At 40.3% G+C, this 117498-nt stretch overlaps 3 protein-coding genes across 7 annotated transcripts; 2 read left to right on the forward strand and 1 right to left on the reverse strand.

Annotated features, from left to right (window-relative positions):
* Positions 1-8620: 8620 nt before the first annotated feature.
* On the forward strand, positions 8621-59656 carry zgc:171482 (zinc finger protein). Of its 4 annotated transcripts, none has more exons than XM_044214968.1 (8): positions 8621-9134; positions 24122-24238; positions 28132-28224; positions 34305-34482; positions 37543-37833; positions 45865-45961; positions 51488-51589; positions 56640-59656. In XM_044214968.1, the coding sequence occupies exons 2-8, from the start codon at positions 24128-24130 to the stop codon at positions 56659-56661; spliced, it is 894 nt and encodes a 297-aa protein (XP_044070903.1). In that variant the 5' UTR covers positions 8621-9134; positions 24122-24127; the 3' UTR covers positions 56662-59656. The 4 variants fall into 4 exon arrangements, with proteins under 4 accessions (XP_044070903.1, XP_044070905.1, XP_044070906.1 ...); XM_044214970.1 differs by having other exon boundaries at positions 8625-9134; positions 37543-37800; XM_044214971.1 differs by lacking the exon at positions 51488-51589 and having other exon boundaries at positions 8625-9134.
* Positions 59657-109417: 49761 nt separating this feature from the next.
* LOC122884175 (arginine vasopressin-induced protein 1-like) lies at positions 109418-112595 on the reverse strand. Of its 2 annotated transcripts, none has more exons than XM_044213655.1 (3): positions 112439-112595; positions 110880-111244; positions 109418-110766 (listed from the first exon to the last, which is right to left on the reverse strand). In XM_044213655.1, exons 2-3 carry the CDS (start codon positions 111200-111202, stop codon positions 110508-110510), a joined length of 582 nt encoding a protein of 193 aa, XP_044069590.1. In that variant the 5' UTR covers positions 111203-111244; positions 112439-112595; the 3' UTR covers positions 109418-110507. The 2 variants fall into 2 exon arrangements, with proteins under 2 accessions (XP_044069590.1, XP_044069591.1); XM_044213656.1 differs by having other exon boundaries at positions 110880-111239; positions 112439-112575.
* A 182-nt stretch (positions 112596-112777) lies between these two features.
* marveld1 (MARVEL domain containing 1) lies at positions 112778-114972 on the forward strand. Its single transcript, XM_044213657.1, has 2 exons — positions 112778-112913; positions 113150-114972. The coding sequence occupies exon 2, from the start codon at positions 113574-113576 to the stop codon at positions 114069-114071; it is 498 nt and encodes a 165-aa protein (XP_044069592.1). The 5' UTR covers positions 112778-112913; positions 113150-113573; the 3' UTR covers positions 114072-114972.
* The last annotated feature ends 2526 nt before the right edge of the window (positions 114973-117498 follow it).

The following is a 117498-nucleotide window of genomic DNA, read 5'->3' on the forward strand; positions in this document are numbered from 1 at the left end:
TCAATCATGTCTTCTTGGCAAAACACACCAGAACTGTAGGAGGAAACTGTAGGAAATGATGGATATTAAATTAGCGGAATAACAGTCTTTGCGTTCACACAAATAGACACGTACACATTTATCACACAAAGTACACATGCAGTGAGGTTAGCATAGCCCTCACAGGTAATTCTGTTTGATGGCTTTAACAAGCCACCACTTCCATTTCTCTTAGACTGTCTGTTTAAACACTTGTGGTGTAATATAAAATGTTCTGTTTGGTCAGGCCAAATTGGCCATTTGGCAAACCTATAGGAACAAGGCAAGAAGTATGCACCGCAGATCCCAACGTGCACAGCAGGGTGGAGTACTCCTCAGAAGTGATATTGTCACATTTACAGCATTAATTTTTTAGGAGATGGAAGAAGAAAGATTGAGTGTTTGTAACTCAGATCAATTCAAAATTTGCCTTCATGGAACATATTTTGGTTTTATTACATCAGTTCCTTTAGCACCTTCAATTCAGGGTTCATTTCAGTTGGCCTGTGTGTCTAACACATTTCTACATATCAAATTACCTCCATTTTTCCTGAATTCCTTGGGTCAAGATGAGTTCAAAAGTCATTTGTCAACAAATGTCTCCTTCTTGTCCTAAAAAAGTTCACCTGGTCATCAACACAGAAGAAAAGAAGCAAACTAAATGCTTTTACTTATGGCCTATTAGTAGATTTTTTTAACTTGTGTTCTGATGTACAGCAAAATAATTTGTCTGTGTCATGCAATTGGCATCAAAGTTGCAAAAACAGAAAAAAATGCAATTTCTTTGTTCTGCTTTGCCTGATCAATACTGGAGCACAGAGATTGATTTGCTAACAGACTGTTTTGACACTACTGTGTCTTCATCAGAGTCAAAATGGACAAAGACATAAGGCAAATAAACACATGTAAAGTCAAATCAATCGATTTTCTTCAGTCTTTTTTCCTTTTGAAGTTTGCTGTAACTGATCTGAAAAGCACCTAACCAGCTGTGCATTGCTGGAAGATGCACAAAGAACCCTTTTTCACCAATATCAATGTTGTTCACACAAACCCATGTGTGCATTTAATTCCTGTAATACCATCATTTAAAAGTTAAGCTCACAGTTTTGATTGTTACTCTTGAACCTTTTCACAAAATAACAATTTTTTCCTTTTAGTTTGTTGGGTCAAAATGTGTCCAACATTTTGAGTTTAGTCAAAAACAAATGTTTATTTTTTTTGGTTTTTGGTCCTAAACAATTAATTCAATCTACACTCAATCTACACCAGATGTGAAGGGAAACAACATGTGGACGCAGCTTATCGACACAATTTTGATACATTAAACTGTTTGGCTGTGATGCACACATGAAGACAGAAACAGGAACAAAGGTGAGTGTAGAAAAGTCATTTTTATACCTACGTGCATTGTATTCCGCTTGATGACTTTTCCCTAAATATTGCTGCTTGCAGCTGTATTTGGCAGTATGCTGTTGTTGTTGGTTGTGAGTGTGGTAAATGCAAGTAAGTGGGTGGGCGGCTTTGTAACAAGAATTTATTGACTTTTTCCACTTTATTGTTCTGATTTAGATTACACAAGTATCCCGCCTAACACACACATATACACATATAAAGTACACGTACACACTCAGCCCCTGGGAGCCCTGGTGTAGACCACAGGTAGACCCTAAAACCACTGCTGTAATCTCATCATCTACTGGACCAGGCGACTGGCGGAGAGGAAATATTGAGCACAGGTCAAAACCTCAACAAACACTCAGAAACCAACATGTACACACATATACACACATGCATATGGTCGCACATGGTCACACACACACATCCACACATAATGTACATGGTTGTGACTACACAGAAACCCTGCAGCATACGGTCCCTGTAAATGTTTTTGTTCAGTTCCAACCGCAAGACCATGAGTTCAGTCTCGTTAGCTGGAAAGCCAAGTCCCTTTTGTTTAGAAGAAAGAGAATAATGGCTTGTTGGAAAGGGTTACCCTGCTTTACTTTCATGCCGGTGGTTGTTACGGATTTCTGGGGATTTAGAATAAAGCCATTTGAGGATCATGTCATTGTTCGGAGCGGCATGGATACACAGGGAATGGAAATTCACAGACCTTAGGTAGAGGTTGCTGTTCAAGATGTTTGGAAATAATGATGGAGAGATTAATGTGTAAAGTCAACTGAAGGCATGCCTATGTACATATTGTACCATACAAATAAATGAATTTCAATGTGTGTGCGCGTGCACGCATGTGGGCATCTTTATAATCTGATGCTTGGGGGAAATGCATATCCTCGATACTGTGTTCCTGCTTAAATATACCAAAGAGATCTAGATAAGATCCTCTGGAACGAAGGGAAAACTTAGAAGTGATTTGGGGACAGGAAGGCTGGGATGTGATGAGGTAGAAAGTGGGGTTTAAGGGATTAGGATGACCCCACCTCCCAGTAAGAGCCATAGAGGAGCTCAATCATGAATCACACAGACTGTTGGCCAGAGAGCAAAGTACTATACATGGTTGAGAACATTAGTGCCACACTGCAAAAGCATGCTCAGCAACCAGCATGGAGAAGAAGACATACCACATTGCATATATGTATTGTAACACACACACAGACTCACACACACACACACACACACACACACACACAAGCACAGGCAGATCCACAGCAACTCAACACAAGTGTTTAAATTCCAGGGAGACATCTGTAATGAGGACTGAATCATTTGGATCTAATTATGGGCAACCAAGAGGAAAAGATGGAGTAAATCAACTCAAAGTGATTTCAGTAAAGAAAACTCAATTCCAGTGTGTAAACTCAGTTCGCCATAAATTTAATTAATGTTGGTTTAAATGGAAGCACTCCGCTGATTGTGTGTCATAAAACATTGCTGAGGTTTCGACTTCACTCTCTCTGTCCCTCTTTCTCCTGCTCTCATTTCTCTTTCCTCTCTTCTCAACCCACAAGTATGGAGTGAAATAACAGCGCTCTAGTGCCATCGTGTGTCTTCTTATGCGTCCTACAAGAGGCAAGACAGGTCTCATGTTTGAATATAAAATTAAGATGCTGAGAAAAAGTTTAAAAAGTATGTTAAGTAGTTCTTTAATATACTGTATATCACTATGCTCAACCAGAATAACTTATGTAAAGATGTGCAGTGTGTTTGGATTATCCGTGTTGATAATTAGGTTAAAGAAATAGCATTAATATGCTGTAACTGTATCTATGCAATGTATTAACTTTTGTTTCTGTGTTACTCAAATCCAAAGCTGTTTCCAACTTGGGGCAGTTACTTGCTGGAGTAAACACTATAAGGCAGTGGTTCCCAACCTGGAAGTCAGGACCCCTCAAAGAGGTCATCATGAGATAAAGTTAAGGGGTCACAAGATGATTACCAAGATCATAAAGAGGAAAAGACCTCTTTTTGCTACACAAAAATATGGCAGAATATTTTAAGACAGTTCTAATCTTTGTTTTTTGTTTTTGTCTTGTAAATAATTCGGATAATTTCACCTCTTCGGGCCTCTAAAAAGTATTCAAATAAAACTATCTGAGAGGGAAGAGTCACATATATATCACAAAGAAATATATAACCCGTAACAAGGGGTGGGAAGTAGACAGAGCTTTCTTTAAGGGGTTCACAAGCTAATAAAGTTTGGAAACCACTGGTATAAGGCATTCTGATGGAAATTGCACTGTGTTCATTTTTCCTCTAGATGGCCATAGCTACCAAGTGCAGACCAGAGGGTCAGAGAAAGGAGGACGGTATTGGCAGCGCAGCAGGATACATTAAAAATGCTTGGAGGTCAACAAAAGTCATCGCTCTCTAAAAGCAGCATCCTATTGATTATATACTAATGAGGAAAGTACAGCCTTTCAATGGCTGTAACTGCAGCTAGTGCATGTTATGATGTGAAGGAAAAGAAAAAGGGTTTAGAAAAAACTAAAGAAGAAATACTTCATGTTGCTGTGACATGCTAAACGTTGCCATGAAATGTGCAGAGTTTGAATTATAATCAAGATGTGGTATAAAACAAATTAAGATAGATATTCTTTCACAACTCTTCAAATAATTTGTTTCTCACACATCAATCACATGACAGAATCTCATGCATATTCCAATTCTGCAGGTGTTGTTAGTGTAAAAATACAGACATCTGATGACAAGTATCATGTTTGTACAGTGGGGCTGACATAGATCTGTCTGTCGCCTCACTATAAATCATGTTCACAGTAAAGCAGTTTGAGGTCACACAAAGTCACTTTCGGCCCTGATTTCTTGATTTGGCAAAATGAAAAAATGGTTAAAAGTTAATGACTTGAAAAACAAACAAACTTAATACTGGCATGGTCTGCCATGTTAAATGAAATTAAGTTTAAGGAGAGCTGTTTGTGGATAAAAATGTCCCATAGCAGCGCTTATGTAAGGCATAAGGCACATACATGTATTGCCATCTTTGCAATAACAATAATTGTGGGGCTTTATGTTTGTGTTGCTTTAATAAGTTGTGGATAATAAAGGAAGAAGACATTAATCCCAAGGTTGAATTTGTGTTGGAGTTGACGCTGTAGATATCAATTACTCTTCCGTCCTCGCTCTTTCTTCATTGTCTGGTGTTCAGGGTGGTGACAAGATCACATTAATTTTGATTTAGCTCCTTCTGTACACTCTCAGTGTCAGCTGTTCTCTATATATGGCTGTTTGTAAGTGATCTGAGTTGTAAGTTTAAGTGTTGCTGATGCTCCTGAAATTAAATCTCTATCTCTGGATTACCCGTCACCTGTTACCAATAAACACTTTATTGGAGAGAACATGGACCCTTATTTGTCCGTATCCTTGTGATTCTATCTTCTCCTAAATCATTACACGCACATTCTGGCACTGTCTGTGTCCCAGTAGCCGATGTCTATTTCTGTGTCTCTGACCTGTGGTGGACAAACAAAGGCACATCAGTTTTGTAAATACTTTTGGGACCATGATTCTTGGAGCTGGCCTTACATGTTTTTTGTTCTCCCTAACTATAATGGGCAACCCACCCTGCTCGGGCTTGCCACCAACTGGCAGTGCCAGCAGGCTGCCCCCGGACCTTGGAGCAGTATCAAGCAGACCGGGCCAGTATCCCAGCAGCCAAAACCCAACAGATGCACCGCACTGAAGCCGACATCACAAAATCAGGGGACTAACATTTGAAATGTTCTCCCTCACACATAAACACACACATATTCACATATAAATATAAACACTCCATCAGCTAGGGAGTTAGCAGATGAGTGGAAATAAAATCTGGTTATCAATCTCTTTGCCCTTGTAGTATCTGTTTCTACATGGCTTTACTTTTCCACCAAAAGTTTCATTTGTAATGGAGTAGCTGGGGGTTTTGGAAGGCCAATGTTAATAGTAATATTATCATTAACTTTACTAATATTGTTAGTAATATTTTAAGAGCTTACATTGTATGCTGGTATTGAGAAGCATTACAGCATGCTTTGTGTTTTATTAATAATTCAGTGTAATTTTTTTCTTGTCAGCATGTGTACGTCTGAAACATTTATACTCCCTTGTTGCACTTAAACTATTAATTGAGTAAACAGTAAAGACATAATTTCAGGTGGATGTGCAGCTCCTCAAGTCATTGTGATCCAGATCCGTCACACTAATTCCGCAGAATGGAAGATCTGGACAAATTAATTTATAAAAATCCATTATTTATTTACAAAAAATCAATGGTTAAATGAGTGAATGAGGGAATGAAATGTCCAAAGAGAATAAAATGTCACTGCAAACTATTTTGCTGCTCCATCATGACACTAAATCAAATTAGAATTTTTTCTCTTTGTGTCTGTCTCTATCTCGCCCTCTCCCCTTAGAAAGTCGAACATTTTCAAGACTATACAACATCCTACAACTGATCGATGACTTGCAGTGAGGACGTCCTTACCCAACAGTGTGCTGTGCAAACCCTGTGAAATGTTCAGAAAGACAAATTTTGGTGCTGTTCTTCTTTCATTTGAACACAACCTCTTTCCAAGCACTGCTCTGTGCCTTCTCTGCAGCTCTGTCATGCTGCTCTGTAATAGTGGATTAGTTTGGACTTGTAAATGCTGTAAAGCTCTGAGAATGAACATCTATCTTGCAGTTTAATAAGGAATAACGTGGGACAGACCCTAGCACGATCTCTTCCCTCACCCCTCCCTCTCTTTCTTTCTCCATCTCTTTCTAACAAACACACACACTTTCTGTTCTTTACACCAAAGCACCTGACAATCAGAAGAACTATAAATTCTCTTGTAATGCAGCCACATCAGCCGGCATCAGCGTTAAAGGGGATGCATTTTACTAGGAAAAATTACCCAAAGGCAAACGTACATGTTGTGTTAGGAGGAACAACTTTACTGTCAAGGCAAAGAAAAAAAGAAAAGTCACACAAAGTTACAAACATATACACAGGCACATCCTGCCCTCTTTCTCCAGACCAATGCTGGCACTATAAGTCCTCAGGCCTGCCTTGGCTGGTGGTTTGATAAATTGGCCCTTTCATCTCGTCGATGTGCATTGTGTCAGTGGGTTCGTGTGCATTTGGAGCAAGTGCATGCTAGCGTGTGTATGTGTGTGCGTCTGCCTGGGTACATTGTCTGAGCTGTGAAGTGTTTGGCTTCCTCACTGAAGGCTGCTGTCACAGCCTCTGAAAGCGTGTAATAGGCGCCCATTCTGCCGGAATGAATACACATCCATACACTAGCGAGGAAATGTGGCATTTCAAAAAGACTTGGGATAATCGAACAGCAAAATTATAAAAGGGGGCATAGCAATGTCGTTCTTTTCAGCTAAGCTCTAAATTTGGTGCATGATTGCTTTGGGAAGTGTTTGCAGTCTACATTGAAATAATGCCATTTTTTGATAGATCAAGGGTGGTTATTGTTGGCTGCGTAAAGCATTCTGGCACCAAACATGGGGTTTCTGTGAGTTGGACTGTGATTCATGGCTGTGTAATGTTGTCTTGGTTTGATTGGGATTCAAAGGCAACTGTTTGTTTATTCAAATTCCTTAGAAATACTTCCTCCTGAAATATGGGTTAATTTGCAACAATTTGGTTTTGCTGAGATAATGATTTGTCCAATCTGCCAGTTTTAACGTGAGTGTGCTCTGTTCCAGTGGGTCTGGTCTGTTTGGAATTAGACCTACAGTGATATACTGCAATCATCCGCATATTGTAGCTCGTCTGGTGACTAGTCAGCATCTTGCTTTCAGGTACCCAACATAAAATCAACATGTCTGCAGAAAAACGCAGTATGAAGAAGAAAAATTTAAGCCATAGGAAAAGTGAACAACTGTGGGAATATTCATATAGTTTTGGTTGGGTACATTTAAGTAGGGCTGCAACTAAAACTTTAAATTTAACTGATTAACTGTTTATAAAGCCGGAGTCTATAAAAAGGCAGAAAATAGTGAAAAATGACCTCACAGATTCCCTGAGCCCAATGTGGTGTCTTCAAATTACTGGTTTTGTCTGACAAACAGTCCAAAGCCCAAAGACATTCAATGTACAGTGACTTAAAACTGAGAAAAGCAACCAGTAAATGGCAGGGTTTGCTTGTAAAAGACTTAAATGTAGAATCTATTATGAAAATGGTTGAAACATTTTTGGCCCAATTGTCAGCACTCTGGTAAATGGACTGCATTTATACAGCGCTTTTCTACCTTAACGGATAACATGCTTTACAATTTGTTGCTCATTCACCCATACACACACACAGTCACACACCATTCAAGACACTGGCCCAACCATCGGGAGCAACCTGGGGAACCACCAACCCTGCAATTAGTGGACAACCTGCTCTACCGCCTAAGCCAGTATTAAAGATGAATTGTACTGTTAATCCAAATGTTAAAGGAAAATACCACAGGATTTATTAATCTAAATCCCTGTAGAAATATCATAGGAATCCCTGGCAGCCTGTCCTGTACGCTTCCCTGTCTTCAGTCAAGTGCATGCTGGGAAAACGGTGCAGGAACTCACAATATCTACACCACCCCATCCACAAGAAACATGGCTGAGGTATGAGCCTATTCACAGAGGATAGGCTATCACCGCGCTAACAACCTCATAACAGGTTGTATTATGTCTGTGGGCTGTAAGCAATGTGACCATAGAGTGATTTTCCCTTCCTGGTCTGTTTGAATCATTTTTAGAGGTTTGAAGAGGTAAAACGTTTCAGTGTACCACAAGAAAAAAACAAAGACTGGAGAAAAGTAGCTGAAAGATTGCTCATTTTGTATAGCAGAAATATTTTTTCCTCTTTACTCCTTTCTTATTAATCCTCTTGCCACACCTCAGATTTATCTGGGTGTGTGGCCCCAACCCCAGGGTTGAAAACCATAAAGTATGACAGTATTTTGCACCACACATTACTTCAGATTATAAAATGTCATTGAGTGTGACAAGGTGAATGTAGCACACCTGAGCGGCACAAACACTTAATTAGGCTACTACTACCTATGAAAACACTACATTCATTTTACAATGAATTTGGGCGCTCTTTCTGTCTCTCTGTTCATTTTTTATGTAAGATGATATTCATGTGGGTGCACTGTGTGGAAACCTACTCACTCGACCAGTGCTCCCACTCACTCACTCTGCAAATCCAGCATTCAGTCTTCACTATCACACACACTGTGTGAGCCGAGAGCGGTTTCTGTCTTTCATTCATCCCAGTGAAGGCTGCTCACACTTTCTTCCTCCCTCTTCCCTCCCTCACGCTGGAATTGCTTACTTTGTTTGTTTGTTTTTGCCTTTTGGTCGGAGTAGTAGTGGATGATATCAACGGAGCTACGTTTCTTCTTACCTCCGCGATACTACGGACTGGAGAGGAGTCGCTAGAGGACACGCGCATCACGACGGAGAGCAGCGCGAGGGAGTTTTATTAGGAGGGGACGGCGCGATTTAAAACAAGAAATAAACAAAACATCTGCATTGAACAGAAGCGTTGCCACGGACGCTCCACCTGCAGAGACTCCTGTTATATTTTACGGCACAGGTGCGTTGAAGGATTAAATACAGGCAGTTGGCGGATGGTTGTCGTTTTCGTGGAGAGGAGTCACTGCCTCGGCGCAAGGTGAGTGATGGACTCCGAACTAAATGGGAAATACTGACTGTGGAGTTGGTTCAACAGATGAATTATTGACCAGTATTGACCTCGTTATTTGACGTCTGGATCATCACCTAGGTCTGTTTCAAGCAGAATACCGAAAGTTTTGGCACCTTAAATCACTAGATATTTCTATGGAATTCCTGCTGTGATAGTGAGTGTCAGTAGAGTTTGTAGCAACCTCTGCAAACTTTGTGGTATTTTTTTAATCTGTAGGTTAATCTGAGGAATCGTATTGATCTACATTTTTTACAGCATTTACTGCTGCATGATATAGTTTTTCCGTAGTCCTTATAATATCCTTCTTGGGCGTTTTTTAAAACAGCTTCTAATAAAAGCAGCTCTTTGAGTTATCTATTAGGTCGATGCCTGTGTTTCTAGATTGTCTGAGGATGTTGACTATGAGGTGCTGGACTAATGTAGTGTAGAGCTGCAACTAACGATTGTTTTCATTATCAGTTAATTAAAAAAGGATTTTCTGATTGATTGTTTGTGTAAAATGTCCATCACACTATCCCAAGTCCAAGATAAGGTCCCCAAATGTCTTGTATGGCCGACCAACAGTTCAATACCCAGAGATATTTACAACTAATCATCTCAGCTCTATAGTTTGAATGAATTTAGAGAAAGCTGGCAACCTGCTACAGTTGGGTATAGATTTCCTCATGATTCAGCTTTTCACAGCAGTGCAAATCCAAACTCTGCCTACCTTCAATAATGACTTTTTGTGAAATATGAAAATGAGACACGTCACATATAATATGGAATAGTTCTGATACTTGCTGCATCTAGTTTCACTGGCTCTAATCCATCTCATTGAGAGCCCTCTCATTGCAAGTTATTTGTCACTTTAGGAAGAATGTCCACTCATCCTCATACTGGGCATCTTTGGCAGGATGATACCAGCTTATGGCCTTTCCACAGCACTCGCCTGCCTGTCACCAGGACCGAACCCCACACACACAGACACACACACACACACGTATACAGAAAGGCTATCCCCAAATATCACTCATTCAGACACACTGTAATGAAGTGTCAAGAACTAAAACAATTCAGTTTATTTATGTAATCACAGCCATCATTTCAGTCCCCTGAAATAGACTTTTTATTTACCCCAAGCAGCACTCACTGCCGTCTATACTCTGCCTTTTTATTTCCACTGAGTTGCACCGGGTCTATTTTTCCACATGTAGCCCAACAGTCTGAGTTAAGCTGAGGCATCATGCTCTGTTTACATACAGTTATTGATCAGCATGCGCTGACTTCTACTGTACTTCAGGTCACTGCAGAAGGCAGGGCAGCAGAGTGTCTCAGAGCAAAAAACAGAACAGAATAATAATGCTACTTATACACCATATGAGAGCTGCAAATGAAGATTATTTTCATTATAATGAATCTGCCAAATAATCGATTAATCGGTGCGTCTATAAAATGGCAGAAATTAGTGAAACATGCCCATGAAAAGGACACAAGAAAACAAGATTACTTCTTCAAAATGCTTGTTTTGTCAAAACAACAGTTCTAAACTAAAGCTGGAATGATTAGTCAATTAATCAACGAGTCGACAAACAAAAATTGTCAACTAATTTGATTTGCTCCTTTTCTTTGTCTTGTGTGATCATAAACTGAATATCTTTGGAGGGTAGTCGCACACAACATGACATTTGAAAACGTTATCTTGGGCTTCAGGAAATTGTGATGGACATTTTTCACTATTTTCTGACATTATGTAGACCAATGAATTGATTAACCAAGAAAATAATCAGCACATTGATCGATAATGAAAATAATCGTTGATCGCAGCCCTATTCTAAACCCAAAAATGTTCAGTTTATTTTCATGTAACTCAATTCAATTTGAGTTATATAGCATCAATTCATAACAGAAGTTATTTCATTGCACTTTTCCTATAGAGCAGGTCTAGACCGTACTCTTTATAATATTATTTACAGAGACCCAACAAATCCCACCATGAGCAAGCATTTGGTGACAGTGGCAAGGAAAAACTTCCTTTAAGAGGCAGAAACCTTGGACAGAACGAGACTCAATGGTGGGCGGCCATCCGCCGCTGCTGTGTTAGGTTTTGAGAGAGAGAGAGAGAGAGAGAGAGAGAGAGAGAGAGAAGTGGGGTGGGGAGAGGGAAGCGCAATGCAAATACCACCTAGAATTTTAAAATAGTAATAATGTAATGGTAGTGGTAACATTAATAAGTTAATAATAATAGAAATGACAGCTATAGGAATAATAATAACAACAATAAAAGTAACAGAGCCAATAACAACAACTGTAGTAGCAGTTGTCGAGCAGGAACACGGGGGGCAGCAGGTGGCCCACAACCACAGATCCAGTCTCTGCAGCTCCGGAGCCAGAAATTACTGCTGAAAGCGACAGAAGGAGAGAGAAGAGAAACGAGAAAGCACAGAACTACAGCAGTAATGGGATAAAAATGCATACAGACGGACAGGGAGAGAAGGAGAGAGGAAAGAGGTGCATCATGGGAAGTCTCCCGGCAGGCTAGGCCTATAGCAGCATAACTAAGGGATGGTTCAGGGCTCACCCAAGCCAGCCCTAACTATAAGCTTTATCAAAGAGGAAAATCTTAAGCCTACTCTTAAATGTGGAGATGGTGTCTGCCTCCCGCAACCTGGAATTTGATTCCACAGGATGTAAGACTGTTAGACTATGAAAAGCAGGAAATCACATTTGGAAGGCTCGAACCAGAAAATTTTGACTTTGCAACTAATCAATTATCAAAATAGTTGCAGAATACATTTCTGTAGACCGACTGATTGCTAAATCGATTTTTCGAATTGTTTCAGCTCTACATATTCCACTTTGTTACAAAAAGATGATGTCTTTGTATGTTTCATTATGCTGTCCCCTTTATGTTTTGTAATATATGTGGTAACACCGTAAGGGTCATGTTATAAATATAAATATAACTGTAACAGTTTGTATTTATGCCACTTCCCATGTACTGCACTGTATGTAACCTCAGAGCTAATACTCTAAGTGAATATTTTTAAGAGGAGCAAAAAAATACAGAAGACCAAATAAAAGTTAGTTAATTAGCATGTTCATAATGTGGAATATATGCAATGTAGCTCTTGCCAGCTCTGAGCCATCTAGAATTACAGGAGCCTATTTCACTCTCCGTCTTTCTGCCTCTCATGAGGTGCTGAGCTGCATCTGGGGGAGAATCTGATTAACCGACTGGCATAAATTACCCAGTCTTAAAGGAATAAACAGAGAAGCGATGTTGTTCTTGAAAAGTGCCCGCTTTCCTTCTATACATACAAATAAAGCATACGCACACTCGCACACTCAAAGACACAAACACTGAGACACACAGTCAGTCCGAGCGCAATAGTTGAAGCTCTTTAAAAGTAGCTGCTGTTTCCTCTCTTTTTTTAATAGGACAGGGATTGATTGAGCGAGTGCGTATGGGTGCGTGTGCGCGTGTTTGTGTCCACAGCCGTCTGATTACTCTAGTCTCTTTAAGATTGATAGAGCATCATGTGTAGGTGTGTGTCTTTGTGTGTGTATGTTTTCCTCTAGGAGTGCTCCATAGCAACAGGCAGCATATCCTCTTTAAATATCGTATGCCGTGACCTTTCTGCTGACTGTGTGCATGCGAGTCTTTGCATGGGTGCATCTGTGTTAATGTGTGTGCGTCCATGTACATCAGTGTGTGGACCATTTGACCTTTCTTAGTGTACATTCATTAATAGCTGCATAATAACTAATGTGGAACCGCCCGCTGTGTCTACACGATCAAGATATTGAATCTCTGTCTCATAGCAGCATCAGTGCAGTGCCAACCTTTTCCAAAGAGCTTTTTGTCCTTTTTCTCTCAAACAAAGCAGATATCATCGCAATAGTGCAGTATTGATAATGATTTGACATGCTTTGAACAAGTGGCAGTTTATCGTTTTTAGACTATTTCATGTATCTCTCAGCATGAACAAGAGAGACAGCTTTAATATATATCTTGACACGGTTGTCGTGTTATGTTAATATCAGTGTTAGACTAATAACTGGTTGCATATTTCATATCCGGGAATAGCAGACAGAGCTCTTTAGAAATCAATTTTCTTTTGCTCCATCACCATGTTCGGAAACTGGCCTGCTGCCAGATAGGGAGGGAATGAGGGAAGGAGAGGGGGATATTGTGGGTACATTAGCGGATTGGGGAAAGAAAAATATGCTTATCAGATGTAGAATTCATTCTTTCTTGTCTTTGAATTTGTCAAAATTTTAAGTTAGTTATTTGCTTTTTATAAAGTTCATACACATTCTCACAAACACACTCACACCGAGGAACAGATGCAAGTTGAAGACGCACAGGCACTTGGTCAGAGCTCTAAACTTCCTATTTATATAGGCTAGGTGCTGCAAGGTCATACCTCTATTTAGTCCATGCCAGCATGTGTGTGTGTGTGTGTGTGTGTGTGTGTGTGTGTGTGTGTGTGTGTGTGTGTGTGTGTGTGTGTGTGTGTGTGTGTGTGTGTGTTTGTGATGTACTATTACAGCATGCAGTCATACATATCAATAGCATATTCCTGTGTGTGCATGTGTGTTTGCTGATCATTTACACAGCACATGAACACAGCACAGTATGAGGTTTATATGATTGCATGCTATCTTTGTAGATGGGGGTAGTGTGAACATGTGGAGACTATATTGCTCATATAACAAACAATGGCCTCTCTTGCTTTTCTTGGACATATTCTGCAAGAGAAAATAAACAAATGCTGCCTTCTCATTTTCAATTCCCTTATCAAACTCCAATTTAGAAAACATATTATTTTCTCTGAATCAAATCGCCAAGTAGGCAGAGTTCATGTGAATGGAACAGGCAGTAGTTTATAGGGTGGTGTGTGGGTGAATACTATTATTTGAAATGTTAGTGATTCGGAGATTTTTGATGCAAGTTGTTTCATTTTAAGATGATTTTTTTTCTCATTTGATTTGATTTACCTTAAGCTTAATTTTTTGTTTTAGTTGCTTGTCTTCGCGGGTTATTTTTGACATGGACTTTATTTTCTTTGTTTGATCATTTGACAGTTGATTGCCATGATCAATGCCAATGATTGCTTTCTGTTCTTGTAGCTCCAGTTTGCTGGAAGCACTGTTCTGTAACAAACTCAAGGGCCAATCAAGCTCTAACAGTTGAACTCAAAAGCTAAAACCAATCCTTGTAATCCAATCCAATGTAATAACACTCAGACTGTCTTAGAGAACAGAGCTACTGGCAAACTGAATAAACAAAAATATCTACAGTGTGAAAGCTAAGTACAATCAATCCCAAGGATCATATAGTCAACCCAGCAGGAAAATAACTGAAATTGTTCTTTAACACTATTGCAGGTGTCTTACTTTACCCTGATTTTGACCTGTGTAATTATTCCAGTACAGTTACATGGTAGGTTATGCAGCTAGCCATGCATACAACAGAAATCAAGGGTGTATTTGTAAGCTTTCATAGAAACACTGTTGAAGAAAATATTGCACTCACACACCTGCAGAGACACATACCTCTTACAAAATGTGCATTAATAAGCTGTTTTTTCTCCCTGTGGCTTATTGTGGTGATCCCTGCAGGCATGGCAACTTACATTTACTCAGTAAACATACACACACACTGACAGACACAGGTAAACACATGACACACATATATAAAATAGGAGCCCTGTGATTGACAGTTGATCCTACAAGGAAATGTGTGTACATGGACCAAAATGCATCATCAACTCTCAGTCGTATTGTACTATAACTATTTATACACCTGCTTTATAGTCAAACCACCAGACTTGCAGTAATATTCGTATTGGTCGAGCCTTGTCTGCCACAAAACAAGGAGCTTATTTTAATAATTAGTCAGAGGGAAATTGTCATATTGCTAATTAGCTGTTTGTAGTCATATCAGTTCAATAATAGAGACAAAGAGAGTGAGAGGAAAGTCATTACAAAGCATTATTTGGCTTGTGTCACTTCAGTTGTTCCACTTATTGCAATTTTATGCCTGATTTATTTTACACTTCTTATTTTTCTTTCCAATATCTTTTGCATTTATTATTTGTATGTCTTACTCCAGCTCAGTCCCTTAGGTAATGCATGTGTTTTGTGTTGTGGTGCATGTGCTCCCCTCTCAGTGTCACTCTAATCTGCCAACTGGTATAATACATATTGTACTTGGAAATACAGTATAATATTGCTGCGTTTTTGTTTGGGTTAAGGAAAATACATTAATGAAAATATTGAATTATAATATTATTCTTAGGTGCTCGGATCCCAGTTTCACTCACTGCCTACCATAGAGCCATGTGTGTAGCCAAAATCCTTGAAGCGTGTGCTTTTGTGCTTAGTGCAATACCATGTTTAAAGGCCCTCTTTTTATTGATCACACCATTTTCTTGCTTTTGTTGGATCCTCAAACCATGCTTTGACATCACTTCAGTCTCAGGTCTAATACACTTGGTATTGAATCTGGGTGTTCAGTGCAAAAACCAAGACGGCGTTTATCTATATTGCTCTACCGCTTTCAAGGGGAAACTATGGAGATCAAAACTTTGCCAGGAAAGTTACATTAAACAGGACAAGAGCATTTGGACAAAATGTGCCAAAGTATAAAAACACTGCAATTAGTTGTTAATGGAACAGATAGACCCCAACAGTTTTGTTGCCATCCAGCATAGCATCCCCCATATGTTACAGTATCATAACAACACCCATTCAAACTTCAGGCCTTCTTTTGTCTCCCCCCATTAACTCAGTTTGCCTAAGAGTCTGTTACTGAACACACACACACACACACACTCTCTCAGATAGACACAGGGAGGTGGAGATGTGCTCGGTTAAACTGGGAAAACCTAACCTTGCCCGGGATAATAGTCTTCATTCACCCTCTAATGAATCCATATTGTGGCCTAAAGCAGTAGATCTGCTATTAATACCATTAACATGTAATGGCCCAGAGAGAGAGATTTTCAGAGAAAAAAAGTACCACAGTACCCTCATGAATAAAAAGGTCTGATGAAGACAGAGAGGTTATAGTCTAAAGAGAGCATGAGTGGGGACCTTCTGTTCAATCTCAATTATCCCCTGATGGACAAATGTTCTTTTGAACTGTAGAAACTCAACAAACAACCAAGAACAAATCTAACTTGTGTCAATTTCATCTCTAACATTCTGCATTCTTCTTTGCTATTTTACTGTAATATCTCCTATAAATATGACTGGGATGGAACAAAATAAGTGGTATTCAAGGTTTCCCCCAGACAATTGTTTAGCTGAGGTGGTAAGATATTAATGTACTGCATCTCAATCAATCAATCACTCCATATGTCCCCAGGGAAATAGGTTGCAAAGCAGAAAGATAAGTCTAAAGCCATGGTAACTGCTCTGTGAGACTGTACTGAGGCAATGTGGTGCTTTGAGTTAAATGCTAACAGCATGCTAACATGCGCACAATGACATTGTTAACATGCTGATATTGAGCAGGTATAATGTTTACCATGTTCACCATCTTAGTTTAGCGTATTAGCATGCTAACATTTGCTAATTAGCACGTAACACCTAAACACAAAGTACAGCAGACCTTGTTGTGAGCAGTTTCATGTAGGAACTATCGGTAGAAAGAAAATAGTTCCCACATGAAACTGAAATAACAATGTCTGGATTATCTTGAGTAACTGGGTCATGATTTCTGGAAAGAGATATTGCTGTTGAGTTTCTCAAATGTATTTTTTGGTGCTTTAAGCACCACAAGCAGAGTGCCATATAGTCCCATTATATTAAAAAAATGCAGCCATCTCTATGGCCGATATCTCCAAAACTCGGCAACTCACACCAAAACAATCTAGATGGATAAATGCGCACTACAGTTAAGAAGAAAATATGTATTTTAGATTATAGGGTAAACTGTCCCTTTAAGCTTTATTTATTCAGTAAGTCTCATAAAGATCTTGATCTCTTTTGGAAGGGAGAGCCAAGAATGAACATATACAGCCATCTTAAATATTAGATCGATATAAAAATATATATATATATCTTCAAGTATCCCTAAGAGGAATTTCTTCAAGTTGCATTGTAATTTATTCCAGTGGTAAGGTGCATAATAGCTTATCTGCACTCCTTTTGCAAGAGTAGATAAGTCTAGCCTACACCATCCCTTGTGAGTAATCCCTGCCCTCAAGGCCATATTTCCACCACTGGGAGAGAAAGGAGGTAGAAGAGATGGGGAAAGGGAGACAGAGAGTTAGAGAAGCATAGTGTGAATATGTGGGACTGTTTTTGTCAATATCAAGATGCTCCACACATAACTCAGAGGAGAATTATGTCCAAAATAGAATTTGGGGCACAACAAGCAGTGAGCAAAGGGAGAGAAAGAGTCATAAAAACTCAGACACACAGACTGACTCAGGGGTAGGAGTGTGTGACCTGACCTTGGCATGTATTTTTCTGTTCCTCGAGTCCACACTCTGTCTCTTCCCAGGAGAATTTAGCCTTGTGGTTTGACTATGTTGAAATGAACAATGGGGAACAGACAGGAACCCTAATCACATATTTGTGTCACTTTGGATCTTTAGCTATTAGCTCTAGTTTTATATTCCACAGCGAGACTTGTGTTTTTGTACCCTAGCTGTATTTGAGTTTGTGTATGTTTGCAGTTTGCAGCATTGAGCAAGAAAAGTACAAAGCAAGCTCCTGCAGTGCAAACAGAATGAATGTGGATTTGGATTCAGACTCGGGCTCCGGCTCCTTTAAAGACTTTATTGCCTCAGTCTAGTACCTTTGATTGCTACTGTACAAAAGGGAGGGTTGTTAATCTTGGAGCGAGTGTGAGGGAGGGCGGGGGGCAGACGAAGGGAAGACAATGTTCAGAAAGATTACATTACCAAGAGTGAAACAGGAAAAAAATTTGTAATGTGGAACATCAAAGTGACACAGCAGAGTGCCTTTGCGATATAGGGTTCCATATTATTAACCCTGCAACCCTTTCTCTTGTTATTCCCACTAGGGACTCATTAGACAGGTCATTGGCTCACAGGCTGATGTCAATATTTCATCGTCTGTATGCATAATTTGACTGTTACATCAGAGCAGCACTTTATTTCAAATGAGACAGGAACTATATAAAATGTGAGCGCAGAAAGAGGAAGAGGGGAACAGACAGTCCAGTTCACAGCGGTCACCCTCCTGATAGAGCAGAAATGCTCCTGAGGAGAGAGGAAAGGAAGGAGGGAACTTAAAAGAAGCCCTGCTGTCCCAACCACCTGCTGTTCTCCCTCTCTCTTTATCCCTCAGTCTCTCTGTGTCCCTCTCTCTCGCTCTCGTCCTCCTTAAAGTGTGGCACATTTTTCAGTCTTTCACTAGTTCATCTTCAGTATATATATATCTTACCAACAAAGGTGTGTTTTCAGGTCATAAGAGACCTGAGAATGTATTTGTAATAGGAGTAGTGTTTGTAATAGGAGTAGTGTCTGAAGCTCTCCATTGGGGTAAAACATTACACTATATCTCTGTTAGTTCAATAGGGCTCTCATTTAGTACGCTATCTAGTTGTGTGTAATATTACAATCTAATTAATATTCTAAGCCCAGGCGACAGAAAACAGTCTAAGTGGTTGCATTTATTAGAAAAGAACAAAAAGCCACGTCCAATTCCAGCTTTTTAATGAATGGTGGGCCAGAGGCTGAGATTTGAGGGAGGGCTCTGAGTTCACATCCATGTTAAATAGTTGATGTGGTCTTAAAAGGAAATCCCCTCAAGGTTCATTCAGTCTTCAGATGCCTCAGGCTTTCTTGCTCTCAACTGAGACTCATCCAGTTTTTGCAACACAGTTTCTAATTGAGTTTAGGGCTTATTTCATTTTTTATTTGAGCTACTGTTTGTGTATAATACTCATCTATGTCCTCACTTTAACTGTTAAATATTTTGTCTATTGTTTTATTTATATTCACCTCTGCTGTATATATATATTCACTGACTCCGCCTCACAAATTATTAAGCACCACACTGTACTCTTAAATCCCCCAGAGATTTACCATAGAATCATAAATATTTCTCTATAAAATTAAATATTCACAGCTAGATAAGCAATAATCATTATAAGTTAAGGTATTATTTATTAAGCATTTAACACTCACGTTTAATAACTATACTAATCTGCTTCATCAGGACTGTGTGGGTATAGTATAATTTGATCGACAGTGGCCTTGCAGCATAAGCAGACAACCCACCAACTGTCATCAGATTGTGAATCAAATATTGCAAAATCCTGATTGGTGAATAAAAGTATGTAAAATGACTTTTTTCTAAATGAGCCCCGTCCACACCAAACCTGTGAGAAAAGCACAGACATAACAGCAAAGACAAACGTCTCTCATGTGAAATAACCAAAAATGAAGCGTAGCATTAGTTTAGGAAGTGAACTGAAGTCGGTTCTCATGAGTAGTCCAACAATGGCAAATGTCAAGTATTTATGTGATCATAAGTGGGAAAAGCCCCTAGATAACAATACATTTTGGAGGGGAATAGGTTAAAAACAAATGGCTTGTTACATTATAACCATCATTAACATCACAAGTATAAACCATTATTAAACTTTATGTTGTGGAAAAAGATACAATTGTTTTCTTTTGTTTGAATAAAGACAAAATATTTTGTTTATGACAGGGTTTCCATCATTCATCTTCTATTTGTACTTAATGGTTCCGATATAATACAGAGTTTAGACAAATCCAATGTATCAATGATCCGATGGCCGCTAGTCCGTTACTGTCCGTCATTCACCCTCCATTGGAATAGATGACTTCCGCTCTCTGTTAATCCGACACTGCATGCAATTGTGCACACAGCGTAATAATAATAACTTTATCTATATAGCACCAAGTTACAAAGTGCTTTACAGTAAAAACAAATACTAAAAGCGAATAAAATCCAAAACATAAAATAGAAAATAGATAAAATAAAAAGGATACTGACTTTGCCTGCCTGAGATCCTCAGGCATAAGACTTCCCTCAAAGAGCAGAGCCATTAGATTTCTGCCAAATCTATCTCTATAATCTTTGCTATAAATGGCCAACGCCTTGACAGAATCGTCTCTGACTGAACTGTTCCAACTTTGGCAGAAACGTTTGTTCAAAAGGGGCCCATCACTCATAGTAAGAAGTTGATTGAGAAAATAAAGTTTAAAGTTCTGAGTGCTTGACATCAGCCTCCACTCGCAAATATCATCTATATACTGTATAAACTGTCTTTACTTGTTTCACACTTCTGTCATCATTGATTACATAGTTTCCAGTGACCTCTGTGTGCATGTGAGCAAAACATAAGATGCAAATTACAGTATACTGTAACTCTAGAGTGCTGAACTATAAGGAAGGAATCAAAAGATGAATTGTCCACTGATACTAAATGTAACACATGCCTATTTGTGGTTCATGCTGGTTTCGAAACTGATGCTGAAGTTGCAATAAATTAGATTCTCATAAAACATAACATACAGTAAGAGTCCATTGCTCTGGTCTGATACAGTGGGAATGAAACCACTTTTCTAAACCCATGTAACATGAAGATATCACGTTCAGTGCACTAATTATAAAGCCCCCCCCCTCCTTCATTATTTTTCCCCACTATCTGTATCTCCATCTTTTCGCTTCCTTGGGCCTGCCATTCCATTAATCTCACCAACAGATTGCCTCTATTAATTAGTCTACATCTCCCATCTTGCATCTTGCATGTAATAATCTAAGGTAATAGAGATATTAGGAAGACAAGGATATTTCTGCAGTCACAATCACTTTTAATTAGCCAGAAGATAAAAAGATAGACTCGCTTCTGCCTGGCTGACGTCCAGACAGACAGCACAAGGTCTTTTTCTTTCCACAAAAGTCTGAGAGGACACAGCAAATCCAATGTCAGTTTGCAAAATATATCTGTTCCATCGTGTCTCATAATGAAGGTAATAATGCGTCCATGCCAATAGACAAAACAAGTTTCCAGCTTGTCATCAGTGACATTTCAGAATGAATATTATACCTCGCAGACACGTATGTAATGCATTTTATGTTAAATGTATCGGCAATGCCATTTAATTTTAATGTATGGGTGTCGTACTGTAAATTCAATTAGATAATGTAGGAAGTGTCTGTACTGCATGTAGTTAATTGGAAGGTCCAGGGTGCACTAAAGAGACAAGGAGAACAGACATGGGTAATTACCAGTAGTTTGTTGAAGTGTGTGTTCACTCCCATGTGTGAGCATGGAAGTGTTGAGCAAGTGCACTAGCGAAAGTAATTACACACTAGTTTTGAATAAAGAATGCCAACTCCTGTCACTGCTTTTCCCTGCAGACACACGGAGTAGATTTTGCCTGATCTCATCACTAATGTTGAGATTCTCGGGATACAATGCCAGACAAAAGGCCCTATTCTTTCTAAGTTACTGGAGCTGAGTCTGACCTATGTGTGTGTATCTTGCACTACGAAACACTTTTCCTCTGCAAGCACCCTTTCCTGTCGTTTCCTTGGTGCAAGTAGCTCATCCAGTTTAATGGTTGATGTTCCTGGCCCATTCCCTACAGACCCGTTACTCACCCTAACCCTGTCAGAGCAGTGCCTACAGGGCACACATAATGAAGAGAATAGAAAATTGAACACAAGACCCCAGAGCACATCATTAAACCATTTTCTATTACGGTACTCAGTATAAAAGCGAAAGAAAACACTGCTGCCAGGTTGTTAAGAACCCACAGCCACGGCTCCCAGTGGGATGCACAGTTCTCTATGGTTTTACTGGTTGGGCAATCCCAGCACAGGCAAGGTTTTTAGACACTGTTTCTTACAAGGGAATCTTGCTGGAGACCTTTTAACAGTTTACCTCAGAGACTGTAATCCTCACTAAAGTTGCTATACTATAAGTTTGGCTATACTGTTTGCTTTACAGCATTATTATTATTCCCTGCCAGTGTTCAGAAATTCTTGGAAGTTTATGTAAAAGGGTTTAAAAGGTGGGTCTTAGGTCAAGTACTTGAATGTCAAAATTCAAATCTTCTTTAGGAAGACATGCTTTGTGATTTTACTCACTAGAGTGATAACCAGTGCACAAAACTGTTGGAAAGTTGAAGAGATGAAAATGTGTATCACAAAAGACACAAAACAAAACATAACGTCTTTTGGCGTTCTCTTAGTTCTCAGGGCTCCAGGGTGCAACCAAAAATCTGTCAAGTGCAACTAAACATTTTCATTAGTCGCACTGGTGCGCCTGAAATTTAGCAGGTCTCATAAAAAAAATATGTATAAAAATATTTTTTAAACACCAACTGGGTGTGCATTGGTGATCGGTTCTGATGTGATCAATACGCATGTACACATAAATCCTCCACCTGCCACCCGAACGAATTATTTTCTCTGATTTAGAGACCCGCACCAGCATGGACGTTTCACTCCACCTCTACTGGTCCCTGTAGGCTATATTGCCATTGAAATGATGTCGAGCAGCGCGAGTTTTCCAGGTGATTTCTTTATTGTGTGTTGTATTGATGTATGAGTGTTTTCATTAACGATTGAAGAGGCTGCTGTCAGTTATTTTAAACGTCTTCATGTGCGCAGTAATGTGTCAGCAATTGTCGTGGGACATTTAAACAGCAAAACTAAAAACTGCAGTTATAAACTTGACAGGACAAAGGAAACTCTCCAGAGGAGTCAAAATTAAACTTTTAGCTTCTGAAATAATTTTTTTTTGACAGCTCTGATGGAGCTTAGGATTTATCAGGACAGCTGCATTACTCTGAACAATTTCACTGTATGAACCTGGACTGAGTGTGTGTGACCTTTTGGATGTGTAGAAGAACACAGAACATTAATCGATCCTGTCGCCGTTTCGGGAGATTTAAATAATCAATGAAGTTACGCTGCTGTGCCTCGTGCATAAATGCGCACAGCGTCTCTCTTAATGGGGAAAGGTTTCACCCTATTTCAACCACCCACAATCCATCTGTTTTTAATCAGAATGTTCATTTTCATGACCCGACTGATCCACAGATTATCCGCACCCCGCGGATATAACTGCGATCCGCGCATCACTACTAGGAACATTGCTTTTGCTGTCGGAGCATCGGCATTCTGAATTGAAACATTAAAAAAGGACAATGTCTCCAAGATACACGTCCTGTGCCGTGACAGGCACCACCATCCAATTTAAAATACTGTACTAAATATTGGAAAATACTTTTTTACTCCACTACATTTATTTGTTTGTTGGAGTTACTAGTTGTATTGCTGATTATGATTTTACATACCAAACACATACACTGATAAAATGGGATGCATTTCTATTAATGAAACTCTCAACGAAGTATTATGTAGTAAAGATTAGGACCACCAAGTACAACATTAGCATGCTTATAACACATTTATGTATCAATAATGTAACACTTTGAAATGGCCCATTCTTTACAATGAATACTTTTGATAATTAAATATTACTTTGTAATGGAATATATTTACATTTTGGTTTTGAAACTATTTAGGTTTTCCTGGTCTTTACATTATCAATAAAACCATAGCTAAAGTAATATTTTTTTGTTTCTAGCTGCATGTTCAGCGTTTCTAAATAATTTAAAAAAAAATACATATTTAACAGTTTATTGCAGAAAAATGCAGAAACTCAAGCCAGAGCCTCAGGCCATTGTTTTTCAAGACTGGAGCCAAAATCATCCATGAGAGGATGTTCTGACAGAGAGGATCAACATATTTTGGGCTGAACTGTCATGATGAATCTGTCATTCTGAAGGGAAACTATTTCTAAATTGAGATGAGATACATGCATGCTCATGCACCTCAAACACACACTGTAAGGTTCACTGACATTTTATTCCGTTCTGTATTTTAATCATATTCATATTTGCGTATGTTTGGGTGTGTGTGTGTGTGTGTTTGTGTAGTCTCAGATGAAGATGAAGTCTGCGGGCGTCGTGGATGGAGGCTTGTTCACAGAGAGCTATTGTAACATCTGCAATGCCCAGCTCATCTCCGAGTCCCAGCGCACCGCTCACTATGAGGTGAGTCCTTCTCTGCTCATACAGGAATGTTTGCACAAAACAAAAAACAAAAAAAATGTTGCACTGCTACGACGGCTGTTTTGACAGGCAGATTCCTGCACTGTACACTTTGCATCAGCCTTATTTGTACCAATTTGTGCTTGTGCCGTTCAAAACAGTGCTCATCCATTATACATACTTAATGCAGTATGGTAATGGTAGTCACTTGCTCACAAACAAACAAACAAACACACACACACACACACACACACACACACACACCCACACACTTGTTTTAATGTAGTCTACCTCTCAGCAGACTCCCTAAGAGTAATTTAATAGCCATTAAATAATCAGCCCTGTGCATTATTTAACTAGGATGTATGTTTGTGTGTATGTGTGTGCATGGGCACATATGCATGTGCGCTTGCGTGCATGTACTGCATTGAGGTCGCTCTTGATTACAAGACACAATTGGGATTAACAAGCAGACTAATGAGGACAAGGCCCTTATCTGGAGTGAATTAAGTAAGGACAACGACAACGTGTGTGTGTGTCTGCACGCATGTGTACCAACCACATTCACTTGAAAGTAATCTATTTCTGTCTCTCAAGCCAAGCCTGACAAAAAAACATAGCCTTGAGTTGTGCAGACAAATGGGCAAGCTGAGTCATGGCATGTCCTTAGTGTCAGTAGAACCAGAGGTCAGCAGATCAAGGAGACGAGACAAGAAATAATTTGAAGGCAGGGAGTTTTTGCGTGTTAGATTCAATAAGGATGGAAAGCGAGGAAAGGCAACTTTACTTGGATAGCACATTTCATACACTGGGTAACTGAAAGTGTTTTACATAAGACACAGAGACAACAATAACAACAGCAGGCTAAAGAAAGGAGTATTATTATAGGTTATGAATTATTGAGGAGTCCAGGGAGGAAGCCTCTGGAGGCTCCAGATGCGATTGAATACACTTTCACTCACTTTTTGGTTACACGTATATATTATATGCATCTCTGTTGGCCAGATCACAAATCTGATTGCAATCCATCCCTACTCCACTCCAGAAGGTGGAAACAATGCAACTGAGGCTTTTTGGTAACTGCCAAAAACACCAGAAGGATAACTTGTGCACTCAGTAACAGTTAGCAATAACAGCTAGCTAGCTAACAACTATCCATAAACTATCACATATACATGGATGACTTACATAGATGGACTAAGAGCGTCTTCAAGGACTGCTACACAGATTATTCTGTATGGTCAAACTGTTCAGGGATCAGATAAACGCCACAACAAAACTTTTAATTTGAAAGAGTCAATGCACACCATTGTCACACACCACTGTCTGATATTGTAACAAAGCAGGGCGGTTGCTTGGTGTTAAGGATGTGAATCTGATAATGTATGAGTGAAATACGTTCTGCATGTATCCACAAATGCAAAAACAAAAGGATGACGTGGCAGACATTTTTATGCCTCCACGCCGGCAAAAGCCGTTGCCAGAGGCATTATGTTTTTGGGTTTTCCGTCCATCCGTCCCATTCTCATGAATGCAATATCTCAAGTTTAAAGGTCACTATGACCTCACAAAACATCATATTTCACAGTTGGTCAGACAATGATTTGGTGACACTTTTGACTCAAAGGTCAAAGGTCTCTATGACCTCAAAATGACTTTGACAAACGTCTTTAGCCATAACTCAAATTGATTGATGCATTAATTACAACAAAATTTCACACAGATGTTTAATGGGATACAACGATGAAGAATTAACTTTTTTGACCCAAAAGGTCAAAGGTCAACTTCACTTCGACATCATAATATCCTGGAAAAAAAACGTTATAGGGCCATTATTTAACACCATAACTCAGGAACAATAACTAGCACAGTACCAGCTTTCCTCCATCTCACCCATTCTGCCTCATTCTGAATTTTGAGTGTCATCTGAATCACATGACTGCAAACCACGTATTGGAGCACGCCTAGCTAATCGTGATCCTGTGCGTGAGTGAGTTTCACCTACAGCTAATAGAGCGGCTTCACATCTAATAAACTCCAGGAGAAAACAAAAGCACCACGTTTTGTGTAGCTGTACTCTATAAGAATCCATCTTTACATAGTAATCAAGTACATGTGTACCGGTTTAGCCAATACATCTATGATAATCCTTCATTAATCAGTTCAACAATGTATATTCACTGAAATCATACTATGTATCATCAATATAGTGATAACCAAAAAAACACTTTTATTCAATTCCTTCCAAGTATTCACTACATTTATGAGTCTAGACAGACATGGATGCAAACTGCAACAACCAATTCTAGTTTATAGCTGTCCTCTGCCCTGTCTGTCTCCTCCAACTTGATTTGACACTCGGAAAAACAGAGAAAGAAGAGACAGACAGACATGCGTAGTCCATTAGAGCAGGGTGAGCACTGAGGGTCAGTGCAGGGTAACCATGGTGACACAAGGTCCTGCTTTTAGCCCATATCCCAGAGCCATCTACTGCATGACCATTTATACACCTATAAACACAAGCATACACTCAGACACACAAACACACACACACACACACAAGCACTGTCAAAATGTATTAAAGTAGTCTGACAAGTGAGAAGGCATGTGAGGTGTTTTTTTTTGTTTTGTTTTTTTGGGGGGGGGGGTCTTGTCCCGGGGCAGAGGATCCAATCTAAGCACTGGAGCAGCAAGTACAGTGTCTGTTGTCAGAGTCTACCGTTCACTTTCTTTGTGTGCTGTTCAGCCATGACATAGACTTAAACTTAAAAGTACATTTTATTTTCATCTACAAAACTTAATTCCACAAATCATATAGATTAAACAGTAAAGTGATTCCCTCACAGAGAATTCCAGTTCTGGATAAAGCCATTTTAACACATTTGACAAATAGTCTCATTCTAATTTATTCACCTCCATCTCTCATCACTACAGACATTTTTCTCCCTTGATGCTTTTCATAATCACAATCTTGACTTGTATCCCTACACTCAGTTGTACAATACAGAAGCAGGTGTTGACAGTGTCAACAATGGAAAATTGCACCAGCAGTGGAATTTATAGATAATAATAGACGTTATATAGTAGAAAGAAGTGAAGGTCAGAACATGCCAATAAAATGCTATGTATGGAGCAAGATATCTGTGTCAACCTTGTACACAAACACACAGAGTTGTCTAAACACATACACATGCACTAATCTTTACCCTGCCCAGTGATTTTCATTGTTCTGCATTAAAGTGACAGTTAGCAGGTTCAAGACAGCTCACTGTCCTTTCATATAACATTACTGTATATTAGTGCTTATTATAGCTTATAGTCTTTATAGTGTAAAGCCTTGTGACATAGGCAGACAAAAACACAGTCAGGAAAATACAACAATCACAAATGAGTAAGCAGCACAAAAACCCATTAACAGTACAAATACGTACTTGAACCATCTTTTCACCAAAATAATTTATTATGCAGACTAATTTCTGCTTTTTTACTAATATATTACTAACTACTCTATAATTTTATTATTCATTGATTCCACAAAAAGACTCTTGTAATTTTTATTTTTACTGTAATTTGAGCCATCCAAATTATTCCCTCCTTTAGCACTTCTCTGTGCCAGTGTGTACAGGTGAAGTAAACAGTCCTTAACCCCCCACTACTTCCCTTACCCAACATCTTACTCAGGGCTCCCAGAAAGCTGAGGCTGGCTGAGGGGCCAAAATGTCTGCTAGCATCATCAGCTGAAACAGAGATAAAAGCTCGGAGGGAGTAGCCAAGGTGGAGTGACAGTCATTGATTTTTTTTTTCCCCACTTGGCTCACTTGATAAAATAAAACTCATTTCACTGGCTGACATTCTCACTCTCTCTTTCTGTCTCTCTTTCTGTCTCTCTCTCTCAGAGTAAGAAACATGCCAACAAGGTACGTCTGTTCTACATGCTTCACCCTGAAGATGGAGGACCACCTTCCAAGAGACTGCGACCAGATAACCCAGTATGCTGAGTGTGTGTTTGTGGAAGGACAATTATTTGCATTTTCAAATGTGTGAATTTGCAGCATGTTTTCATGTATGTAGATGGCAAAAACCTGAGATGACTTGCCTCAGTCTAATCCTTTACTAGCCCTGTCCACTGTTAGGCTTGGCCATTGCAGCTAAGTGCTCGTGGGAATATTTGTTTGATCTGTTATGTGCAGATGTTGTGCTATAATTCTCCCAAGAGAGGTTTTTCTGTGGTGTTTTTGGTAAGATTTAGTGGAGGCAGACACCACCAAGCAGCTCTATATCTGACTATTGCAGGCAATGGCTAGGGAGGTCAGTGCATTACCAATGTTTGTGTGTCTGTCTGTCTGTGTGTGTTCCATTGTGTCTGTATATTTCTAGGGCCGTGTTCTGCAATTGCAGCAAATGCTGAGGCTGCATTTGCATCCACGGTGAAATGTTGGCCTTCGAACATGAAGCACTACTATTTTGCTGTTGATTAAATTTTGACTTTGTGTTTGTGGGTCTTGTGTGTGTTTGCATCTGTTTGTGTGGTTGTGTCTATGAAAAGAAATGTAAACATAAACGTAATAGACTATTGTGAAGAGGGAGCTTTACTATAGTACATTATGTGCCCTGTTTATCCGGCAAGCCTATAAGTCCCACATGCACATACACACACACAGAATACAGTACACACTTTGAGGACACAGCTGGTGGAAAAATAAAGCTTATCAAACTAACTAACAAATCTAGCTGTGCCAGAGAGAGAGTGAGAGAGAGGAAGAGGTGGAGTCTGTCCAAAAACGGTGCAGTGCCACAGCCAAGACCCTGGGCCGTAGTGCAGGGCCAATTAGTTCGGTAAGGCAATGACCCTCTGTCCTCCACTGACTAACTGAACCAAAATGTTTGCAACATCTCCAGTGTAAGTAATTTCAGCTTGCATTTGATGAATGAGTAATGCAAAGTTTAAAACCCTGACAAATAATGTTTCAAATCCATAAATCCTGCAAAACTAAGGCATAAAGACAGATCTGGATTAACAATTTCAAATATAAGGAGCCAGAACAATCAAGTGGGGTAGGAGTTATCTGTTTTGGTCACGTCTTTGCGGACCAATAACAAGTACGCGGCATGACTGCTTCAGACCACGCATGCTAATAGATTGATGTTCTTTGTTGGTATGTGATCTTTTTATGTTTTACTAACCAGATATCCCTTGTGTCCATGGATGGCTTCCCCTCACAGTTCACAGTCACGTGTAGTGTGCCTCAAGGCTCCATCCTCACACCATTTCCTTTATCCATGTGTATCCAAAGTCTCTTTGCATAACTCTATTACATAATCCTAAATTTTGAGAACCATTCTAGAAGATCCCATCATTACCCTTTTTTCACCCACAGCAAAAAAATAGATAAATCCTGAATTGTGAGACATCAAGGGCCAGGTTATGCTCGAAAAGAACTAGTTCGTATGACATGTTGTCTGATCAGGTCAGAAGGCAAAAGTCTTTATAGCGTTTAAGACCGATTCCGATGTCGTAAGGTTGTGGGGGAAGAGGGTTTCCGTAGCTGTTCGATCATCCAACAAGCAGTTCTGATGAATGAAAATTAAGTAAATGCAACATTTATGAAGCATCAAACTGAACTAAAATTGCTATAGCAATTGCCACCAACTGCTATTGGTGCGACCTGTGACAAACTATACCAAATTGAAATGTCAGATAGATAAAAGAAACAAACTGGGAATCATTTCATACTGTAAGAATCTTGAAATGCTATTTCTTACTCAACCAGTTGAACCGTGTTTCATAACACAAGCTGTACAATAAGATGTAAAAAAAAAAAAAAGTGATACAAGTGCACCACACTGCAGATACTCATGAAATAGGCATGTCAAGGGCACATGGGTTTACAAACACACTCACACATACTGTAGAAATATACACACCTGCGTCTCCATCTGTCTCAGACATGACTCAGCCCCTCCTGGCTTTCACCTCATATGGGACACTGAATACACACAAACAGACCATGTGCGCACACACACACACACACACACACACAGACACTCACCTCATCTGCCGTACTGTAACATACTGTGAGCGCCACAGCTAGCACTTTGTTCGTAACCTTTTACACAAAGATGTGACATTGATTATCTGCCAATGCTGGAACACTGATGTAAAATGAACAGTTCTCCAGAGATGAAATTCTCACCATTCAGTTTGGGACAAACTTTGCTTCTTTCATCTTTTTTCCTCCTAGGGGAAGTTTTCCACACCTTTTCTCTGCACTTCATCTTAGTGTTTTTGCCCCTCTGTTCTCGTACTGATTGACATGGTGCAGTCTAATGGGACAACAGCAGAAAAGGATTTTCACCGAGTGAATGAAATGCCAGCGTCTACCCAGTGTAAAATGCCATGCCTTGAGGTTTATGTGTATGTGTGTAGGTGAAAGTGTTTGTCACGGAACAAACATAGAGAAAGTAGGTCGTAAAGGTGCTCCCAGATGAAAGGAGAGGGGAGTTTATCCTTTTTTCTCCCCTATTCTCCACCCTGCTCTTTATCTCTGTCTGAGCAGTTTTCTATTTGCACAAAGGGCAAGAGATAACAAAATGCGTTTTCCCCCTCACCTTTTATTCTCCTCTAAAGCTATATTTGCACCGTCGCTCCTTTCAATTTACACTTTCAGCGTTTCTTCAAACTCCAAATGAGAGCGTCTGTTTCTCTGTGCTGCTCCATGTATATATTTAGCAATGTTTCCCAGAGCGCCTCGACACAGAGCAGTAGGAGAAGTAAGGAGGAGCAGAGAGAAAGAAAAACAGAAGGAGAGGAAGATTAACACGGCTAATTAGGAGTCTATTGTTAGTTGTATGAGCAGGATGAAGCCACCCAAACACAAAATATTCTGCGATACAGACGTCACTGTCAGGCAGCGGATAAACAGGCACACATGCATCATGTGCACACACACAAACAGAAACACTCACAACAATTAGGTCGCATGCAAATCAGTTTCAACACATGTGCGAGGTGCGACAGGTAGAGACAGTGAGGGATACAGAGAGGAATATTGAAATGAGCGATGGTAGAAATCTAGAAATCAAAAATGAAGAAATAGAAAGGTTGATGACTTTCAATGGAGACAGACAACGGAGGAAAACAATGAGTCAGAGATGCTGTTTATTGTTTAAAATGGTTCAGTAGAGTGGCAGCTGTAATAAGTTGACAATTATTCATATGTCAGTCACCCACACACACACTTGAGATTGTTTAAAACTTTCCCCACACTGTCACTAAATCCCTGGTGTAACATCTGTCATTGAGCGACAGGATTTGCGTTGCCTTCTTCTTTCAAGTAGATGCTTCTTTGTGTTTCAGGCCCATCTCTGTCGACTGCTTCTTTTACTTTTCATTGTGTTTTGACAGGTGAGACCACTGCAGGCTGCCACAGAGAATCATCTCAGCCTCTTTGTCCTAAGTCAAAAAACATGCAGTTGTAGGACATCGGCTCAATGCGGTTGATTTTCCTCATCCTGGTACAACAAGATTTGGGTAGAACAAGATCCCAGCAGCGCTGCCCATAGGGAGGGAAGAAGTCGACAAAGTAGGCGGGGGGGAGAGGAGGGAAAGAACAATTGGATGAATAGTGAAAGAGATGAGAGGAGGAGTAGAAAGTACACATTAGAAAGGAGGATGAACAGAACAAGGAGAGATGTAATGAGGGAGCGGGGGAAAGGTAGGTAAGAGGGATGGGTGGAGTGATGGAGGAAAAAACTTTAGGAAGTGAGACTTGTCCTCATGTCTCCCATGATAAAATCATGAATAAAGATCATGGGATAAATATAGATAAGCTGTTTTTACTTTACATACAAACACTCACACAAACAAATATGCACACACTTTCTTTATCTTCCTCTGGCAACATGAGACAATGCTTCATGCACTAATAAAGCACACTGAAATGAATTTGTACCAACTGAGAAGGAGAAGGAAACTGAGTTACTGGTGGAGATGGGTGGGGGGGTTATGGGACAGTTCAGAGAAAGCCTTTAACATGATCACAGCAGGGACAGACACGGAGGAGGAGAAGAGGCGAGGCGGTAGAGGGGGAGGAGGAGAGGGGGTGGCAAGGGCCTGCCAATACAGATAAATACTTCATCCCACAACACACAGAGTCACTGAGACTGGTGCCCAGAGGGGGAGAGAGGATGCAGGGAGGCAGGGAGAGAGAGCAAAAGGCTGAGAGTGAAGGCAAGGCAAAAAGACAAAAAGCAAGAGAAGAAGAGAGTGAGAGATGGGACAGCTGAGAGACAAAGCTAAGCCTGGAAGGTAAAGGTGTCCTTAACTCTCACAACCCACTGTCTGTGATGCTAACCAGGGCTGACACAAGACACACATTCACACACATGCATCCACTGAGACACACAGCACAAACCCACACACTTAGATATGGTGTCGCAGACACTTTTCTATTATTGTCCTCTCTCTTGCCGAGACTGAGGTTTCACTCCTCCAACTCTACTTGACACCTAGACTAGAGAGAGCGCTGGTGTGAAAAGACCGAAAGAAGACTGAAAGAAAGACAGAGAGGGAGAGATAGAGGAGATGTGCAAACAAATAGAAAGAGAGTTCAGAAAGGACAGAGAGAACAAAAGCCTGGATGAACAGACAGTGAGATGGTGGAGGTTCAATGTAAGCAGGGAGTAGAAGAAAGAAACTGGGGAAAAGGTTGTGAAAGTGTAGAATTTAAAAGGTTGCACTGAAAGCTTGAAATATTGCTACTCGAAGAAGACACTGAAACATATTTGATTTTTTTATTTTATGCTCTGCCTGTTTTTTTCAATTCATATATTTAAGTATGTGGGCTGCCAAACATTGCACCCATATGTGATTGTTTACATACGTATCACCTCGTTTCAAAACCATGGACATTAATATGCAGCTATAAAAGCCTCCACTCCTCTGGCAAGGCTGTCCACAAAATTTAGGAACCTGGCTGCAGGGATTTGCTCCAATTCAGGCGCAGGAGCATGAGTGAGGTCAGGGACCAATGTAAGACCTGCCTTACAGTCGGTCCTAATTCATCCCAAAGGTGTTGGACGGGGTTGAGGTCAGGTCTTTGAGCAGGCGAAACTCAGAAAAACGTTTCTTTCTAAACCTTGCTCTGTGCATGGGGTCACTATCATGTTGAATCAGGAAAAGGCCTTCCCCAAACGGCTGCCTCAACAATATATTGTTGTATGCTGTAGCATTTTGATTTCCTTTAACTGGAGCTATAAGGTGTTTAGCCCAAACCACACACATACTTATAGTGTCTCTGTTTCTGCATGCAGATCTTTGGTCTCTGATCTTTCCCTGTTCTGTGTAGTTTTTTTTTTCGTCCAAGAGTTTCTATAGGGTTATTTCTCAGATTTTAAACATTTTGTGCCTGGTTATGGGCTAGGTTTACAGGCAAGTGCCACGGTTCTATCATTAGTGGCAATTTGGGATGATTTCTAAAAAATTCTGGATTTTCCATGCAGCCTACAGTACATTTTTGTTTTTCCATACTGATGGGCAGAAACCAACAGAAAAAGCTAGAGAGAATAAGAAATATTGCTTGAATTCTGTGTGTGTGCATATGTGTGTGTGTGATCTTGTGTATTTGCATGTGTGAGTGTGTGTGTTTGTACATTTGTGTCAATCAGGCGGTTGATCTTTTTGTTCCCTCTCTTCCATGGGGAGCAACTCCCCCTCATCATTAGTAATGAACCAGCAGCGGTGAAAGGGCCAAGCCACAGTCTCAGCCCAGAGAGACAGATGAATATTTGATCAGCCCTCTCTTTGCTTTTGTGTGTGCGTGTGTGTGCGTGTGTGTGACAAAGCTCAGGGAGGTCAGTGCAAAGTGTACATATTTCCATTTCTCATCTCCCCCTGTCTCTCGTCTCTCCTTTTCTCACCTTCACCTCTTCCTGCCTCTCTTTTCACATCATTCCTTTCTTCACCTATTTCTATTTATGTTTTCACCACCCTTACCCTCTCCTCTCGTTTCTCTCTTCCTCTCCCATCCACCACTCTCTTTTACCATCTCTCCCTCCTCTCCTCCTGCAGGACTGTGCAGAGACAGAGGTGGACAGGAACAAGTGCTGTACCTTGTGTAACATGTTCTTCACTTCCGCCATTGTGGCCCAGTCCCACTACCAGGGGAAAACCCATGCCAAGAGAGTCCGCCTGGTGTTGGGGGAGCCACCCAGCCTACCCACAGCCATGACCAGCCCTACAAACACAGGTATCTCACACCTTCTATCTGTCTCGCCATTTGGGCTTGATTTTAACAACAGGATCAAACTCACACATCCAAACATGCACTGTTGGAGCCATGTATCTTACAGTACTTGAACTGCAATGCTTTCATAGTGATCACAGCAGGTATATAGCAGCTAAAGATGTCAAGGGAGTGGCCGAGTGCTGTTTACACACAGAACCCGTCCTCACTGGAGACCTAGGTAATTAACTTGGTCGTAAAACACACTCTCACCTCTGCTCGCACACACCCACGAAATCCAGACATCCACTTTTTGCAACATGTATCACTAAACTGAGAACTATTTTTAGTTCAAAGCATATATTTTTATCTGAAGTGGATTTGGAAAGCTTTAGTCATGCTTCAGTCAAAGTGTCTAGCCTGGATATCAGAGGAGGAAAAAGTGTCTGGAAATGCTAACATGCCAGAGGCCCAAGAAATAAAATTTTGAAGGTGAAGCGCACAGACAGCCTTTAATTTATAAAGATCTTATGATTAATATAAAATCTCCTTAACAAATCAAGACAGCTGCAAATTGATTTTTGTTCATTCTCATGATTGTTTAAGAGGAGCATTTTTTTGAGTGTCAGTGCTGGTGAGGCGTCTCCAGGGGAGCTTTACATAATGTGATTCAAATTGGATTCAAAGTGAAAATTCAAAGAGCTATAAACACGCAATCGCTACAAAATGGAGTGTTATAATCAAGCCCCTGAGTGACTTTTGCAAAACTTTGTCCTACTTTGGAAAAGTGTCACTTCTGTACAGCCGTTGCCGGAAAGTTTGCACGGTTTTGTGACAGTCGGACCTGGAGGAAAAGAAACAAGAGAACAAGAGCAAGGAGAGAGGAAGAGTGACCTGGGAGAGAAGAAGAAGATTTCAGGAGCGATTAAAGTCAAAAGTAGCCTTCACAATCACTCTGAGATGAGCGCTTCACAGAAGATGCACAGCCAAGCTGACAGGCTTGTTCGCACACGGACACAGAAACACACACGTGCACACACAATCATCACAAACACACATGAGCAGGATGACTGATGCCTGCACATTCGTGCTAGACATTCACTTGCATCTACAGACACATGGATGCTAACATATATACAGAAACACAGTCAAACATACACACGCACACAAACCACAGTGAGGAGAGAGAAAGCAAGGGTCATGTGTGTCGTAGAGGTGGAGAGCAGAAACTGTACCTGAGTTCCCTCCCCTTTCACACATCCCATCCCCACAAACTCCAAACCACTGCCTCCTCCTCCTGCACACACACTATCATGCACACCCCCTGTGCCCAACTCCGTGAAAAACACTTACTTCTGCTCCAGTGTGCAGAGATCACAGTCATGGGAAGGGAAGTCAAGAAAGGGTGGGAAAACAAGGGATGGAGAGGAAAAAGACATCCAAGGATCTCTCCCTGTTTCTGCTCAGCACGTGCTGTTCCACAGAGCTGAGCTCAGGAGCTTCACTCATGCATGGCCACACACAAACACACACACAAATGCTGCACCAGAGATTTAAGGATGGCCTCGTCTTTGAGATTAGTAGCAGAAAAATTAAATGACAGTAAAAGAATTACAGGGTTGCGTTTTGTAAGTGAGATGATAGTGTGGCGAAGGCAAACACAAGCGAAGGGAATGTGAGTGGGTGTGGTTGGTGAGATGAGCCGAGACAGCCATAGATACAGTAACTATGTGAACAGAGCCCAAAGACACATCAAGGTATGAGAAACCAATCAGCTTGCAGGGCTAGAGTCAAGTCAACACAAGCGCACACACAAAAAACACACATAAACTAACACACCACACACTCATGGTCTCTGGTCAACAATTCCTGCCTGCTCTTCATTTTTGTTATCAGTGAGCTGATGGTTGTTGTGAAAGAAGTGATATGACTCATTTTGGTTTAAAAGCATGTGTGAGTGGGCTTTTGTTCGTGATCTAAAATGTTTAAACGTGAGATATTGTGGCTGTGTAGAAATAGCCGGTATAACTCGAGAGTCATTGACACATTGTAGATGGCGAATCGGCACATTTGGACATGCCATCTGGCATTAGAAGCTTTCTCACACAATTTGGCTGTGGACCTAACACCCCCTCTCTGTGTTCAAATAAACAGTTTGAGCAGAGATGATTTCTTTGGTACACGTACTGTACCTTACACACACACACACGCACACACAGACAAGCACCCTATTCTGGAGGTTCATTCATGCGCACACACACACGCAAGCCTTCACACATTTTCTCAAGCATGGATTATACATTCAATCCGCCACCCAAACACCCACATGCACACACAGACACGCGTGCAGCCACACACATATATGCAGTCTTCACTGCGTGAGCCACAACTGCGTCCTGTGGACATGTCAGTGCCTGTTGGCTATTAATGGGCAATCACCATGGTAACCAGTGTCATGTCACGAGTAGCAGGTCACCTGGATGTCTGCCATTTCTCTGTTTTTTTCATACCCTCACAGATGAGAGTAGAGGAGAGGGATGAAAGGGGAGGAAAGATGAGTGAAGAGGATGTAGGTTAAACAAAGATGAAGCAGGAGCGTTCTGAAGTACAGTAGATTACAGGAGAAAGCCAGTTTCTAGCACTTGCAGACTGGTCCCCGAAGTGCTTCCTCCTGATCCTCATCTACGTTCAACAGATGTGACCGACAGCAATCTATTCCTCTTTGCTCTCAGTCTCGATCAGTACGATCTAAACAGCTTTCAAAAGTATGTGTGTGTGTGTGTGTGTGTGTGTGTGTGTGTGTGTGTGTGTGTGTGTGTGCATATGGTTGAGATTTCATCTGTGTCTGTCAGAAAGAGTGAGTGTGTGTGCATTTATGCGAATATGAATGCATGACATTTTCATGTTAATGGAATTTCATGAAAATATTTTCATTTCATATCATTTTCGCCTTAAAACATTTGCATTTGAATTAATGTTAATATGCACCCTCACTCTCTTCTTTCTATCCTCCCTTCTTCCTTCTGCAATTCCTCACCCCTCACTCCTCGTCTCTACCTCCTATCTGTTCACATCTTCCCCCAGATTCCTCCCCTTCCACCCCGGTGCCCACAGACCCCGCTGCGTGTCCCCCTCCTTCCCCTGCCCTGCCCTGGCCCATGGCGGTGGACGGCGGAAACAGTGGAAGAGAGGCCGGGAAATACTGCTGTCTGTGCAGAGCCTGGTTCAACAACCCGCTAATGGCCCAGCAGCACTACGAGGGCAAGAAACACCGCAGGAACGCAGCCAGAGCACGCCTCCTGGAGCAGCTAGCAGGCAGTCTGGATGCCACAGAGAGCACAGGTCAGCCTCTTGGCCCCGAGCCCAACACAAGTGGCAAGTGAAGGGCAGGAGGGGTGTTATGACTTTGTACGAGGAAAGGCGATAAGGGGGAGATCACATTCAAGATCTGTGGCAGTGAGGGTGGACTTCTGAAATGTTCATATGCCTTTCAATGTGGTGTACATTTTCCAGATATTATCCTGAGGTAAGCCACACCGGTTACTTAGATAAGATTAGCACCATCAGCCACTTACTGTAACGATCAGCTTATTCACATTCACCATACATGTGGACAAAAACATGGGTTCTGTATGACTGACTAGCTTTCTCCTGTCTTCTTGAACCATATGTATTTCCATTAAATCAGTCTCCCTTGGATCGACCCCCTCTACAGCCCCACTGTTATATATATATATATATATATATATATATATATATATATATAGTAAAGAATTGATGTCCCACAGATGGATTACCTTCTTATAATTACCTTTACATTTAGATGGAGAATTATAAAGTTTTATATTGTAGTTCTGTAGGAGGGCCAACATAATATATAAACTATTAAACTCTGTGAAGTCAGCCTGTGAAAACAGTTGTAAAATGTTGTTTGTGGCTCTGAAACAGCTTTGTCAAGTCATTATCCAGATATCTCGGCTTGTTGGCTTGGAGGCTTCAGATTTTTATTAGAAAGCCTATGTTACAAACTGGGGCATGTAGTTTGACAGACATGGACGATTACCAGGTCGTGTGGGTCCAACAAAAACACGCTATCGAGTTGCATTATTGTAACTTTTGGAGCCAGCGTTTTTGGAGCTTTGCTTTTTTAATCAGTCAACTCTATGGAAATAAATAAATGGTAGTACTAAATCACTAAAGCACTCAGAAAGGTGTTTACTGGGTAAATAATCTTAAGGCTTGGACTTTAAGCCAATAAAATGAAAGAGTTAGCTCATCTATCATCCCAAGCAAATATCTGTCTCTCCCTAATGAATTGTGTATCTCAGCCCAAGTGAAATTTTGACACATCTTATTCATCATCTGTTTGCCACGGTCTAACCTTTCCATGTCAGTTGTCTGGGGTCACACTCTCCTCATGTTACAGCATAGCTTTCACGCTTGTTAGTGCTGGCATTGCAATGTGTAAAACTGTCAAAAAAAAGTCATGGGACCTCTGTTGGCATGCTGCATTAGCATACATAAGAGAAAATACACTATACAGTGTAGCAGCTAAATAACAACACATTACACACTAATATTTGAGCTGAGGGTTGAAATATGAGTCCCACTCAGACTGAAGGGCCAATCAAGAACTTAGTAGATTTTAAGAAATTATTTCTTACTGTACATTAGTAGCTGCTCAAACTGAGATCAAATTACAGTTACCATAGCAAGTCCTGGGTATTAATTACTATTCTATGTGTTTCTCCCCCTTAATTCCTCTCCCCTCCCACACAAACACTTCCACGCACAAACGTAGAAGTAAGAGGACAATGATTCACATGCTCATACATACATTTCTGCCAGAAGGGTATTCTAATGAAATTATTAATAGTATTTGGCACAGAAAGTGCTTTTCCTTTTCTGGTTCCTATGAGTGATATCGTCCAATATCATCCTACGGCAGCACGCAGCTCAACATGCACATGAGTGCCACACAACACCTCTAATGCACATGCATACAAGTTTGACGCACTCGTACCGCACACACAGCACGCAGCACACTGCCACACATGCATGCAAATCCTCCGTGAGCCGAAGCTGTGCTGTTCACTTTGTGCTCCAGGTGCTATGACACAAACCATCATCTCAAGAAGCCAATCATATTAAAAGCATGAGTCATGTTGCCGCCTACACTGGCTCAGAGGCTTTAAGAGGTGTCATGTTGGATATCGTCCTCTATCCACACACTGTGACCCAGATCCCACAACCTCAGCTGTTTTTTTGGGAGATTTTGACACCAAATCTCAGCGTGTAACTACAGAACACATTTAAAATTGTAAATATATAATAGACATATATAAAAGTCAGGTTTTCCTTTTGATTAAGCAAAGATATTTGCAGTCAGGGAAGAGTGACGCTCTACTGCAAAATCTATTAACCGTCTTCTTTTCAAGGGCAATGAATTGGTCTAAGATTTCTCGCCGCTGACGTGATCTATTATATGTGCCATCTATCAAGTGTTTGTTCCAGTGCTTTTAGTCTGAAACACTTTGTTCATCACAGTACAACTCCATTGTCAGTAGTTGTTTGTTCTTCAGCTAGACACATTTCCATTGGTGCAAGATTCTCACATCTGATTGGCTTTTATCACCACTTCAGGTGTCAAGTCACAGGTGTGCCGGGTGTAATCTCCGAGGGAGGGTCGAACGTGAGGCAGCAGCTGAGCTAAGAGAGGGAGGGAAGAATGAGGAATACATTCTCTGCCAAGTGCAGATTCATCTCTGCTCTTTTGTCCTTTCTTTTCCTTTTGTGGAACTGTTCTCTTTACATTATATTAATCTTTTTCCCACCGCCTTCCTGCTGCTGTACTCTGTCTCGTGTCCTTGTTTGTTGTTGATGTGGTTGTTCTGTGTGTAAATGTGTGTGCGTACACCACTAGGGGCTCCGATCTCTCGTCATGTCTCATCTGTCATCCTCATTACCTCCCCACGAGGCACAGGTGAATTATTTACACACCAATATTCCCTCTCTCTCCAAACTATGAATACAGAATCTGTCTTGTTCTATTGTCTGGTTGTTTCCTATGATACTGACCTTTACTTGTACTTGTATATTCTTTCCTGCCCCCCCTTTCACACTCTCACAACCGAAACATATCAGAAAATCCCCATGACATTTATATAAACACCATTTCTTACTCTTGGATTTTTTTGGTGTAACTGCGCAGACAGGGCACAGGGGAGACAAAACCCTTGGAGGTGGATTACAGAGGTGGACAAGGGAGTTGCAGTGGGGGTTGCTACTGACGAGGGATGGAGCCCGGCTGACTCAGCTGTGTCTTTACATAAATCAGGGGTAGAAACCCCTTTAAGACAGAGCCAGCGCATTGTCTCTTCTCTCTAGAGACTCAGTAGAGTATTAGAAGCAGTGAGATAAGTGTCTAGGACTGGAGTGTGTGTGTGTGTGTGTGTGTGTGTGTGTGTGTGTGTGTGTGTGTGTGTGTGTGTGTGTGTGTGTGTGTGTGTGTGTGTGTGTTTGAGAGAGGACCCGAGAGAGGGTCATATACCAAAGCAGAGAAAACTGTGTGTAATTGATGACTGTGCCTGAGTTGGGAGACAGAGTTGACCTCCTCTCCCATGAGACAGCATACATTGTGACACAGTTGTACAAGCGAGCTTACATACATGCACACATAAACAAGATATACTATAGGCATTGTAGATACACTGTATGCATACCTACATATGAACTGGGTATCGCAACACAATACTTTTTGAGTACCGACCGAAATGTGTTTCAAAAAGTGTCAAGTATTGAAAATATTCTTGGGCTTGTTTCTTTGATCAGATATTTCCTGATTCAAGTTAAACTCACAGTATATACAAACTATTTAAAAGGTCTTATTTAACGCTGCACTAATCATATGGTTCAAATAACTGTGTAATGTGAAAGAGGTGACTCATAGTGAAGGCCCTACAGAGAATTATCACCCGACTCTGCAGTTCCTCTCAGCTCTGCGGAGCATTTCAGCATTTTCAGCTCATTGTTTTGGTTTAACGGCCTGTGTTCTGCTTCAGTCTCACCGCTCTCATCAGTGTCGTTTCCAGCAGCAGCAGGCAGCTGTTTTCAGCAAAAAAGCTCTGCTAAACCCACTGAACATTACCTGCTCAGCACCAAACGGCAGACAGACACAGTTAGCGACTAGCTAGTGAACAAAATGGAACATTTGCACCTTAAATAAAATGCAAAAGGCTGTGTACGGTCCATGGAGGTATAGGTCATGGTGGATATTACTGTAAAACAACTGGCTTATAAAGTAACATTTTATGTTGGCCTTGCTACTGAGCTACATCTTGCTGTTGGCTTATTAATATGAAGACATAACATTATTTGGGAATGTTGATAACTTTAGCTTTCTCAACAAAATTACTATTACTGAGCAACCAAATCTGTTTGTTGTAGGCTTACATGTAATCTGGGTGTATGAACGGTAGTAAAACAAAGTTTACTTTGTTTCATCATTGTCATATTACAGTTATTAATCTTACATAGCCACAAATAAATACATCACCTCATCGCTAACAGCTGTGTTTAAAAAAGAGAAATAGTATTAAAATTAAATTGCGTCTTTCTTTCACTCGCTTCCAAAACAAATGCTAGCCGGATCAAGATCTTTACAACACAAGGCAGTGGAAACATTACCGCTTTTGTCCACAGGGGCCGAAAATAACCCAAAACCAACACAAAATGGAAGGTCCTTGCAGCTGCTTTAAGATGAGACAGAGAGCAAACATCACAAACTAATGAGCTGTGGCGTCACCCTGAAAAATGTAAAAGAATCTGGTCATTTTATTCAAAAGCAATAGTTAGTTTGTTTCCTGTGTATGACAGATGGTATTTCCAATTACTGTCACGTTCACTGTAAAACTAATTAGTCTCTCTCTAAGTCCTTCAAAGTTTGTTGCTTGGTAAAATTCCACTTGGATTTAATCTGACTCTCACCCAATGCTCAACCTCTTTCTGCTATAGTATTAGTGATATATTCCTGTGAGAAGTATTGTCAGGCCTTTGCAGCAGACTGTTGGTTTTGATTGCATCTCAATGGGCTTCTGTTTGGATCCAGTTCCTTTTTAATCTTGCAAAGCACATGGTAAACTTATGGTGTACCACAGCACAAAGGCTCTGGGGTAGTAAGAGCTCTGTAAAATATTATGCTGCCTCCATGGTGAATAAAATTACAGATGAATACCGTACAGTGAGATTCTCAGTTGCAGTCGGTCCCATAGGAAGGAAGCGGAAAATAGAAGGAGCTCTACCTGGAAATGATCCATATGTAACTTGATGTTCAGCGGTGGTTTTACAGCGTACTTAAGGCTCATTTCCTCCATCTGTGTCTTAAAACCATCCCACTATTTAACCAACAAGGTTCATGCAACACTAGATATCACAATAGTCAGTGCTGACCACTGACCTAACCTGAATACCCTCTGAGACTCACAAATAAAAGAAGATGCAGTTAAAGCTTGGCAGAGCATCATAGTGGAACGAGCCATTACACTCCAAATGGGTCATTAATGTTGCTTGACCTGAGGCTAAGTTAAAATATATTGCATGTTAAATTTCTTTGCAACAAAAGAACATACTTTTCTCAATTTTCTGTGCACAGATTGTAGCTCATTACTTTTTTGACAAGCATTTCGGCTTCTCCATACCACTGGTACCAGCAATGCCAGAAGACTATGTGCATTAAATGACAGCAACAAACAGCTCCACACCCACTGCCTTAGCTCATCTCACCCCCTCTTTTCTCTCTCCCTGGCATATCTTCTTGTGTAATTAACAAGGCTTAGAACACCCTCACAAATACTTCTCATGCTCACAAAAAACCTACATTCACAACCCTGCGTTGCATGCTGTCACTCGCGTTGCACACACCCTTTCCCTGCATGTAATTAACATGGATTAGGGCACAGTTTTGCCAGAACTGCTTTATTAACTAAAACACAGTGTCTGTGCACGGGGCCATGTGTGTGTGTTTGTGTGTGTGTGTGTGTTCAAAAGACTGGCACACACGCACATTTTCTGGCATGGGCACAAACTGCAGCATATTGTACATCAGTGCTACTCGGCCAGGCAGTGGGGAGGTGACATCAATCAGGCTAAAAGCAGAGAAGCTGTCTTTTTGTGTCTCACACACACACACACACACACACAGACATAAAACACATTTAATCGTGTATACAAGAAAAGACCCCTTTGTGTAATCCTTATGGCAGTATAGAATTACGGGGACGAGAAGGGGAAGGAGAATGAGAGACTTATCGTTCCTTTCTTTTCCAAATTATCTCTTCTCCAATTAATAGCCTTTTCATTAAGAGAGAACAGAAGTAATGACATTTTGGCAGAAGAGGATGCACTATCTCTCTTTTTTTCTCTCCTTCACACACGCAGACTTAGTTATTAGCTCCTAATAGATGCAAAATATCAACATTTAAGCCAAGACAGCGCTTACTCCAGGCAACTAATTCAGTCGTGGTTTTCTTGTAAATGACTGCTTGTCCTTAATCACCCCTGAAACAGACCGAGAAACTCTCAGACAACAGGGAGTAGATATGCCACATTATGCAGCTCTAGCCCAGTATAAATGGCCTCCCACCACTCCTAACTATATTACAACTTCATCTCCCAACATACTTCACCAATTACTGCCACAGAAGGTCAAAAGGTGATGGAATACACAGACAACTCATAAATCTCAAGGACAATAATGACAGCAGAGAAAAGGGCATCCACACACAAGCAAGCACCTAGAATTACACGTTCATCGTCAAAAAATGAAAATGGAAAAAAAATAGCACAGACAAGGAGGGGGGAGCATGGACAGACTGGGGGAGGAAAGGCTTCAAGCAATTAATTTCTGACTGTTTTGTCATACAACCCTGTGTCAAGGTTGTTCATCTCTGATCTGAGTAAAGTTCTGCAGTGACGGCTCTGCAGTGTGCAAAATGTGAGAAAACAAAAATAGCACTTCAATGCATCTCTGACAGAGAATACACAGCCAATTATGTCATGCTGCTGATTGCCCTATCCTCATCGACACAGAGAGCATTTCCTCTGTTTCCTTTGTCCTTGTGAAAGAAAGAAAATTTCAAAATCAGTGCTGCCATGCTGTAGTTACCACATGTGTAAGATGTGTTTTTTGTTGGAGGTGGACACGTCATGTTTTCTCCTGTGGTCATTAAACCCCAGCATGCATTTTACATCACTACTGCAGTGTGACAACTCATTATCCTTACCATGTCTCCATCTCCTGTCCTTCATCTTTTTTATACACATCTTATTTTTCTCCGGAAATTTCCTCTTTTCACTCGTTCTGTCTGTCTACTCCCACCCCCCATCAGTATCTCCATCCTCATCCATCTATTTTTGGGTGTTCATTTCGACCACCTGCAAACCCTCTAATTAGTTCACATCTGTGTCCGAGCCGCACCATCTCAAGCACACATTCACCAGTACAATACAAATGTGCATGCATGCGCGGCCATTCAAAGTACTACACATGCACTGTTCTTTTCTTTTTTTTCTATTCATACAGGAAAAGATAAAAAATTACAAATGTTAAAATGTGTTACATTTACTGGCCTGACTAAAACTGGTTTACAGTAGGTTCCTGTTCTGCAGCACATTAAAGAGATAATCACATTACAATACAAAATAACAACAGAAACAAGACAACAAAACATAAACAGCTACGCAGACACTTAAGAGAACTTAAGTTGAGTGAGTAAGATGGTATATGTCAGTTGAATCAGTGGTTGCAGTTGTGTTTATATGCCTGTTTGAGTATGTGTGAAAAAATTATCTCTGATTACAGTTGTTTTTGTAAACCGGTAGTGGAATTGGTACATGTGAAATTAATCTAGTGATGTGTTCTTGTCTTGTGTCTTGGAAGTAGAGGAGTAAGTGTTGGAAGGGAGTTATTGTTTTGGATCTGAAAGTAAAACTGAATGGCTTGATTATTTGTGTTGTGTAGTGTAGTGTAGTTATTTTCTTACTCCTAGAGTCGTAATTCTTCTCACCCTGTTGAAGTTCAAGTTTCAAAAGGCACCTTCACACACATGGGGACTAGAAAGAAGAAGGCAGTGATCTAAGGATCTAAAAATGTAACTGGCTAACTAGTCTAATCAAAATCTTTTTACAGATGCACTCTAATTAGTAAAATTACCCTGCACTGCCGAGTATAAAAATAAAACAGCTATTTGGTGTCAGTTCAAATTTGTATTGTTGCTCATGTTGGCCTCACTGCTACTGATCTGATGATCCAGATGATGATGATGACAGCTTTTAAGGATTTTTATCAACCATACTTCTTGAAAGTGCCCTCACAGTAACCGCTGTACCTGTGTGTTTGTGTCTCTCCAGGGCTGCGCAGTAGTTACTCCTGCAGTGTCTGCAGTGTGGTCCTCAACTCCATAGAGCAGTACCATGCACACCTCCAGGGCTCCAAGCACCAGAACAAGTGAGTTGAACAACTTAGCATTTTGGATGGCTGGATGGATGGACAGTCAGTCAAAGAAAGAGCGACAGTGTGTAACTTTCCAAAACAGGATAATCACGCCGACTTCATGCAGCGATTGGCCAGGAGTGTGGAACTGTGAGAGGTTTGAACTTCTCTCACAAGACCTGCAACAGCATAAACACCTTTGAGGAAAGTGTGAGCTCTTATCCCCATTTGTACAGTTCATTGCATTGAGACTATAAAGACACACAAAGACACAAGCACGTTCAGTGAGAGAGATAAGGGAGGCAGTGTGATGCAGTCAGGAGTAGGCTATGACGACAGGCTTTTCGCCTGCGAGTGCGGCCATGTGAAACACATATAAACACTTTTAAACTGACGCACAATCCTTTTCCTGTCCTGCCCTATAGAGGTGATGCATATGTCACCCTATGTGGAAGATGCCACTGTCATTGCAGGTTGAGTAAAAATTCAAGTACTGAATTGTATTGAAGTATTGTATTAAAATGTTTTAGGATGTGGAGGGCCTTTAGAATGGCACGGGCCAATATTTACTGGATGAAATTAATTTAAAATGCATATATAAGCCATGTAAAGAGATGTGGAGCAGATTGAGGCAGCATAATGGAAACAGGGTTATTTAATATAAAGAATGACAATCACGCAATGAAGTTTGGTCATTTTCATTACTGATTTTAGAAAATGCAATCACAGCCAATGTGAGGGAAATTATATCCACCAGAAGGAAGAGAGTGTGATATGGAACAGTTACATTTCATGCATTTACCATGAGATAGCTGTGAGCATAGCTATAGGCGGTGTTGTGGTGCTTGTGTGCGTGTGTGCGTGTGTGCGTGTGTGTGTGTGTGTGTGTGTGTGTGTGTGTGTGTGTGTGGTGTGTGTGTGTGTGTGTGTGTGTGTGTGTGCGTCTCTGTGCATTTAAAGCAATGTAATGGAAATGAAGTGTGTTATGAATGGAGTATTTGTCAGATAAAAGGGTGCTTGAGGATAACATTTTGTTGTTGCGGCTGATTCTTCTTTCCTTTGTGTCTTTTTTTTTTTTTTAGAGTTTAAGAACTTCAGCTGAAATGTCTGTATTTATCCACCCTAGAGCATAACTTGTCTGGGCTGCACACACCAAACTTCTGCAAACAAGTTAACTCTTAGAGAGTGGTGGGTGTAGTGAGAAAAACAACGGTGATAACAAGGATGAGAAAGGCAGAGAGGGAAGGAGGACAAGACAAAAACAGAATGTAAACAATAGGATAGATTTTCTTTAAGCCAAGGGTAAATTCCAAAAGCTTATATCCACTGGTCACTATAAAGAGTAGAAGACTTCTATTATTTATTATGCGAATCATCATGTATGCTCTCTTAGATACATAAACTTTACAGTGTGTGCTATATATGGACACAAGTTATAATCATAGACTGTATAAAATATGGACGTAGTCTCCATGACATCACCCATATGTTTCTAAAGAGCCAGTGTGAAGCTCAGTGTGGTGGCTCCGGCCAACACCATCTTGGCAGTGCCTGACTCTGTCGGCTCCTGGATAATCCAAAAATGGGCAAAGACGTGGAGCGTGGTTGGAGCTGAGGCCCACCTGTCACTCAAAGCGGCCATGTCCTTAATTATGCAAGCCATTTAAACAGGTGAGTTATATAAAAAGTCCCCCCCTTTACAGTTGTCATATATGGAGAAATTACCTATAGACACCAACACCGTTTTTTATACCAGGCTGTAAAAATGTTTAACATGGGGGCTTATGGAGATTAACTCAGTTTTGGAGCCAGCCTCAAGTGGCCATTCGAGGAACTGCAGCGTTGGCACTTTCAGGTTGGCTTCATTAGTCAGCCCTGGATGTTCTCCTGTCTGTACAGTACTTTTAATTCACACACTGCAAAAGCTTCCATTATAACAAGACACTCAGTCTTATAGTCAGTTTCAAGAGTTATTGTTTGCAAAATAAAAATAAAATGCCAAACATTCCAGAAATTAGGATTGATATCTTGAAATAAGGCAGATCACTGCACAAATATAAAGACAAGAAAGATACATTCTTGAAACAAGTTGATTTGTATTGAAAATTTGTCAAATAATCTCCTCCCTTATTGGTAGATTTTAATCTAGTTCTAAGAACATTTGTGGGACTCAATAATAGACTAACTTGTTAAGATAATTTTTTACATGCAGTGCTCTATTAAAAAATTGTTTATTTAAAGGAACAAGTCTTTATAAAAGAAATATCATTAAGGAATGAGTTCGAATCCAGCCCGCGGCCCTTTGCTGCATGTCATCTCCTGTTTCTCTTCAGTTGTTCCTATCAAATAAAGGCAAAAAGCCCAAAAAATAATGTAAAAAAAAAAAAAAGAACTGAAAGGAAATTTTAACCCAAAACCCAACAGTCAAACTTATTTATCAAACTCTTTTCTTACCCAGAGTGCTATCTGTCCATTCAGAGAGCTTCAGTGTGATTTGCTGAAGTGTGGAGAAAGCAGCTCACCACAGTACAACAAAATGTAACTGGAATTTGGTTTATGGAGGTCAAAGCAAATTACATTCAGAAATTTCAAACAGAATTGAAAGGTTACTTGATGTACTACACAGAAGCTGATGTGATTTTCTTTTTCTTTCTTAGCAGAGATAGACATTTGACAGGTGTAGTTTGGTAGAAAGTTCTCAGCAAAAATTCACAACAAGGTTTGGATATTACCATAAGTATCATTATATTTGGAAAGAGATGTTAGTAGGAAGAAAATGTTTTATTGTCATTTTGGATGGGACTAAAGGTCACAGAATTTATATTTGTAGAAGGCAATGTCCATTGACTACTACTTGCCACTAAGCAAGATACTGAATACCTAATACAGCTCTTCCCTCACTCTAAGTCAGCCTTGAGAAAAGCGTCAGCTAAGCTCCTAAAAAATGTGATTGTTGAGATGTATAATATCTCTGCACAGAGGCTGTAAATCACGGAAAAATGGTGGCTCATAACTCTCTCCTTCTGTCAGTTTTACTGTCATAAAGCGGAAAAGAGGGAAGACACACTGAAAGAGTCATGTTTATGAGAGAGGCAGTATGCACCACAGACACAGAGAGACAGATGGGAAGAGAGATGCAGAGAGACAGAAAGACAAATCGTGTTTGAGACAAAGGCAAAACAAATAAAAAGTGCATAGAGATGGCAAAAGACTGAGATAAAACTGATAAGAAGAGACAGAAGGACATGGAGAAATGTAGTAATACCGACAGAAACAGGATGTACTGGAGACAAAGGTGCAAAGAGCAGGAGAAAGTAAAACAAAATTGCAGCAAAAATCTCCTTAAACTGAACTGAAAGGTGGAGCCAGAGAGATAAGGAGCACATTTGGAGTGTACATTGAGGTGAACCCCAGTGTTGCTGACAGCTGCAGGGCTTTACTGCTTTGGATGGAGAGGGTGGATTGACAGGGCATTGACGGATAGAGGGCAGTGAGAGACAGACAGAGAGAGAGGTACCAGGGAGATTTACAGGGGTAGTACTGATAGGTCACTGGATAGAAGGGGAGAAAGTGCCTCATCCACATTATCAGTTAGACTTACAGGAAGTGGGCTGGAGGACATTTGGTGGAGAAGTGTGCAGAGCTGGGCTTCAGTCTTATTTCAGAGCAGTGGAATTTACTCAGGATTGTTCACAGGGATGTCAAGAAGGAGATATAATACGGACATTTTGTAGCACAAAGAGTGTTTGGTGACGTTTTTCTGAGAAGTTTAGGTAAGGACCTCATAATGCCTCTGTAGGTAAAAGATGGTTTATCAAATGGTTTATTGAAAAGAAAGGAGAGGATTGTCAGACAGTAGTCAAGTTGGAAAAGAACTTTACAACCAAAGCTCAGTGTCCACCCTAAGCACTAAACACTGAAGTCTCAGACTTTTCTCAGGAGGTCTTTACTCAAGGTTCAGTGTCAACAGATTTTCACCCAGATTTTTTTTTAAAAAGGACCAAATTGGTGTGAACTCATTTATACAGAGATTTTATGTCCCTACATATCCAAAAGTCCTAGTGTTTCCAGTACAGTAGTTTATAGTAAACAATGTCTTCTTCTGATGTGCACAGCTGCTTAAAGAATTCATGCATTGCATTGGAAATATTTTGGTAATTTTTTTTTATTCTAAAATCCAGTTTTTACCCAGATGTTTATAGTATTGATTTGTAAAATCTAATTTCCATTGATTTTTCAATATTCTAAATAAACACATGATAAATTCCTTTTTAAAAATATAAACCAAAACACAACACTTTTATACAGTATATTGGGAATGGGACAGCACTTGGTGACATTTGGAGCTGAAGCATTTCTTGGCTAATGATGTAAGACTCAAATTTCATTTGTAGTTTTATATGTAGGTTAATAGCAGAATAATAATTTTGTTTGACCAAATCATATTTGGCAATTGCCATTCTCTATTTTTAATGCTACAATGCTATGGACGGTGCACAATTCCCTTAAGCAGCGCCTGCAGGATTGCAGACTTACAGTGTGCATAAAGTGTGAAAAAGTCCATGAGAGAGCCCTCAAAGCACAAGCGATTTTACAGTGCGACAGCCTGAGCCCCAGCAGACTTATTGCGAATGTGGGCTGAATTCTGTTAAGTCCATGAGAGTGAACACTGGTACTGGAAATAAGTCATGCCAGTTCTGTTGCACTGCTATATCAATCCTCTGGGAAACATAGAACAAGACCGAAGGTTCCACCTCATCGACCTCACTTCCTCTGCCTTCACCCAGTCACTCAGGTGAAACACAATATGGGTACATGAACGTGTGTTAGAAACAGCTTTAGGCTAGCTCTCTCCCACTTACATACACATACCCATTCCTACATCAATGTGCATTATATTTTTGCCTTTGCAACAGTGAACAGTATGGGGACATGATAAGATAGCAAATAATGGCTCTGTCACATTGTATTTTGCAGCACATTGTGCAAAGTGTCACTTTTCTACTGACATGGGAGTGTAAACACACTCATGGACACACACACTAACACTCTGACTGCAGCACAAATATGAGACTAGACAATGTCTAAGGCATAGCAAGTTTAGAAATTAAAGAACATAAGGGCCAATGAATGAGGGATGTGTGTGTGTGTGTGTGTGTGTGTGTGTGTGTGTGTGTGTGTGTGTGTGTGTGCGCGCACATTAGTTTTGGTTTATTTTTGTGGCACATGGCATGAGTACAAATGTTTTTACCATGTCTACTTCCTTTAAGAACAAGCTGTCTGATTATGGAGTGCTGTGCTGCACACGTGTTTTATATTTGTGTAACTATGTGTATATGTGCGTGCATGTGTGTAAATGTAGAAATGTGTGTGAGTACTTATGGAAAAGAGGCTATTGAGATTGTTCCGTTCATATCTCTGGGTTGTTTACAGGGTGGACAAGGCTTTGCCAAAGTGACGTGAGATCTTCCACCCTAACTTTGAGTGTGTGTGTGTGTATATGTATTTTTGTGGGTCGTGTGTGTGTTCCTTCACACTCAGGATGAGCTTTGGCTTGTGTAAGGAGCTTTCCGGAGGAGACGAAAGCACGGCTGACAGCGGCAGGGGATTAGCTCTCACCGAAGAAACATCCATGAAAACTGTGTATGTGTATCTACGTCTTTTTGTGTGTGTGTGTGTGTATGTGTGTGATGTCTGGAATTAGGAATGTGTCATCATAAAACAACAACAGATTTCTCTATTCTTTAAACAGCTGGATGCATCTATCTGTACCGTGCATCTGCTCCATACACAGTCAGCTGCAGGTCATTTGAAACGCTGCAGACTGCACACAGACTGGCCGAGGATGTAAAGGATGATAACAGGAGAGATATAACTAGATAAACTTGGCAGAACATTTTCACAGTTTACAGCATGTTGCAATTAAGCCAATGCACTTAGCTGGCTAGTAGACAGGGACACAAGTGGCCAAGAGACAGAACTGAACAAGATAGATGAACATTAAATCCTCATTTTGGTTCCTGACGCAAGAACTCTTAAAAAACGAATGCCTAGTTTGAATAAAAGTGAAAATTAAAGAATGAACATAAGGCCGTCAGCAGTCAATTGGTTTTTCCAGCCCTACAGCTGTGTAAAAATCTGGCAAGTGTTGTGATGATGACAGGCCGCTCCCAGCGGTGACTGTATGCCTGCGCTCATACAATAAGTCATTTCTAATCAAGTTTTAAAGTGTTATATACATACAATATGTATAAGGGGTAAACTAGAGGACCATCTCCAAATAACAGTATAAAAGTAGAAGCTGGCAAACTTTTCTTTTGACAAGTAAAATTCAGATCTAGCGGCAGATGCAGCAACTAGGCTACTTCATGAAAAGTTTGTTTCTTTTATTCTGTAATATTTATAATACATATATATTATTTATTTTTTATTTTATATCTTTGGTATTGGTTTTTCCTTTTCTGTTTTTTTCTTTTTGTAGTTTAGTTTACGTAGAAGCCAGCAACAGCACAATACACCAACTTGAAGTGCTATGTTGTGCTGTAGCACTGATATGCTCCAAGACTCCTATTAACAACAAGAGTCCTCTTGTTACTGTAATAATAATACAATAATATATTATTTATTTTGCAGTTTATGTAAACATAACATAAACAAAAAAGGAATCACTCAAACAAGCAAGAGTTGTTGCAAAGACATGTGAGTGGTTCAACAAAAGCTTTATTATCAAAAATGACAGTAGCAGCAACTATAGAGTGACTATAGAGTATATTTTTTTAAAATGCACCTCACTGGGTCTATAAAACATTTATATACTGTAATTGCTTTTTGTACATCTGCTTATTGGCATGCTGATTTGGCTCTATTATATAGCTCCTTCTCTGTCTGGTTCAACATTGTTCCTATTAGTAATACCCAGTAGTCTGAACCAGAAAAAGTGCTGTTAGAGAGCTCATAGTCACAGTACAGAATATCCTCAAGGCTATGATGGCTTTTATGAAGCCTGAAAAGTTTTGTTCCAAGTATACATGCATTAAAATAAAAAAAACAGAATAAAACAAGAATGGGCACTAATAAGCTCCTTGGAGTCCACAAGAGAAAACAAAGCAACCAGTAAAGCGCAGTCTACTTGATGGGAACTGTCAGCAGGGTTGTATCTCTAACCAATGACACTGCGTTGCTACCCGTATAATATTATTCATGTTCACATCGCTCACTAGGCCTTTGCTTTCTGGGTGCTTTTTCGTTATACAATTCCGACCTCTGGCCTGCCTTTATGTGTGTTTATGTGCATAGCGTGTGCTTATGTATGAGTGTGTGTGTGTGATGTTGATGCTGATGTTAACGCAGCCCCAAGGATATGATGGTGAGGTCGGGGACAATCCATTTAGCCTACTCACCCTGGTAATTATTCAGCATCAGTATCTCAGAGGACACATACACACAAACTACAAAACAAACTAATGCACATTTAAGAGGGAAAGGCACAGAGAGAGGGTGGCAACTAGTGTGAAAGATTACAGTGCTTAGTGTAAAGTAACTCTGAATGCAAATGGTTGAGCTATCGACCTGTTAATAGGGCAGGCTTGCTGCATGTATGTGTCTATCATGAGTGTATGTGTGTGTTTGTGCGTGCACATCCTCTCCCTGCTTGAGGCAAGGTGAAAGGTTAATTCAGGACTGTCGCTGGTGAGCTCTCCTCTCACATGCCTCCTCTGTCACACTTCTACACACACACACACACGCAGGCTAATGCCTTAGGCTCTCCTCATCTCCCCCAAAGGCACTTGTCCTCGTCTTCCCTCACACCTTCTGCCCAAAAATTACACAGTCTGTGTTTACACACACACACACACACACACACACACCTTGCCCTGAGCATTGCTGTCTGTGATGTTGGGGGGGGGTTTCATGCCTGAATCATGACTCACAGCTCCGCTCCCTTAGCAACTGCCACTGCCGGACTGCGTTTACCTGGCGCACGCACGCACGCACACACACACACACACACACAAAACACACACACACAGAGCATGCCAAGGTGACCTTCACACACTTCCATCGGACACAGAGGCACATGTACTCTGCCCTCTCTCTCACACATTCTCATCCTCATACCTCATATGTGTGGCCCTGGGACAGATTACTGGATTAGTGTATTAACACCCTCTTCACTCACAGACCATGACCTGTTTTTTACCCCATCCCCTGCCTCACCTTCTACCTTCCTGCGTTGCACTTTCCTTGGCTTGTCACCTTTCCTGCCCTACTATTCCTCATTTTGTACCTCCTCACTTAAACACTGACTGCATCCAAATTGTTTATTGTACAATGCACATATACTAAAAGACATACTAAAAATAGTATGTCTGAAGATATATGTGCAGTGTTAGTATACACATTTACTATGTGAAAAGTACTTTATGTGAAAGGTATCAGTATGCATGCAAAATAGAAGAAAATAATGGGTATGTGTAGTCGATGCTCACTACACAGTCAAAACCATCCCACGATTCTGTTGTTCCCATAGACACAACAACAATATGACAGGTAACAGTGGGAGGAGTGGCAGCTGGAATCTGCAAGTTCAAATTTATGTTTTTGAACAAACATATGGAGCTGAATCTAAAAGGCAACAGATTTCTTCTTCTGGCATTATGAAGGCTCTCCTCTGCTTCTACAAAATTCTGAACAATTAGTGACAATTAGTGAATTAATTGATTAGTTGACTGACAGAAAATGACCGCATCAATTTTGTCTTTTAATCTACTGTCATTTGTCAGGCAAAAATTCCTAACATTTGCTGGTTCAAACTTGTAAAAATGGTTTAAAAGATTTGCTGCACTTCTCTGTTATATATCATTGTAAATTGAATATCTTTGACTGTCGGTCGGTCTAAAGCGATTTGAAGACATCCCCTTGGACTTATCGTGGGCATTTTACACTATTCTCTAACATTTTATAGCCTAAACCTAAATCTGAGCAGTCCCAAGACAATTAAAGGGATAAAAAATAGAAACTATACATTTTTATGTGTCTTACTTTCTAAAATGTTTGCTTTTTTCTTGTGAATACTGGATATTTTCACCTCTTTAGGTCTTTTAAAAACCTTCATATGAAACAAGCTATGAAGGAAAAAACGATCTTAACTGCTCATGAGGGCAAAAACACTTATTCAGTTAAATCATTAGTTAATCAACAGAATATGAATCAACAACAGTTTTGATATAATTCAGATACAACTGCTGGATTGGCTTCTTTCTCTCTTTCTGCCATGCAATTCTCTGTTGCTCCCCAGAATGGACTTGCCTGGTTCTCCCTCTATCTTTGACCCCTCTTTCTGCCCCACACTTTTTTTTTCACTCTGACCCTCTCCTCTTGTTGCCCCCTTCCCTCCCTCCTCGCTGCTACCTGTCCCCTCCCAGAGAACAATACATGCAAGCAGAGTTATGCCCTCCCACTCCTCAAAGAGTCCAAAGTGCTAGATGAGTCCTGACAGAGCAGACAGGGTGTAGAGGCCACTGTTTTAACAGCCATTACCGGGATAGGTGCTGACAGCTAGGGTGCCTGTGCATCCCTCCCTCTTAGCGTTGGAAGTGTGTGCGTGGGGCAATGTTCCAATTAGGACACGGTGGAGGAGTGGCATTTTAACAAGGACTGTGAAGAAAATGGTGGAATTTGTTGTGCTGTTTGGGGGACGTGTTTCAGGCTCAGAGCAATGACCACGTATGGGGACAAACATCTTATTCTTCCTTTATGTGTGTCTGATTGTGTTTGTCTCTCTCAAAAAACTTAAATGCAGAGAGGGCTAAGGTCAAACTGAGGCGAAAACATTTCAAAACTGAGTCATGAAACAAAGTTAAAAAGCTCCTCAAACTGACTAGAGGAACAATTATACTAAAAGCTGCAGAGATGAAAGAGGTATTGTATTACTTTCTGTTGTGACATTCAGGCAATTGAATAAGTGAGACCAACTCTGAATGCTAATGTGATATTGTCATTTCAGTTATACTTAGCAAAGATCAGCTGCAGGATTACTGAAGACTTTACTGTTGGTCCAAATAAATTTCACTAAATTAGGTGGGTGTTGCTTCGCATGAGCTTCAACACAACTTATCTCTTTGTTTTAATTAAATGTGGCGTGTTTGCCTCTGAGTTGCTTTGTTTCATGGCGATAAAGCTACTACAGAATGCAGCCACAGCGCCTGTCATCATGAAAAACAATCAGCAGCTCAAGATAAAGACCAAATCCACAGTCATTATTGCACCTTAAACATGAGGGTTTATGCTCCTATCTTTCTCCTTTATTTTAATTTGGGGAACAGCCAGATAGAAGGCATAATAGGCTGCAGTAATTATGAGAAGATTGTGAAACAGGATTATTGGTTAATGCTTCACATACAGTAGAGCTGTCATTCCCAGTAAAAGGAAATTCTTTTCAGTGTAACAGAGGAATAAAAGCAATACAGGGTTACAGTGTTACATCTCTGCACATTTGTCTTGATATGTTTATTTTGCTGGATGTACAGGTAAGTGAGATCACTTCCCTGGGAACAAGCATGGCAGAAACAGAATATCTTTCCCCTCTAGTGGGCTTGATGTTCCCTGTGGTTAAAGAGCCCTGTCTTATCGTATCTGCCTGTGTCAGAGACAAAACAAGACTAACAAATTCTTTCCTGTGTTTTGTTTTCAGCCTGAAGCAACACCAGCAGTAAGCCACGGAGGCAGGCCACTCTGGAAAGAAGAAGAAATGGAGACAGACATTATTGGAATAAACAACTTCAGAAAAGTGGACTTGGGTCAGATACCGAAGAGTATGAGAAAATATTGCAGAGTAACTTTAGTGTATGTGTGTGTGTGAGAGTGTGTGTGTGTGTGTGTGTGTGTGTGTGTGTGTGTGTGTGTGTGAGTGTGTCTGTGTGTTTGTTTCATATCCCAGTGGGGACTTTAACCTGAATGCACACTAACCCAAAATTTGAGGTCCCCACAGGTAAAGACTGCCTTTTAAGGGTTAAGACTTGGTTTTAGGGTACAGGTTACAGTTAGGTTAGGGTAAGAGTTAAGGTTAGGCACTTAGTTGTGCTGGTTAAGGTTAGGGTAAGGGGCTAGGGAAAGTATTATGTCAATGATAGTGAAACAAACGTGTGTGTGTGTGTGTGTGTGTGTGTGTGTGTGTGTGTGTGTGTGTGTGTGTGTGTGTGTGTGTGTGTGTGTGTGTGTGGGCAACCATGCACGCGTCTGCAGTATGCATGTGTGGGTCATTGTGAGTGTGTTTATTTCTATCTTTGATCTAAAAATATATCTCTGAGATTTATTCAGCACTTAAGTGTTTGATATGAGTTCTCGACACCAACAGCCGTCAGAAGACTTGCGGCTGCATATTGCCATATAACTCCTGTGTGAACCACAATCCTAAAATTAAACCGATGTCAGTGCGTTGCTCAGAGTGGTAATAACCATTACAATGATAGTCATAGAGCAGCAGTAATAATAACTCTGTAACTAACTGTCCTCCAAGTGCTCTGACAGTAATCAAAGTCTGAACACAGTCTTCTGTTTCAACATGCATTACATATACAGATGGTGGCACATGCATGGCTCACTGTCAGACCACTTGAGACCTACTCAGGCCGAGACTTTCAAATCCAAGGAAAAGAAAACTCCCAATGACCTCAGCCATTACAGATTGCATGAATTTCAATAACTTTGAAAGGTATTTTTGGTTTGAATCTTGTGTTTAAATGTAGTGGATCGATAAATGTAGTGGATCGATGTCCCTTTTTTTTCTAAATGGTGGATTTGTCATTTTTAAACCCATCTTTTCATATATTCCATATTATCAAAATGTGGAGATGTGGCATGGTTATAGTACAGAAGGCAGTGGAGAAAAGCAGCACAAAGACTTTTAAACTCCTGCTCTGAAGTGAGGGTCTGTGCAACTTTGTGAATCATCTACTGTTGAAAACATTCCCACAGCACTGAATACTGATGTCAGATGCAATCCCGAGGTGACAAAAATTCTCTTCTCTGTTGAGATGAGCGACATGTAGATAATATTTTTGTATTTTTCTGTTGCTATGGCCAGAGGGGAAAAAAACTTGACTCCCAGTCCATGTAGCAGCCAATGTACAAAACAACTGGGATGTAATTCAATGCATGCAAGATGTAAAACGTTGCATTCACTTGCCTTTCTGAAACCTATTGCTTGCGCGTTTTGGCAATAGCGCTGCTTTCTAGTGATAGCTTCGTAATGCATTACTGTACATGCTTGCACCTGAACAAAGAGGTGACCTTTTAGTACTGAACTGGCTTCTTTTCAACATCTAATTTATTCATCAAAAAAGGAAAACTTTTTGATACCTAGAAATTAGATCAGTCACCGCTGTATAACACCCCTCATCTGTAGTGTCTTCAGAGTGTCTGTAAAGTGAGTTTCAACAATGGTTTGTAGCATCATAAGATGAGCAAAGAGAAGACACGCTCCACTTTCCTGTGCTGGCACTGAGATCGTCCCTGAGCAGCATTTCTCTATAAGCTGGGGAAAGGACTAAAAAATACAGCACTCAACGCAAAGCTATCCTCTGTTAGTTCTTGTTGGGTCAAGCTCTGTTTTTTTTTCTGTGTAAACACATTAAAAATCTTTTTATTTTGTGCTTTGTTCATTTCATGGTGAAGAGAGTGAACTACGAATGACCTGATTAAAAATTGTTTTTTCTTCTGCAGACGTATGGGATGAGTAATGGTTTTATGCAATCACACTGTAATACTAACAACCATATAATGTGGGTTTGAAGTGAAATAGTTTAACAAAGAGAAAAAAAGTGGTTTGTGTAAATAAGCAGAAGCTGCAGGTGACGTTTGTGTTTTAAGAAGTACAAAAGTTTTGTATTCATGGTGTTTATTTGCACTGAGCTTCAGGGTGATAAGGGAAATGTGTTTCTTATGGATATTATTGAAAAATACAAATATGCTGGCACTGAAATGAGAATAAACTGTTTTGGTGGTTCATGTTTTTGAATGGATAACCATCAGTGAAAATAAACTTATCCTGAGCCGAGGAGTCTGTGATGATGGACTAAAATCCAGCGAATGGAAGACAGTGAGTGATCGAACTCACTCAAAGCGATTTTGAATACTGCTGTTTTCATGAGGACGACCACAATCACCACAAAGACAGCCCCTCAGAGAAGCATCTGATATGTGACTGCTTTGCCAGTGGTTTCATAAAAACAGCCAAAACAACGATGCAGGACTACAGACTGTTGGATATTAACATGACGTCTAAAATGACCAACCCCTCTGTTGTCGGTAATGCCATAAGAAAAACACAAAAACAAGAAGTCATTTGGCATTTTTGATGTGCATCATGACTGTTTTGATGACTATTTACACTGACTCCTTTCTCTCCAGCACTGGTGTATTCACAATAGAAGCGGTGTCTGCGTGTGCCGATATGACAGTCTTTGCAGAGGATGGCTGTGCCATGAGTCACATATTTTAGCAGATGTTACATAACATATGACAGAAATGTATCTATGGGTAGGAATTCTGTGATATGATGCTTGCGGGTAGGTGTTTGTGTATGTGAAACTGTCAACTGCACTGGCAGTGGGAGACTCGCTGTGAGCTGTGTACTGTGAGCACATTTGTAAACACACCTGATGATGAATACAATGAAAACGACAACTATATCTATTTTCTCTTGCAAAACCCAGACCTGTGTTTTCTTTTCCTGTTTGTTTGCACCACCAATGTAGATGTGTGAAATATGCTTTTACTGGCAGCAATCATCTGTTACCACACGTGCACAACCTTGTGTGCAGTATCACCCACACAATAATATTTTAATTATTAATCTTAATTAATCTCATTTTACTTTTAATGTCTCATTTCCTTTCCCTAACCTTCTTTTTTGCACCTCAACCAGAGGTACTGTGTAGTTTTACAACATGAACAAAAGATATGAAATGCAGAATATGAGATATAGAAACCCAATGATATCAATGAATATTTGTAGTTTTAAATTAGGTAATAAGGTGGACCAATAGTACAAAATGTGGACAACTTCATGTTGCCAAATCTGAACGTTGTGAAAATCTGAATCTGAATTTTGAGATCAAATAGTTATATTAATATTTGAGAGTTTAAAATCTGATAATGCTAAAACATTTTTTGATTTATAATGATTATTTTTACATTACATTTTTTTGATAAGAGTGCCTTAAATTTGATTATTTAAGAATTATTACTTTTAGGAATTACATGGTTTCACCCGCAGCGTATGAAAACAGAGGTGCACCGCCACAAACATCAAAAGAAATTATTACACTTTTATGAAATATAATATTAAGCTTCAAAGAAAACAAGCAGAGGCACTACTTCATTCAGAAAACATCTACTGTTATTTAATGAGTGAGGCGACTGTTTAAACCATCATCTAGTAGCTAAATTGATAACAAGACAAGATGCATTAGGATCAGTCTGAATCAGCTCAGCAGGTGACAATGATTGATCGATCACATCATACATTTGCTTCGCAGTAATTAAGCAGAGCAGTATATCACAATCTCACAATCTCTATAAATTCTTGCAGGTTAGGAGAAGTAGAAATAACTAATTTCCTGGGGGAAACCCTTAATTTATTTGTATTTTATTAAAGATTTTAATAAAATATAAGAGCGTGCTGAGCGGGACATTTTATTTGTCAGTGCTTTCTGGTGGACAAACAAATTTAAGCAAAAATTTCCTACATACCAGTAGGAATATATCTGTAAATATCGACCCTGCTGATGCATCATTAATGCTCTAACTTATAGAAAATATCTGATGTTTCTTTATGGCAACTACTGCAGGCACTCGCAACCACCTTCATAAACCTGCAGTAGGTTGACATCTCATATAGACTAAGCAGGAGATGTTCTTGTTCCAGTCAGAACAGTGGAGTATCTTACACACACACACACATAATATAGACTTTCACCATGGTGACAGCTCATTAGTAATTCATACAGAAAAGTGGGAAGCACTTCGAAAATCGAAAAGCATAGAGGTGTGATCTGAAATGTGTGTATGTTGATCTGTGAACCTTGGATGTGACGCGTTGAATAAAAAAAGCGGATGAGAATGGTGGAAGATGAAAAAAAAGGTAGAAAACAGACCATTTGTTATGATCAAGCAATTAGCTTCAAAGCTTAGTTCTCTCAACAAAGTTTCCATAGTAACATTGCTGTTCCTGCTAGATGAGGAAAGAGAGAGGCGGAAAGTTTGGGCTACGCTAAGAGCACCATCACAAAAACACACACACACGCCTTCCTTAAAATATTGTTGAAATAAATTAGCATAATAACCCACAAACGTTCAACATGAGCACAGTTAGACTGAGCTGCAAGATATCTCCACAATGGATTAGCATCTTTCTTGTAATTTCCTTGAATGGAAAGCACTCGTTATTTACAAAGAACAGTACAGTAAATGGCAGAAAAAACAAGTGCAAGAGAGAGAGAGAAGAGAAAGCGACAGGAGGGAGAGGAAATCAGTGCGAATGGGAGATGCTGTGCACTCTTAATGGACCATTGTAGTCAACAGGAGATGAGCTAAATAAAACATTAAAGCTGGTATTATGTCATTTCCACTGCGCCATCCAACCTCTGTGTACCATAAATCAGTGGGTGTGAGAATACTAGGCCACCACTACATTTATCCCACAGTAGGGCATGTTATCTTGGCTCATCCATATTCATGACTCTATCACTATAACCCTATGTTCTGCTGGGAGGTGTTTCTGCAAAGGTAACCCCTCTACTGTAGGTGCAGTTCACAGCTCGACTTCTTGAACTTCTTCATTTGAATACCGTTAGCGTGACTCTGCCTTACTGCAGAGTTTACAGTACACTGAATTAGCTGTGGTAATTGATTGTATAATTGTTCCACACCACACAAAGGAGTATCCGTGAGTCACAGTAATGGTACCCACAGAACCAGTAGATTGGAAGTTACAGTTTCCTCTGTGTGATCCTGTACAACTGCATCACTATGAGAAGCATTTGTTGAAAATTTCAAAATGGAGATACATCTTCAGTTGACATTTTAAAACACGTGGGGCAAACGGATCGCACAAAGCAAAACAGCGGAGGGATTTCATTACTATACAGCACTGTCTCTTCATGAGTGTGAAGCAATTGTAAACACTGAGTCATCCCTCCTGACAACTGGCAGAAGAATGGCTTTCAGTGGAGGAACAACGCTAGCTGTTAAAATTTCTGAACTTCTCTTTGATTCAATTGTACTTTCATTTAGTAATAACAATGCCTGCCTGATGGAAAAGGTTAGACTGATGGTGTAGGTGTAGAGAGAGTGATTTTAATTTATAAAAACCTCTTACAATAATCACAAAAAACAAGGACTGACAACGAGCACCAGAGAATGTTTCTTTTTGTCTCATTACATAAATACACAAACATTAGAGCCATTTAACCTGCACGTTTGAATACACCATTCCACAAATCAAAGACAACAGACATATAGTTTAGGCTTCTCTAACTTCACCTGCCACATGTGTCTGCATGCTCCTAACTGGCTGTTGTCGTCAGCAGTGGTGATGTGACCCCAGACAACCCAGTAGCAACAGATTTCCACTCCGCCGCTCTGCTCCATGCAGCAGCTTGTTCATTGTCAGAGCCCGTCAGAGCTTCCCTGTCGCCATCACAATATTCAGCCCCACAGCTCCTGCTGGCATTTTAGACAGTGGATCACAGGCTAGCAGGTGACACAAGCAGCCAGACACATGCATCTGCATCAACACCAAAGTACTAGTGGTGTGTTAATTCTTGAAGACAGAGATTGGATGTTATATAGCAGCAATCTAATACCTCTGCAGAGATACCTGACCTGTCCAGGCTGATTTATTCTTGCAGGGCTACAGGCTAACCTTAGACCTGGAACACATCAACTGTCCTTTTAAAGGTCAAGGCAGATGGACCAGGTGAGGACAGAGAGAATAAAATGAAACAGTTCTGGATCCCTGTTGTCAGAGATTAAACCTTATTAAACTGAATATTTGGTACTATCATTGGGTTGAGCAAATTTTCAGATCCTACTGACAACATCCTTTCAAAACTCCTGATAGTTTAGAAATAAATGGGTTCCAAGTTGTAGGGAAAGCTTTTTGGCACAGCAGCACTTTGACCTAAATGCTACCATCAGCATGCTAACATGCTCACAATGACAATGCTAACATGCTGATGTTAAGCAGATATAATGTTTACCATGCTCACCATCTTAGTTTAGCATTTTAACATGCTAACATTTTCTAATTAGCACAAAACACGAAGTATAACTGAGGCTGAGGAATATAATCCATTTTGCATAAACTGAAATATTGGACAAATAAAAAATTTGGCCTGATGGTGAAGCTAGATGAAAAGTAAAAGGATCACCAATCTGATTACAATTTATTTAGGACGGCATGAATGTCTCCACAAAATTTCATGGCAATCCATCCAAAAGTTGTTAAGATATTTTAGTCTGGACCAAAGTGGTGGACTGACCGACAGACCGACATTGCCATTCCTAGAGCCATGCCGCTAGCATGACTAAAAATGGTTATAAAACCAGTATCTATTAGTCACAGTACCATGATTTCAACATATTATCTCTTGCCCCAAACTAAAATCTTAAAACAGTTGAAACTCTGTGTGCAAAAAAATCTTATCCTATAAGATAAAACAAGATTCAAGACTCAACAGTAGACGGTGTAATCCAGCTGTGTTCAAGGTCAAATGACACATTTCAGTAAAGTTCAGTAAAATAGCAATAATAATGTCAAATACGGTGTTTAAATTGATGCCCCTGTTGTAAATTTGTGTCTTATCTGCATTTGTGACCAAGACCAATGGTTACATAATAATGAAATTATATCATGAGTAACCCTGACAGATTATTCCAGTATTTTTAACCTTGTTTCAAGCTAAAGACAACAAGGCTGGCGCTCCAGTCAAGCAGAGACATTGTTTTGGCTTCTGCTATAATCCAAATATGTCTCTTGCTGTTTTTCAAATGAGGAAGCTTTGCCAAGTGCCAAACACTCCTCCAGTAAAAAGCTTTTTGCTGTTCCTGCTCCACGGCTGGCCAGAGAAGCTTTAATTAAAACTCTGATCTGACACATTCACTGTTTCAGCCCCTGACTGCACCAGTGTACACTTAGAGGGATGTGTGTGTGTGTGTGTGTGTGTGTGTGTGTGTGTGTGTGTGTGTGTGTGTGTGTGTGTGTGTGTGTGTGTGTGTGCATATGCATCCATTAGTGTGCACCAGCATTGCAAGCAGATGTCTGTGCATGTGTGTGCACATACAGGTGTTTTTTTGCATATGTTTTTTTTTTTTTTGCATATTTATGTACATATGTAAATCTGTGTGTCCGTGTGTGTGTGTGTGTGTGTTGAGATTTATGTGAGTGTTTTGGCAAATAGCATTTGCAATGTGTGTGCACCCTAAAAAATTCATTACAAGATGCACGCTCCATCTAAAATCTATTTCACCATCTGGAGACTTTCATGACAAATCAATCTTGTTTGTTCAAAGAAAAAGTCATTCAATTTAAATAAAACAGGACCTCTTTGAAAACTGCAGACAAGTAAACATTTGATACAAAAAAATATTGAAATTTACTGTCTACCAAAATCCAATTTACCTGATATGGTTGCTCCTTTACTCCATGTTGTAGTTGCCACATTCTGGCTTACATTAATCAAAAGGGACTGAGTGTATGATTGAGGAATGTTACAGGGATGTCCCACAATACCTACACTCTTTCAAACTAGGCTATGCATAAACTGGGCCAGTGAGGAAGCATTTGGCCTAATACTGTATGTATCTGGGCCTCGACTCAGGAGGGGGACAGACAGTGTAATAAGTCTGTCTGTCAGCTGACGGCTACATCTGATGGTTTCCCCCCGTGACTGCTGTCATCTCATCATCCTGCACCCAGCCTGCAGAGCGCACCCAAAACCAGGGATATAAATCTGTAACCAGCATGCAGACATGCACACACATACAAACACAGACAGCCTGTCTGCAGCTGAAATTAAGTTGTCAAAGCTAACAGGCAGCTAGTCAGGTGCTTTGTCTCCCTGTCAACCAACCGTCCCTTCATCTCCATATGTAATAAATGAAGAATTGATAACTACCATTGCCGAAGCCAATGTGCAGAGGCCTAAATGTATCTATGAAAGTAAAGGGGGAAATATAAACTTGTCTCATAAAATACAAAGTCAACATTTTTTAAGGGTCTCTGTGATTTTTAAAATTATTTTCCCATTGAGGAGATACAAAGGCTTAGAGAGAGCTATGTTTGGGGGCATTTTTGCTTTGACTGACAGGCGCTTGTTTACTCACCACTCTTCAGCGGTTTAGTTTACACATCCTTGCCTAAATTTAGCTTTCTGTCTTCATCTTTCTGACAAGATGGCAGCAAGACTGTGTATCAAATCCAGACTATAATGTTTAGTACATGCAACATACTAATCTTTATAGTTTAATGTTTTAGCAGTTGGTATGGAAGAAATTAATGTATTTTCCAATGTATACATCTTATACAAATAAGATGTGCACCAACAGATGCCAATCAAACTGTGTTTTTGAAAATGTGCTGTGTGAACTAGACTTAAAGTAAAAGCAAACGTTTTCCAGAGATATAATGTTTGAGTTTAATGTTTTCTGATGTTTCTGGAGCTGTCTCACCCCCAAGTGCAATTTGTCTTAATCTTTTAGCTGTAAGCAGCTGCTCCATTTCCAGTCTTAATTGCATTGTGGGAGAATAGCGTCAATCAACACCACACTCAAGAAGTCAATCAAAAATGAGTATGCAGACTGACATCTTTAAGTACACTTCATTTTGTCAATTTTCAAGTGTTAACACACTAAATACTCAAAAGCTTCCAGCTAGAATTAGGTTGAACTGTAAAACAGGGACAAAGCTCCAACTTTTAAACATTTGGTTGATGTCAAAGTTGCTACATCCATGTTTTTCTATCTTTAGTGCAATTTATACACCTGCTACCTAACGTACCTAATGAAGATAACACCTGTCGTGTGCATGGATGTAAATGGTAAATCGTGTACAATGTCAGACCAATCAGTCAAAAACTGATTCTTGAGCAGAAACACCAAGAAATCCAGTGTTTCAATTAAGAGTTCCAGCTAAGCAGAAAATTACCTTACAGTCATGAACACAGACCAAATAAAAGGTGTCCACAGTAACAGAACAAGGCACCAGCTTTTTTAATATATCAGCATTATGTGTGTGGGAGAAAAAGAGAGAGAAAAGGGGGAATGGTCAGGCAGAAAAACAAAAGGCCTAGTTGTATTGGAATAATATGTAAAACACTTTTTCAAAAGTCTCTACAACTTTTCACTAACAAAAACAGTGTAATCAGTAAGTAGTAGGACAGTGACACATTTAAGTGCTGACTTTCAGTTTTAAGGGTGTTTGAGGGTGCTGACACCCTTACTGGTTAGGAATTGTAGCCATTTTGTATATATTTTCTGTCAATTTTATTCTGTTAATTTCATTTTTTATGTAGCAGGACAGTGATCCTAAACAGCCAATCACCTGACCTCACACCAACTGAACATGTGTTTCACTTTGTTTAAGACCAAACTGAAGGGGAAAAAAGCAAGAAGTAAAGTTGTACGCACCATAGACCTGGCAGAGCATCACTAACGAAGATACCAAATGTCTGCTGTTGTCTACTGTATGTGTTGCACACTTGTTTTTGTTGTTTTGTCAACAACGTGGTTCATATATTTAAGGCCTTAAAAGTTGCATGAAATGAATAGTTAAACACTGAAATGGATGAACACTAATCACCCTCTAACGATACACAACCCTTCTCCTCTTTAAAGCAGAATATCAATGGGTCTTGATATTAATCAGTAACTGTTGTATAAGTGAACTGGATGAGACGGAGTATAATGCAGAGCCATTAGAATACTAACGCACTTAGCCTTCATTAGAGGAGGAAAAAGTGGGAAGTGACTACACGGCAAGCAGACTCATCTTTTGTGCTGGTAAATGTAAAAGGCCGGGGAGTTAACTGGGCTGAGCTCCCCATGAGCAGAGATATATAATCTTTTAGGTCACAAACCAGAGGGCGGCTGTCATCACAATCACTGTGGGATGGAAACACTGCAAGGGTTTGAACAGACTGCTAATATATCTCATCCCAAGGGTGGATGATGTCATTCCTAAAATCTGCAGCTATTTTGACGTCCGTGCGAAGGCAGTTGACAGTTCGCACGTGTTAGTCACAAGCGTCACTTCTTGTGTGTCAACACAACAAACCAAAACAAGAATGTTGATTCCGTTCATGTACTAATTCAAATGAAAATTACTTTATTAAGCAAGACCGCCTCGCAAAGTTTGCAAAAGATTTTCTTCATTCAAAACAATTAACAACTGATTTGAATGAAAACCTGCAGAATGGTAAACATACTGTTCATGCATTGGCACTCCTGTCATCAGAAAATGCGCGCCCACGCACACACACACACACACACACACACACACACACACACTCTCCATGACAGGTGCCATCTTTCTGAGGAAAAAGATCCTCAGAGACTAAATCTGAACACGTCAGCTTACAGGCATTATGGCTACCTCACTGTACAAAGCTGTAACAAGGTCACTCTGACCTTGAACAACAGTTGCAGTAACATCAAAGTTTAACTGAATCTCATGTGTGACTGATTTTCAAATCTCTTGTAAGACAATAGAATATTAATGTAATTTCTTGTTTTTATTTGTATCATATAACAATAGTTAAAAAACAGCTCATCAACGACAGCATGTTTATGTGATTACATCCTCTTTCCAGCACACAAAGGAATAATTGCAAGCATCTTTTGCCAATCAGGCTTTTCATTTGAAGATAACTGTTTGCCAACAAGCAGTAAACAGAGGCATTCATCTGAAAAAGAAATGAGGGGCTCGTTACCCTGGCTTTGCAAATGTGGCTCCGTCTGAAAATCTGCATTAAACAACTCCAATCAGCTTCTCAGTCACAGCTTACTTAAGATTCTGATCACAGAATTGTGGGAAATTGCATCACACCTGCATATGTGACAGGTGACAGAGTGGCAGAGAGACACAGAGGCAGACGGATGGATGGGGACAGCGTAGGAACTGCTACTGATTGGACTGGTTACCCTGTGGGTACAAATAGCAGCAGAGAGCGAGCGTGAGAAGGGAAAGGAAAGTATGTTTTCGCATTTCAGCTTCGGCCACACACAGGTTTTCTATTAGATGACAGATGACACGCTTCACACCCTGCACATTGCAGATATCACTCAGCGCAGCACTTACCTCCTCCTCCCTCTCTCTACCTCACCTCTCCATCTGGCTACTGCCTCATCCCAATTTTACCCCCTGCCCACCACCTCCACCACCCCCCCCCCACATGCATCCATACATTGTCTGTTTCTCTGTCAGCATGTCTTCCTTTCCAGCACTGAAGCTCTAGCCAAGTATATTAATGAAGTTAATTGGATTGTCGCCTGCGGGGAAGCAGCACAACTTTTACAAAGTTCCGTTAATGTTACCTCAATTCAATCAGCAGTTGCCCGTCTTCCTGCATTTTGTGTGTGTATCTATGTGCATGGAGAGACACTGGGTGTGTATATGTTTGTGTTTGTGTCTATGTGTTTGGACGTGTCTTTCTCCCTGAGCCGCATTACCAGCAGTTTGGCAGAAATTAGCCATAATCATATTAGGCGCTCTCCCTCCTCGTCTGCCGCAAGGATAAATGTGGGACAGAATTAGCAGTACGTTTCCTTCCCAGTTATCTCATGCCAATGATCATCTCTCCTGACAAAAACAGCAGCTTAAGTGTTAACAAAGACACTCTGATACTGACACTGGAATTTAATGTGAAGAAGAATTGCCACTCGAGACATTTGAAATCTCAAATGTGATGACCTTGTGTCGGCTTGTCACCGTGGCCGCTCAGTAATGACATGATGCAGGTGTCAGAGGTTAGTGGCGAGACAGCGGCATTAACTCCACCCTGCTGCCATGCTTTTCTATGGAGCTAATTCCCTGCCAAAACTACAAACAAACAAAACATGTTTTACAAAATGCCCTACGATTCACTAACAAACACAGTGTGGTTTGCAAAACACCATTAACAAACTAATACGTTTTGTTTTGCAAATACAAACGTACCTATCAAACAAATACACAGCATTTTGCTAAGATATGCTTCAGAAACAAATACAGCATGTGTGACAAGTACAAAAAAATATATCCTACAAAGACAAAAAAAACATCACTTTTGGCCTAATCTTTCCAGCGTTCTGTCTAGCTGAGTGTACACCACGAGAAATGCCATAGCTTTCTGTTGTCATTTACCGATAAAATGTTTGTGGTTTAAGGGCCAATGTATCATTTGTGTATTTTGGTGGACGTAGCTAGGTTTACATGCGCACCTACTATCTGTATGAAGTATCACAGAGCAATAAACTGATTGATGAAAACTTGGTGTAAGCTAGGTTAGCTCCTGTGGTCATGCACTTCATGCTATATATTAATCCTACCCTAACTTGTGGAGTTTAGTTAAGATTTGATTTTTCACCAGAAACAACCACAAACGCTCATAGTGCCACCTGCTGTCGTGGAGGGCGAATTACGCAGGACATTTGTGAGAAAATCCTCAGCACAATCACGGCAGAACAATTGTGCCAAACATCACGTGATTTTTTTTTGGCTTTGTAGGATATATTTTTTTGTACTTGTAAAACATGTTATATTTGTTTCTGAAGCATGATGTATTAGCAATATGTTGTGTATTTGTTTGATAGGTACATTTTGTATTTGCAAAACAAAATGTATTAGTTTGTTATTGCTGTTTTGCAAACCACACTGTGTTTGTTAGTGAATCGTAGGGCATTTGTAAAACATCTTTTGTTTGTTAAGTTTTGGCAGGATATTAGCTCCATACTAAGAGGGAAGCCCCCTGAGGATCATGTGGCCCAGAGAAAAGGGTGTTACATATTTCACTTGCTGACAAGTCACCAACATATCCACACTGCATACCATTGTCTCACCATGGTCCTTCACCTTGTGGCCTTATTCCCAAATATGTGAGTGTGTGTGGACATGACTGAGGTAGTTCACTATGTGCCACAGATTTTATAAGCACTAGCAGGTCTCTCCATATTTACTCTCCCCTGACAGTGACCTTGCTGCTCTGTCTCCACGGTGTCTCCACCCCCTACGTCTGAATGCCAGCACTGTCAATCAAACTGCCTCCTCGCCACCCCCCAGCACCACCTTAGGGACTATTCTAATGAGGTGCATGTTGGCATTATGAGACAAAAGGCTGCTTGTGAGACACAAGGGCAGTCATTACCATGTGTGCGTGGAGACAGTGATAGCTTTGGTCCAGCAACAGTTTTATTTTTAATGCAAGGGCTGGATATAGTTAATGTAATATTTCGATATGATAACCTGAGTTTCAGTACTACAACAATGCTTTTTTTAAATCAATAGCTTATTTTAAGAAATATGAACATGTTTTTCATTTAACAAAAGGAGTCTCAATTGTTAAATATTGTCCAAACACAAACAGCTGTAGACTTTGCCTAATAACAAAATGTGTTATAAAAATGTCAACATTTTGATCTACATCAGGAAGTATCTGCTCTCGGTAGTTGACAATACTCAATGCCACAGACACATTTCGGTCATACATCGATATCCAGCCGTGCACACTGCAGGTAAACATTTACCTCAACTGTCCATTTTTTAACTATGCAAAGTTTAATTCGTTGTCACTTCGTCTCCTTTAAGACTGCTAAAAGTTGTTTGGGGAGACTTGGCATGAGTGTGCGTTTGTGGATCTGCAGCAACAAACAGTTAGGCAGTAGTGCCAGCTGTTTGCAGTCCAGGCACAAAGAAGAACAAGCTTCCCAGGAATTGGTGGTCACACTGGTATTCTCGGGGACACACACACACACACACACACACACACACACACACACCTTCCCCTTACAGACAGACAATCAAAGAGGATTTACTGTTGCAGTGTCAAACCTGCTTCCCATTTCCCTTTTTTCTGCTCTTTCTACACACTCACACATGCAAACACACATGACTCTAATACATGCACACACACACACACACACACACACACACACACACACACACACTATGAACTGCATCTTAAAAGGTGGTCGATCAAACATTTAATTTTGCTCCAGTGCTGACAAAGGCTTCTCACCAAGACAAGCCGCTTTTATCGACTGGCATCCAGAGGGCCCCAGCAGCTATTATAGCAGCAATGAGTGACTGGCCCAGTCAATAGACTTTCTATTAGTAGACTGCTCCCACAGTCCCAAGCCAGCACGCACACACAGTGAGAGTGAGAGAGAAGGGAAGAGAGACTTGGGAGCTCTATGAAGGTCAGGTAAGGAGCAGCGAACCCCCCCCGAGGGAAATGCGTTGTGTGGGAGCGGGTGTGTGTGAGAGAGAAACCAGGAGTAGATCAATAAGAGGAATAAATAGGCACTGACACCAGGCTCAGATATCAGAGACATAGATACTAGCAACTCCTAGATACATGGACAGGTCCTTGCTCATCACACATGCACGCAGAAACAGATTACTGTCATTGACACATTAGTAAACAAACTCCCACAAAGCCACAAAGTCATGTTTATACTGTAGCATTTCAAAACAATAACAAATGACCTTAGCTCTTATATATAGTACACAGTATGTGAATGTGATGGCAAGGCTTCAGTGACCTTGGTCCTGCCTGCCCGAGGCAAATTTAGACTGATCTAGATGAGCTGTGAGGTGCTCATGCTGCTTCGCTCTAACAGAGGGAGTAATAGCCAAGGCAAACACCCTCATTCATCTCTGAGCATCTCACATAATACCACCTATCATTAATGATACTACACTGCTTAAACAGACGAAGATTAATCTGACAGAGCAGGAGAGAGAGTGAGTCAAACAGAAAAACAGCAAGGATCAAGAGCCCTTCAGACTTTGACTCAAGCTGCATGCAGGTGTGTTTTTTACAATTCCAGCAGTGGAGTTGCAGTCCATGTTGAGATACGTTGGCTACTGCAAGAAGTCCACTTATAAAGATTTATATGTAAATTAAGTTGTGTCTAACTTCAAACTAAAATACTGAGATTCAGACTTTCACCTAAGTTTATTTCAGTCTGTAAACTCATGTGGAACAGATTATCATGTCAATCATTAATAAAATGATTAGTCAGTCTAAATTAAAGCAGCAGCCATTGTCATTGTTGAAAATCTACCATAATGCAGCTGTTACAAATGAAGTTTGGATGAAAGAAAGGAGGAAGACAATGTAACCATTTGTGAGTAATGGACATTATTGTACCTTACCACAATATACCTATATGTTTACCAGTTAGCTGGCTAGCATCTAACTTGACTTATAACTTGTAACCTACTAAGGATTTTAAGTACATTGTTATGGAAATGTGCAGTTTGCATACTAATTTTTAATAAAGACAGTTATGGATAATTGAGTCACAAAACCTAATAAAAATAAACAAAAAATAAAAATATGCAACACAATTTCCCAGTTTCTTAATTTTTGGAATGAAAGCGTTACAGCTGGCAATCATTATATACATTACCTCATCATTTTATTTTGATTCAAGGTTCTACAATTGGATTATTTATGTTTCACAGGCCAATAGGCCTCTTGTCACAGCAGACATTTTGACTTGTCAAATTGGGAAAAGCACCAGTGTTACTGATAACATTAATCATGGCTCCGTTCTTTTCAATGAGCTATGACAGTGTGACATTGAGCCAGCATGCACAATACCACAATCCTTAAACTAAAGCAGCTGAATGAAATTCAGCCATAATCAATGTTATCATTTACACATGATTTTCCTACTGTGACATGTGAAATTGTCTTCCGTGAAAAAGGCCTATTTGTTTAAATCTTAATCAACCCCCAACAATTAAACGTAGGAAGACTTTTGTAAGCACCTCATTTGCAACAAAATTTCAAACATGTCAACTTTTTTACACTAAAATATCAGCGGTTTCTTGTGGGCAAAAAAAAAATCTGAGGTTTGACAGTGTAGCAGGTTCAATGTTCATGCTCCGTTGTGCTTTTCTATCCAAAAAAAAATTAATAACACATATTATTAAAAAGAAATGCTTCAGCAAAAAGATATAAAGACAAGAAAAGTCCAGGGTTGACCACACAAATGCAGGAGGCAAAGTAGCCAAGGTCTAAATACATGAGAAAAAGTGCACGCACTAAATAAGCCTTAGCTCAATCAAACATTGCAGTCTGATTTGAGAGACTTACAAGAAAGGCAGTAATTCATGACTAAAACTGGCAAAGGCTAGTGATACAAAATAGATGTGAGCATTTGGAGAAGCAAAGATAGGCTGAATCGTTGTGAAGCTGCCGTCCCTCTAAAGCCTCTTGATCTTTCAGTGTTCAAGACAGATGACCAAGAAGACCTAAGTCTGACCAACGCTTTCAGTCAGTAGATATAAAATGTCAAAGGGATTAAAATACAAAGAAACAGACTTTTGCATTTCAGCCTCAATCTTTGGTTCTTTTGTGCTTCTCTGATGTAGTGCTTCTCTGTGTACAGAGCACTGAGCACACTGAGATGTGTTACTAAGAACAATTTGACAAAAAATTCTTATTTGTTTTATACTTAGAAACTGCTATTTACTAAGCAACATGTGCAGTATTCACTCTAGTGCTGTAAATGGGAGCAACACAACATCCTTGTTCTTGATGTAATTACAATGAATATGCATTTACTTTCAGAGGCCATATATGTTCCTTTTACACATAATCAGAGGGGGCAGCAGCGTGGCTGAGCACAAGGACAAACTAAACAGGAGCAAAATTAGTAAAGACAGAGGACAAAGCTTTCACTTTCATTTGAATAAGTTGTGACAGTCACAAAGAGCTCAGACGCTGTGTACACACAGCTGCTCATAGAACTTATACAAAAAGAATAGTTCTCCCCAAAAATAAAATGCATCTGTCTATCTACTCCCACAGTGTAAATTAAAAGTCCACTGAAGTTCATAAAACCGCTAAATAGTGCTTTGATCCATAACATTTAATCACAGCCTCCTAAACTAATGATATAATGAGGAAACGTGGAATAATTAGATAAACATTGCACAAAATGTTTTAGTTACAAAATATGAGATGTTTGAAGAAATGTAATTAACATTTCTTTTTCCATTTGGGAAAAGGCTGAAATGAAATCTAAAGTAGAAAGTAGAAAAACATGGATGTAGCTTCTTGCAAGTCACCTGCTGCAGATTTCTAAAGGGACATTTTGTGTCAAAGTCTTTGTCAGATATTAGAGCTTTGCAGTGTCTGAGGGGAGCTGAGGTGGGACAAATAGCAAGAACAGATTCATGTGACTGACTGCTGTTCGTTACTTACCAGTCAAACTAAGCTCCAATCCTCACCTATGGTTATGAGGTTAAGGAAATGACCAAAAGAAATCACGGACACAAGCGGTTGTAACGAGTTTCCTGCATATTGTGGCTTGGTTCCCTCTCAGAGACAAGGTTACGGGTAGTCAAAAGGAACTAGGGAGTACAACCGCTGCTCCTTCACACTGAAAGGTGCCAGTTTGGTTTGGGCATCTGATAAGGACATCTATCAGATGCCTCCCTCTGGAGGTATTCCTGGTAGTGGGATGAGACAAGAAAACACTGGAGGGAAACATAATCTCGTTTAGCCCGGCAACACCTCGGGATCCTCCAGAAAAAGCTGGAGCTGGCAAGAGGGACATCTGGGCTACACTACTTTCTCACCTTTTCGCACCGGGGATGAAACGGAATATCCTTTGACAATTTTTTGCTTTCAAACCTTTCACACCAAGTCTGACATGAATATCCGCGTTCCATGCATTACAACGAAAAATTAAAGCTTCGCACCAGCACACAATAATCGAATCATCATTGTCATGGACTCTTCAAGCAGGAGTAGCGACAGCAAGTTCCTTATGTATCTTTTAGCTCAAAAAGTTATGGATTGTAGTGGTATGGTATGTTAAAAAAAAATGTTTTCATTATAATAAACCCACACAAATCTACACACTGGAGACGGGCTGGTTTTTCCAAGTGTCCAATACTGTGTAGAAAAGTTACAATGTATAAATCAAGGTTTGATCACGTTCCCACCACAAATGAACTGCTCCAGAATATGTTTGTGGCCTCTGAAAGGTTTTGGTGTGGTTGTTTCGGTCCACACTCGAGTGCCCTTAGTGGTTTTTTTGCCCAGCATCTAGTGGCTTTTAATGGAACATTGGGCCATTTTGCATTAGGTTCAACATGTAGCCATTGTTGGCGCCTCTTAAAATGGAACCGGTTCCAGTTCAGGGGTTAAATCTTTTTTGTTTTTTTGTCTCATACATTCAAAGTTTCAACAGAGATGGATAGACTATTAGAGAATGAGAATATTTATATATTTTTTCTCTTCTTTTTGAACTTCTCACCCAATCCCTTTGTGTATTGCACATGGGAGCCTGGATTAACTCTGGTCTCAGAGGGGTAAATACAGCAGTGGTAATCTACTGAGGAGTTTGGAACAGTCTGTGTATTCAGCTAATCACAATAGTGCCAGCTGGACCGCCAAGGCACAGAGATTTAAAGGGAGAAAGCCACATGGGAAATGAGAACACAGCTGGATCATGCCACCTGCAGTAATACTGGAGAAGAGTTTGTGGAAGGGGAAGGATGAAGATGACTGACGAATACAACTTTGTCCTCAAGGTTTTGTTCATTGAAGTTGCATCACTCCAACACTGACACAACACTGGCATTATGGCAAACAAACACACACACACACTGCTGCAAGCGCACGCATACACACACTCAAATGCTGATGGCAGGTACACACTTAAACTAAACACTAAAATACAACACTTGTGGAAGTGGTGTGATTGTCAAGACATAAAACATTAGCATTCAGATGGAATTCACACATCCATTCACAAGAATAAATCACTATTTCAAACACTTACAAACAATGCAGCTATAGAATTTTTGCCGAAGTGAAGGAGAATTGTTGTTTTGTTGTCAGTATATTTACCAGCATGCTACGGATAAACAATGAGTGTCCAAACTCTTACTCTCTTTCTCCTTCTTTCTCTCATAAACACATTTTCATTCCACAGTCTCTTACTCACTCACAGTAGCATTTCTTTCTGTGCATATTCCTACAGGCGAAGACATTAGCAGCAACCTTCTGACAGCTTAATCATGCGTAGAAAAAAGTGACAGACTCAAATTAGAGGGACAAGTCAGGAACACTGACTTCAGAGGAGTTTTCAACATGTCAGTTCCTTATGCTTCATTAACACAGGCACCTTACCACACACACATTATGCAGACACTTGCACCCCACTTATTCTTTTGTTTGTACACTATGTGTCTTGACATTTTAAGGACACTGAGCCCAGTCATCTCATCTTTAGGTGGTTTAGATAATTTAATGTAAGGTTTGCAGTTTAGAGTTAATATTAGACAACAAGTGTCTGGCCAGCATGCCATGGCAGACTAATGTGACCAGGAAAAAGAAACAAAAACTCTGAATATACACATGAAAGAAAGGAAATTATGATAATTTGGAGCCCAATGGGTAATGCAAGTTCTAACGCAACGTCATCTCATAGCACACCTCATCACTTTCTCCATTTAGCTTGATGCATGGTAGGACAAGTCTTTCTGCAACTTTTTGCAAAGTCATCATTTCAAGTGCAAAGTCACTTTATGGAAATAAGGTAGAGCAGGATGGTTTGAAAATCTAATTCAAGCATCTAAATTTGGACCATTTTCGGCTGTGTGGTAAAATAATACCCAGCCGTTGCAGACAGTGCAATGCAGTATTTCTCACACAAGTCCTCACACCTAAACAATAAAATAGGTAGTTTGTTTAGTGCATTCTGAAACAGTACATGAGCTTTTTCCCGATATGCCCCTTTTTCTGATATGGTTACAATATGGTAAGATTTAAACAACTAAAACACCTGGTTAAGGTAAGGAAAAGATTGGAAATCAACATTGACAGTTGACACCTTTTACAAGAGGACAAACACACACCTGTCTCCAGTGTCAAAGTCAAACACTTGTGCTGTTTGAACAAATGATTAGTGCTATCGTTTTTTTCTTTTCGCAAACCTACCATTTTGAACTCAGCCTTTCAAAACTGACTTGACATAGAAAGTGATTATACTATGCAGGTTTGTGGGGGCTGGACCTATCCCAGCATGTAAACCCTGAACAGGTCCCCAGTATATCATAGCAGTAACAAACAACGATGAACAATGCCTTTACACTCACAACTCTGAGTAATTTAGCTTCAAGTTTACCCAATTTGCATATCATTGGACTGTGGGAGGAAAGTGAGGCACTCAGAGGAATCCAATGCAGACATGGGGAAAACTTGCAAGATCTACATAGAAATCCCGCACGGCTAGACAGCAGATTTGAACCTGGAACCTTATCGGTGTCATGTGACAGTGTCATTAGTTTAGCCAGGATACCAGTTTTACAGTGTGTTCTTTAAAACAAGCTCGAGTTTCACACTGAATCAGCCTCAAGAACACATTTGAAGATGTGTGATATTTCGTAAAGTTTTAGTGGTGAGATAACTTCCAACTTTCTTTTCACGTGCCCTGTTATGGAACACAATAAGTATGCTAGGGTTGTGCGGAATGACAATCATATTGATGATTGAAGACGCACCTGCCGATTTTAAAACAATTCTTAAAATTGTATTTTAGTAATTTTTTTAGGCAATGGGGCAAAATGTATGAATGGAATAAAAATCCTAATCAGTCTGCTGTGATTATACAGATCCCCACGTTCATTAGAAAGGGATCTCTTAATAGCCAGTATGAACAAGAGGAATGATATCAGCTAGAGAAATCTGTTTAAATGTTCATATTAGGCACCTGACTGTTGTTTTGAGACAGTGAAACCACTGTGTCATCTGCAGGCTGCATTTTGGTCACTCTCCACTGCTCTTGCTGTGTCTTGTCCATCAATGTGCTTTCATATATATGTGCACAGCGCAGCACTGTCGTGTCAGGCTGATGATATAGCTGAGCCCACACACTGATCGATCATATCCGCTAGCAGTGATCAAACACAATGACGATAGGACGATCTGAAAATATAAACAACTGCCCAACCCTGAGGGGTGTCATGGAAATTAATGTGGTTGATGACAGTCTTCACAGGAATACAAAGACGCAGGAGAGTGCATATTTAAGTCCTGAGAGTAGGACCAGAGAGCCCTTTCCTGAGCTCAGCTGTGACCGCAGCACAACTAACAACACTGACAGTGCTCTGAGAGGCAGAGTGTACCATCACTAATCGTAAATCCCACCTCAGCAGCTCAGCAGCTCTGTCATTATGGGATTCTAGCAGCTGTTTTGCCCTGCTCAGGAAGGTTGGGGGTAATTGTTGTGGGTGTGGGGGTAATCCTTGTGCTTTTGAGACAATTTCCAAAACCCAGATTGGCTTGGCAAAGAGATAGAGACACTATGAGTAGCAGGGATTGAGTACGAGTCTGTAAATGAAGGCGAGAAGGAGAGGACAGGGAGGAAGAGACACAGAGGGATGGAAGATGGATGAAGCATGGGCTGCAGAAGAAAGAAAGAGAGAGATAATCTTACACAGAGAGGTGGAATAATGGAAGGCATCAGCCAGATGGAAGGGAGAAAGAAAAAAGAAAGATATGAACAGGAAGAGAGAGCATACATGCACGTGCCAGTGCATGTGAAGTGTGTGCATCTGTGCTCGCTTGCCTGCTCTAGTGTGTGTGTGCACCAGACTGAGTAAGCCTCCCTTTATTTGCTGTAAGGATTAAGAGGACAGCTCCAACACATGCACATTCTCGGGCTTAGCGCGGTGCCAGACTCTGAGGCTCACTCACAACTGGGGGTGTGTGAAAAAACTGTGCACACAGGCACACGGCTGCAGAAATGATGAGCACATTCAACAACTCTTGTTGAAGGCTCCACCACAGGATCAGAAGTGAAGACAAAGACAGTTTAATACACGAAGAGGGACGCTTTGAAGGCCAACACATACTGTTGACACTTCAAGAGAGCTGCAATGTGATTAGCATTGGTCTCCTGCAGAAATTTCATATCTCTAATTCTGAAATTGGGGGCTGTTGAACAAAGTTTCTTCCATCATTTCTGATAGTTTCTGTGTTTCCCTGAGGCATAGCTATGTGCTCTTGCAAGAGGAAGCTTAACCCAGTATGGTCACGCAGGTCAAACACTATCATACCAATTCCCTGGGTTTGAGTAGCTGCTAATCTCAGCTGGCTCGGGACTGGATTATCCAATTAAAAAACCATGACCCCTGAAATGACCCACTCAGAACCAAGCACAGAGACACATACGACTGTCACTATGAGAGATAAAAGGACCAGGATAGAGGGTTTTTTTGGGTAACAGGAAGATATTGATAAGATTTTCAGTAATTTCTTTCTGCACCATGTTGGAGATAAAGTGGGTGAAATTGCACCTAAATTTGTTTTACTGAAGGATTCTTTTCTTTGAATCTCAATAATTTTTTTGGCTTTCACTTTAAAAAAGGTAGTCAGTCACTGGTCAAACCAAAAAGGAATTTGAAGACTGTGGGATTTGGGAAATTGTGATTGGCATCTTTTGACATTTTATAGCCTTAACTTAGACTAATTGTTAGTTGCAGCCTTACTTGTTATTGCTAAGCCATGGGGAAATATTTGATTGAGCTTTCACTGGAAAGAATAACAAAGAGAAATCATCACTAACAACATGCAGGCTAATTTTGTGGATGTCAAAACAAATAGAGTATAGAAGTTGATATGTAAAAGTCCTACACTCTGTTGATAACTTGTGAAGCTGCAAAAGTGGTTACAGAGAGAAGCTGGTTACATTAAGGCTCAAGTCTCTCTTAAAGCCTGAATTTGGATTAAATACTAAAAATCGTGTGTAGTGACATCAACTAATAAATAATTCCAATACATACTATCTAATCAATATTTACCAGGCTGCACATAAAAATCTTCAAACATTTAGAAACTTGTGTTATCTCTTAGAGCATTAGTTCAACTTATTAATTTGCACAATTTAAAATTCCATCTCTTCTTGTTCATTATTTTCTTTTGCCTAGGTAGACAGCATCAGTCATCTGTGCCCTCGCTGATTTGATCAGAGGAAATTGTTTCCATTTTAATAATCAAAAACCAATTTCAAAGGCTTCCAACAGATTCACGACTATGCTGCTACTGCATGAGTTCACTGTGCACTGATGTTTGTTTACTGCGTTCACTTCACAGTGCAAGAGACTCAGCCCATAAAACACTGTCAGTCAGACACAGAGAGAGAGAGAGAGAGAGAGAGAGAGAGAGAGAGGCACACACATCATCTTCACATAAACACAAACTCATGTCCCTGACCTATATATGTGAGTAATTTGGCAATGCAGCAACTATTTCACCTAAGATTCTACACAGACTGAGCCTCTATTCTATCTCCTGCAGCAACAACACCACTGTTTGTAAAAGCCTTTCTGATATTAACCGTTACCAAAACGATTCATTCAGAAATACACAAGAGTAAAGAAGAGTTGTACTTCCTTCACTACCACCACTACTCCTCTACAAGGCATTGTTGTACGATGACCCAAAACACCAGTCTGCCTACAAATTAGGAACAATTGTGTGTATCTATATAAAATATGTGCAAAATGTTGGTCGAGTGGCGTAAGTCATGTTACAATCTGATTTTTATTTCCATTGTACTCCTCACACATGCAAATAACAACACCCACATATTGTACACTCCGCCCACATATTCAAATACAAATTAGAAGGCACTAGGTGGAGCGCAAACCTCTGCCAACGCTGAACAGTTCTCCAACACAGCATTCCATAACAATCTGAGTGTATTCATTGTTTGACTTTCTGACAAAACAACACTGGATTGAAACGCCCCTAAGCAGCAGACTAGAAATCCTCTGATGTCAAACTTTTTCCCCAGCCCGCAAACGCAGCATAATAGTAATGGCTACAAAAATGATAACCAGGTAATAGCAGAACATCACTAAAATCTGATCAGTTGCTATTTTAGGCCCACATAAAGGTTTGTGAGCACAAATAGAAACTCAACTGAGAAAAAGGTATGCACACACTCTGCCAAAGACTTGGGCTTGAGTGTGAGTATGTGATGCAAGCAGGATGTAACCAGAGCTGAGAAGTTTCCTTTAACTCAAAGGATCATGCTGGCTTCTTGTCCCACACCTTCTTGCATCAAAGACGAGCCAAGGAGAGGATAGGGATGAGAGCCAATAAGAAAAGAAAAAAAGATGCTACGCTTTTTCTATGATGGACAGCTTAACCTCCTCCTGTCACTACTGCTAATTTTAGAAACAGACGGTACAAATACAGTTTCCCTTTATCCTCAAGGTCAATGTAACTGCAGCTTGATAATATATTTTTAAAAGATTTTCCTTGATAGTTTTTTGAAGAACAGCTCACGTACAATATAAAAATAAAGAAAACCTTTTTGTATTACAAACACAAACAGAATCTTTAATTAGAGAGCAGGACAAAAACTCATAGACTTTCTTTCTCAAGGTCCTCCTGTGTGTAGTATTGTACTGAAAAAAGCTCGACAATTGCTTTCAACCTCTGATCACAACTGGAGGATTCCTTCCAGCAATACTTCTGCCATTACTCCCTGACTTTCACTGAAGGTCACACCGCTCAGAATGAGTTTCAGCCACCTCACAAAGCCCCCAAATAAAGACACAAGTTATGGTTTCTCTATTTTTGGGGTCAGTGCTTTTATGAGCGCAGGTTTTTGGCCTGGAGAGAAAGAGAGTCAGTTGGTGGACCGGGAACAAAGGAACAGGAGAACAAATGAATAGAGGAGCTGAATAATTTAATTTGGAGAGCAGAAATGTCATCTCAATTAGACCGTGAGATGAACTCAGCACCCCGCATGCACACGCGTACACACACGCTGAATGATGTGTTGTGGGAAATAGAGGTGACCTGAGTTGGAGGGATAGATGAAAACATTAAGAGAGAAGAGAGAAAGAGACGGAGAGAGCCATCTGCCTCTTGCATTAGTGCATTAGGAACTCCAAGAGAGCAGCGCTTAAAGACAGAACAAACCTCACACACTCATCACTCTCAACTGAGCTCCCTGTACGCATTGACAAACACACACACTAGCACACTCACGTACACAGACACACACACATTGAAAACCCTATGAAAGCATGTCCAGCCCTCCAGTAATAAGCCTCTATTTGAGCTCGGAAACCACATTTACACCATGTCAGTCTCTCTCCACCTCTCTCCATCGCTCCCTGGCTTGCAGAGCTCGGTGCAGTATATTTAGTCAGAGGGATGAGAGAAGCAGCAGAGGATGAATCCTCTGATTAATGCAACTCTCATCCCTCCTATAATCCCTGATTCAAGCACCTGTCAAAACAGGAGATTTCACATGCACTTGTGAGAACCACCACTTGAATCACACACAGGAGGCTGCAGCAGACTTACTCAACCAAGATACAGGGTTGCACAGTAAAAGACGTAGGCCTAAGATTAAAGGCTTTGTAGTAGAGAGAAGGAGATAACATGGATTCACATCTTGGGGCTACAGAGTTCAATCCAGATGTCTAAACCAGTTGTTTCCGCCCCTGATCCTTCTAACCTGTGGCATCACATTCACTTCTCTACAACACATAGTGCATTCTCACTTCGTGAATAAGTATTGACACTTTTATTTCCAGTAGTCCACGTCTCATTTACTAACCCCAGGAGGTTGGCCAGAACCCTGTGTAAGCATGGGGCAAATCCTAGGCTCTGGGGCAGATTAGTGGCAGGTTACGTTAGCAACTTGGCAGAAAGGCACAGTAAATCTGAGGTATTCACAACCCAGCTGGCACATGTCTATCAGTCATATCAGCCTCAGCCTAGCACGAGATTTAGTCTGTCAGCCATGAGTGAATCATGGCCTGGCATTGCAACAAGCAACAGTGACTGGGACCACCGTGCTTTGTTGCCCTCCCCCATGAACCCTTACATCTGACAGAGCTCAAGCAGAAAGAGGTTAAAGACTACAGAAAACATGCAGTGTATTTACATACAGTTAAGCAACCTGGTTATTGTGACCTAATTTCTTAAATTTCATGTAAATTAAAAATCTAGAGATCAGGTTTTTTCAGGTTAGTGGATCAAGAGAAAGACAGTTAACATGGCTAGATTTTTGCTGAAAAAACTTGTTCCAAAAAGCAGGTTTACTGAGTTATCTGGATAACTTTGAGTAAAAGCCAGAGCCCCCACACATCTGGAAATTAGTCTTAAAAGACTAATTTCAGGGCGTCACGGTGGCCTAGTGGTCTGATTCCATGTAGTGGCAACATCCCAGGGACATGTTTCACAAAATTTGCAGCAAAGTGTTGGACTGACAGAACGACAGATACTGCCCTCCCAAGAGCCATGCCACAATGGCATAGATAAAAAGCAGAGCTGTCGAGATTTATTCTTTACACTTATTGTTAAAGATGGCTGCAGTAATAAAACTAAAAGGCAATAGACAATAGTAAATCGTGTTTCAGTACTTGTTAGTCAACTCAGCAGAGATGTGAGATGAAAACTCATTTATTATTTGTACAAGCCCGGAAGTTATATTCATTTTGCATGCTAGGGGTAATTAACAGAATGGTCTCATTATGAGAAGGATTGAAATCAAGGTTATGAGTCTGCCAAACTGGGATATTATACAGAATCGCAAAGAAACAAATGACAAAGTAGAATTTCCAAAACTTCTGTTCTCTGTGTTTTTTCCAGATGATGAGCTACAGAGTTTCCAGACGGATGTCGTACCATTTGTGAGGTGCTTCTCGGGAAGGGGGATGGAGAAGAGTGGGGGGTTGATTTCAAGACTATAACAAGCCCCCAGGCCTCTCCAGATGCCTCATCTGAATAAATGAGTCCTTTTAATCAATAAGTCATCTACCCTCTGTGAAGAGTTCTGAGGCTACACAATCATCCAAGATAAATACACAACACATCCATATACATGCTTGCATATATATATATATATATATATATAGCTTATAAACACATTCATAGTCATGAGAGAGTGAGAGAGAGAAATGCAGACTCCCAAAAACAGAAGCAAGCTTCTGTTGACATGATGGAAAACTGTGGATATGGAGGTATTTTCTCACTGGGAATAATTTTCTTCAGATGATTTTTATTCTAATCAAAATTTGTCAGTAGCTGAACAATTTGCTCTGTAAATTAGAGCTGGATTTAGATACTGTACATCAGTCAGTGCATATGTAGACAAAAATAAGTTGACTGTTCAAGTTCAGTTAAAGCCTTTATAAAGGTTGACCTGAGTTGTTTAAAGGCTCTGCACACCCACTGTAAACCCACACAGGTAATTATTTAGCATGATTAGATGTAGGCTGTGCCCGAAATCACTCCCTTGTTCACTAATTTTCATATTTATAAAATGCAACATATTACATTGTGGGATTATTATCACTTAGAAAGTAGTGTATATGTCAAGGATGATACTTTTCCCGTTCCACTGTGTGAATTTTTCAGGGCACTATATATAGAGCATAAATGTACACTCAGAACTCAGACACTCAAAATAAAATCACTGACAGTAAACATAGTACACTACGTAGTAAAAAGGGAGTGATTTCAGACACAGCCCCTGACTCTCCTGTTTGCTCTGTTAAGGTCGGTGATGTCACAATTTCAGCATAGCTTCACCCACCTTCAACCTGAGCAGAGGTCTAATCAGCCACAATAAGTGCAAACACCTGTGTGGGTGTGCAGGGCCTTTAAGAGTCAAGTTAAGTTAAATAGCAATAAAATTGTAAAATGGAGAAAACTGGTGGTGTTTAGGCCTGTCGCGATAATTATGTTATCGACTTATTGTACGATATATGGACATTTTGCTGACCTCGATATTGCCCGGTGTGTTTACATGCATGTTTGTTTACATAAGAATGTCACCAACAGTTTAGCCAACATGATGCCAGAATAAAGAGCAGGGTTTCCCCCTGCCATTAGAAGACTCGGGGCACAGTGTTTTTTCACGTCACCTAAGCTGAATGAACAAAAAAAAAGTATGCTGAGACACGTTTTTCTGTCATTTTTGGTCGCGTTGCGTCTGTCCTCTCGTCGCCTGCCCTCTGTGTGGAGTTTCACCATGGGCGGGGCTCAGGCAGCTCCTCTCTCCACACACACACCAAATATTTTTGTAAATATTGGAAATACGTAAATAGTTTGTTTGATCTTTTTCCTCCCTTTGTAGATTTTTTAAAAACATTTTTACTTCACATACACAATGTCCCTTTAGTGAGTTTGTGATTATTTGGCTAAAGATTTCTCTATCTCTCCCTTGCTGCAGCTGACACCACCCCTATGCTTTTTGCAAATGAATGTGATGGAATGTGATGGAATGCCCTTAAAATTACAATAATATTGTTTATTGCAATTATTGCTGGGACAATATATCGTAAAACAAAAGTAGTTATCGTGACAGGCCTAGTGGTGTTAACACAAAAGCTGTTTCGCTGCCACTAAAAGTATATCAGTGTTTTCATACACTTTTCTTTGCATCCACTTTACGCCATGAACAAGTGCAGAATCAAAACATGACAACACATTTTGGTTCTCATCCATGGTTGATTAGTAGCAACTTTTCTGACCTTCTGTTGCCTGGTACTATTTATTGTGTCATTGTAGGAGAACGCAACAAAAGAAAAACTACTTTGTTCCGACCTAGACTAAGCAATTTGTTCAACCTATCTGTGATGCTGAAGTACACTGGTTGCAGTTGTTATTCTTTCACTCTTTAGGCCTTTTTTCACAGCAGACATTTTGACATGCCATAGTAGGAAAAGCACAGAGGTCCGTTACAGAAAGCAGGTTCAGTGAAAACTCTTACATATTTAACCCTGAAATGAGGGAAACTCTGGGTTTTCAGTTCCAGAAACAGAGATCACTTTAAGTCTGGTCCAGTTGCTGTGGTAACTTACTCTGAAGCAAACCTGCTCGCTGGCAGGTTTTCTTCAACAAACCCTAAGTTTCTCTCCATCTCCTCCCCTCCTGTCAAGTCTGACGGAGCTGCCGGACACGCTGTTTTATTTCCTCACTGCTACAGTCGATGTCAAAAGCACATATCGAAGCACGAGGTTAACGTCAGAAGAGGGAGATCAAAATCCCGGTTGGACATTAGTTTGTTACCTAAGGACTATCTTTACTAACCACTTTTTTCAGTCGTTTGAAGAGTGAGCTCTGCCCTCATATTCAAATATTACACATTGTGGATTCACTCTCTGCTCAGAATAAAATGTATGCATTGTCCTTCTTTCAGCTGTTCTGAAACTCAAAATTCTGAGATTCTCATACGAGGACCCTGAAACTGAAGCAGCTAAATAGAAGTCAGCCATCATAAATTTTTATTACTTACACCTGTGCTTTTCCTACTGTGACATGTCAAAATGTCTTCCATGAAAAAAGGCCTGTTTGACTGACAATTGCCACAGGCACAGGCAGGATTTCCAAACTAAAACATCAAAAAAATACAACACCAAGGTGTAAACATGCCAAGAGTTACTCAAAAGACAGAAAAGTAATTCAGCTGTGTACTCTGTGTGGTTATGGCTGGTTGTTTATTGATATTTCATTATTAGCCTAGTTCTAATAAGATAACCTGGTTGTTTACATGACAGTTTTCAAATATGACTGATACATGACTTGTGTTTCTTATTACAAATTTAAATATATCATATGTTCAGCAACTTGAAAAAAATCAATCTTCTTGTGGACAAGTAATCTTCCCTCCTTGGTGTTTGAAAGCTTTTTTCAGTTGTTATTTGCCTCTGAAACTGTACACAACTGATCCACCGGTTGAACCACTTAAAAAAGCACTTATAGTCCTTCATGTAGCATCACCCCATATTGCAGCAGCTCCTTGACTTCAAAGCTATTTTGCATTTCATTCACCTTCAGTTTGTCAGCTCGGATGGAGCCAAGTCTTTTTTACTCGCCGCCATAGAGACATCACCAACAGCGCTGAAGTGACAGCCGCCAGAAGAACAACAGAAAGAGAGAACAGAGGAGGAGGAGGAGAGAAATGGCAAAAGACAGACAGTTTGAAAGAGGGGGAGGGGATAAGATTAGCTATTTTTTCGCTGTCTGTTCTTCAGGTTCAAAGAGCCAACAGGTGCAAGAAGGGTGCCGCTGTCCCGAAAGAGGGCGCGGACACCATGGAAATTTGGATGGAAGCTTGTGTCAAAATGACAACTGCTCCCCATCCTCATTTCTCTCTCTCTCTCTCTCTCTCTCTCTCTCTCTCTCTCTCTCTCTCTCTCAAAGACTCTCAGTAGTCATGAATATTTCATTTTCATACTTCTGAAAAAGAAGTGTGCCGTTTGTACTTCCGTTGCTCTGCATACTAACGAGAAGCTCTTCCCTTTTTGGGCAAAAAAAAATCACCTCGTGAAGTAAATGTATGTGATGAGGATGAGGGATGGAGTAAGGGAGAGAAGGCAGGGGAGCCTCATCAGTGAAACTGAATTTGCGCTCCATACCACTGATTGAACAACTCTGCAGCATTAATCTTACTTTATTGTAAATGTAGCCCTGAGTGAAGGCCTTCGCTGCTTAGCAGGGGTAGAGAGTTTTAGATGAAAACACACCTCGTAAATCTCCCAGGCTATGAACAGTCTGCTAGGCTTTCGATTGGGGTCATGCCCTGTCTGTGTCGTGCACAAGGACACTGAGCTATCTCTCTTTTTGTTACTTTCTCCTGACAGCCATGCTTAACTCAAATTCAGGGAGAGTTTTAACTTTGAAAAGTAATCAAAAAATTGCCATAGCAAACTTTTGTGTGGAGTGCATTAATTATATGTAAAGATGATTGCAGCTTTAAATCCTGTCAGCTGATCTAAAAAGACCACAACATCCCACATGCCTCACAACACACGTACAACTCAGCACAGCCTTGAATGGTTACGACCTACTTCTCTTGCTCAAAGTCATACCTTTACAATGGTCCCAAGGCCCCATTTAGCATCCTACTTTTATTCTTGACTGTATCAGGAACAGATGTGAAGATGTGGACAGATGCACACAAAACAAAAGGTTCATACAGGTTCATGCAGCTAGTAGGGCTGTAACAGTTTGTGTATTTGTGTTGCACCGTCACGGTACAGGGGTCATGTGCACGCAGCCGCACTGGACTGTGCACTGTACACGCTGTATGTAGATTGAAGCAAAGTTCACAAGCGCGAGTTCCGCCTGGAAACTTTTTGCCGTATGCCGTTAGCAGCATGTGCTAAGGTTAGCTCAACAAGCTGATTGGCATGCCAGTCAGTCACACAATGGCGAGCGCAAATGGAGCTGGAAGATCTGCCTGTGTCCTTTAGTTCAGTTGTTTGGGAACAATTCGGATTCAGGCTGCACCGAAACCGCTCCAAACTGTGACTTCTGTATACCGTTACACCCCTAGCAATTAGCCATTATTGATTGTGTCAATTATTTTTTTTCAATTACAGTAATCATTAATCATTTAGTCTATAAACTGCCAGTAAATAGTGAAAAAAGGCCCATCACAATTTCCCACAGACCACAGAACGTCTTCAAATTGCTTGTTTCATCCAGTCAACAGTCCAAACACCAAAAAGAGAAAAGCTGTGAAAAGCAGCAAAACCTCACATTTGAGAAGCTGGAGGCAGAGAATGTTTGGCATTTTACTTGATAAATGACTTGAATAATTAAATCAATAATTTTTGAATAATACAGCAAAAGTAACGGTTAAGTTAACTTGACTAAACCAATTTTCTGTTGACAGATTAATCGATTAATCAACTAATCATTTGAGCACAACAGCCAACACAAGACGATTGTTCAGTTGCAGGACAATATGAATCAGCTTGAAGTTTTGTGTGTGTAGACAGAAAGTCAAAGTGGTACTAAATTCCTGTTTCACTTTCAATCTGTTTTTCTCTTTCGCCAGTTTTCCTGAAGTGGACGTTAAGATTGATCTCTGAGCTGACTAAAGGAGCCCTAAAGATACATCTCAGCGCAGCTACATTCACTGTGCAGGCCATAAAGATGTGATGTAAAGATTTGTTTTTAGTGCTAAAATGATTTGTTATGGTTTTGAAGCATTGTATCACTGATGCAGCGAAAACTGCTACAGCTTTATGGAAGTTGTTGACAACACATAGCTCACTGTGCATATGTGTGTGTGTGTGTGTGTGTGTGTGTGTGTGTGTGTGTGTGTGTGTGTGTGCGCGTGTCCAAGGAGAAGACCAGCATGGTGATGCAGAGGCCTATATCTGTCTCTAACTCTTAATTAAACCCTGGGCACCAGTGGCCCTAACTTATTAAAGACCAAGAGTATGTAACACCCACACACACACACACAGACACACACACGACAGGCCGATGTACTCACACACCTCCTTCAAGCTCACAACATTCCACCTTTAAGCTACCAATGATTTAATGCATCTCAATATTTCACCTTTTACTGCTTAGTGACCCACTTGCAGAGAAATAAATTATTTCCTGGACTCTTTTAGCACTCACTTGAAAGTACCGAAGGAGATTCCACATGATTGCTACTGAGTGGAGTTTTAAAAATAGTTTTAATGGAATTTGTGCTTTATTATTTTACAATATACGCAGATGTGGCGGAGAGGTTTTTTAAAAAAAGAGAACAGAGATGCAGAGTAACAACTTTAACTTGTAGAAAATTGCACAATACATTTAGGGAGAAAGATTATGTTTTTCTTCACCATACCATGATCATATCTGCCAAACATTTACTGCCAACAATTTTCATTAATAAACCGCTTGAACTACGATCTGAACAGCTGATTTAAGAGCAGCGTAATACAGTGCCAAAGGAAAGGGCTGTCTGACAGCACAGTAAAGCGGTGAGAATTTTACTTTTATAGCATACACTTAGACTGATTTTTTTAGGTTTAACTTTTTTTTTTTTGGCAGTTAAAATACGTATAACTGTTGATCCACACTCACAACAATACAGAGCTAAGCGTCTGTGGCAGAGCAGCTGTCTGCTTCTCCAAACTGGCTGTGAGCCGACCCCCATATACTGTAGACTATCGATAAGTACCTCATACAACCCCACTTCAAAAAACCCGAACTATCCCTTTAAGTTTAGAAAAATACCTGGTTTAGGTGAGGGAAAGATAGTCCATCCATCCATCCATCCATTTTCTACCGCTTGGTCCCGTTAGGGGTCGCGGGTGACTGGAGCCTATCCCAGTGACTTTGGGCCTTAGGCAGGGTACACCCTGGACAGTGGCCAACTCGTCGCAGGGCTAACACAGACACAGACAAGGACAGACAACCATTCACTCTCACATTCATTCAATACGGGCAATTTAGAGTTATCAATTAACCTACACATGCATGTCTTTGGACGGTGGGAGGAAGCCGGAGAACCCGGAGAGAACCCACGGTAACACGGGGAGGACATGCAGACTCCACCCAGAGAGATTGCGTGATGTTGGTCTGGTCCGGGAATCGATCCCACGAACCCACGATCTCCTTATTGGGAGGCAGGAGCCTATAGTTAAATAATAAAAATATCTACGCTGACTTCTAGTAGGAGGCACAGTGTCAAACCAGGCTAACAAAGGCAAAAGCTTATGCACCCATCCACAACTCACGTTTCTATATGAATGCCACATTACTTCCTGCTTTGAAACAGAATGTTGCCATTTATGTAAATCACTACTGCAGAATATTTACATATCGTCACAGCTCACTGGAGTTTTAGTAAGTGCCCTCCTTAATCCACCTACAGGAAACACACATAATGGATCTACTGTCCTTCACTGTACATTAAATGAAATTTCCCTCTGGTGTAACAGTGACACAGCACGCCAATTAGGTTGCTTTTAACCACAGATTAAGAACACCGAGGCCTGCAGGTCAACACACATGTAAACTCCTCAACCCCTGATACTGATAGCCCATATTAAATTCATGCTGTTTGCCAACAAAAAACACACCCAGTAATGCTAGATAAGTGCATTGTATGTAGGCAAAGCTTCACTCAGGCACTTGTATTTTATACAGGGTTTAATTAGTAAAATTAATTCAGCTGCAAGGGAGCATCAAAAGAAAGTTTCTCTGTGCACACCAGTGAACCAATCACCATACATCTGTTGGTGACATAATAAAATCCTCTATTTTCCATCCAAATCCATCTGTCCAACACCTCTGTCAAACCTGACACTTGCAAACTAACTACCAATGAGCAAAGCATTGATCATAGAGACAAACAGACTTTTGCAATGCTCATAAAAAACAGCTATACATATAAACACACTGTAACAGGAGGAGCTGTTCTTCATTCTTCGACCTCACCATCCTCCTCAGTGTTACTGTTGTACTTTTTTGTTTCTTGAATTTCTTTGTTTTTACAATAAATGAGTCAAATTCTGTAGCTAGCATGTTTCCACTAACTTGGATTTGGTTAGCCCGCCAACTGAAGTCAACCGGAACTAGCTCTATGCTCATGACTCTGTGTGTGTGCAGCAGCGCCATCCTCTGGTGAAGAGAGTAAAAGCAGACATTTTGACATGTCACAGTAGGAAAAACACGTACATAATAAAATTAACGATGGCTGATTACTGGGACACTTAAATAAAATGTAGCCATAATTAATGGTATTAGTAACACCTGTGATTTTCCTACTATGACAAGTCAAAATGTCTGCTGTGAAAAAGTATATAAAGAGTGGTTTGAATCCCTTTAAAGAAACAAACATAACAAACACTTTGTGCTTTTTATTATCTGCCAATATTCATTCTGTGATGTGCAGCAGCTTGTGAGTTATATACTGCATTAAAGTCTATGGAGGCACTTTTAGTCCCATTATTTATAACACAGCACCTGTGCAGATAAACCATTTTCACACACAGCAGACATCTTGACTGTCATAGCATTTACATTAACTAACATAGCAAGCACAGGTGTGATTAGTGCCATAAATGATGGCTGCATTCTAATTGGGTTCACATGTTTGTGTTATTATAGTAACACCTGTGAAAATGTCTGTGGTGAAAACAGACTATCCATTCAAAATGATCAGTATTAAACAAGTTTATAAAGAAGTTTCATTATAACAGTTACAGTTTATTAGTTAAAAATACCATAATGCATTAAATTCTAATGCAAAGGCATTCACTCTTTCATCCAAAAATCATGCTATTCAGCATCAGTGCTTACAGAAATCACTCACATTTTCATCAGGAAATGCTTCTAAAGTTAAAAATTTTCATTCAGAATAAACTTTGCCTCTTAATATTGACCCTCCACTGGATCTTTTATTCTCATAGATGGAGGTTACTAGGGGTGGTTGTACTGTACATTGTCATTGACAATGCAAAAGAATAATAAGTACAAACATTTCAGCAGATGCCTTCCTCGGCGTGCAGGCTAAATTATTTTTAGAGTCCAATAGAAATGGGTGCAAACACTTAAGATGAACCAAACACTGTCATAAAAATAAAGCACATATCATGGAAAATTTCAAAGGAAAGGGTTTGTCAATACACAGACTTAAATATAGAAATTATGCATCACATGTTTAAAGAAAAACAATAATCTCAATGTTATTGACAGACGTGATAATAATACAGAGAAAAAAGTAAACAAAAAATAAAATACAGAATATAATAATAGAATAAATATAGATATAATGTGTAACCCCCATGGGCTAATCAATAATAACCTCAGCTCCTTTTGAGAACCAAACTCCAATCTCCATTCCAGGAATAACACATTTTAGCTTTCATTAAACTTCTGGAGAAAGTCGAGCTGCAGGAGGGAGAACAGAGGAGTGTCAAAGGCGGGAGAGGAGATGGAGACACATGGGATGTGTCCACAGGGGAAACTGACAGACACCCAAAGATGAATCATCTTTGCACTGAGAATGAATTGGCCATTTAGCTCTGTGTGTGTTGAGTGAGGAGGTTGTTTGTGTCTTTATGTGCGCAAGTGTGTGTGTGTCATGCCAGTGCTAGAGGAGACAGCAGCATTTGCCCTGTGATGATGCCGTGTAGATTGGTGTGAAGTGAGAAGCCAGTTCAGATCTGCGTAGCAGCACTGTGCATGTCACATTGGATCTGATGGCACAGAGTTAACAGGGCCGTCACATTTAACAGCCCCTCTGTTCTGCTGATGATGAAGGACGAGTCCAGCAGCACACTCTGTCCACGAGGACAAGCCAGAGGTATCAACCTCTGAAGCTGCCAAAGTCATGCAAAATAAAACTGTTGTAAGCAGTGGTGTAAAGTAGCTAAGTACAGTTACTCATGTGACGTACTTAAGTACATTTTGAGGTGCTTGTACTTTACTTGAGTATTTCCATTTGATTGTTCTTTATACTTCTACTCCACTACATTTATCTGACAGCTAAACTTACTAGTAACTTTGCAGATTAAGATATTACATTACATTACAAAACTATGATCAGCCTCTAAAATATGATGAACAGTATAAAGTAGTTGTAATTAGCTCCTCCTCAACCAACTACAACAGTGTAATGTTGCTCATAGGCATCTGTAATAATAATACAATAATGTAATGGGCCTATACATGGTAACACTCTGAATGGGGCCATTCTGTATACTTGTCTCCTACTTGTATGTGCTCATCTTAAACTGAGATTTTAAGTAAGCATAGAGAAACTTTTCCCCCCTCAGCGGATGAATGTGAAGACAAACTTTTAGTTTCAAACTTTGCGTGCGTACTTTTCTGCACTGTGATGTTCAAATTCCCAAGTGAAGCAACAATAAGCAAAGCACAGTTTTGAGTGGAGAGAAGCTTTAAGTAAAATTTTTCACTGTAGTATTGATATTTCTACTTGAGCAAAGTGCACCCGCATATTCTATAGCTGTGCTAAGTGATTAATGCCTTATCTTTAAACCTAATTTTGATATTTAGCAACTTTAAGTGACAGATTGTAAGATTTGAGTCAGATTTTAAAATATGTCAGCTGAGAGATAAATGCATGTCTACAGTATTTATTATAGGCTTAGCAGTCAAAAGTGCAAGGGTGGGAAATTATGATGAAATTATGTGAAAGCTCACAGCTGTCGATCATAGATCTGACAGTGAGAAAAGGAGATTGAGTTGGAGTTGAAGAGAAAGACAGAAAGATGGAGAGAAAACTGATCAAAGAGGCATAATGGAGGAGGATAGAGGACGGAGAGGGTAGAGCAGAGAGGAGAGCATCAGTTGTTGTGCTGACTATTCAGATATGTACAGTGGAAAGCAACAGAATGTGAGGGTCTGAAATGAGGCAATGGGCCCCACTGCAATGCAATCACATGCTGGTGAAAGGAAACCACAGGCTATGCTCTGCTGGTGTCAGATTTTGGATCAGGGTTTGAGGACTCAAGAACACTCTGATAGTTTTAAGACTAACTGACATCACACACAAACACTGACTGACAAATAAAGGCTGCATTTATGCTTATTTTTGTATTTTCTTTCCTTTTGTACCCACTTTTGTTTGTCTTGATTATGACATCATCCATAAACTTTGTTTTGTGAAGTGTCCTTTACAACTGAACTGTTAGTATGTCTCTAGACTGTCCTCTTCTTTGCCACTGGCTGCAACCTTCTCAAAGCTTAAACAAAGTTGTGAATGAATGAAGCCAGCTCCCGCAAGAGAGCTAATGAAGAAAAAAGTTAAGTATTCATGTTTGTTTGGAGACCTGTGGTGATTCATGCCCCTCGTCCATCATTTAACGACATCAGAGCCAGTGCTCCAGTGGGGGACATTGAGATTTCCTGCTCTGCCCAAAAAAACTCCTAGAAACCCTGGAGATTTAATTAATCTTCATTTCCCTCCTGCTGGTGTGTGTTGTGTCCCTATCTCTCTCTCTCTCTTCAGTATCACCTCTCTCATCTCTGAAATGAAACCTCATGTGGAAAAACTTTCTGCTGACTGAGGTGCACACAGTGTGCCTGTGCGTGTAAAAAAGAACCAGCCTGCGTGCACGCATGAGCAAACTAGTGGATTCACATCACCGGCGTTGTGAACATGAGCCATGGGTGTGAAGGAGTCATTTAAACCCACTTCTCTGGCAGAATTACAATTTTGGATCCGATTCAAAAACACAAGGACTTTGTGTCCTCAGAACAGGAGAGAAACCAAATCTGGGAGGAGGTTATTAGTCCTTGCACCTGTCATCTGAGCGCAAGGGTTTAGTCACAACATCAATATACATGTTTCTCTCAGGAGCACAGTGCTTCCCACTGCATTAACTATGAGGACAAACAGAGTAAGAGAACAAGATGAGCAAGTCAGACAGGAAACTTTTCCTTTTGACACCAAACGTCACCCCAATTCCTGTCATGCTTCCTTACCTTTCACCTGCACTTTTCTCACCACCACCTGAGATACTAAAATATCCACCACTTGTGATTTACAGTAAACCGGTAGCTTCTCCCCTGCATCCATCTCTCTACCCTCTCGGCCTGTCATTGCCATCGCCAGCGTGGAACCAGACTGAATAATTGAACAGTGGACGGAAGATTCATGAAAAGATTGGCTGCCAGAGTGCTCCGGGGGCCCGTTGCTCAACACAAATCTCCAGAAACTGTGAGAGAAAGCAACAAACTCATCCATATTTACCGTCTCATCACATCACTGTACGCTCGGGTAGGGAGCGGGCAGCAGGGGTTCAATGACTGAATAAACGTACAGGTGATCCAAACAAAAAATAAGGCTGTGGTTGCTTTGGAGTGCTGAAATGATATTTCAAATTCCTGACTAAAACTGCTCGTTTGAGCAGTGGGCCACTGCCTTTAAAAAGCATTAAGTTTGGAAATTATCAAGGTAGGCAACATGAGAACATCATGCATACGGACAGTGTATCAGTGTGCCTCAGAAAGACAGAGGGAGGAAAAAAGAGAGACAGAAACAATGAAAGCAACAGAGACAATAAAGTGCAAGTGTGCAAGATGATGTCTGTATAAAGAGACTATACAGTAGATCAGTGTAGCATAAATTGTCAAGAATGGCTTTAAGGTCCAACTTATGAGTACAAAAGTCCTTCACTAAAATCAAAGAATATGACATATTTATCATGAGGCTCAAGGGTCTTTATCTGAACAGCATATGACCCTCTATCCTTAGACCCTCGATTCTGATAAGGAAAAGAAAATTCCTCAAGAAGAGCAACAGATGAGGGATCTCTCTTGACATGTGGAAGTGTGGACAGAATATGTTATATTACAATATGGAAAATCTGAATGACAACATTATTGATTGATTGCAAACTTATATGAAGAATATGGATCCAGGAGAGGATCCTGGTAAGAGGACAGACAAACACACAAGACAACAAATTCAAGCACACCATACACACAGAGGGAGAAGAGAGAACCTTATGTTTTTTGAAACCCAAGACCCAAAGACACAGCCACATTGAACTTCCTGCGAAAATTTGCTCCGTCTCCCATTCAGAAGAAAGATTGATGCACTGTGTTTGGAAATGGAGAAGTCAGTACTGTGTAATTTTTTTCAGGGCAGAATGCAGGGTAGTTTTGTTGTACAGAAGGCTAATATGACTGTACCTTATGAGCAGCACTTAAGTGACCACATGATTAATTACGTGTATGCTCAGAGATGAGCATATCAGACCCAAGGATTTAACCTTCCTCTGCCACATTGTCCTGTGTGTGTCATGTCACGTGACTTATGTCCATTATGTAGTGTCTTACATGAAACCCCTAAGCACGGGTGCTAACCAGTCAAACTTACTCCTCCCTGTTCTCAGTTTCCAGGTCCTCGCGTCAGGGCCGCATTAAGTCCTGCGCCATTTGTACTCTCTGTAGAGCCACTAGCTAGCCAATTCGCCAATCCAACATGCTCTCACCCATTTCTATTCATAACACACATCAGTTGTCTTTATGCTGATGAAGTATTAGTATTCTTAGAAAACCCTGCTCAGTCTACACCACATCTTCTGTCCATCTGTGAGGAGTTTGGAGGTATATCTGGTTTCAAAATTAACTGGTTCAAGTCTGCTCTTCTACACCTTTTATTTACAGTTTAGGTCAGCACTCAGGGCATGTGGTGTCCCCTGGCAGTGTCCCTTACCCACTCACCCAGTTTGCGAATTATTTACTAAGCAGGCTAAAACCAAGGGTATAGTGTCTAAACTCTACTACCAGTTCTTGCTGGACTTGTTGCACTTCTGTTAGAGGTGGTTTGGAAACAAGATTGCCCTGATTTAAAGCAGGTTTTGATTGGAAAGGTGCGTTGTCCAGCATCCATGAGGCATCTCGTGACCCAGATCATCAGCAAATTCATAAAAAAAAGTTTGCACAGAACATACCTTGCCCCTGTCAAACTCTACCATATGAAAGTTATCAATGATCCTTTTTGTAATCTGTGCTCAATGAAGGTTCAGGGCACGTTTCTTCATATGTTTTGGGACTGTCCTCCTGTTAGACAATTCTGGAACAATGTTGCATCCAAATTATCCAATTTGATACATAAAACAGTGCCTGTAACTGTATGTGCTTTGATTCTAAATGACCTATCAATTCTTAATCTTTACAAACTGTGTGTTATGTATGTATGCGCTTTCTTATTTATTATTTCCTTACTTTATTTATCCCTTCTTGTAGTTAATTATTTGTATTTTTCATTATTGTCAATACCATTAGTGTTCTAATGCATCCCATGACGTGTTCTTATGTCTTGGGCCTATTGAAATATGTTTACTGAAAGAATGCTAATTCCGTATTTCAGTAAGCTTATATTTCATAAAGTCACAGCATGTCTTTGTTTTGTATGGTTTACAAACCATGGCCCCCCTGAGTCTAATCCACAGTTACACAGGCCTGGGATGACACACACACACACACACAAACACACACACACACACACACAAAGCGTGAAAACCAGATCAACACACAGCCGGTTTCTTCTGAAGATTCACAGGGCTTAATGAAGCACAGTCAGAACACTAAATCACTCACACACACACACACACACACATGCATGCACATACACTAATGTGTGGTACAGCGGTATCTTTCAGTATAATTAGACCAGATCTGGTGTACAATGGCACAGTAATGGGAAGGTGTCATGACAGAGATTTAAGAGAAAGAGAGAGACACAGAGATAGAAAGAGAAAAAGAAGTGGGAATGGTGACACTATCATTTGATATCCTGGCTTTGAATCTGCAAGTGTGAAGCCACTCAGACAACTACTTATAAAACCAGCTCCCTGCCAAAGCTTGGAGAGGTTTTTTTAACAATGCATGTGAATATTCCTCAGTTTGAGACATTGTAAAACATCTCTAAAAGGTTACACTATCTGTGTTCATTCAGTGCATACTGTTACATACACATAACAGTCAAGACTGACATGACAGCCACAATAATTACATTGAAACTGCTCTTCAAGGTATGCAGAATGTAAATATGTTGCTCTTCTTTTTTTGCATAGTTTTGAATGAAAAATGCACTAAATCAGTTATTCCCAATCAGGAGCATTTGTACTCCAAAGGGTACTACAGTTTCCAGGGGGTTTAGGGAAAGATTGTGAAGTAGCACAGCTATTTGAAAAATTAGGACACAGAGGACACACATCCCACCAACCTGAGTAAGTTGAAACACCTGAACACCTCATGCTGCAAATGAGAGCGCGAAAACTAATTATCAAGCGAGGAGAGAAGTTGAAATAGATTGTGAAAAATTATGGATAAATAGTTGAAATGTCTAGCTTATACCACTCTGAATGGTAATAAGTACAAATGGAAACTTGAGAAAAATGTACTAGGAAAAAAAAGAGACCAAGCCTATACATAATTCCAGGATCACTATGTCTTATATAAGTAAAAAAAAGCAATCAATCAATCAATCAATCAATCAATCAATCAATCAATCAAACAATCAATCAATCAATCATTTCTATTTGTATGGCACCTTTCATACAGGTTAGTGCAGTTCAAAGTGCTTCACAGATGACTGACAAGCTGATAACAAGGGAGAATGCACGCGGGGAAAATAAAGATGATCAAAATGTAATAAAATAGATTTAAAAGCTTTAATAACAGTACAAGTCGTAAAACAGTGAATAAAAACTAGATTAAAAAGATAAAACAAAAATAAAAATGATGACAATGAAATACAATTAAATAGATTAAAAAGCTATGATAAAGATAATAATAATGATAAAAGAAATACTTAAAGAGAGTTAACAGAGTTAAATAAAAAGCTAGACTAAGAATACTAGATAAAATAGATTAGAAAGACATAACAAAGACCAATAAAATTGATAAGAGGGATAACAAAATATATAATAATATTAATAATAATAAAATTGGAAAATGTTGTCACAATATTTTCACATCGAGTTTAAAATCCCTTCAAATGAACACATTCTGAACATGATGGCTTGTGGTGATTAAAGGGTACTTAAGCTCATCTGATTGCTCTGTGGGGGTGCGCCAGACAAAAAAGGTTTGGGAACCAAAGCTTTAAATGATTTATTCATAGTGCACAGCAATGTTGACAGTTGTTTCTGATATTTCAAACATGCAGAATTACCGTCAGTGAGTGAGCATGTTCACTGTTGCTCAACAGTAGTTTCACTAAACTGACTTCTGGCTGGCATTGAACCTGGGACATTGGAGTTGTGCAAGTCATTCTGACAACAATGCCACTGAATCATCCTTGCATTATGTTTATATTAATATTATATTAGTATTAATTCTGTTTCAGGCAAAGAGCACAACGTCCTCTCACTTCATGCCATTTTCTTTTCTTTTTTTGTGAAGTGATGTGTGACAATAAACAACTATGAAGTCCAAAGTAAACTTGCTATTAACTAATCCATGCAACATGTCATTTTGGTAATTGTGTTCTGCTCATCAGCCACCTACTTGTTACTGCGTGAAAGAGGCCATCAGTCGCACACTATTGTGTTTCACAGGGCAATTCAAAAACATTCAATAACCATCACAAAAGGTTCTCTTTGTAGGTTTGACAGACTGAATTAAACATGACTGGATTTTTGAATGCCCTTGAAACAGGGGAATCTGATTACTTTTCAGACGCAAAAGAAATTCTAGTGCAGTGTAGAGTGAGGCGGGAACACAGTTATTGCTTGAGTTGGTCTGAACACAGTAAAGAGCCATTTTACCGATAAACTCATATAAATGCTGCAAACCTCTTCAGGGCTAAAGTGAATAGAGATGAGAGAGTTGATAACAGCTTATAGTGAAAATCTGCTAACCTTGAAAGCACTGTCCACTTCAGTCCACATCTCACACTGTACATCTCCTGCTAATGTCCTGATATCTGAGTGTAATAACTGATTGATGCAGAGCTACAGAATGATAAAGTAATAGTCATAGTAATAATTAATGCAAGGATCCATTAGGGCCATCTTAAAAGTGTCATAGCAAATCATGACAGTCCAGACACGTGATGCATTAAATCGGGTCCCACCAAAGAAGAGGCAAGTTGACATGACTCGCTGTCTTCACAACTGATTTTGTAAATGACAAACCTTTCCTCAAACTCCTGCGGATCTGAATCCTGATAAAACCAACAGCTGACAGCAGACTTTCTAACAAGGCTGCTCAGTTCAGTTCTAGCCCTTCCATTTCATGTCATTTATTGTACTGACCACTTTTTTCTCCTCAAAACACATCAGACCACTCACAACCAATCATATCTCCTGTGTAAGATGTGACATTCTGCCAAACTAGGCCCTTTACTGTTATTTAAAAGCCATTTTTGGCCACCAACCTGTCTTCTGCACCGCGTCTCAAGCAAGTTCTCTTTCTCAAAGTGGCAATGCCTGCAGGGAACTGTGTTTGGACATATTTGCGTTTTTTGCGTTTGAATTAGCCCCTTTGAAGAGAGTAATGTGAATGCAAAGTGATGCGGAGAAAGATGTCTGTGCAGGTGCAGGGTTTTATCTGCCACACACGTTCTTTGTGTCCTCACATTGGATCGGAGAGGGTTAGAGGGCTTCAGGGGTCTTTTTCCATTAAGGATCTCATTCGTTTTAGCCTGTCACGTTCTCCCTGGGAGCTACAGACTGACTTCAAAGGTGTTCTGTGAAACAGTCTTAACAGGGTTCTTCTATTCTTGGGCCTCCATCCCTTCAAGTGCTGGCTTAGCATGTCATACAAAACACACACATTTCTGAAATTAGTGGAAAGTCTGTATGAGACAAGCAGGACGTTCATTATTATGTAGCTACCTGCATGTGTGGAATATACTTCTTAGGACACAACAAGATAAGAGTCTACAGCCATGTTAGTGGCTCTGAGAGGCTGAACTTAGGCCCAGTGGCGCTTGCAGTTAAATGTTAACATCAGCATGCTAACATGCTCACACTGGCCATGGTAACATGCTGATGTTAAGCTGGTTTACCATGTTCACCATCTTAGATTAGCGTGTTAGCATGCTAACATTTGTACAGCAAGTACAGCTGAGGCTGATGGGAGTGTCATTAGTTTTGCATGCATTTAGTCATAAACCAAAGTATTGGAGAAATTGAAATTTTGACCTGATGATGGCGCTAGATGAAAAGTCAGGGGATCACCAAAGTTATTATAATTCATCCAGAGGTAGACATAAATGTGTGTACCAATAATGGCAATACATCCAATAATTATTGAGACATTTCACTCAAAACTACAAATGTCAACCTTATGGTGACGTTAGAGGAAAAGTCATAGGATCACCGAATTCATTAGAATTCATCGTCGTGGATCAATGAATGTCTGCACAAAATGTCATGGCAATTCATCCACTGGTTGTTGAGATATTTCAGTCTGGACCAAAGTGGTTGACTGACCGACGGCATGACTATCATGGCTAAAAATCACAAACCCACATTTTGGGCTATGATTATACACCTGCTATGTGTCTATACACCGTGTTACTCCCCACAAGCAAACACCAAAAACCGCACAGCAGAGATTGGGGAGTGACCATAATAAATCCCTTGAAACCACAAACAAAGCCTGACACCAACCCCATCTTTCTCTCTTTTTTCTACGTTACTTGTCTTCTCGTATTTTTATTTATTTATTTTTGTTTTTTTATATACATAGTTCCAGACTTGCCTGTGTGTTAGTTTTGTCCCTGTAAATATGCTCTTTCTGTGGCACATTTAAGAGCTGTAGCTTTGGGGTTTACTACAGAGGGATTTTGAGATGACAATGATGTCATTAATCTTTGTTATTTTTCTATGTTTTTCTCTCTTTAATGTTTGTACTTGTCTAATGTACTTGTGACTTTGACGTTTAGACCAGGATGGGGATGTTTAAAGTGTGAGCTAGACATAAATATCTGATGGTTTTATCTATTGGTTCCATGCTCTGTCTGATGGTGTATGGAAACACTTTAGGGGGAGAAGGGGGATAAATGAAGAACAAAATTCTTTGAGGAACTACACTTTATGTACTACATTCTTCTTCCATAAAAAATATATTGCAAAAAAAGGAAGAAGAAGCAATGAAAATGAGTCACCCCCACTATATCACTTGCGTCTGCCAGTAAGCACTTTCAGTTTCTAACTATTCAGCACCACTTTTCCCTTTGAAAAAGACCTAAATCACCACACCCACTGAACCACTGCAGAGCTGTTTTTGTACTCACAAGAATCCATGTTTATGTTTGGGTGAATTTGTGTCACTTTGTGGTTAGGTCTGTATGCAAGCATCCGCATATCTGCAAGTGTACCTTTGTGCAATTTATGTTACAGTGTCCTCATCCCTGAGGTTCTGTAGCTGCAACAGACTCTGTGAAATTCAGAAAGGTCATTGAACAAACTTCTGTCCTGTGCTGTGCTGTGCTCTGTCAGATGTTTAACAGGTATCATCCTCCTCTACACGAGAAAACAAAGCTTGAGGAAGACTCAACTCTCTTATATAGCATCAGGTCATTAGCTGCATGATTTTAGGTCTTAGCACCAATGCATGTTACTGCATGCGTGCAGGCAAAAGCACTGAGTCTGCATACATGGATGTGTGATATGTCCGAGGAATGTTTTGAACTGAATTATTGAGATGTGCTTTCCGTCTTAGTTCCAACCCAGTGGTACATGTTAATGTGAAATTACCCTGCTGATCTTCATGTGCACATGCTGTTATTACACATCACGATAAACCAGCCCCTGAAACCAGAACTCTGAATAAATCAAGGCTGCATCATGTCAAGTTGTGTGAGTTGATGAGGTATGAGAGCAGAGGTTTGTTTGAAACAGTTTGCACTGATTGTGCCGGTGATGCTGCACTGGCAATGTTTGTACACACGTAGTGAAGTATGTTAACTGTTCACTACTTCGTGGTTGAAAACCACAAAAACAAACACCATGAAATGTAGTGTGCATTGAACTAAAACAACACTTCCTGCACTGTACTCTGCACTACTATTTTACTATGACCAACTCTCATATGTTTTATAAAAACTAAAAGTACAGTACGCACAGAGACGAACTGAGTGAGAGCCTCTTTTTAAATCTACCTTTAACTAAAAGTGTCATGGTTTTGGGTTTTGTCCTGTTATTTCCGGTTTTATTTTGTAATATTCTCCCTCCCTTTTGTGTCTGTTAGTTTTGCTTCCTGTTGTTGATTGCTTCGAGTGTTATCACCTGTGTCTCGTTGTCTCCCTCACCTAAGTGTATTTAAGTCTGTGTCCTTCCTTTGATCTTTGTTAGTTTGTCCCAGTTGCTATGTTGGCTTTGGCTTCTCTGATGTTTGGATTTATAGCTGCCTGGTACCTACCTACCTGTACCTGCCAGTAAGCTCTCTTAAATCACTTAAATCATCGTGCTGCCTCCTCTGTCTGCATTTGGGTCCTTTCCTGTTCCCTGTTTGCCAACATCGTAACAAAAGGTTAACGGCTTCTAGCTTGAGCAGTGTCATCCCAACCATAAATCATATATATACTGTACTGAATCCCTTTTTGTCCTCCCATTATTTCTTTTCTTCTGTTAAATTTGTAACAGAGGAATTGATTTAAAATTCAGTAATTTTCAAGCATTTATATCAATGGCTTAAATGTTCTTTTATCCTACTTACTCTTTTTATGTACAGTATAATGCTGTATATAATGATTACAAATACAACTAGTGCTACTAGCATGACACCCAAATTTGATTGGTCCACAGGTGTGCAATACATTTGCCTTTGCTTTGTCTTACCAATGCTTTGAATGTCACAATAACACTATAACCATGCAGCATTGAGAGTATTGATGGCTTATGCCTAGGCACGTGTTTACACAGTACCAAAAAAGTGGAAATAATGTGATGTTCAAGAGGAAACCTTGCCAAAAATAGAAAATGCTGTAGGTGATTTTGCTCCCAGTTTGTTAGTTGTTTTAAAACGTAATAGTATAGTATAATGTGGGTTAAGAAAAAGGACAAACAACAAAGGAGCAGCACAATCATCTGACACGTGACCTTACCTATTAAGGTACGAGGAGGCTGCTGTCCCTTCCTCCCCTGCCTCTGTTCAAGCTGCTGGTGTGGGCAATGCAATGTAATATGTTTTCAGATGTGAAGTTGGCTCTGCATGTTTCGCCACATCCCAGAACAGTCCTGAAGGCAGGCAGAAAGGTCTCAGATGTGGAAAGCACTTTGACCTTGTGCATATGGATTGAAGGCAGCAGGGTTGGAGTTATATCAGAGAGACAGTTTCAACTTTCAATTCATGACCAGTGCTACCATTTCATCAAGTCTCCTTTTCATAGTTTCAAGAAAGTGATCTTTCTTCCACATCAGTAAAGCAGTTTTCATTGCTAAAGGTTCAATAGAGCGTTTTTGTACTTGAATCCCTTTAAACTGAGTAAATTGAAAAGGTTGCTGACCCTGGCTCAGCAGGACACTCTTGTTGAATCATGTTTGATGTTCTGTGGCAGTGCCATGCCCGTGTTGAGAGACGGCAGAAGCAAGCAAGAGCCTGAGCTGTACAGTACTGAGAATAAGAACAAAGCACTCAATGACACAGAGGAAGGAATAACAATGAGTGCTGTGCCGCAGTGTTATGTGATTCTACCGTGAACAAAGACGCTGAGTGTGGCACTGGGGTTGAGAGTGTGCGGTTTTGGGATTATTATCAGAGTACAAGGAGCATGTACTGTATATATCATTTCACTAATTACCGTTCCATGCTCTAATTACAATGCAGCAGGGACACATTCAACTCTCAGATCCTTGCTTATGTAAAATCCCTATACTGCTTCCGTTGTCAATCACACACGTACACAGACACACACTCACAGAGAAAAAAGCGTGTTTCTTTTTCTCCCCGTCTTCCTTTTGAAAATCTGATCTGCTCCCTGTGCTCTCCATACAGCTGTCACTCTTCTCTTTCTTCATGTCAGCTTTGCCTTGACTCATCCTTGCTAAAATGTCTGGAAAGCAATACCAAAAACATGAGACAGACATATTTGAAATATGAGAATAAGTTTCTCAAAATGACAATTATTTGGCTGATATAGGAGACAGGCGGCAGGGTAAATCTAATTTATGATCGCCACAAAAGAGGATTTAATCAAGATGCAAAGTAGATGCAAAGTTGATGGTTCACTGAAGTATTTTAGGGATAAACTGGAAACTGGGCAGCTAGCCTTCTGCACATTTTCTTTATTTTATTCGGAAGACGCTGTGCTGACCAGGGAAATAGGGCTACAGATATTTGTCATAACAAACACCATGAAGTGGTAGGCACAGTTCTTGATAATTCATAGTAGGGTTCTGGACAGACCAGCTAATGAGTGGACAGCCAAAATGCATATATCTCACTGCACGAACACCAGAAAAAAGCCTGTTTAACTCACTTTGCGTCCCTGTATTAAGTGGTGTGAACAGGAAAAAGGCTGTTCGGTTTACTTCTACCTACTTTGGTCCAAAATGGTAATTTTACACCACAAAGGACTGAATAATGAGTGCCAGAAATACATGTAATTTACAAAACCATTGCACAGAAAATAAAATCTGTCATTTTTCATTAACTACTGAATTGGAGTCATAATTTTGGAGGCATAAAGACATTAATTTAAATGCACATAACTTATAAAACTAAGATGTGCATGTTGCCTGAAAGGCAACAATATACCACAAAGGAATCTCAGTTTGCCACCACACTGCTGTTGTGTACAGAACTATAATAGCTACAAGTACAGAAGTCAGCATGACTCTCTTATAATTCCTTATCAAATCTGTTATAATTTAACCTAGATTTACTTTACTACTTTATATCAAATTCAGTGTGTATCAATGCAAGGTTTTCATTTTATTCTCCATCTGAAAAATAAAGTGATTCTCCAGGTTATTAGTCCACTATTATCTCTTCAAGCTGAACTAAGGGTCAATGAACGTCCTGCTGCACACCCAGGAGCCTGGCTCTCGGAGCAGGTCCTGGTGCCCTTAATTGGCTCCAGGTCAGGTTTTCACTAATCTAAGACCATAACAGGAGTCATACAGAGTCACTGTTTGTCTGACCCCTCATCTAAGTTCAGGTCTCCCTATCATATCCAGGCTTGCTGAGGCCCACTAACCTCAGTATTCAGATTCTTCACTCAGTTTAATGTACTAGTACAACAATGTAAAATATATTGCATTACTGTACAAGTAAAAGTCCTGCATTCAAAATCCTACTTAACTAAAAGTACAGAAGTATTATCAGCAAAATGTAGTTACTGTAAAGTGTCAAAAGTAAAAAGGGAAAAATGGCTCCTGTGAATAATATATTATTAGACTGATTTGATTGTTAGTACTGATGCAACAATGTGTAAGCAGCATTTTACTGTTGTAGCTGGTCGAGGTGGAGCTAATTACCTACTTTGTATACAGTTAGGTAGTTTAGTCCAGTGGTTGTGATGATTAATGGGATAGGAAAGAAGAAAAAACACGGTTCTGCTACACAATTATTCAGTTTTTATTCTTAAATTTAAAAGAATAAAAGAAACAAACTGAGAAGTCTAGAGGGGCAATCACTCTTTGGTGGAACTGCTAACAACTCAGACATTTGAAATGTAACAAGGGGCCCTAAATAGACACTGCTTTTTTGTAAGGGATCATCTTTAACAATGCATTATAAGCATATCTGATGTTTTGTTTAATGTAATATCTTAATTTAGTAACTATAGCTGCCAAATAAATGTAGAGGGGTTAGAAATATTTCCCACTGAAATGTAATGAAGTAAAAGAATAAAGTAGCAGAATATGGATATTGTGAAATGTGGTAAATTTACTTAGTTACTTTCCACCACTGACCATAACAGTGAAGAATGAGCTGAGGCTTGAAAGCAAACCACTAAATCTAGCTGCAGCCATATTACTGCTGGATCATCACTCCACATCTTATCTATAGTTATAAGATTTATGGAGTGAATGAAAAGTTGAGATAACCTATACAGGAACTTAAAAAGAGGTTGTCTGTGCAATGAGCTTACTTTACACAACATGGTGAGAAGCTCAGCAAATTGAGGATTACCTCTGAGTCAATCTGCTGCTTTCTCTGCATTGAGGGAGTCAGTTGAGGTTTCAGCACCTTATAAAGCTGCCCTACAGATGTAGGTGTTTGCTATTGCACCAGCCAGGCACTACTGAGTAGATCCAGGATACACAGAAAGGCCTTTATCTCCCAGATGACCTGCGAATCCCTTCGCATCTCCCAGGTGGTGCTGGAGGAAACGGACAGGAAAGAGGACATCTAGCAGTTGCAGGGTGATCCTAGTCCAAATATCCAGCTTCACATGCTATCTAGAAGATAAAGTCCTTCCTGTGTATCCTGATCTACTCTGTAGTGCTTCCTCATTTCTCTTCTTGCTGACCTGAAAAGGCAGTGAGAAACTGGATGGAAGGATTTATTTTGCATGTACAGATCAGTCAAAAATTTAGAGCCTTGTTAAAATAAACCAAAACAGCTGAACTAACACTGAAGTGGACAGACAACAGGTCCCTTCAGTCTAATATACATTGCTTTGTGATGGCATGACGCTGCCTAAGGGTTTGGACATTTGCATTAGCCATCACCACGTATTCAGGTAATATGGGAGACCTGGCAGAAAAGACAATTAAACGTAACAAGCTAGGATCAACAAGATTACCTATTTGTCTACTAAACTGAGCCTGCCATTTAAGCTCACGATAACTTACTAGGAAAGTCCATGCCATGAATGACAAGTATGAATCTCTCCTGAGTGGGTGTAGTGGTTTGCTCTACCAAAACAAAACCTTTTGTGCCATCTAGTGACCGCAAGCTGATTTACATGATCTTGGACTACGTCTCCCACCCACTCCATGATGTGCTGGTTAAACAAAGGAGTACCTTCAGTGGAAGACTCATCCCACAAAATGCACCACAGAGCGCCACAGGAAGTCATTCCTGTCTGTGGCCATCAAACGCTTTAACTCCTCCCTCTAAGCATTAGTCTGTATGACCCTAAGTCACCAAACTGGACATTGATCATTAACATCACTACAATACCTGAAATAAGTTTGCAATATTCTCTGTTTAATACTACTGTGCAATATACTCTGTTTTCAGATATTTATTTATTTATACTTCTATTACTGCTGTACAATATCCACTGTCTCATAATCATCTTAATAAGCTACACTTAACTTGACAGTACTCATTATTGCACTATTACTTATTACTTATATTATTACATTGTATTATTATACCATACATACTTATCAACCTCTAAATCCACTTTTGTACTTACTCTTATTTAGCTTTTATACTTATATTCACTTTGTACTTAATTTATCTTACCTGTATTATAGTGTATTATATTTTGATTTGCTTAGAACTTCTATTCCTGTGTGCACTGACGTGACAGTGAGCAGCTGTAACAAAAGAGTTTCCCCTCAGGGATCAATAAAGTATTTCTGATTCTGATCATTACTAGACATGACCACTAGAGGGCAGCATTTGTCTCTAATAGTGTAATTTCTGAGCGCATCTTTGTGTGAGAGCAACACATACGGAATATATGTGGAGGGCTGTTGGATTGAGGCGGCTAAAAACTGCTTTCTCAGCTAAAGCTCAGTCATTTAAATCATCAGAGCAGCTGGAAATGCTGCTAATGAGGTGCCCTTGAGCAAAGCACTTAAAGCACCACTGGAGCTGCTCAGTGGTTAACAGTGGCTGTATGTTCATGATGTAGGGCAACAGTAAAAATGAGCATCCAACAACAACTGACTCTCTTAAGCTAAATGAAGGTGAGGAATGCTTGCATGTTAAATTATAAAAAATATGTTTAAAATGATCACCATGCTGTTGTGACTATATATATATATATATAAAAAACAAGAAAAAAAAGACAAACCATGCAAATACTTTATTACCACAAATCTATAAATTACACATCAAACAGTATTACCAAAAAGCTTCATCAAGTTTCCGGCAATGTGATAAGGTTGGTGACACACAGTCTTTCATAGGCACAGTGGGTTTTCACACTGTTACCATTAACATTTTAATATGAGAACATTAGTGTTTCAAGTCTCTTTCCCTGCACAGTAAGGGACACTTTTGAGTTTGGCCTTGCAGCTATTATTTATTATTTTTGGTCTCCAGGCAGAGTTGACCACCTGACACCACACTCTCAGTAGCTACAAACCAGTGACTGGCTGACGTTCCTGGCGTAACTGTTACATGAATCAGAATCATTTAGTTTGAGTCAACATCTCGAAATGTGCAGTGACGTATATATTTGGACATATATTTCCACATCTCATGACACCTAACATTGCCCCATTTATAGTGTTGTGTAACGTACTACACACATAACTGGGGACATAGTGGGTAAAGCTTAAACTTATCTCAGCTTTAACACCTCAATTAGCGTGAATACAAAATCAAGAAGCTGACATCTTTTCAAGCTAATATACATACAGTACATCATCTCACATGTATATCAACATATACACCACTGAACTACAAAACTACTTAAAGTCAGATCACTGTATATAATTATAAGTATGCATGGTTAGTATGAGTGGTAGGATGAATTTAGGAAGACGTATAAGGCAGTTCTTGAGAGGCAACAACTATATAAAGTTGTGAGATACCAGGAGCCAGTCAGAGGTTTGTGACGCCTTTATTATTCAGGTGGTGATGTGTCTGCAACAAGCAACAGTGCAGTGCCAGTATACCGCCATCTGATCAGTGCCAATAAAAAGGCCAGACATTATGGCATTATGAGAAAACTATCTCCAATACAGTTTCACTTGTAACTGTAAGTTAGTCGAGCTGATTTGTGCCCATATTGCTTTTCCCAGAAGTTAATTCAACCTAGTTCCAGTTTCTGGACACATCAGAACAGTATTCAGGAGAGACGGGCAGGCTGTGCTTGTAGACTCTCAGACATACAGACTAAAAGTCAGTTTTGAATCTCAGAGGTTTTGGTCAAGTCAGTGGAGTATTCTGTGGAGGTATCTCTCTGGGTTGTTCTCTCCTCCTCTCCTCAGTCCTGAGCTGGTTCTAACGGGTCTCTCAGAAGTCCCTGCAGGGCCCTGGCTCTCAGTTAGCACCACTGTGGACCCTTTACCTCTTCCTGTTGTCCCTGCAGAGGTGTGTCGGTGTGGCTCTGGACTGCTGTGTGCTCCTGCCTCAGAATCACTCTCCTCCCCGGGATCCTTCCCCTGGCTGCTTGGCGAGCTCTCCCCGATCCTGAACAATATTAATAGTTTTGTTGAAAACAACATGGACACCAAGTGATTAAAAAGTCACTGTAATTAATATTGTGAATGTATATGAAGTCATCAGGTTAGAAGTTTTTCTACCTGAGGTGATTGAAGGCTCGTAGCCAGTGTGAGCCCAGTATGTCTCTCCCGTTGGTCCTTAGCCCTCTCTTGTGACTTCGGGCCCTCAATCCTATCAAGGCCTGAGCCAGTTCAGCCTCATCTCCGTGGCCCCAAACCAGCTGGGCCCTCTGCTCCGCATCCTGGTCCCCCGCCGCTCTGAACAGTCTCTGGAGCTGCCACAGATTCACGTTGCTGAAAATGTTCCCTGAGCCAGCCTTCCTACTCCTCCTCTCAGCCAGCCGCCACAGCGAGGAAGGGCCCACCACGATGGAGGAAGGAGGGGAGGCGGTTCCGGTATCCATCCAGAGAAACACGGGCAAAAGGTGGCATAAACTGGCTCTACTCTGTGGAGAAGTCAGTGAGAGTTTCCACTCATTATGATGTGTTTGCAAAGTGGAAGATGACAAAAAAAAAAAACAACATGTAAAGTACATGAGCACAGACTGCGTCACAACGCCTGAAACACTGCCAGTCAGCTGCGAGTCTGATTCTTTAATCCTACTTTAGGAAGTGAGTGACGAGCTGTGCTTTAAAGCCCATTAAACTGCAGATGGCAACTTCATCTCTCTTTATTCACACATGGTTTTAAGTGGGACACTAACAGATGGGTATTAGCTGACTATGATTGCATGTGGGTCAGCGGCCTTTCCACTGAAACGACTCTCTTTCACCTTGACAAAATTATCTTAAATAAAAAAGGTCCACTTAGTAGCTTTCAACAGCAGATCAACACATAGATGGAGTTTGCGCAGATATAAACTCCACAGATGAGGACCAGGAGTTAAGATTATTTTGTCAAACCTATTATTTCATAGGTCAGGAATAAAGTCTCACATTCTTGTTTAGTTAAGACCAAAGAGGTCCAAATCTCTTACTTTCCTCATTACACATTAACTGTTCAGTCCTATATATTTCTTAACTGTTCTGTAGAGACTGTGATAGATTAGAGTGTTATGTGAATGCACGTTTAACATCCGTGATGTCTAATCTTTTCTTTACAGGATAGGTCTAAGCAGAAATAGAAAGGAAAACAATACACTACATCACAATCAGCTTATAAGCAAGAATTTGAATTGTCCTGTGCATAACTCCGAAACAGCAATCGGGTTATTTGAGGACACGTCTGTGATTTTTTTCCCTACAGATTATTATCATTATGGGATGCAGCTCTACACAGACAAACACTTACACATTCACAGACCTATTTTTTTTTGCATCAGAAGTAGGTTAACATTAACTAAGCGTCACAGGCTTATCCATTATTTCCCTCCAACCGGTGTCTTGACAGTCAACTGTTTGCATACTGTTAAGGCTCACTGCTGCAGAGATGCCGGATCCTTTGCAAAACTAAACATTTGTTTTTGCTATAAAGAGTCTCTGAAAAAAAGCAGTATAAAAATCATCCTTGAAATATTTGTGGTCCTACCATATAAGAGAAAATACGATGCAACGACTGAACAACAACAATTAGGCTGTGGGTAAAAGGCAGTAAACAGGAATCCCGTGAGAGTCATGTGAAAAATGAAAGGTTTGCTTACCCGAAGATGAACTGATATATTCAGTACACTTTGCTCCTACAGCTTCTCCCTCTGCATTATGTGCATGGCTGCTCCCTTGAAGTGAAAACTTCCACAACCGCGGAAATTTCGCAGATCGTTTGTCAAGCTTCACCTGCAATCAATTTCTGTCCTTGAGCCGACTGTCAATCACAAATAAATGTCGTCAAAACGACCAATGGGGGTAGAGAGCTCTTCTGTTCCCTCCTGCCGGGGTTGGGAAAGAGATATATTTCGACCAATCACGGGTTTGGGGAGGAGATGATGGGGGCTTGGCTCCGCCCCCTGGCCACGTAGGGTGGCTACGCTGAAATCCATTGACGTCAATGAATCAGGCTGGCACGAGAAACGCTTGTCAGTGATGTGAGAGTGAAGTAACATGTGAGCATCCTGCGCTGAAACACGCAACCAAGATGACGCAGGGGCCCCTAAACATCTGGGCTATATGAACATGAACGTAATATTATTACACAAACACTGTTTCTTTGTTAGGTTTTATTTCCAGTGGGAAAAGAAAAATATTATATCATAATACTGGCTCCAGTTAAAGAAACAAAACTATTGTCTACATGCCGAAGTAGAAAGCCTGAGAATTATTATGTTTTGCCCAAATCTCTGTAATTCTGTCTCTACACGCATTTGCATTTCGTCATACTTGGCTTTCATAAAGACTTCTTCTCTCCGAAAAGACAGGAGGAGAAAGGTCACGCTCCCCAGGGGGAAACTGCACCACGGGGAAATACATCAGCAGATGAGTGGTCATGGATGAACCCAGCAGTCCAGCAGAGGAGGAGCAAGCTTTGAATTACAGGCCGACCCCTCTCCATCAACCAGCCCCCCCCCAACACAGACCCTGCATTCAACAGAGGAAACGGAAAAGACGAAACATACAAGAAGGTTTTTCATTTCAAAACCCCGGGGCTGTGGAAAGAACAGAGAGTTCCTTTTTTTATACCTAAACGTGTCCACTTTTGGCTTCATTGTTAGACAACAAACCCGGACTTCCCCCCGGTTCTGTCCACTTTTTGCCCATCTTTTCCCCAGCTGTTTGCAGCTGGCAGAAAGCACCCGCCCTGTTCGGGAAAAGGGGACCGAGAGTGACCGGAGGAGGAGAGAGATGTCACCCCAACCTCCCCAGCCGCAGGTGAGGAAGAATATCCTGAAGTTCCTCAAGAGTTTTTTGGGAATAGTCCGGATCCTGCAGATTGTGTTCGGAGCCGGGCTGTGGGTCACCATCGCCGCCAACAAATACGAAGGATCCATCCACTTCGTCCTGTTCGTCGCAGTCCTCTTCTGGCTCCTCACCCTCGCCCTTTTCTTCATCACCCTCCTGGACAAGCAGGACCTCGTCCCGCTGCTGGGAGGGGAGCGCTGGTTGTCCACCAACCTAGCGCACGACGTGGCCGCCGCCGTGCTCTACCTGCCGGCCATAGGAGTCATGATCTACAAGACGCACCGCAACTCGTACTGCAACCTGGAGCTGTACACGCACCTCTGTCTGTACAAGATCTACCTGACAGCCGCCGTGTTCGCCTGCCTGTGCTGCCTGGCTTACCTCCTGTCGCTCATTTATGGGGCGTGCAGGAAGTGTCGGGGAGAACAGACGGTCATCTGATGAGACTGAAGGGGGGTTGATGGCAACAGGGTGGGAGGGAGGGAGAGTTGGGGTATGGGTCCTTGAGGGGGTATCCACAGCAAGATGAGGAATAGTTAACTTCACTGTAATTTAACTCAACAGCTACTCTAATCAAACGTTTCTCTCTATTGTCCCCCCGTGTTGAGGCAGAATCATTCCTATTGTCAGTGTATTTAAGGGACATGGAAATACCCAAGTAGCTCCTGCTACAGAGGCCTAGCTACCCAGGATGGGAGTCTGATTGGAAATGTGTTTGGAGGCTATTGGGTAAGTAGGTTATTGTACCCCTACAAGTGACATGTGTTTGTCTCCTAGTTGTAGTTAAGGCCATGCCTCCACCTTTTCCCAGTAATTTAATGTAATTGTCCCTCATAAAGAGTCATTATAATATTCCTGTAGGGACTTATTATAGTGGGCTAGCAGTATATTCAGTGATAATTTTACAGTACAATGACCTCAACATACGTTTAGTAGATTTGTGATGGTACTGTCCATCTAAAACCTCTCATATGATTATGACGATAAGTTGATGAGTTGTCTTCACAAGGGATTTTTTTCACTACCATTTTTAAAGTATATCTTTTTTTATGTGTTTATGTATGACAGCAAACTATACTGAACAGCGTGATGGACTAAAACACTTGTGGATATCCTTTACACCAGCTCTGTTTTTGTTTTGCCTGACTCAAACATTACAAACAGTTTTAACAGTGCCTTTCTGTCAGAATGCTGTATACTCAACAAGGTTGTGACTACAACAACCCAACAACATGGATGTGATTGGTGCTACTATGTGTTTGCTGAACAAAAATATTCCTGAAGTGCTCATTATGTAAAGCCAAAGAGCAAAAAGCGCACGAATAAAGACCAGTAAGTGAGAGCCAGTGAGATGTTTCTTTGGTTGTGATCATGTATTGGTACAAAGAAGCGTTTTGACAAGCTGCTTGAGGAACACATTCGTAAAATGCTTTGTTAATTTAGAGAAAGAGCTGGGTCGCGTGCACATATTGTGCTTTTGGTGGCTTTTTCCAAATGAAACACAGATTTAGAGGGACTAGTGACGGAAGCCCTCAGGAACTTCCTGTTGGGAGATAAAAGCCTTGGCCAATCAGCAGGGATCATCTATGCCACTTGACCACATGAAAGACATGGATCCTTAGACCTATAGACAATGAGAGAGTCGCTTACACATGCACACACACAGACAATGTGTAGCTAATGCATGTGCTGTAAGATAGAGAGAATGTGTGTGTTGCACGAGAGTTATCCTACTGTGGAAACAACGTGTGTGTGTGTGTGTGTTGGGTGTGTGATAATCTGGAAAGAGGCTTGTTCTTACCGGAACAGTCTGTTGGGGTTCTGGAGGTGGGCTAACGTTCAGCCAATGAAAATGAAGCCAAGCGGTGGAAGATGATTCAATGTCTCGTCTATTCCAGTGAGCATGCAGTTCTTAAAAACATGCTGCAGACAAGTTGCTTTTGGTTGCCTTTTTACAGTCAGCAAGAAAGTACCATTACTATGTGTGAACAGCTGTGTAATTTTCAGACAAATATGTATTTATGCTTTGCACGCTTGTTGCCGGTATTGGGATATGTATGTGGAGAGAAAAGCTACAGATTACTCACACATAAACACACACTTCACCTTTTTGGGCATTTCTTTTCTTTTTTTTTGGAAAGGAGCATTAAAAATGCTGCATTTCACAGCTCCAGATTCACAATTGAGAATCAAAAGGCAACCAAAATAGGTGTAGAAAAAGGGGTTCGAAATATCTTTTGCTGAGAATATCTGCTGTTACCTGATTCATACAAGTATCCTTGAATTATTTAGTGCATACATTTCAGAGGCAAAGTGACCCAGGAAAGTGGCTAATTTGTATTTACTCAGTCTGTACTTATATGTTAAATTATGCTGAAAGAACAACTTCACAGTAAATCATGCTCTGGGTCAGAGGTCTTTCTGTGCAATGATGAGGGAAAATACAGTGTGTGTATGTGTGTGTTGAAGTAACATCTGCCAGAGTTACAGGAGTAGAAGGGTTAATGTTAACCAGCTGCAGCACTGGGATATAAATCTAGCAGGAGGAAAGGAGTTGCCCCCCCCCCACACACACACAGCCTCTTCCCCTCTGAGATTTCTACAGAAGTGTTGTCCTGTCCACGTGTCAGCGCCTGTGGAAACACACTGTTGTAAACAACCAAATGAAGACAGTACACAACAGCCCAGTGTTCTGCATAAATAAAGCGCCTAATCCAGGGTTCAATTTGATATTGAGAGTAACCATGGTGAATCATTTAAGTTTTGGATGACTCACAACTATAGCGTATGCTGACAATTAAGGCCAGAAAAGGATTCTCCACATTTACCCTGAAAGTCTTTTTGAGCCTACCACACTAACAGGCTCCGTATTATCACACACTTTATAGATGTCATGTCTGGTCAGATTTTGTGTATGAGCCCATTTTGAATTTAATCTTTAACATCACATCCATGTCCAAACAACAACAAAAAAAACCTGTAATCACAGGTAATAACACAAATTTGGATTCCTACCTCCTGACACCATTAGAAGGGTGTGGGCACCACAAGAGTGAGGTTGTTGTATTTTATTGTAATTTTTTGGACGTATAGAGCCAGGCGCTTCTCTGGAGTGCCAACTGTGTGATATTTATTTTGGCTGCTGAACCAAAGACACATTTCCTGTATGTGCTCTCCCACCCGTCTGCAAGAGACCACCCGTCCAATAGTCATCATAACCCTTCCAAATGGTTCCTCTGGCCCTCCCTGAAAGCATCATGCAGATTGTTGCCATGAACTGATGACTAACTTTGCCATATCAGGAAATAAGCACCAGTGGTGTAAAAACTACCCAGAAATTATAATTAAGTTAAAGCAGTGGTTCTCAAACTCTTTTGATTTGGCCCCCCTTTAAAACTAGAAAATCCGTGATTGGATCATTGGATCATTGGATCATAATCCGTGGGGTTGCAATTGAGTAAAAGTCAAAAAGTTTATACTTTTAAATGTACTTAAGTATTAAGGTCAACTTTTTTTTAAATTTCAAATTTGATTTGAAACCCTTTTTGAATGCAGAAATGTCATAAGATCAGGCGAGGCAAAGGAGACACTTCATTAAATAAGAATCTGAACCTCCTCACAGCCAGTATGAACAGGAGGAACAATTACAGTGACCAAAAACCATTTCAATGTACATATGGTAATGTCAGTATTGTTTTAAGACAGACTTGAAAAAATGTTAACTTATCCTTTAAACATTTTTGGGATTTTTTTGCATGCTCTGCATTATTTAACAGGAAATTCAGATTTAAATTTAAATTTTATGTTGCACAGTCCTGACATTCATCTCAGTAGCCTTGTTTTCCAGAGCCTGGAGTTTACTGAACCA

This window comes from Siniperca chuatsi, linkage group LG11, assembly GCF_020085105.1.
Source record: "Siniperca chuatsi isolate FFG_IHB_CAS linkage group LG11, ASM2008510v1, whole genome shotgun sequence".
NCBI classification, from domain to species: Eukaryota; Metazoa; Chordata; class Actinopteri; order Centrarchiformes; family Sinipercidae; genus Siniperca; species Siniperca chuatsi.

Excerpts from the sequence above, each read along its gene's own strand:
- zgc:171482 (XM_044214968.1), top strand. The coding sequence starts at position 24,128 with ATGAAGATGAAGTCTGCGGGCGTCGTGGATGGAGGCTTGTTCACAGAG. Across the intron at positions 24,239-28,131 it reads AGCGCACCGCTCACTATGAG|AGTAAGAAACATGCCAACAA; the intron begins GTGAGTCCTTCT and ends TCTCTCTCTCAG. Across the intron at positions 37,834-45,864 it reads CCCCGAGCCCAACACAAGTG|GGCTGCGCAGTAGTTACTCC; the intron begins GCAAGTGAAGGG and ends GTGTCTCTCCAG.
- LOC122884175 (XM_044213655.1), bottom strand. The coding sequence starts at position 111,202 with ATGGATACCGGAACCGCCTCCCCTCCTTCCTCCATCGTGGTGGGCCCT. Across the intron at positions 110,767-110,879 it reads CGAGCCTTCAATCACCTCAG|GATCGGGGAGAGCTCGCCAA; the intron begins GTAGAAAAACTT and ends AATATTGTTCAG.
- marveld1 (XM_044213657.1), top strand. The coding sequence starts at position 113,574 with ATGTCACCCCAACCTCCCCAGCCGCAGGTGAGGAAGAATATCCTGAAG.